The sequence below is a fragment of the Halichoerus grypus genome, chromosome 15 (assembly GCF_964656455.1).
Source record: "Halichoerus grypus chromosome 15, mHalGry1.hap1.1, whole genome shotgun sequence".
NCBI lineage: Eukaryota > Metazoa > Chordata > Mammalia > Carnivora > Phocidae > Halichoerus > Halichoerus grypus.
In genome coordinates, this window is record NC_135726.1 from 33,850,208 (window position 1) to 33,981,540 (window position 131,333).

Genomic DNA, 131,333 nt, shown 5'->3' on the forward strand with positions numbered 1-131,333 from the left:
AAAAGAACTAAAATCTAACCAAGTCGAAATCAAAAAGGCTATTAATGAGGTGCAATCAAATATAGGGGCGCTAACTGCTAGGATAAATGAGGCAGAAGAAAGAATCAGTGATATAGAAGACCAAATGATGGAAAATAAAGAAGCTGAGAAAAAGAGAGATGAACAACTACTGGATCACGAGGGCAGAATTCGAGAGATAAGTGATAACATAACACAAAACAACATTAGAATAATTGGGATCCCAGAAGAAGAAGAAAGAGAGAGAGGGGCAGAAAGTATATTGGAGCAAATTATAGCAGAGAATTTCCCTAATTTGGGGAAGGAAACAGGCATCAAAATCCAGGAAGCACAGACAACCCCTCTCAAAATCAATAAAAATAGGTCAACACCCCGACATCTAATAGTAAAACTTATGAGTCTCAGAGACAAAGAGAAAATCCTGAAAGCAGCTTGGGAGAAGAGATATGTAACCTACAATGGTAGAAACATTAGACTGGCAACAGACCCATCCACAGAGACCTGGCAGGCCAGGAGGGACTGGCATGATATATTCAGAGCACTAAATGAGAAAAATATGCAGCCAAGAATACTATATCCAGCTAGGCTGTCATTGAAAATAGAAGGAGAGATAAAAAGCTTCCAGGACAAACAAAAACTAAAGGAATTTGCAAACACGAAACCAGCCCTACAAGAAATCTTGAAAGGGGTCCTCTAAGCAAAGAGAGAGCCTAAAAGCAACATAGACCAGAAAGGAACACAGACAATATACAATAACAGTCACCTTACACGCAATACAATGGCACTAAATTCCTATCTTTCAATAGTTACCCTGAATGTAAATGGGCTAAATGCCCCAATCAAAAGACACAGGCTATCAGATTGGATTAAAAAATAAGACCCATTGATATGCTGTCTGGAAGAGACTCATTTTAGACCCAAAGACACCCCCAGGTTGAAAGTGAGGGGGTGGAAAACCATTAACCATGCTAATGGACATCAAAAAAAAGCTGGGGTGGCAATCCTTATATCAGACAAATTAGATTTTAAACCAAAGACTGTAATAAGAGATGAGGAAGGACACTATATCCTACTTAAAGGGTCTATCCAACAAGACGATCTAACAGTTGTAAATATCTATGCCCCTAACATGGGAGCAGCCAATTATATAAAGCAATTAATAACAAAAGCAAAGAAACACATTGACAACAACACAATAATAGTGGGGGACTTTAACACCCCCCTCGCTGAAATGGACAGATGATCTAAGCAAAAGATCAACAAGAAAATAAAGACTTTAAATGACACACTGGACCAAATGGACTTCACAGACATATTCAGAACATTCCATCCCAAAGCAACGGAATACACATTCTTCTCTAGTGCCCATGGAACGTTCTCCAGAATAGATCACATCCTAGGTCATAAATCAGGTCTCAACCAGTACCAAAAGATTGGGATCATTCCCTGCCTATTTTCAGACCACAATGCTTTGAAACTAGAACTCAATCACAAGAGGAAAGTCGGAAAGAACTCACATACATGGAGGCTAAAGAGCATCCTACTAAAGAATGAATGGGTCAACCAGGAAATTAAAGAAGAATTTTAAAAATTCATGGAAACCAATGAAAATGAAAACACAACTGTTCAAAATCTTTGGGATGCAACAAAGGCAGTCCTAAGAGGAAAGTTTATAGCAATACAAGCCTTTCTCAAGAAATAAGAAAGGTCTCAAGTACACAACCTAACCCTACACCTAAAGGAGCTGGAGAAAGAACAGCAAATAAAGCCTAAACCCAGCAGGAGAAGAGAAATAATAAAGATCAGAGCAGAAATCAATGAAATAGAAACAAAAAGAACAGTAGAACAGATCAATGAAACTAGCAGCTGGTTCTTTGAAAGAATTAACAAGATTGATAAACCCCTGGCCAGACTTATCAAAAAGAAAAGAGAAATGACCCAAATCAACAAAATCATGAATGAAAGAGGAGAGATCACAACCAACACCAAAGAAATACAAACAATTATAAGAACATATTATGAGCAACTCTATGCCAGCAAATTAGATAACCTGGAAGGACTGGATGCATTCCTAGAGATGTATCAACTACCAAAACTGAACCAGGAAGAAATAGAACACCTGAACAGACCTATAACCACTAAGGAAATTGAAGCAGTCATCAAAAATCTCCCAACAAACAAAAGCCCAGGGCCAGATGGCTTCCCAGGGGAATTCTACCAAACATTTCAAGAAGAATTAATGCCTATTCTTCTGAAACTGTTCCAAAAAATAGAAATGGAAGGAAAACTTCCAAACTCATTTTATGAGGCCAGCATTACCTTGATCCCAAAACCAGACAAAGACCCCATCAAAAAGGAGAATTACAGACCAATATCCCTGATGAACATGGATGCAAAAATTCTCACCAAAATACTAGCCAATAGGATCCAACAGTACATTAAAAGGATTATTCACCACGACCAAGTGGGATTTATCCCTGGGCTGCAAGGTTGGTTCAACATCCGCAAATTAATCAATGTGATACAATACATTAACAAAAGAAAGAACAAGAATCATATGATCCTCTCAATAGATGCAGAAAAAGCATTTGACAAAGTACAGCATCCTTTCTTGATCAAAACCCTTCAGAGTATAGGGATAAAGGGTACATACCTCAATATCATAAAAGCCATCTATGAAAAACCTACAGCGAATATCATTCTCAATGGGGAAAAACTGAGAGCTTTCCCCCTAAGGTCAGGAATGCGGCAGGGATGTCCACTATCACCACTGCTATTCAACATAGTATTAGAAGTCCTAGCCACAGCAATCAGACAACAAAAAGAAAACAAAGGCATACAAATTGGCAAAGAAGAAGTCAAACTCTCACTCTTTGCAGATGATATGATACTTTATGTGGAAAACCCAAAAGACTCCACCCCAAAACTGCTAGAACTCAGACAGGAATTCAGTCAAGTGGCAGGATATAAAATCAATGCACAGAAATCAGTGGCATTCCTATACACCAACAACAAGACAGAAGAAAGAGAAATTAAGGAGTCAATCCCATTTACAATTGCACCCAAAACCATAAGATACCTAGGAACAAATCTAACCAAAGAGGCAAAGGATCTGTACTCAGAAAACTATAAAATACTCATGAAAGAAATTGAGGAAGACACAAAGAAATGGAAAAACATTCCATGCTCATGGATTGGAAGAACAAATATTGTGAAGATGTCAATGCTACCTAGAGCAATCTACACATTCAATGCAATCCCCATGAAAATACCATCCACTTTTTTCAAAGAAATGGAACAAATAATCCTAAAATTTGTATGGAACCAGAAAAGACCCCGCATAGCCAGAGGAATGTTGAAAAAGAAAAGCAAAGCTGGCGGCATCACAATTCCGGACTTCCAGCTCTATTACAAAGCTGCCATCATCAAGACAGTATGGTACTGGCACAAAAACAGACACACAGATCAATGGAACAGAATAGAAAACCCAGAAATGGACCCTCAACTCTATGGTCAACTAATCTTCGACAAAGCAGGAAAGAATGTCCAATGGAAAAAAGACAGTCTCTTCAACAAATGGTGTTGGGAAAATTGGACGGCCACATGCAGAAGAATGAAACTGGACCATTTCCTTACACCACACACAAAAATAGACTCCAAATGGTTGAAAGACCTCAATGTGAGACAGGAGTCCATCAAAGTCCTAGAGGAGAACACAGGCAGCAACCTCTTCGACCTCAGCCGCAGCAACTTCTTCCTAGAAACATCGCCAAAGGCAAGGGAAGCAAGGGGAAAAATGAACTATTGGGACTTCATCAAGAGAAAAAGCTTTTGCAAAGCAAAGGAAACAGTCAACAAAACCAATAGACAACCGACAGAATGGGAGAAGATACTTGCAAATGACATATCAGATAAGGGCTAGTATCCAAAATCTATAAAGAACTCATCAAACTCAACACCCAAAGAACAAAGAATCCAATCAAGAAATGGGCAGAAGACATGAACAGACATTTCTGCAAAGAAGACATCCAAATGGCCAACAGACACATGAAAAAGTGCTCAACATGGCTCGGCATCAGGGAAATCCAAATCAAAACCTCAATGAGATACCACCTCACACCAGTCAGAATGGCTAAAATTAACAAGTCAGGAAACGACGATGTTGGCGGGGATGCGGAGAAAGGGGAACCCTCCTACACTGTTGGTGGGAATGCAAGCTGGTGCAGCAACTCCGGAAAACAGTATGGAGGTTCCTCAAAAAGTTGAAAATAGAGCTACCCTATGATCCAGCAATTGCACTACTGGGTATTTACCCCAAAGATACAAATGTAGGGATCCGAAGGGGTACGTGCACCCCGATGTTTATAGCAGCAATGTCCACAATAGCCAAACTGGAAAGAGCCAAGATGTCCAAAGACAGATGAATGGATAAGGAAGAGGTGGTATATATATACAATGGAATATTATGCAGCCATCAAAAGGAATGAGATCTTGCCATTTGCAACGATGTGGATGGAACTGGAGGGTATTATGCTGAGCGAAATAAGCCAAACAGAGAAAGACATGTATCATATGACCTCACTGATATGAGGAATTCTTAATCTCAGGAAACAAACTGAGGGTTGCTGGAGTGGGGAGTGGGGTGGATGCGATGGGGTGACTGGGTGATGGACACTGGGGAGGGTATGTACTATGGTGAGTGCTGTGAATTGTGCAAGACTGTTGAATCTCAGATCTGTACCTCTGAAACAAATAATGCAATATATGTTAAGAAAAAAAAAAAGAAGAAGAAGATAGCAGGAGGGGAAGAATGAAGGGGGTGGGAAATCGGAGGGGGAGACGAACCATGAGAGACGATAGACTCTGAAAAACAAACTGAGGGTTCTAGAGGGGAGGGGGGTGGGAGGATGGGTTAGCCTGGTGATTGGTATTAAGGAGGGCACGTTCTGCATGGAGCACTGGGTGTTATGCACAAACAATGAATCATGGAACACTACATCTAAAACTAATGATGTCATGTATGGTGATTAACATAACAATAAAAAATTAAAAAACTAAAAAAAAAAACCTCAACCAAGGAGGTAAAAGATTTGTACACTGCAAACTATACAACATTGCTGAAAAATTAATGAATATACAAATAAATAGAAATTCAGCCCATGTTCATGGGTTGGAAGACTTAATATTGTTTAAAGGTCCATACTACCCAGATAAGTCTATAAATTTATTCAATCCCATCAAAATCCCAATAAATTTTTTGCAAAAATAAAAATCCATCCTAAAACTCATGAGATCTCAAGGGAAGGGACCCCAAATAACAAAAACAATCTTGAAAAAGGAATAAAATTGGAGTCCTCACTCTTCCTGATTTCAAAACATTACAGTTACAGTCATCAAAACAGTGTGGTACTGCCATAATGTCAGACCACTGAAATAGAAGAAAGAACCCAAAAATAAACCTTCATATATGGTCAATGATTTTCAACAGGGCATCCAAGACTACACAATGGTACAAGGACAGTCTCCTCAACAAACGGTGCTATGAAATCTGGATATCTGCATGCAAAAGAACAACGATGGACCCTTACTTATACCATAGACAAAAATTAGTTAAGTCCAAATGTAAAGCTGAAACTGTAAAACTCTTAGAAGAAAACATAAGAAGAAAGCTTTATGACATTGAATTTGGCAGTGATTTCTTGGATACAACATCAAAAGCACTGGCAACAGAAGAAAAAAATAGATAAATTGGACTTCATTAAAATTAAAACATCAAAGGACTATATGAACAGAGTGAAATGGCAGCCTATGGAATAAGAGAAAATATTTGTAATCCATAGATCTGATAGGGGGTTAGCATCTAGAATTATAAAGAACTCCTACAGCTCAACAACAACAAAATATCCAATTAAAAAATGGGAAGGGGCGCCTGGGTGGCTCAGCCATTAAGCGGCTGCCTTCAGCTCAGGTCACGATCCCAGGGTCCTGGGATCGAGCCCCACATCGGGCGCCCTGCTCCAGGAAGCCTGCTTCTCGCTCTCCCACTCTCCCTGCTTGTGTTCCCACTCTCCCTGCTTGTGTTCCCTCTCTCACTGTGTCTATGTCAAATAAATAAATAAAATCTTTAAAAAAAATAAAATAAAATAGAAAAATAAAAATAAATAAAAATAAATAAAAAATGGGAAAAGGAGACTTCCAGTGTCCAGTTCAACAACTACAGAGCTGAACAGACTGAAAAATCAACAACTCTTCTTGGATCAGTAAGAGAGGTGAGGTCAAAAGGCAGATCACTGTCCCCAAAACTGGAGAGACAGGTGGGCAGATATAAGGAATCATGGCCAACTGCACCAGACACCCACATGTGGGAACCAATGTGAGAACTAGTGTTAGGGCAGGGGAAGAGTGGGGAGGAAACCCTGAACTGTAATTGACAAATTTCTGGAGACTCAGCGTGGACAACTCTAGAGTTTAAAACACCAAGGGAATCCCATCATAGAGGAGCTCCCTCACTTTTGTGAGTTTGACCTCCAGGCTCTCATAGTATATGTCAGAAGAAAATTCTTCCATGCTTCCAGCAAAGGGTGGAGGAATGGAACCATTCGAAATATGCCAGAATATTCTATTACTCTTAATAAGACCTGCACTCAGGAAAAATAGTAAACCAGAGCCTAACTTGCTGGAAGATTGGCAGAGCCAGGCCAGATAGTGTATCTCACTGAAAGACTCTGATGAGCACTGGGTGTTATAAGCAACTAATGAATCATTGAACACTACATCAAAAACTAATGATGTACTGTATGGTGACTAACATAACATAATAAAAAAAAAAGTAGCATGTAAGAAAAGAGGGGCATGTAAGCACAGAGATGTAAATCCTAACAAAGAATCAAAAAGAAAGGTTAGAGATTAAAAACACTGTAACAGAAATGAAGAATGCCTTTGATGGTTTCAGGGTAGACTAGACAGAGGTAGACATCTCTGAGTTTGAAGATACATCAGTAGAAACCCCCAAAATTAAAAAGCAAAGAGAACAAATACTGAAAAGAACAGAATATCTAAGGACTGTGGGACAACTAAAAAGGTGTGACATGCACATAATGGGAATACCAGAAGGAAAAGAAAAGGGAACAGGAGAAATATTTGAAACAATAGTTCCCCAAATTAATGTCAGACACCAAACCATAGGTCCAAATAGCTCAAAGAACACCAATCAGGATAAATGTGAAAAACAAAAACTAAACCTAGGCATATCATTTTCAAATTATAGAAAGTCAAAGATAGCAAAAAGAATTCTGAAAGAAGCCAAACAAGGAGAAAAAAAAAAAAAAACTTACCTATATAGGAACAAAGATAAGAATTGCATGCAATTTCTCCTCAGAAACCATCCAGTCACTAAGAGAATGGAGTGAAATATCTAAATTGTTGAGAGGAAGAAAAAAAAACCCACCAATCTAGAATTCTATACCCTGAGAAATTGCCCTTCAAAAACAAAGGAGAAATACACTTTTTCAGACAAACAAAAATTGAGGAAAGCTTTTGACAGTTTGCATGCTTTGCAAAAACATTAAAAGTTCTTCAGAGAGAAGGGAAATGATCCAAGTCAGAAACTCAAATCTACATAAAATAAGAAAGAATTTGTGAAGGTGAAATAAAAACTTTTGTTTTTCTTATCCTTGATTGATCTAAGATAAATTTTTCAAAATAATAGTAACAATAATACATTTGATTATATTTACTTATGTGTGCTTATACATAAGTCAAATGAATAAAGGCAATAATACAAGGATAGGAAGGAGAATTAGGATTAATTTGTTATTATCAGTATCTGCACTACCCGTGAAGTGATACAGTGTTATTTGAAAGTGGACTCGGATTGGTTGTAAATGTATATTGCAAACTCTATTATGGGTCTGTTCAGGTTTTCTATTTCTTCCTGTTTCAGTTTTGGTAGTTTATATGTTTCTAGGAATGTATCCATTTCTTCCTGATTGCCTAATTTGTTCGCATATAATTGCTCATATCATTCTCTTATAATTGTTTGTATAGAAATGCAACAGATTTCTTTACATTGATTTTGTGTCCTGTGACTTTGCTAAATTTGTGTTTCAGTTCTAGCAATATTTTGGTAACGTCTTTTGGGTTTTCTATATAGAGTATCATGTCATCTGCAAATAGTGAAAGTTTTACGTCTTCTTGGTCAATTTATTTCTTTTTGTTGTCTGACTGCTGTGTCTAGGACTTCTAGTACTATGTTAAATAACAGTGGTAAGAGTGGACATACCTGTCTGTTCCTGACCATAGAGAAAAGCTCTGTTTTTCCCCATTGAGTATATTAGCTGTAGGTTTTTTGTGTATGGCCTTTATTATGTTGAGGTATGTTCCCCCTCAACTACTTTGCTGAGGGTTTTTATCATGAATGGATGTTTTACTTTGTCAAATCCTTTTTCTGCATCTATTGAAATGATCATATGGTTCTTATCCTTTCTTTTATTAATGTGGTGTATCATGTTGATTGTTTGCAAATATTGAACCACCCTCTCAACCCAGGGTGCAAATAAATCCCACTTGATTGTGGTGAATGATTCTTTTAATGTATTGTTGGATTCAGTTTGCTAGTATTTTATTGAGAATTTTTGCATCTCTGTTCATCAGGTATATTGGCCTATAGTTCTCTTTTCTAGTGGGATCTTTGTCTGGTTTTGGTATCAGGGTAATACTGGCCTCATAGAATGAATTTGGAAGTTTTCCTTCCTTTTCTACTTTTTTGAATAGTTTGAGAATACGTATTAACTCTTCTTTAAATAGAATTCACTGTGAAGCCATCTGGCCCTGGGCTTTTCTTTGTTTGGAGAATTTTTTTATTAGTAATTCAGTTATTTTGCCAGTTATCAGTCTGTTCAAGTTTTATATTTCTTCCTGTTTTAGTTTTGGTAGTTTATATGTTTCTAGGAATTTCTCCATTTCTTCCAGGTTATCCAATTTGTTGGCATATCATTTTTCATAATATTCTCTTATAATTGTATTTCTATGGTGTTGGTTTTTATTTCTCTTCTCTCACTTGTGATTTTATTTATTTGGATCCTTTCTTTTTGATAAATCTGCTTAGGAGCTTATCAATTTTATTAATTTTTTTCAAAGAACTAGCTCCTGGTTTCATTAATGTGCTCTGCTGTTTTTTTAGTTTCTATGTCATTTATTTCTCCTCTAATCTTTATTATTTACTTCCTTCTGCTGGTTTTAGGTTTGGTTTGTTGTTCTTTTTCTAGCTTCTTTAGGTATAAGGTTAAATTATTTATTTGGAATTTTTCTTGCCTCTTGAGGTAGGTAACGCTATATACTTCCTTCTTAGGACCACTTTTGCTGCATCCCAAAGGTTTTGGACATTTGTGTTTTCATTTTCATTTGTTTTAATGTATTTTTTTATTTCTTCTTTGATTTCCTGACCCATTCACTGTTTAGTAGCATCTTGTTTAAGATGTATTTGTGGTCTTTCCAAATTTTTTCATGTGGTTGACTTCAAGTTTAATAGCATTGTGGTCAGAAAAGATGCATTGGTATGATTTCAATCTTTTTGTATTTGTTGAGGTCTGATTTGTGATCCAGTATGTGATCTATTCTGGAGAATGTCCCATGTGCACTTGAAAAGAATGTGTGTTCTGCTGATGAAACCCACTTTAAATAAAAAGACACATATAGATGAAAAATTAAATGGATGGACCAAAATATACTATGCCAACGCTAATCAAAAGAAAGCAGAAGTGGTTATATTAATTTCAGACAGAGCAGACTTCAGAGCAAGGGAAGTTATCAAGGATAAAGAGAGGCATTACATAATGATAAAAGGGTCAATTTTCCAAGAAGGCAAACAACCCTTAACGTGTATGCACCTAACAACAGAGCGTCAAACTACATGAGGCAAAAACTGATAGAACTGCAAGGAGAAACAGATTAATCCACTATCATAGTTGGAGACTTCAACACTCCTGAATCAGGAATGGACAGATCCAGCAGGCAGAGATTCAGTAAAGACAGAGTTGAATTCAACAACACCATCAATCACCTGATATAACTTACATCTATAAACTACTACATCCCACAACAGCAGAAAATACATTTTTCTTTTATGGTTTTGTTTTGTTTTGTTTTGTTTTTACTTAAATTCAATTTAGTTAACATAAAGTGTATTGATAGTTTCAGGGGTAGAATTCAGTGATTCATCAGTTGCATATAACACCCAGTGCTCATTACATCAAGTGCCCTCCTTAATGTGCATCAGCCAATTACCCCATCCCCTCCCTTCCAGCAACCCTCAATTTGTTTTCTATAGTTAAGGGTCTCTTATGGTTTGTCTCCCTCTCTGTTTTTATCTTATTTTATTTTTCCTTCCCTTCCTCTATGCTCATCTGTTTTGTTTCTTAAATCCTACATATGAGTAAAATCATATGGTATTTGTCTTTCTGTGACTGACCTATTTCACTTAGCACAATACCCTCTAGTTCCATCCACATCATTGCAAATGGCAAGATTTCATTCTTTTTGATGGCTGGGTAATATTCCATGGACATCTGGGCTCTTTCCATATTTTGACTATTGTAAACATTGCTGTTATAAACATTGGGGTTCAGGTGCCCCTTCAAATCACTATATTTGTATCCTTTGGATAAATACCTAGTAGTGCAATTTGCAGGTCATAGGTTAGTTCTATTTTTAACTTTTTGAGGAACCTCTATACTGTTTTCCAGAGTGGCTGCACCAGTTCACGTTCCCACCAACAGTGTAAGAGGGTTCCCGCTTTCTCCGCATCCTCACCAACATCTGTTGCTTCCTGAGTTGTTCATTTTAGCCATTCTGACTGGTGTGAGGTGGTATCTCATTGTGGTTTTGATTTGTACTTCCCTGATGCCTTGATTTCTCTTTCTGCTGCTTCATCATTAGTGTACAGAAGTGCAACTGACTTCTGTGCATTGATTTTATATCTTGTGATTTTGCTGAATTCCTGTATCAGTTCTAGCAATTTTTTGGTGGAGTCTTTCAGGTTTTCTACAGAGTATCATGTCGTCTATAAAAAGTGAAAGTTTGATTTCTTCTTTGCCTATTTGGATGCCTTTTATTTCTTTTTGTTGTCTGATTGCTGAGGCTAGGACTTTCAGTACTATGTTGAAAAACAGTGGTAAGAGTGGACATCCCTGTCATGTTCCTGACTTTAGGGGAAAAGCTCTGTTTTTCCCCATTGAGGATGATATTCTCTGTGGGTCTTTCCTATATGACCTTTGTGATGTTGAGTTATGTTCCCTCTACCCCTACATTGTGGAGGGTTTTTATCAAGAAAGCAACCCAGTAATAAATCCCACTTGGTCGTGCTGAATAATACTTTTAATGTACTGTTGGATCCTATTAGCTAGTATCTTGGTGAGAATTTTTCCATCCATGTTCATCAGGGATATTGGTCTGTAATTCAACTTTATAGTGGGATCTTTGGTTTTGAGATGTAGGTAATGCCAGCCTCATAGAATGAGTTTGGAAGTGTTCCTTCATTTCTCTTTTTTGGAACAGTTTCAGAAGAATGGGTATCAATTCTTCTTTAAATGTTTGGTAGAATTCCCCTGGGAAGCCATCTGGCCCTGGACTCTTGTTTTTTGGGAGATTTTTGACTACTGATTCAATTTCTTTGTCGGTTATGGGTCTGTTCAGGTTTTCTATTTCTTCCTGTTTCAGTTTTGGTAGTTTATATGTGTCTAGGAATGCATCCATTTCTTCCAGATTGCCTAATTTATTGGCATATAATTGCTCATAATAGTCTCTTATAATTGTTTATGTTTCTTCAGTGTTGGCTGTGATCTCTCCTCTTTCATTCATAATTTTATTTATTTGGGTCCTTTCTCTTTTCTTTTTGATAAGTCTGCCTAGGGGTTTATCAATCTTTTTAATTCTTTCAAAGAACCAGCTCCCGGTTTCATTGAGCTGTTCTACTGGGTTTTTTTATTTCTATATCATTGATTGCTGCTCTAATCTGTATTATTTCTCTTCTCCTGCTGGATTTGGGCTTTATTTGCTATTCTTTTTCTAGGTCCTTAAGGTGTAAGGTTAAATTGTTTATTTGGGATTTTTTTGCTTCTTGAGGAAGGCCTGTATTGCTATATCCTTCCCTCTTAGGACCACCTTTGCTGCATTCCAAAGGTTTTGAACTGCTGTGTTTTCATTTTCATTTGCTTCCATGTATTTTTTTTAATTCTTTAATTTCTTGGTTGACCCATTCATTCTTTAGTAGGATGTTTTTTAACCTCCATGTATTTGTGGTCCTTCTAAATTTCTTCTTGTGGTTGTCTTCACGTTTCATAGCACTGTGGTCTGAAAATATGCATGGTATTATCTCAATCTTTTTGTATTTGTTGAGTCCTGGTTTGTGACCCAATATGTGATCTATTCTGGAGAATGTTCAATGTGCACCCTAGAAGAATGTATTCTGCTGCTTTAGGATGAAAAGCTCTGAATATATCAGCGAAGTCCATCTGGTCCAGTGTATCATTCAAAGCCCTTGTTTCCTTTTTGGTCTTCTGCTTAGATGATCTGTTCATTGCTGTGAGTGGGGTGCTAAAGTCCCCTACTATTACTGTATTATTATCAATGAGTTTCTTTTTTTTTTTAATTTTTTTTTTAAGATTTTATTTATTTATTTGAGAGAGAGAGAGAATGAGAGACAGAGAGCATGAGAGGGAGGAGGGTCAGAGGGAGAAGCAGACTCCCCACCGAGCAGGGAGCCTGATGTGGGACTCGATCCTGGGATTCCAGGATCACGACCTGAGCCGAAGGCAGTTGCCCAACCAACTGAGCCACCCAGGCGCCCTATCAATGAGTTTCTTTAAGTTTGTTATTAATTGGTTTATATATTTGGCTGCTCCCAAGTTATAGGGCATATTTACAATTATTATATCTTCTTGTTGGATAGACCCCTTTATTATAATATAGTGTCCTTCTTCATCTCTTAGTACAGTCTTTGTTTAAAATCTAGTTTGTTTGATATAAGAATGGCTACTCCAGGTTTTTTTGATGTCCATGAGTATGATAAATAGTTCTCCACCCCCTCACTTTCAATCTAGAGGTGTTTTGGGGTCTAAAAATGAGTTTCTTATAAGCAGCATATAAATGGGTCTTTTTTTTTTTAATCCATTCTAATACCCTATGTCTTTTGATTGGATCATTAATCCATTTACATTCAGAGTAATTATTGAAAGATATGAAGTTAGTGCCACTGTGTTACCTATAAAGTTGCTGTTCTTGTAGGTTGTCTCTGTTCCTTTCTGGTCTTTGTTAATTTTGGTCTCTCTTTCTGCTCAAAGGGTCCCATTATTATTTCTTGCAGGGCTGGTTTAGTGTTCAGAAATTCCTTTAGTTTTTGTTTGTGTTGGAAACTCTCTCTCTCCTATTCTGAATGACGGCCTTGCTGGATAAAGTATTCTTGGCTGCATATTTTTCCACTTAGCACATTGAATACATCATGCCAGTCCTTTCTGGCCTGCCAGGTCTCTGTGGACAGGTCTGCTGCCCTTATGTGTCTACCCTTATAGTTTAAGGACCTCTTATCTTGAGCTGCTTTCAGGATTTTCTCTTTATCTTTGTAATTTGCAAGCTTCACTATAATATGTTGAGGTGTTGACCTATTTTTGTTCATTTTGAGGGGAGTTCTCTGTGCCTCTTGGACTTGAATGCCTATTTCCTTCCCCAGATTAAGGAAGCTCTCAGCTATAATTTGTTCAAATAAATTTTCTGCCCCCTTTTCCCACTCTTCTTCTTCTGGGACTCCTATAATATGGATCTAAAATCAATAATCTAATTTCTGCATTAGGAATCTAGAAAAAGAACCAACTACATTCAAAGTAAGCATAAGAAAAGAAAAATAAGAGCCCAAAGCAATCCACAGATTCAATGCAATCCCTATCAAAATTCCAATGACATTTTTCACAAAATGGAAAAAACAATTCTAAAATTTTTACAAAATCACAAAAGACGCTGAATAGCCAAAGCAATCTTGAGAAAGAAGAACAAAGTTGGAGGCATCACACTTCCTGATTTCAAACTATAATACAAAGCTATTCTAGTCAAAATAGTATGGTACTGGCATAAAAGCAGACACATAGACCAATCGAAAACAATGAGGAGTCCAGAAATAAGGCCATGCATATATGGTCATAATCTTTGACAAGGGTGTCAAGAATACACAATGGGGGAAGGATAGTCTCTTCAATAAATGGTTCTGGGAAAACTGCATATCCACATGCAAAAGACTGAAATTGGACCTTTATATTACACCATACACAAAATGAATTAAAGATTTAAATGTAAGACCCAAAACAACTCCTAGAAGAAAACATAAGAGAAAAATCCTTGATGTTGGTCTTGGCAATGATTTCTTAGATATAGCAACAAAAATATAGCCAACACAAGCAAACTCAAACAAGTGGAACTACATCAAACTAAAAACCCATCGTAAGCTAAGGAAATAATAAAATGAAAAGGCAACCTCATGCCATTCACAAAAATTAACCTGAAATGGATCGTAGATCTAAATGTAAAAGTTAGCTCTAAAAGAAAACAGAAGATTTTGGAGTGGGCCAAAAATGTTTTTGATAGGACACAAAAATCAAAAATCATAAAAGAAAAAATTTGATAAATTGGATCTCATCAAAATTAAAAACTCCTCACTATTATGTAAAAATTAGATGCATCTTCAAGTCCCACACCTTCAGCTCTGTTTGATTACTTGAGGTTAACTTGCCCAGAAAGCTTCTGTCTCAGTCCCGGTCATTTAAGGTGAAACTTGAGGCTGACACATGCACTGTAACACATGGCAATACATTCTAAGCAAGTGTATAATGCACTACAAGAACTGCTATTTAATGGATTGCTTTGAAAAGAACAAAGAATCTTTTTGGAATCTGTGGAGTTCTCCAGGCTTATATTTATTGTCCTAACAGTTGGACTTGTTTCCTGGAGAGTCTTTGAGGTCTTGTCCCACATCTTACAGCTGGAAAGAAGGAGGCGAAAGGAGACAAGAGTCAGGAAAGATGGACAAGAGGACAGGAGAGAAGGGCAAATAGGTACCACGCATCACCTGACAGACCAGAAGGGGATCCAAAGAGGGAAGAGGGTAAAGACAAAAACTAGTGTTCCTAAGACTGGGACCCCAGGCACATGGCTGAGAGATGGGGCTCTCCCTGCCCCATGCCAGAAGAGAATAACTAGCTTGCCCTGGTCCAGGGAGTGAACACCATGAGGGACTCTTTTCTGGCAAGAGTCAGGACTCCTTGTGGACTGTGGGAATGGGAACTGTCTGCCTTCTTCCCACAGTACTGGGCAAGTAAGACTCTGAAAGTCAAATTCAGCAAATACTAGGGCATTAAAATGGATATAGTCCTGCCCTCAAGACAGTCAAGTGGAAAGACATATATAAACCCACCAAGATAAAATTACAAACCAGCATAAGCGCTACAGAGAAAAAGAAGAAGATGTTTCTAATTTAGATTCACATTATCAGATGTTGCCAATACAGGGCCCCAGGAGGGACACAAGCCTACCCCAATCACCTACCTGCGATTCAGCTCTGTGTCCTCTCTCTGGCAGCCCCCTCAGCTGAGATTCAGGGCCAAGGCATGTCCTAGCTGCCATCACTAACTGGGAGCCGGTGGGGGAGACAAATGGATCCCTCCCACACAGCATGGCAAAATACTTACAGCAAGGAGTGCCTGGGTGGCTCAGATGGTTAAGTGTCTGCCTTCAGCTCAGGTCATGATCCCAGGGTCCTGGGATCGAGTCCCTCATCGGGCTCCCTGCTAGGCGGGGAGCCTGCTTCTCCCTCTGCTTCTCTCTCTCTCTCTCTCTCTCTGACTCTCATGAATAAATAAATAAAACATTTAAAAAAAAATACTTACAGCAAAAGGGGCTTGGCCAGAGGAAGACTGGGGTCCAGCACATGTTATATAAATAAATAAATGGCCTTCCCACTTCTCATCACCAAAAGAACATGTGAAAATAAAATCTTAAAAATTCACTTAGCAATAATAGTAATAATAATAATTAAACTCCTGTTCTTCTAAAAATATCATTAAGAAAATGAAAGGGCAAGCCACAGAGTGGGAGAAAATATTTACAATATATATATATTTGAAAAAGGACTTGTGTCTGGATAGATTTTTTTAAAGGGAAAAAACTCTTATAACTCTAAATAAGACAATACCCAATTAAAAAATGAGCAAAAAAAAAAAAAAACATGTGAACAGACACTTCACAGAAGATTTATATAAATGGCCAATAAGTACATGGAAAGATACCCAATATCACTGGTCATTAGAAAAGTGCAAATCAAAATCAAAATGAGGAGGTACCACTACATACCCAAGAGAATAGCTAGTATTAAGAAGACTGACAATATCAAGCATTGGGATGGATGTAGAGCACCTGGAACTCTCAAAAATTGCCAGTGGGAATATAAAATGCCAAAATCACTTTGAAAAATCGTTTGGCCTTTTCTTTTAAGGTTACTTATAGCAATATGACTCAGAAGTCACACCCATAGGTATCTACCTAAGAGAAATGAAAGTATAGGTCCACACAAAATCTCACACAAGGAATGTTCATGACAGCTTTATTCATCTTAGCCAAAAACTGGAAACAACCCAAATGTCCACCAACAGATAAATGAATGAACAAATTGGGGTATATACATACATATAAATGGAAACGAGTCAGAAAAAATAAATTAACACACATGACCTGGATAAATCTCAAAAACATTATGCTAAGAGAGAAAAGCCAGACATAAAAGAATACTTACTGCATGATTCTACTTGCAGGAAGCTCTAGAAATGGCGAATCTAATCTGTAGTGGCAGAAAGATCAGTGGGCACAAAGAAACATTTGGAGTAATGGAAGTGGTCTATATTTGAACGTGGTAACAATGTACACCTGGGTGTAAACATTTGTCCACACTCACAGAACTGCACATCAAAAAAATGGGTGCACTTCATTGTATGCATATTATACTTCAAAGAAGTTGTTTTAAAAAAAAAAAAAAAAATCCCAGGTCTGGTGACTTAAAGCATGACACTGCTAAAATAAGCAAGTCAGAAGAATTTTCTCAGTGAGAAAATAGAGCTGAAAATTGCCTATTGCCTCCTGCTAGCTCCACCCTCTGTGGGCACCTTCTCCCAATGAGACCCAGATTTATGTTCTTGAGCTGCCTACACAGAAAATGGCACTTCTGTACAATAGTCCTTAAAATATATAAAGGGAAATAGTATGTTGTAACAAGCCCTAGACTGAGGAATCAAAAGCCCCTCAGTGCTGCCCCTGACCAGCCAAGCAGCCTAGGTCAAGGAAGTAGCTTCAAATCGGTGACCCCTGGACTCCTTATCTGCAAACTTAGGGTAACCACCAAGAGCCCTGGTGGCTTTTGAGAGGGCAGCACACTGGGATGATGAGGCAGGAGCCACACCAAAGGGGATTTCGAAGGGAGTTTCTGAAGAATAAAATGCTTTTTGTTTCTGATGTTTCATCCAGCTTGACTGGAGTCCTTTTTTTTTTTAATTTTTTATTGTTATGTTAATCACAATACATTACATCATTAGTTTTTGATGTAGTGTTCCATGATTCATTGTTTGTGCATAACAACCAGTGCTCCATGCAGAACGTGCCCTCTTTAATACCCATCACCAGGCTAACCCATCCCCCCACCCCTCCCCTCTAGAACCCTCAGTTTGTTTCTCAGAGTCCATAGTCTCTCATGGTTCGTCTCCCCCTCCGATTTCCCCCCTTCATCCTTCCCCTCCTGCTATCTTCTTTTTTTTTAACATGTAATGTATTATTTGTTTCAGAGGTACAGGTCTATGATTCAACAGTGTTGCACAATTCACAGTGCTCACCATAGCACATACCCTCCCCAGTGTCCATCATCGAGCCACCCCATCCCTCCCACCCCACCCCCCACTCCAGCACCCCTCAGTTTGTTTCCTGAGATTAAGAATTCCTCATATCAGTGAGGTCATATGATACATTTGACTGGAGTCCTTAACAACAGGATATGGTTTGACTTAATCAAGAAAACAGGCATGTGAGCCCACTGACAGTTGTTAAGGGCTGAGCAGTTGTAAAAGATTGGCACTTTGTCCCCCTCCCGTATCTTCTCGCTTCTCCGATTTCCTCACCTGATCTTGACAAGATAGCTCTCTCCTGGACATCTGTGCTGCACTCAGAACAGGCAGGCCCCAAGGGCTGCCTTATTAAGTAGTGAGTCCATTCCTTTCCTCCAGCCCTGTTCCCTCTTTCCAGGATAATGTCAACAGCTGTGTGATGTAATCCATGTTGGAGCCAGCAGTCTGCAGCACCTACAATCACATTGTATCAAATTATTTTAAAATTCAATGTCATTCCCAGAAGCAGGACTGTAGCACTTTGTGGGGGAGGGTACTTGCCAGGGGCCCACCTCCAAGCACCCTCATTTCAGAGTCCCTAGCCCAGCACCTCCCCGTACACCTTCGTTATTTTGCCAGAATATTTTTTTAAAGGTTTTATTTATTTATTTGAGAGAGTGAGAGCACTAGAGAGAGAGAGCAAGCATTAGTGGGGGGCAGAGGGAGAGGGAGAAGCAGGCTTCCTGCAGAGCAGGGAGCCTGATGTGGGGCTCGATCCCAGGACCCTAAGATCATGACCTGAGCCGAAGGCAGATGTTTAACGGACTAAGCCACCCAGGCGCCCTTGCCAGAATATTTTGCTGTATTTACTTATCACCCAACTAATTTTCTTTAAATCAACTTTGATTCAGTTTATTATTCTTTAACTTAGCCCATTCTAAATAATAACTGTGAAATCATGGGTGTGATGTGTTAATAATACATTTTTCTAATTTTAAAAAATTACATATTTATAATTCATATATACATTTTTATATATTTATATATAATATAAATATTATATATATATAATTACATATATATAGTCCACCCCACCAGGGTTCCACATATCTCACTTTGGGTAACACCTCCTAAAGGCACCACCATGATCCAAGCCTACACCTCAACATTGCAATAACACTCATCAATCCAGACCCCATTTTTTGGTTTTGGGTTTGTTTGGTTTTTGTTTTTCTTTTTTTTTAGGGCGAGAGAGTAAGAACAAGGGAGGGGAGGGGTAGAGGGAGAGGGAAAGAGAGAACTTTAAGCAGGCTTAGACCCAGCGCAGAGATTGACATGGGTCTGGATCTCACAACCCTGAGATCATGACTTGAGCAGAAATCAAGAGCCAGACACTGAACCGACCGAGCCACCCAGGTGCCCCACAGACCCCATTTTTTAAATAAAGCTACAGCTGTATGCGCTCAGTTTGGATTGAGGTTACTGCTTGTAGGGGGTTATATTAGTTTCCTAGGGCTTCCATAACCAAGTACCACAGACTGGCAGGCTTAAACAATAGAAACTTATTTCTTCATAGTTCTGAGGCTGGAAGTCTGAGATCGAGGTGTCAGCAGGGTTAGCTTCTTCTGAGGCCTCTCTCCTTAACTTGTAGATTCTGTCTTGTTACTGTGTCCTTGTAAGGTCTTCCCTTTGTGTCTGTCTGTGTCCTAATCTCCTCTTGTTATAAGAATACCAGTCATACTGGATTAGGGCCCACCCATATGACCTTGATTAACTTTTATTATCTCTTTATTAGTTTTTTTTTTAAGTTTTTATTTTAATTCCAGTTAGTTAACACACTGTAATATTAGTTTCATCTTTACAATATAGTGATTCAATAATTCCATACATCACCCAGTGGCCATCATAACAAGTGCCCTCCTTCATCCCCATCACCTATTTCACCCATCCCCCCACCCCACCCCCTCTGGTAACCATCAGTTTGTTCTCTAGAGTTAAGAGTCTGTTTCTTGTTTTGCCTCTCTGTCTCTTATTTTTCCCCTTTGCTCATTTGTTTCTTAAATTCCAATATGAGTGAAATTGTATGGTATTTGTCTTTCTCTGACTTATTTCACTTAGCATTACACTCTCTAGCACCATCCATGTCATTGCAAATGACAAGATTTCATTCTTCTTTATGGCTGAATAATATTCCAATGTGTATATATACCACATCCTCTTTTTCCATTCATCAGTCGATGGACACATGGGCTACTTCCATAATTTGGCTATGGTAAATAATGGTGGTATACACATAGGGGGACATGTATCCCTTTGAATCAGTATTTTTGTATTCTTTGGGTAAATATCCAGTAGTTCAATTGCTCGATCATAGGGAGTTCTATTTTTTTTTCTGATTCCTTTTGTTTATTCTTTTTTTAAAATTTTTATTGTTATGTTAATCATCATACATTACATCATTAGTTTTTGATGTAGTGTTCCATGATTCATTGTTTGTGCATAACATCCAGTGCTCCATGCAGAATGTGCCCTCTTTAATACCCATCACCAGGCTAATCCATCCTCCCACCCCCCCTCCCCTCTAGAACCCTCAGTTTGTTTTTCAGAGTCCATCGTCTCTCATGGTTTGTCTCCCCCTCCGATTTCCCCCCCTTCATTCTTCCCCTCCTGGGAGTTCTATTTTTAACTTTTGAGGAAACTCCACATTGTTTTCCAGGGTGACTGCACCAGTTTGCATTCCTACCAACAGTGCATGAGTGTTCCTTTTTCTCCACATGCTTGCCAACACCTGTTGTTTCTTGTGTTGTTGATTTTAGCTCTTCTGACAGGTGTAAGGTGGTATCTCATTGTGGTTTTGATTTGCATTTCCCTGATGGTAAGTGATGTAACTTTTATTACCTCTTTAAAGGCCCAATCTCCAAATACAGTCACATTCTCAAGTACTGGGTGTTAGGACTTCAATGTATGAATTTGGAGGAACACAATTTATCCCATAACAGGGTTTATGCAGGATGGGCAAGAATGGTGACTTAGGGGAATGGCTGGGAGAATCAGATTGCAGGGGATTTCAAAGGGAAAGCTAAGCTTTGAAAATGAAATGAGGAACAAAAAAAGCAACAAGTGAAAAAGAGGGCCCAAACAACAACAAAACAAATAAACAAACAACAACAACAAAAAAAAAAAACAGGTCCAAACATCTGAAGACATTATTCATGGCCAAGAAGTGTTTATATACCAAAAGACTGATGAGTTCCTAGAACATTCCAAATCGAGTCAAAACAACCCAAAAGTTGTTTAGTTACAACTGAAATTAGGAAGGCATAAACAACAGATCAGATGGTCCTTGTCCAAAGACAATGTGTGTAGGGTGTCTCAGGAGGTAAGACAGAAACACATGTGTCTGTGTATCTCAGGCACTGTCCAGAAGCAAGGTGTAAGGTGTGAGGGTCAGGGCGGATGGTGGTGGAGTGGGTTGGTGACTTACCCAGGAACACCAGTATCTGGAGCGACCTTAGTGTAGAGCCAGATGCATCAGGACAGCCCAGCCTGATGTTGCTATTAGGATGACCCCGCTGACTGCCCCGCCTACAAAAGTCTGACACTGGTGGGGAAATGTGTCCATCAGTGAGCACAGGTCCAGTTAGCTTGATATGCAATGTTTTTCATGTTTTATCCATCAGTCTCCTATAAGCATGGTTAGCAGGGCAATTAGGACTACTCCCAAATATTCCAGTTCTCTCCTTCCAAGAACCTGCTAGAATTGCATTTCCCTACTCCTCTGAAATTAGGTGTATCAACTTGACTTGCTTTGGCCAATGAAAAGTGAATTAGTGAACCCTAATGTAAACTATAGACTCTGGGTAGTAATGATTTGTCAGTGTAGGTTCATCAATTGCAACAAATGTACCCCTCTGATGGGGGATGTTGATAATGGGAAAGGGTTGGCATGTGTAAAGGCACAGGTAGATGAGAAATCTATCTTCCACTCAATTTTGTGGCGAACCTAAAACTGCTCTAAAAAAATAAAATCTATTTTTTAAGATTTATTTATTTATTTGAGAGAGAGAGAGTGCGTGGGTGGGGAGGAGCAGAGGGAGAGAATCTTCAAGCAGGCTCCCTGCTGAGCGTGGAGCCTGACACAGGGCTCCATCCCAGGACCCATGAGATCATGATCTGAACCAAAACCAAGAGTCAGACACTCAACCAACTGAGCCACCCAGGTGCCCCTAAAGTCCATTTTTTTTTTCAGTGAGTGGAAATAACATGGTCACCTCTAGGTAAAGAGTTTCAGAGGAAGTAAGGGATTTGCCTTGGTCCTCTTCCTTCCTCTGTAATTTTTAAGATGGAGCCTGTATCAGCCTGTACTCCTCCAGGGACAATGATGAGCAGAAGCCCTCTGCCAAAGTACATTGAATGTGTAGCATAAGTGAGCATAAGCATAAGTCTCAGTGCTCACTGAGACTTGGGGATTATTGTTACTGTAGCAGAACCTAGCCCATGCTTATTGATATAGTTGTGTAAGGCAACACTGCTGAGTCTTCTCATCTCATCTCATGGAAAAGAAAAATAGAATTTCTGAACAACAAAGCTGAGAACCAAGCCTTGAGACAAAGTAACCAGTCTTGAGTGGCTAACTAGCCTTTCTTCTCTTCAACTTGCAACCATTACTACTTGAGATCTTTCATTTGGTTTAATGACAGCAGCTAACTATGGGAGAAAGTCTGTATCACCCCATACACACTGGCTGCCTGTGGGCCATAACCAACCTACAGACATATTCCTTCAGCTGTGCTTAAAATTCTTAATTAGTTAAAATAAGAAAATTTTACACAAAAATCCACCTTCCAGATTTCTGGGTGCTCAGAAGATATTTCAATCCTCTGTGCTTTTGCATCCTACTTCCTCTGTCTAGAATGCCTTCATCATCTCTACTGACCTCTGTGAAGGCCCAGCTCAAATACTACCTGCTAGGGCAGCAGATGTCAACCTTGACATCCATCATCCCTTCCTACAACTCTCTGCCTTCCTTTGAGTCAGAGATGATATGTACCCAAGTCCTGGCAAATGAGATGAAAGTGGAAATATGTTGTGGGCTTCCAGGAAGGCTGCCTGAAGGAAAATGTCTCCACCAGGAACTGGCGTTCGTTGACACCTTTGCTCTGCCCTCAGTCCAGCCTCTAGAACATGGAATGTGGCCTCTCTCACTTCCAAGTCCCTTCATGAATGCCACCTCTAAGTGAGAACTTCTCTAACCATTCTCTTTAAAATATTGATTCCCTCTCCCTTCCAACACTCCTGACCACACTTTCCCTACCCTTTCCTTGCATGACACTTTTGAATGTACTATCTAGTGTATAAAATTATATTATTTATTGCCTGCTCTTCCATTAGACTATAAGCCTCACAAGGGCAGGGAGTTGTCTGTGATCTTTTTTTTCTGCTGTGTATCCCAAGCACCTAGAACAGGCCTGTGATAAACATGAATACATACCTTGAATGAGTAAATAACCCTCATCCATTTCATGCAATTTGAAACTCAGGCATTTTTAAAGGTTTGGCATTACCCCCACTTTCAGTTTACACCAAGTCCTGTAGACTGCACCTGTGTATCACCTCTCAGATGTGTCCATCTGCCCTCTGCCCCCAAATACCACCTGCATGTGACTCTCCCTCACTTCCCTCTACGTATTACAACAGCACGCTAACCATCTTCCTGCTCCCAACTCTTCCCCTCCATCCTGCAGAGGACCTCCCACATCACTACCCTGCTTAAAACCTTTCTACGGCTCCATCGTCTCAAACTAAAGTGCAAACTCTACAACTGTCCACAGACCTACACAATCTGGCCCCAACTCCTACCATGCCTCCTTATCCTCTAATCCACCTTGAACATACCCCAGACCTAGAAAACTCCTCACTGTTGTCCAAAGAGCTCTCCTACACACCTTTATATCTTCCGCCCCTTCTGCTGAAAATGCTCTTCCCTGCCTCTTTCACCAGGCTTGCTCTGGCTTATCCTTGGGAACTTGTGTACCACCTCTTCCAAGAAGCCTTCCCTAAGTGCTCCTCAGGCTGAGCGAGCTACCCCTTCTTTATGTTCACATATCACTCCATATTTATCCCCGTCAGCTTTCTGACTTCATCATGAGACCACATGTGCCTTGAGATGGAATTTTGTCTTATTCTATAACCCCAGTGTGAAGAACAGCACCATCACGTAGTAGGCACTCAGTAAATGAGAAGGGAAGGAAGGCAGGAAGAAAGGAATGAGGAAAGAAGAAAAGAAGGAAAGAAGGAAATCACTGGGTCACAAATGTGCAGCTGTCTTCTGAGCCCTTGAGTTCATGCCTGGCCGTGTAACCTGCTATGGTCCATGAAATGTGAGTGTCACTCACGTGTCACTACTGGACAGAAACTGAAGGGGCAGTTTGTGGTCTCCAGGCTCTTTTCGCTGCCTGTTGAGATGGAGCCTCTGTCAGCCCGGGCCCTGAGGGACTAAGGGGAGTGGAGCCCTGGCTGACCTGAAGCATGCTTACAGCATTAATGAGAGTGACACTCTGTTCTTTTCAATTGCTGAGATGTTAGAGTTTATTACTAACCCAGCATAATTATGTCTGTTCTAACACAGCTGGTTTGAAGTATTGGGAGGAAAAAATCACACATTTTTAACCTTTTATTTCCCAAGAATATCGGACACCACCTTGCCTTTCCCACTGCCATGCAATTTTCAATCGAATTTTATGTTTCTCCACAGCTTCCTTCTGTCATTGCAAAGACACTATAAGATAAACTGCTCCGAGAGTATTATCCCCTCTCCTACAGATGCAGAAAAATTACAAAAATGACTTGCCTGAGACTCCCTGGGTGGGAGAGAGGAGAGCTCATTCTAGCACCAGCTCCCTCTGACACCTGACTGAGTGCTCACTGCCTACTCCAGGAAATAAAATAAAATAGCCCCGGTCTAAATATAGTCTAAAATGTGGGGGCCTACGCCAGAAAGGGCTTCTTCTCTTGCTACCGAGGAAATATATCAAAACTAACAGAATGGTGGGCTCTGGAGCCAAGCTGCCCTGAGTTCCTTCCAGCTCCAGGCTTCAGTACCCAGAGTCCTTAAGCAAGTTGCTACATTTCTCCCAACCTCTGCTCCCGCAGCCCTGCAATATGGGGACAACAATCGTACCTACTGCATTCTCTCCTTGTGAGTTTTCCATAAATGAATCCATGAGGGAGGCCTGGCATGGCATCTAGCACATAACAAAAGCTCAATACAACTTAGTTATGACTGTCCCTATTATCACAGATGGAAGTCACTCGGTCCTATCTTTACCAGCTGTACTCTGCATGGTAATGCCAGGCTCTTGCCACAGGGTGGCACTCTTGTCTCTGGTCACCCTTCCTTCCTGACTTACTAAAGCTCCGTTTCTCAAAATGCCAAGTTGGGCAAAGATGGAAGGGGGACCCAGAAAAAAACGACAAAGTCTGGGCACTCCAACCAAAAAGATGTCTTCTCTATCACATCAAAAGTGAAAATACAACTTCATTCATTCATCTCTGCTGCCCCTTAGAGCTGCGTCTCTCAGCCTGGCTGATCCCCAACCTTGAGAAGAGGCTAAAGGAGCTAGGAAAATTGTGTTGTCCGGCCCTGGCTCCACACGCCATCGTGGGGGGGGGTCAGAAGTTGCACCTGGGAATCTGATGGAAAAGGGTGATTGGAAGCCACTGCTGTAGAGCAGGTCTTTCTAGGATTTTGCAGCGCATGTAAATCACCTGGGCACCTTGCTAAAATACAGATTCTGATTCAGCTGGTCTGGGGTCGAGCCTGGGATTCTGCGTTTCTAACAAGTGCTCAGGTGATGCCCATGCTGCTGATCCATGCACCATGATCCAAGCACCAAGAACCTGGAGGACCTGGCCCATTGCCTGGTGCATGGAAGCAGCAGACACTTTCTGAGTGCTGACCAGGCGTAAGCCCCTTCAGTATACTAATTCATTTCCCCCTCACAATAGCCCCATGCAATCAGTCCTACTGTCACTGTTTTACTGATGAGAAACAAAAACATTAAGTAACTGTTCCAAAATCATAACAGCTTATTCGTAGCAGAGCCAGGACTCACAATATACTTTTGCTAAATCGAATGTTACTGTTTTAGGTTGAATTAAAGTAAGCACCATCCAGCTTTCTTCCCTAACTTTCCAGGACAAAGAGGAAAGATCCCTGAAGCAGCATAATGGAGTGGTAAAGAGGGCAGGTTCTGGAGCCAAATTACCCAGATTCACAATCTCAGCTCTGCCTCGTAGGAGTTGTGCGACTTTGATGGGTGGTTTGACCTCTCTGTGCCTCATTTTCTTCATCACAAAAGTGGAATAACAATAGCACCTACTTCAAGGAGTTGTTAGGAGGATTAAGTGAGGTAACTGAATACGGTGCTCAGTAGGCACCTGGTAGATGGTAAGTACTCAGCATTGCCTGCACCCAGGTCATACTTCCAAGGCTGTGAGAACTGCAGGGACAAATGAGTCCCCACTTTGGACTTTAAGGAACTCACAATGTTAGGGGCGCCTGGGTGGCTCAGTCAGTTAAGCACCTGCCTTTGGCTCAGGTCATGATCCCAGGTCCTGGGATGGAGCCCCATGTCAGGCTCCCCGCTCAGTGGGGAGTCTGCTTCTTCCTCTCCCTCTGCCTGCCACTCCCCCTGCTTGCTCTCTCTCTCTCTCTGTGAAATAAATAAATAAAATCTTAAACAAAAAAAAAAGTGGAACTCACAGTTTAATGAAGGAGAGGGAGAGAAAGTCCATGGGGGGCAATCATCACCATCCAGTACAGCAAGAGGCAGCCCTCCAGCACCCCCCACACTCACGACTTACATTTATTCACCTGTATGCACCTCCCCCCCACAAAAAAAGCTTAATGTCTTGACTGATGCCACCCACCACCCCACCCAACAAGCCCAGAGAGGGCATGAGATGGGGGCTGTGAACCTGCTGGGCCCTCTGTTCCAAAAGCCTCTCCTAGTGTGAGGTGACCACAACGTGGGTGACTGCAGTGTGTAGACACTTGATTTGTACCCCAAGGCCCAGAAACGCACCTCTACTACTTCATATGGCACCTCTACTACTTCATATCACCACTGTGATCCATTCCAGTGCTAGAGGAAAAACAGCATGGGGTTTACTGAGAGAAGGTGGCCAGTCTTGAATGTGGGCCTGTCTATTTTAAAGGGTGAGTCTAAATAACACATTTCACTTTGCAGTCACAGTTTAAACTCTGGGTAAGTTGAGCTGGCTCCTTTGGGTGGTAGTTAACAATGTGTCTTCATGAGACTGGAAACAATCTCAACACCCATCAGCTGGGGAGTGGTGAAAGAAATTATAGGCCCTGTACAATAGCAGCTTAAAAAAGGAATGAGGTAGGGGCGCCTGGGTGGCTCAGTTGGTTAAGCGACTGCCTTCGGCTCAGGTCATGATCCTGGAGTCCCGGGATCGAGTCCCACATCGGGCTCCCTGCTCAGCAGGGAGTCTGCTTCTCCCTCTGACCCTCCTCCCTCTCATGCTCTCTGTCTCTCATTCTCTCTCTCTCAAATAAATAGAAAAAAAAAAAATCTTAAAAAAAAAAAAGGAATGAAGTATAGCATTATTTACAATAACCAAGGTGTGGAAACAACCTAAGTGTCCATCAATGGATAAATGGATAAGGAAGACGTGGTATATATATACAATGGAATACTATTCAGACACACACATACACAAAAAATCTTTCTGTTTGCAACATGGATGGACTGTGAGGGCATTATGCTAAGTGAAAGAAGTCTGACACAGAGAGACAAATACCATAGGATCTCACTGATATGTGGAACCAAACCAAAACAAAACAAAACAAACAACAACAAAAACCAAGCTCATAGGTACAGAGAACAGATTGGTGGCTGGGGAGTTGGGGGGCAAAATGAGTGAAGGAAGTCAAAAGGTATAAACTTCTAGCAATAAAATAAGTAAGTCCTGGAAATGTGACATACAGCATGATGACTATACTTAATGATACTGTATTGCATATTTGAAAGTTGCTAAGAGAGGAGATCTTAAAAGTTCCCATCACAAGAAAAAACATTTCTATAACTATGTACAGTGGCAGATGTTAACTAGACTTATCACGGTGACCATTTCACAATATATACAAATATCAGATCATTATGTTGTACACCTGAAACTAATATAATGCTTTATGTCAATTATACCTCAATTAAAAATAAATAAGTATAAATGAATTTTTAAAGGGTGAGGGGTTCTCGATGTTCTGACGTAGAACGATCTCCAAGTTATTAGTGTCCCCAGACAATAATAAGATAATGATTGGTATGGATAGTTTGCTACTCTTTGTGCAAAAAGAGCAGGGGTTGGGGGAGGATTACCTGTATTGTGTGTATTTTTAAAAGCTGAAAGATCCATATAAAACTAATAGTGACGGTTTCCCATGGTGAGGCAGACAAGGGACACTGAATGCCTTTTTTTACTTGTAAAAAAAAAAAACAAAGAACATAAAATTCACCATCTTTACCATTTCCAAGTGTACAGTAGTGTTAAGTGTATTCACATTATTGCATGATGGTACTGAATATATTTTAATATTTTTTTAATTTTGGAACCACATAATTGTATTGCTTGTATTTTAAAAGTTAACTTTAAAATCATCATGCCCAGATAATAGGAATAAAGAGAATCATTGTTCTGGAAAAAGAAAAAAGAACATGTGCTTTGAAATCAAAATGAACTGAACTCAAATCTTTTGTCCCTTCCATTGCTGGTCTTGGGCAAGTCAAGTAAATTCTTTAAGCCTTAGTCTCTCCCTCCTTTAAAATGAACCAAAAAAAATGGTGAGCATCCCCCTATGGCGATGTGATGATGAGCATTAAGTGAGAATTCTCAGAAAGCACCAAGTGCAGTACATAGCCCAAAGTAAGCTTTCAGTTCACAGTGATTTTTTTTTATGACATCCAGAAGAAGCTGGACAAAGGAGTGCCTTTTAAGCCTGCACAAGTGCTTTGTTACCTTTGGAGGACCAGAATCACCCAGGGCGCCTGTTAGAAATATACATGCCCAGGGCCCCACCCCAAGCCCCCCATCCCCCCACCACCCCCCACTCCCCCCAGACACTCCTTTTTCAACATAACCGTCCCTTTAATTCAGATAGACCAAAGCTAGAGAACAGCTAAGGTGAAAAGCTTCTGTGCCCCTGGACCGCACCTCCTGGCCTCCAACTGAAAACTCCAGTGGACTTTGAGAATCTTTGCTCATAGTTGCACTAGGTGGAGGAGCCCGGTGCTGGGGAGGTGGCATCCCTGTTAGACTGGCACGCAAATGTTGCATTCTGAACACAGAGGAGTTCCAGCCCCATCACTTAGACTGCCAAGAAAGAGAGCTTTGGGGAGCAATTCCCACATGTGGGAGTTGAGGATGTCCTCTGTGCACTGACACCTTGCATCACCTTCCTCTCCACTTAAAGTAAAAACAGAATGAAAAGTCCCGAATAAATTAATTCATCATCCATTTATTGAACCTCTGATGCAGCTCCCTAGCTGCTCTCTCCACATCCAGGGCTGCGGTGGGAAGCAGACCCAGTCCCTTTTCGTTGCCTGGAGGTGCTTTTTGTAAGCCTTTATTCATGTCGGAGAAAAGCATGGCTAAATAGGCCTGTTGCTGCTTGCCCATTCCTTTTGGTTCCCTCTGAGGCCCTTCCATCCATGGGAGGCTTTTCTGCCAATCACACAGATCCATTTACCTTGCCTCCCCATTCGGCCTTGCCACCTGTTCCCAAAAGAGATGCCTCCCCAATTTCCCCAGGGGATTATCCCGCGCGCTCCCAGCAAAGGAAGGCTTGAAATCAAGCCCACTCCGCCACTGTCGGAAGCTGCACTGGCGCCGCTGGGACAGCAGGTGGCGCCCCGGACGGACTTCGGTGGCCGAGACCGGGAGCCGGTGAGAAACAAGTTTCCTTAGAGCAGAGGTGCCTGGGGCGCGGACGGGCGCAGTAAATATTTGATAAGGGAGCGAGTGTGCGTGTGAAACGTGAAATCGTTTCCCGTGACACTCTGTGCCCTGGTCTAAGCTCCAACGCTAGCAGGAGGGGGAAGGAATGAGAATGTGTCAGCTGGAAGGGCCGCAACCTCGTCATTGCAGAAATGGGGAACTCAGCCCACAGCCGGGGAGGCTCGCCCAGGCACCCACGGAAAAGGGGCAGAGCCAAGACAGCCCTTGGACCCTCAGACGTGGGTCTTCCAAAAGATCTGCCACTATTAGCACATGCCCTTGCATAAGGGACAGGGGACAGGGTCCCAAAGCACCAACTACCATAAGTATTTCCCACACTTGAGTCCTTTATGTTCCCTTTCGTGATTCTGGCCATTTCCACACACCACCCGAGTTATTATTCCGTTAATACATTTTCTTTAATCGACTCACGTTTTAAAGTTAAATATAATTATAAGGGAAATACTTACTTCATTGCTACAACTGGAAGTTCAGTATTTCTTGCCAAAAACAGGACTGTAAAAAATAAATATATAACAATTACAATTTCTTCGAAGTCTGGCTGTTTACCAATGAAACTCATCTGCCATTCCATCAGTGGTGTTTTCCACCCTTTAGTAAAAACTGGGCTTCTAGGACTACCTCTCACGGAAATTCCAAATGAGGTGAAGAGGTGGTCATGGGGAGCCAGAGAGAGAGGCAGCCGCATTGTTGACGCCGTTGTGAACAAAGGGAACCCTGACATATTCCATGTCCTTCCTGCAGTACACACAAACTTCCCAAAACTACAAGTTGTTTTTTAGTCTGGAAAGCTGGAGGGGAAGGGTGGGGACCTGGCTTCCTGTGAGCCTGCCCCACCCTGGAGCTCTTAGGGAATGCATAAAGTCGCATCTCAGGATGAGGAGGTCCTTAGAGGTCACCCAGCCAGGCTCCTGTAGCTGGGCTGATCTCCTCTCCCTCCCCTTGGGGGGCAGGGGTCTTCTGGCCCCTACACCAGCACAGCGCCTGCTGCCAGGGCAGCAGGAAAGATGCGTGTGACCTGCGGATGGGGATGGAGAAAGACAAGGCCCTCCTCTAGACAAGGTGAACCTGGGTCTTAAAGAGGTTTGTCCATTCTGGATTGGGTTGTAGGGAAAGACAGTCATGGGTGTGGATAATTCACTTCCCCTCTCTGAATCTTGGTTTTCTCATCTATACGATAAAGAGGGTGGACTGGACAGGGGCCTTAAGTTAGGGCCAGCCCCAAGCACCTCTCCAGCCTGCAACTTGGGGCTGTCAGGAGGAGATGCCCCCTGGCCAACTCTGTCTTCCAGAGCATTCAGGAGTTTTATAACAGGACTTCCAGACCTGTCTTCCACATCTCCAGAGCACAAACGAGAGACTGGTCAAGTAGGAGAAAGACCTTCCAGCTGTCCGTGTCTTGCAGTCCTGGAATAAGGAAAACTCATTTGTGCCCTCTTGTCCTAGAGATCTTCAGGTCAGCAAGACCCAGGTATTGGCCCTGGGCAGTCACTGAACTAGCCTGGTACGTGCCTGGGTGCAGCAGAGCTGGAGGGGAACCAAGGCGTGCCTGCCCCCTTCTGGTTCTTCCATACTGCAGACCTGTGGTGCCGGTTTGGGCTCTGCCCCTTCCTCTCCTTCCTAGGGGTACGGACCTCAGACAAGTTACTTGACCTCCCTAAGTCTCAGTTTCCTCGTCTTTAAAATGGGCATAACACCTACCTCATAGAGTTGTTTGTGGGGGTGGACAAATGAGATCATTCGTGTAGAGTCAGCCAATCAATAATTTGTGGAACATGTACTGTTCTGAGTGCTGGGTGCATAACCCAGTTCCTTGTGTTGCATCAAGCATGCAAGGGGCATTTGGAAAACCAATGTATAGATAGACACATATACATATGTTTAGATAGCATGTCTTCCATGCCATAGCAATTCCATCCAATTCCTTCCTCATTTGTGGTCTCTGCATCTTTTACCTGCCCCTCACCACTTGATTTCTGTCCCTCGTGGTGGTGACAGCATTCTATCTTTCATTATGAAGACATTACTTTCCTTCTCTTGCTCTTCTGGGAAGATAAGCAAAGACCACCTTCATCACTGTCACCCCTACCTCCCACCCCCACTGGTGACTTCAGAATATCCTGTACATTATGGGCACTCATATGAACTTTGTCTAAAATTCCACTGCCCAGGTAGCTCAGACCAAAGGTCTCACAAAGTGGATACCTTTGTTTGGCCACATTGTCCTAGAGGTATCTGTATCTACCCAGGTGTTAGACCAGATTGCAATACATGCAGCTGAGCACCTGGAGTCTCACGCCTAGAGTGGTGGCCTCACGCAAGTATAGGAACACTACGGCCCCTCTACTCTGACTCCAACACAGTTCCACAAACAGGAAACTTGATGACAAGACTGCTGAAGTCTTCGCAGCTCTGCGATTTGCAGAATCTATTGATCAAGGAGCGTCGATCATCTTCTAATGTCTTCCCATCACATGTAAAATAAAGTCCAACACTTTCCCAGGCCCACAAGGCCCCCATGCTCTGGCTGTTGCCCACGTTTCAACCTCAACCTCTTCTCCTTCTCTCCATGCTCACTCAGCTCCAGGCACATGGGCCTCCTTGCTGCTCTGCAAACACACTAACCACTCTCTGCCTAGAAGCTCTTCTCCAGATATCCCCAGGGCTCCCCGACTCCACTCAGATGTCAGCTCCTCAGAGAGGCTTTTCTTATCCAGCCCATCTAAAGGGTTGCAAATGCATCTTCTCCATTTCAGAATCCCCATCACTGTTGGGGCACCCTTTTTCTCTATTCTTCATGTTTCCTGTGAAGGAGACCAGCCAGACCATCTCTCTTGGCCTATCTCCCTCCCTGTCACTCCCTCCTCTCTATGGGAAGATTGAGTTGTCTGATTGATGAGTTTGGGAGAAGACACTGAGCATGGGCAGCTCAGCCCTCTTCTCTTGGGGAGCCAGCCTATCTGCAGAGAGCACACTCTTGTCTGCTCTCTGACTCACAGAAAGGGGCTCCCCATGTGCTCAGAGGATAGGAAAGAAGAGAAGCCTGGAGGGTGACCAGCTGTGCCTGTCCCTGGACTCTGTCTAGTTCATGAGTAGGGCAATAACTAGCCACAACCTCCATTCAACATCACAGTTATAAATTTCAATATCTGTCTGGCTTCTATGTTGCCTGTCAGTTGGTTATGAATTTAAATGTTTCTTTCTCTAGTGCTGCATAACAGATCACCCAAAACTCAATAGCTGAATTAACAATTTACTATTTCATGTAAGTCTGTGGGTTGACTAGATGGTTCTTTTGTTTCACAAGTTGTCTGTCAGCTGGAATGCTGAACCAGCTGGAAGTCCAAAATAGCCCTTCACGTGACTGGTACTTGGTTATTGGCCACTAGCTGGGAGCTCATCTGGGGGCTGTCAGCTGGGAAAATGAGGACCTTGGCCCTCCTCCACATAGTTGTTTGGGCTTCCTCTTGGCATGGTAACTAGGTTCCAATCAGGACTGTTCCACAAGCAAGCATTCCATAAGGAAGGAAGTAGAAGCTAACAGTCTTCTTAAGAATTGGTCTTGGATATCCTGGAATATCATTTCTACAGATGTTATTGGTCAATTCAGTCACAGAGCAGCCCAGATTCCTGATATAAAGAGCAGTATGACCACACAGGGAGGAAAAGCATTGTTGAGGGCCATCTCTGGAGACTAGCTACCACAGATGGGGGATAGAATATTGAGCCCTCTAAATTCCCACAGCCACTTCCCGGCATTATACCATTCATTCATTCATTCATTGCCTCTTCCCTTCTAGTGAGTTCATGAAAGCAGATACTTTGCTTTGTTCATTGCTATTTTCAGGACAGTGTCTAGCACATAGTAGGTATTCTCTAACTATTTGTTGAATGCATAAATGAATTATAGAACCAGTCATTCAATTGTCCTAGTCAGCCACAGGAAGCTGAACAGGCCAGCACATTTTCTCAGAAGTGAGACTTAAGCTGGGCCTTAAAGACAGGCGGGCCTAGCAAGAACATTCTCTGTAGGTAAGCTGATGAGAAGCAGTGATGGGTAATGGGCGGCCAGTTGCCAGATCACTTGCTTGGTGGCCACACACCTGACCAGGACCCTCTTAACCCATGTTGTTCCATACTCAGTCTATACAGGACAGCATATCAGAGGGAACTCAGAGAGCTTTCATTAGATTTGGGGTGTGTGTGTGTGTCCCATAGAGAAAATGCAGAAGAGAGAAGGAGGCAGAATTCCGACTGGCTCAGTCCCAGGGACAGGGCTTTCTCTGAACTGCTGTGTAGATCAGCAGTTCTTAATAGGGATGGGGACATTATACACTATCTGCAGATGTTTTTGTTGTTGTCACAACTGGGCTAGAAGGATGCTACTGGCATCTGCGGAGGGAGGCCAGGGTTGCTGCCCACCATCCTAAAATTCACAGGATGGGCTGCCACAACCAAGAATTATCTGGCCCAAAATGTCAATTGTGCCATTGTTGAGAAACCCTGCTGTAAAGGGTGATAGGAAAATACTGTAGATTCAGGGCATCTCGGAGCTGGTAGGTTGCAGGCAGTCATGGGGTAACACTTGGCCCAGAAACTGTATTCCCACCCGAGATGACTGAGATTTATAAATGACTCTCCATGCTGTAGCAGGTTAGCAGTTTGAATTAATGTCAGAGGAGTTCCAATAACATGGGTAATAACAACACAGAGGAATTGTAAAGGGAAAGAAACATAAGACTGAAGCAGCAGAAGCACCAGGGCTTTTCTGCAGCTAAGGAGAAACAAGCCCCCTGTACTTCACTGTTGAGGTTTTACTACCAAAATACCTCTCAGATTCCTCCTCTCAGTCTCCACTCCAACTTCCCTGATCCAAACCACCGCCATCCCTCTCCTGGACCAATACCCCCTAAATTCTACTCCCAGGTCCACTCTGGCCCTCCACGCTTCCTCTCCCAGGGAAGAGAGGGGGATCTCAGAGCACACACTGAATGGTGCCCTTGCTGCTTAAAACCCAGGAAGGCTTCCCAGTGTACTTAAAACACAGAATCTGTAACTGGCCCACCAGGTTGGTTCTGGAGGATCCAGCCTCATTCTACCTGTGGGTGTCCCCCTGCCTCAGCACTCTCTAGCCATAAAGGGCTACATACTGCCCTGCTTTCCATTCCTGAAATAATTCAAGCTCATTCCAGCCTCAGGTGACAGCCCCTATGGAGCTGATGGTCTGATGACATCTGGAGATGGACATGAATCAATCATATCACACAAGCATATGTAAGACTGATCCCAGTGATATGAGCAAGAGGGCCACAGTGTCCCCAAGAGCCTGTGACAAGGCAATTTGATTCATCAGAAAAGCCAGTGAATGAATTCTTTTTTTTTTAAAGATTGTATTTATTTATTTGACAGAGAGAAAGAGAGAGAGAGAGAGAGCGCGTGCACCACAAGCAGAGGGAGCAACAGAGGGAGAGAGAGAAGCAGGCTCTCCGCTGAGCAGAGACCCTGGGTTCATGACCTGAGCTGAAGGCAGACACTTGACCAACTGAGCCACCCAGGCACCCCCAGTGATTGAATTCTTAAACAAGTGGATCTTGAGCTGAAATCTGATGGAGAAGCAGGCATCAAAGAAGTAAAAAGAAAACAGGAAGAAAAAAACCAGCCTGTGCAAATGCCCTGAGGCAGTGTAAGTTAGGCTAGGTGGAGAGAGAAGTGCAGGAGGAATAAGTAGTTCTTGCAAAAGCTGAAACCTACAGTAAGGAGTTTGGATTTTATTCTGAGCATAAGGGAAAGCCCTTGAGGGGTCTTAAGAGAATGACTGATGAAATTTGCCATTTGAGAACATACTCTGGCTGCAGCATCGATATTTGTAAATAATTTCTCCCAACCAGATGGCAGTTGTAGCTCTTCAAATTTGGAGAGAGGGCAGGAAGAATGTGGGAGGTGGACCCCACAGTTGTCAAAGCAAGAAACGATAGTGGCTTGGATTAGTGACAAAGGAGATGAGAAAAACTGAACAGTTTGTAAATATATTAAAACGTATGTGGCTAAAACACAACTGTATTCCTATTTTCTACTCTAAAGCCGTAGATGTCATTATACAAAAAGAAAAAAAAAAAAAGAACCCAGGAGGACTCACCACCCTAGAGACTGGGGCTGGAGGGCATGTTGAGTCAGGGTTTATCAGATTGGTTGGCTGTGCCAAGCAATGTTACTTGTGCAAATCTGTCTATTTTTGACAGCATTCCAAGGCAAGTAGGGCCCAAGGGTTAGGAGGTCAGTCATGTGAACATATTATCTCCCCTTGTTTACTTTTGCCCAAGGCCAGAAAAGGGGGTTGGGTGCAGATGAAGGCTTATCGTCATTAAGGCATAGCATACATGAGTGCTCCAGCACAGAGGGCCTGGATTCAAATTCTTATTCCTATCACTTGACTTCCCAGCTCTGTGAAATATTTCCAAACCTCTCTATGCCTCTATTTCCCCACCTTGAAAATAGGAATGATAATAACAGCAACCACTGTTGGCATTTTAGAAGACCAATAAACACTTTCTGCCCCTCCTGCTTTCAGAACTGAGACCAAAAGCAAGTGTCAGACAGCTGGAGGTCAAAAGGTCATCTTTACTACTGACAAAGCTGGACTGGAGGATGTGGCTGAAGTGACCCAGTGAACAACTGCAGACAGCACACAATAACATACCTTCTCTGGGGGAGGATGGTCCAACTTAGTCTTCTCAGAAAGCCACTGGTCTGCTGGATCAGTTAAGTCTTCCTCCTGTCCTGGGGAAAAATGAGGGAGGGGTAGATGGAAGCTAGGATGTATTCCTCCATACTTGGCCCTGCTAGGGAATAAAGTAGGAATCCACCCCCCACCTCCATGAAAATATGAGAAGGGGAAATAAGTGATTCCCTCAACACTGTTTCATGGGGCTCTTATGGATATTAGAGAAAAAAATAGGTAAAGGGTTTGAAATATAGACTCCATAAAGGTCTCATCCTTGGCATCAACTGTCCTGGGCTGGTGACACTAGCCAAGATAGGCAAGGCTGGTCAACTGAGGAAAGTTGTGGTTCAGAAATTGCAGGAATCAAGGGAGTTTCTTAAAAAGGGGATTTCTCTTTCTCCCTCTCTCCTAGTTCCCTACACTCAGGAAACCTTGAGAGTTCCCTAGAGGGAAATGCTGACCAGATATGAACTGACAAGTCTTTTAAATAGGGGAAAAACCCCAACAGCTGTATGTCTGGTGATATACGAATCTAGTGACTTATGAACACAGTATAATGGCCCAGCTTTCTTTTATGGGTGTGTGTGTATGCACTACTTTTGTTGGTATAGGGCGGGTTTTTGTTGGGGGACAGGAAGGAGCTGTTGTGTGTTTTTCAAGGCAGCCTCTCCTCACCCCTTACAATCAAGCAATTAAGAATCACTGGCCAGGAAGTCAACTGGGAGTAAACAGGAAAGCCTTGGGGAAAGCCTTGGCCAATCACTGAACAATAGCAATTCCTTTTAAGGTGAGTGCAGCAAGAAGACAGGAAATAACATGTGTTGACTCTAGCTCTGAGTGCAATCTATCAACAAGGCCATGCTCACCACCTGCCTTGTCTCAGCCAATCTCAGGTCACCTACCTGATAGTTGTGTAGACACCAAGGGAAAAGCCCAGGGGAACAGGAAGTTGTTGGTCTGTGAGCCTAATGGTTCTCTTCCCTGTGTTGAGTCATCTCTCATTGGGGCACCAGGGAACCACACCTGCCTAAATTTCTGAGGCAAATGGAAAACCCCAGCAGCCAGGATCCCTGAGAGGTTTTACCTTGGGTAATCCCTCTTACCAAGACCATTCACCTTTGGTATTTCCAACTGTAACATCTTTAGATCCCCTTCTTTCTCCTTAAGGGGAAATCTACACAGATGGAGGGGGCTCCCAGGGCCACAAGTTCAACATGGTTGTATAATCCATACAAAGTTTTTCCATGAAAATAGAACCTTAAATGCATTGCTAATTTAGCAATAGTAGTAGCTAATACTTAGTGATCATTTACTGTGTCCAGGTACTGCAGTAATTTTCACAACAGCAGGTACTATTGTTGCCCACATTTCACAGATGAGGAATTAAGACATAGAGAAGCTAAGTAATATTCCCACGATCCTTATCTATCTATCTACTATATCCACGACATTTAGCCCAGAGAAAGGAAACCAACATTTATCTCCCACAATCTCTTGTTATGGACTCACAGAATGGAAGATCTGGAAAAGCCTTTAAAGATAACTGAGTAAACCCATGATTTTATAGATGAGAAAACAGAGCTGGAGAGGGGTTAGGGTGTATTTATTCAAGTCCCACAATAAAACGGATGCACCCCTAATCCCCCACTTTTTGTACCTCTATTATAACATATCCCGCTTCTTCCCTCCCAGAAGAAATCACTCTTCTGAATTTTTTAATCATTTCTTTGCTCTTCAATTCTCCATATTTATTATTCCCATTTTCTTCTCTTCTTGTTACCATTTTTACCAAAAGAGCAATAGGAAAGAAAAGAGGGAAGGGAATGGAAAGGAAGAAGATGGGTAGGTAGAGAGAGAGAAAGAAGAGAGGGTGAGAGGGAAGGAGGGAGGGAGGAATGAAGGAAATCTGCCTAGCAATTACTGAGAAGCTGGAAGGGAGGAAGAGAGGGTGGAAGGGAGGGAGGGAGGGAGGAAGGAAAGGAGGGAGGAAGGTGGGAAGGGAGAGAGGAAGGGAGGGAGGGAGACCATCTACCTATCAGTTACTCAGAAGCTAGAAAACTTCAATTGCTAGAGCCCTAGTTTGGGCTTCAAGATGTCTCAAGACAAGCCAAATCCCTTGTGACACTGGGTCAGTCCTGTCAACTGATTCAGAGCCTCAATTTCCCCATCTGTAAAACCAGGGATTCACCATCCATCAGGTCACCAAAAAGCGTTCTGCCCTCACCAAAGAAGGCCAACCGGGTCCCTCTCCGTAGCCGTCGCCTTGCCCTCAACAAACATGGCCACTGCACGTGACGTCGAGTTCCGTCGCCTCCGCCCTCCCTCCTTCCCTGGGGGGCGGCGAGCATCAATGACGGCGGCAGGCTGGGCGCATGCGCGGCGGCGGGGCCCTGCCCGCGGCGGCGGCGGCGAAGGGGCGGAGGGGTTCTCTTCCCGCAGTTGCCAAGCTGCGGCGGCCGTGCAGGGATGGTGTAGCTGGGCCTACGGGCAGGCGGCGGGGCGCGGGCGGGGGCGAGGCGGCCGCGACGGCCGACGCCGCCTGACGGGCTCGGGTATAGCGGCAGCACGCTGAGGGGGCGTCGCCGCCGCCGGCCCCCGGCGCCGCCGCCGGAGGCCGCGCCCGCCATGGCGGCCCGGGCGGTGCTGGACGAGTTCACGGCGCCCGCGGAGAAGGCGGCGCTGCTGGAGCGGAGCCGCGGCCGCATCGAGGGCCTGTTCGGTGTGAGCCTGGCGGTGCTCGGCGCGCTCGGGGCTGAAGAACCGCTGCCCGCGCGCATCTGGCTGCAGCTCCGCGGGGCGCAGGAGGCGGTGCACAGCGCCAAGGTGAGTCCCGCCGCCGCCCCCGCGCGCCCGCCTTCCGCGGCCCGGCCCCCGCGGCCTCGGCTCAGCCGGGCTGCCTGGCCGCCCCCACCCCTTTCCTCCCTGCCCTTCGTACGGGGACGCAGCGAAGCGCGGTGGGTAAGAGCGCAGTCTCCAGAGCCCACGAACCTGCGTTCTCAGCTTTTCGAGCCATGTGACCTTGGGCTAGCGGTTCAGTTCTGGGGCGCCTCAGTTTCCCCATTTGTAAAGTGGCGCTGACGAAAGGATCTTCCTCGGAGGGCTGTCGCGAGGATTGGAGTAGGTGCTGTTGTAAAGCGCAGAGCTCAGTGGCTGGCGTGGAGTGAGCACGCTGCGAATGTTGCCTGTTGTCTTCCCTCCCGGCCCTGGGATGGTGCGCAGGGCCTGGTATCAGGGCCCACAGCCTCCTTGTCCACCACATCAGCCACCTTTCTCTTCCCAGGCCTCCAGTACAGTGGTTCTGAACCTTTTTGGGATTTTAGTCCCTTTTGAGAATCTGACAAAACCATTCTAGTAGTAAAATACACAGAATATCAAGAAGAGTGGGGATGTTTAATAATAGTGTTAAAAAGAGCATTATTTCTTGTATTGATGTTATGTTCAACTAACATTTATTTAATGGTTACAGTGAGGTAGATTTTATTATCTTCCTTTCTCTAAATTAACAGCTGGGGAAACTGAAACTCTGCAAGTGGTGACTCACCTTCTCTCAAAATCAGCATTTCAGGCTTATACCTACGCAACACCTTCAACTATTCCCTTTCCTTCCCAAGCCAAGAAACTAACAAAGCACATCCCCCGCTTTCCCAGGTGGCCAAGTTTCTCCAGGTTTTCCCGTCTAGTACGTGGGGGAACCAGGGTTCAGATTTAGGGCCCTTGTTCTTGATACCTGTCTCCCAAATGATGAGCCCTCTGGCTGGGAAGAAAATGCTCCTTTTTTGGCATCCCACTTGAGAAATTTCACAGTGTACTTGGAGAATTAGATATGCTGTAATTCCTGACTCCCTTAGATAAAAAAGCCTGGGTGCTTTTTGTTTTAATATCTTCAGAAGAGATAGGACACTTAACTGTGATTCTTCTCCACAGCATAACTTAAAACATTGAAGATGTTGAATCAGGTTTGTTTTCCTGTGCTTAATCTTTCCCCTAACTTTTAATTTTCCCCCTAACTTTTAAATTTCTAAGTGTTTTTTTTATTTTATTTTTTAAGGTAGGCTCCATGCCCAAAGTGGGTCTTGAACTCAAGACCCTGAGATCAAGAGCCACACATTCTATGGACTGAGCCAGCCAGGCACCCCCTAACTTTTAATTTTTAGCTTCTTGGGCCCCTCATTCTTTTCTCCCTAGCTACCGAATTTCTTCCCACTCCCCAGAGCTAAAAGGTTTGACATGACTAAGTCCTGTTAATGCTTCTGAAAATCTCTTAGGTGCACTCATTCCTCTCCTTTCCATTGCCTCTGCTGCAATTAAGACCTTTATTCTTGGTATGTGCCCCTCCCTTAGTTCATTGCCCTCACTCCGTTCCTCCCTCTTTCCCTCCCTCCCTAGTACAACTTGCATTTAACTGATCCTCCCACAGAAAATCATTTTCCTGCCCTGGGACCTACGAGGACCTCCTGTTGCCTATCTCATTCACTCTAAACTCCTCCTCTGGAGATTTACAAAGCATTTACTAGTCCAGTCCCACCTTATTTTCCCAATTCTCTGTCATAGCAACTCTCAAGCTTAAACCTCTCCTGTTGTCTGACTAGTCTCACTGCTTTTACTTGTGCTTCACCTGCTCCTAGTTCAGCTTTACTCAAGACTCATCCCAAGTGTGGAAAGTGCTTCTTTTGCTCTACAGAAAAACCTGGCATATTCTGCCAGACTGTCCCAACTCCTGTTCTCTTGCCTGTCCTGCCACGCAGTTTAGCAAAAGCTATTTGGAAAAGGTGTGTCTTAACAATATCTTGGTAGTGTCACTTGCCCATATATCTTTGTGATGTGTGTTACTCATAATCCAATCCTCCCACTTGTAAGAAATCCTGTTTCTTTTTCCTTGAGACTCATGGGTAAGCATTGAATGCCATAGTTGTTCATTGGTTTTGGAGTTTGTTTTACATTGTTTTGAGGAAGAAAAAACCATTAACTTAAAAATTAAGAACAGGAAAGCAAACTTCAACATCTACAGTATTTTAAGTTAAGTTGTGGAGGAGGAGAAAGTTTGGGGGAAGGAAGATTTAGAGTAAATAAGAATTGTTTAAACTAGCTGGTAGGTAGAGTCCTGATTAAGATAAGATACAGGCAACTGTTTTGGGTCCCTTCGGATGGTTTACTTTGTTTTCCTGCTCTTTCACTGCATTTAGCTAATGCTAGAGTAGAGGAGAATGTGGAGATTTAGTTTGTTAGGGCTCCATTGGCTAGAGAGAATGGGGCCTACAGGTAAAAAGTGATAATGTCCTAGGTTTACAACAAAGACACGCTCTAGAAGAGTGGCCACTTTTGTCAAAGGGGAAATGTGTTGGGGGAGACAGCACTTGAGCCGGGCTTTGAAGAGCTAATAATATTCCCAGGTGGAGGTAGTTGTGGGCAAAGGCTTGAAGTCCAAAAACACACAGAATATCTTGGTAGGAAGTGTCAGAGCCTTGAGGGACCCAAATGCCAGGTTAAGCCATTGGGCCTTATTCAATAAGTAGTCAGTGAGGATTTTTGAGAGAAGAAGGACTTCTCTTTAGTTGGAAGGCAGGAAGACCCAACTGTGGAAAAGACATGTTCCAACCTGGACATGGGTAGGTGACAAAGTTTTCACTGGGATTTGGCAACTGAGTGGATGTAGGGATTGAGGGAGAGGTTTTAAACCTTGGTGTCAGGAAGGATGGTGGGTATGTTGTTTGACCTGTTGGTGGGGCCAGGTAGCCAACATTTAAAGAAAATTTATGTGTCAGGAAGTTCACTAATGGTTGCCTCTGGACCTCAGGTAATCCACAGCCTAGTAGGGGAGACAAACTTGGAAACAAATAGTACAGTATGATACATGTTAACAATTGATATATGTACAAGGTGTTTACAGTAATACAGGAGAAAAAGGGTTGTTCTGCCTAACTGGGTGTTAAAGGATGAACAAGAGTTTTCCAGAGGGAAGAGCATGTGTAAAGTCACAGGGATATGAAATAGTGCTAGTTTATCACTGATTTCTCAAATCTAGGAGTAGATTGGTGGAAAGGGGCCAAGTCGCAGGTACTTGGGGCCTGCAGAAGAACATGGATTTTACCAAGCAGGCAGGTAGTAGAGAGTCACGGAAGTGTTGTGAGAACAGGAGTGCTGCCATCAGATTTACATTTCTAAGAAATACCTCCATTGTCAGTGTTTATACGTCTAGGCTTGTTTTTCTCAGTGTGGTCCATTGCTGGTTTGTGTTGATGTAAGGGTAGAAATTGGGGGTGTTTAGTGACTTTTATGGCAATGTGACATTACCACGAGGGCTGGAGAGGCGATGTCTCAAAGAGCAGAAAACCAGTAGAGAACTTTGTACGTGGGGGCCCAGCAGGAGGGGGTTGAAGTCAGGGGTGGCCGAAGTTGTGGAATCAAGGAGGTTGAGGACTGAATTTCAGAGAGGAAGTGTAGGTACTGACTTGATGCTGCCTCATTCATAGAGAGATCAAAGATGCAATGCCTGGGTGGGATCCTTGGAGTCAGACAGTGGTGGGGAGGGGTGAGGCTGAAAAGATCTCAGCCCTGGGAGCAAGAAGTTATAACTCTTCCTTTAGCTCTAGGAGCCACAAATTCCATGCTCCATGGGTCCATGTAGAGAGACTGCATATGGAAGCAGCTGGTTGGTAGGGAGGACCTGGTGAATAAGGTGCTCATGCTTTGTGGGAAAAGGTAACTGCCAATGCTTAGTATTAGCCAGTTGCATAGTAGAGGCCCAGTGATGTCTCATCTCATTATCTGAGAAAAGCCAGGGGTTTGGATTTCATAATGTTAAATCTATTTTGTTTTTTAAGAGGCAACTAATTTATGTTTTAAAAACCATGCATGCTGTGAATGATATCTCAATAAAATTTGCATTAATGTATTCTTTTAAAAGTGTGTATGCTAAAAGCAAAAAGCAACCATGCATGCTAAACCAACCATGTCAGAGGACCAGGTTCAGCTTTTTAGGACCTCTTCTTTAGATATAGGAGACAGGATGAGTGATGATATGCTACCCCCTCTCCCATGTGGTGAAGAGGGCAGTTGAACACCTTCATGGCCTGTAGTACTGTCTCAATAAAGTAAGATACTAGTTCATGCCTAGAGAGGGAGGGTGGGAGCTTGAAGATGGTGGAGTGTTAGGGTGGATGCAGTGGAACTTGGAAGTGCATTGGAAGAGAACAAAAAGGGATTGGAACTGAAGTAAGGACCAGGGAAAGTTAAATGGCTGAATTTATACTATCACTTGATCCAGAAGTTCTTCAGTAGGTGATGATTTCCCCCACTCTGGGTATTGTGAAGCCAACACACCAAGGACTAAAGGAATCCAAGGTGTAATTGAACAAGGCAGAATGGGGCCCAGGCAATGCTTCTGAGTGGTCAGCATTATTTGGGTTAGAACAATCCAAAAATACATAAGACTTAACCTTCTACTTTTAGTGAACTGACAGCCAGAGAGGTTCAGACTGGAGAGGAGAAGGCAGAAAGGGGCATAATGAACTGTGAGAACAAAGGAAGGAATAAGACCTTAGACCCTGTCCCCTCCTAGACTCATGGAATCATATAGATAGGGCAAGTTCAGTGAGTATTGGAGAATTGTGGAAGTTGTAGTTAGGGAGGAATTTCAGAGATTAGAATCTTGGATATGGAGAAATTCTGAGAACCAAGGAGTGGTGCCTCAGTGGTCTGGGTATGAATGGAAGTATTCCCTTCAACTTAGAGAATTGAGAAGATAGAAGGGATGAAAGTGTGAGGCATCTGGAGATAATAACAGTGCTGAGGTCAACAAGGTCCATAGTAGTGAATTGGGTGCTAACGTTAGTTTAGTTGGTTGATCCCAGAGCCTGTCCTGGAGGGTAACAAAACAGGAGGGAGTAATGGGAAACAAATGGCATGGCTACTTGTACAGTTTTTCCATGAACCTTTAGGTTGCTAACCACAATTGCCTATCAGTTGGTGTTTTAGGCGTTACCTCGTAACAGTGAGTAGCCACCATGAGCCATAGCCGGAGCCAGTCTGGAGGACTTAGAAGAATAATTTGGAGGACTGGGAAGCCTTGGTGGCTCAGTTGGTTAAGCTTCTGCCTTCAGCTCAGGTCATGATTCCAGGGTCCTGGGATCAAGTCCTGCATTGGGCTCCCTGCTCAGTGGGGAGTCTGCTTTTCCCTCTCCCACTCCCCCTGCTTGTGCACTCTCTCGCTCTCTCTCTGACAAGTAAATAAATAAAATCTTTAAAAAAAAAAAAAGGATTTGGAGGACTGATAAATCTTAAACATTGAAATTATAGTACACCCAAGAAACTATGCTAAGGTAGACTAAACATCTGATCCATTTTAATTTGTAAGGAAGAGAAAAAGAGAGGGAGAAAGAAGGTTGAAGAGTTGGCAGTTGTCCTTAGGGTTTTTACTTACATGTTTGTAGTGTAAGAGAGGAGAAAGATAAGGATTAAAAAAAAAAAAAATGGAATTCGAGTAGAAGTGGCCCATTACTGCATTGACTTCAGAGGGTTAAAATGGACACTGTATTGTTTCATTTCCTTTTCTGTTAGGAGAGCTTGGTACCTGGTTTCATGAATGAATTCTTGAACAGTAGATTTGTTCATGGAGGAAATAATTTGTAGATGTAATACTGGGTAGTGACATGGAGTTTTTGTTTTGATTTTACCAGAAAGGTGGTGGGTGGCCTCTTTCATTTCCTAGAATGATTTTTTTTTTTTTTTAACTCACAATAGTTGTGAAAATCATCTTCTTAAGAAATGGTGGTTTGTTCAGTTTCTTTTTATGGTTAATATTTTGGGGTTATACCAGAATGTTGAAATAAGGGATACTCACACTGGTTATACTGGGGTCAAAGTGATTGCTCATGACCGTAGTTTCCTCTTCCCTGTTTACCAGCTAGTATTGTAGGGTTTTAATTAAATCAAGGACAACATCTTGTTCTGTGTTGGCTTTTTACTAAATTAATGTAACTGTATTAAGTTAGAAGTCTTGCATTTCAAAGCCAAAATTATGGGGGAGGGGAATACTTAGAGTAATTAATTAAAGAACTTTTTTTTTAATAAGTTATGTCAAATGGAAACAACATAGGAAACTTCTTTGTTTAAAGAAACAGAATTGTTATTTTAAGAGGTTCCCTTTGACTTGGAGAAGGTTTTTTGTTCAGTTTAGTGCTGAGAGAATTAGTAATTTACATTAGTTGATGAATAAAGAGCCACATAATAAATATTTTAGATTTTGTGGACTATACAGGGTGTCTGTCTCATACTCTGTTTTTGTTTTTGCTTTTTTACAACCTTTTTGAAGGTAAAAACAATTCTTATCCTGGGGGCTGTACAGAAATAGTCCAGAGATATCCAGTATGTAGCCACTACCACATGGCTATTTAAATTAGTCAGAGTTCAGTGAAATACTTACTTTCTCAGTTGCATGTCAGGTGCACCATGGCCACGTGTGACTAGTGTGTACCAGTGTGGGGCAGTGCAGTTAGAGAACGTTTGTGCTGTTTTGTCTAGAAGTTCTGTCAGACAGTGCACCCCTAGATAGGAAATAATCCTTGGTTGGGCCTCCTAGACAATTCTCTGGCATGACATTGAAAGGACATGCAGCCATTCTTTTACCTTACTTTCTGAGTTTCTGTAATTTTTGTTGTGTCTCCTGTAATCATAAGTAACTTCCAAGGACGACTCTTGATCATAGAACACATGCATATAGACTAGCTTCATTGTATTTGGAATATGGCAGGAGATATTAGCAATTAGTAAACCTGGAGAATTATCCTCTGTGGAAATTTCATAGGGAACCTTCTGTTGCATTTTTAATAGCCAGGTGGTTTTCATTTTTAATTGCCTTTTATGGCTCTTTTATTCTAAAGCTAGGAAACAGACCTCCAAAAAAATCAAGAAAGTCATCTTTCCATATTTCACCTATAGTATCTATACATTTGCATGACGACTTCTCTTCTCAAGGTTCCCAAAATATGCTAACATTTCTGGCCTGTCAGGAAGTGACTTTATACTCTATGTAAGGCTGGGACCCTGTGTGCCACAGAGCGGGTACCAGAGCAGTTCCCTGAGCATTGGTTCCATACGTGAACTACAGTCCTTGTTTTGTAATAGTGATGCTGCCATATCTGATCCAGCGGGATTTGTAAATAGGCATTCTAGTTATGGCCTGGGTTGCACATTGAATTTGTCTAATTTTATCCTAGTTAAAGTGAGGACAGATTGTCACTGATCCCTATGCAAATAACCACATTGCCATGAAAAAGTAAAAGAAACCAGACTTCCTTTTTGATTTGAGACAACTTAATAGTGTTACACTACTTAAGAAATATGGAGTACCCGGAAATAAGTCACCTAGTTTTAGCATCCTTCTTGTTAGAAGGTAAAAGACAAATCTTTGTGACTGATTGCTGGGGACCTTTGGGAAACCCCAAGGATAATTTAGGAGTTAATGCTTTCAGAGCGGTATACTGCACAGCACTAATGTGGATGAACCTCAAAGATAAGCCGAGTGAAAGAAGACTTATATAAGAGTATATATTGTATGATTCTATATATGTGAAATACTAGATAGGGCAAAAAATTGTGTAATTATGGTGAAAAAATCAGAATAATTAGAGCAGAACAACTGGAAAAGGACATTAAACATAGACTGAGTATTAGCAATACTAGGGAATCACTGTTCATTTTGTTGGGTGCCGTAATGACATTGTGGTTTTATTAGAAAGCCTGTATGTGTATGTGTTTAAATTGCACTTGGTGTCTGACTCATTTGGAAATTAATGATGTATCTAAAGAGGACCTTCGTTAACCATTTACTGTTAGTCCAATCAAGGTTTTAAAGTTAACAAGGATATTGAAAATTATGCTTATGCTGACAGCTGAATAGCATATAATTTCTTATATTATGAAAGTTGTCAGTGTTATAATTCAATTTAGTTGAACATACAAGCTTGTATTTTTCCTAATTATAAATGTGAGTAATCATGAGTAATATTAGCTTATCTGACCGGCAAGCCAGCAAAGTTTAGAAAGTTCAGATGTGTCTTCTTCATTTAAAAAAAAAATCTTATTTTTCAAAAAATATATGCGTGCATTGTATTCTACACTGATGAAATCAGGTTTTTAAATTAGCATTAAAATTATGAAATCCAACTGACCTAAGGATTATTTTCATTACATGAATTAGGATTCTTAAATAAAAATTCTTTTGAAGTGTCAGTTTCTGTGAATTTGTGAGATTTTTTTCTTTTGGTCCTTAAAAGGCTAACATAAGTATTAGATGTTTAGTTTATTTTCTAGGAATTCTAGGTACATAGATTTATGTAAAAGCTTGTTATTCTCTATAAACCAATTAGAACAGCGGTTCTTTAAGAAACTTTCTAATTTATTAATACCCCTGGAGGTAGGAATATATTTCATACACCATGAGAAATAAATTTTTTTTTTTTTAAGATTTTATTTATTTATTTGACAGAGAGAGACATAGAGAGAGAGCACAAGCAGGGGGATGGGAGAGGGAGAAGCAGGCTTCCCGCTGAGCAGGGAGCCCAATGCAGGGCTCGATCCCAGGACCCTGGGATCATGACCTGAGCCAAAGGCAGACGCTTAACGACTGAGCCACCCAGGCGCCCCACACCATGAGAAATAAAGGCTTTTCCTCATTTTATGGATAAAAACATGCAGAGAGCTTTGAGTTCTGGTTCCACAGTCTTAGCCATACGTCAGAAGTAATCCAAAAACACAAAACTGGTCCAGATTTCAAAAAAGCTGTTCTTTCAGTGGTTCTGAGACATGTTCTTACACAAACAGAAAAGACGAAAACCAGATTTTCTTGTAGTCTGTCATCCAGTAGAAAATAGATTCATCCTCCACTGACAGATCCCTTGGTCAGACTGTAAAATCAGATTACTGTAGTCTAGGTTCGTGTGTACCAAGGGTGTAGTTGAAGCTGACCTGGTAGTATGTAACCAATGGTGCAGCTGCAGAAAGGGACATGTGGCCAAGAACTCTAAAGCGAAAACAAAATCAAAAGAAAAAAAAAACAAGGAAATAGCATCAGTAAAATTCTCTTCCTGCTTGGGATTCACTCTGGGACCCAAAATGAGACATGGTTGGGCTTACCCAACCCATGCAGTCCTCTTTGTGGGCCACTCAGTTTAATAGCTCCAAGCAGGTGAGTCCACTTGGACATCTCCATGAGTCCTATAAACTGCCAAAGTGTAAGTTAAAAAAAAAAAACCAAAAAACTGTAAACGTGACTTTCAGACAGGTAACTCGTGAATGAGGGAACCAGCAGTAATGTAAACTGGTTCAGAGAGCATTTGAGGATCTGAGTATTTACACTAAAAGAATGGTGGAGTAAAATTGCTTGATGAGATACAGATTGCTTTATATCTCTCAGAGCAGTAAAAAATGGAGATACTGGCATCTCTGCTGGACAAAAAAATCTACATTTTAATATGTAGCATCCCGGTTTAGGCCCAAATGAGTAATGAATGGTGTGTCAGACAAAGGTAAATTTCCCAGGGAATTAAATACTCTGTGGGTGGGCCAAAGAGAGTGCTCCATTATGATCGAAAGGCTATCCTTTTGCCTTATTTTGGAGTATTTAAAGCTTTCTTAATGTTATACAAACAGTTAAAATGGGACCCCTCCCCCCACCTCATTTTGGTCATCTTGGCCATTTTCTCTTTTACAGTATTACCCACATCATTGATACTAGGCTGGATGTCGGCCTGTGTTCTCAAACTTACTGGTTCCTTTTATTTTTTTAATTAAGATTTTATTTATTTATTTGACAGAAACAGAGTTAGCGAGAGCAGGAACACAAGCAGTGGGAGTGGGAGAGGGAGAGCAGGCTTCCCGCCGAGCAGGGAGCCCGATGTGGGGCTTGATCCCAGGACCCTGGGATCATGACCTGAGCAGAAGGCAGAAGCTTAACAGCTGAGCCACCCAGGCGCCCCTCAAAGTTACTAATTTCTTTTTGAATGCATATTTGTTCAACATTCATTGATTAGTTCAGGGTTTCTCAACAATGGCACTATTGACATTTTGGTTAGAGAGTATTTTGTTGTGGAGGTTGTATTGTGCTTTCTAGGATGTTTAGCAGCATCCCTGACCTCTACCCCTGAGATGCCAGGAGCACCCCATCAGGGTGACAATCAGAAATGTCTCCTGACACTGCCAGTGCCCCCAGGAAGAGCAAAATCATCCCTGGTTGAGAACCACTGTGTTAAATAACCAAGGCCAGGCCCCGCACTGTCTAGTCAAGTTGTGTAAATGCTGTAGTTCAAATAATGAGATAACCGTTGTGTGTAGAAAACATTAACATCTCCCTCACCCTGTTCTTGAAAGGTGTTTTTGGATGAATATAAGGAAGGAAAGGTTAAAGTAGGCTGCAGAAATAAGAAAATGGACTAAAATCCAAACCACAGAGGACTTTGAATATGGTTCTGAGGATCTTGAACATTAATGCTGTGTAGTGAGGACCTTTAGAAAGTTTTTGAGTAAGGAAGTGAAACAGGTGTGCTTTCACATGTCACCAATACTGTTACTAGGGGGTGGAGTGTGACAAGACTCGCAACAGAAAGAAGGGTTTAGAGTTGCTGCAGTAATACTCACGTGAGACAAGATTTGTGAAAAATTGCATGTGATGAGAAGGAAAGAAAGCTTTGAATCCAGGCAACTATGTTTCATTTTCAAGGGAACTTGGACCAAAGACAAGTGGAAGGCTCACTGCATCAGCTGTGAGCTCTGATGCAGATCATTAAATTTGAGGCACTTGTGGGACAGTCCAGTAGAAGTGCCCAGGGGATGGATAGTTTGCAGCCTGTTGGTTTTAAGGGCTAGAGATGGAGATTTGGAGTTGGCATCATAGAAGTAAAAGTTACGGTTGGAACCTGAAGAGTCTGTGAGAATATAATTGAGGGAGAAGACCAGGAAGGAACCTTGGGGAAGGCATACGTTTAAGGTGCAGTAGGAAGTGGCAGCAGAGGATTTTGGGAAGTAGTCAGAAAGATAGGAAGTAGACAGCTAGTGGTATTTCCGAAGCATGGAGAGGAAATAACTTGTCAAGGAGAAGTTGGGCAACCATATCGTGCTACAGAGAGCCGGAGTAGGGGAGTACGGAGAAGGGGCCTTTGCATTTGACAGTAGTTGTCATGGTTGGCTTCAAGAAAGTGGTTTCAGTTTGAATGGGGGCAGAATCCAGATTTCAAGGGGTTGGCAGTGAAATGGAGTTTAGGCTACTTTTTCAAAAAGTGTGGAAATGAAGACAGAGATGGAGCAGTCCCGTGCTTAGGCAGTAGGGCTGAAGGAAGTGTTCTGTAGGATCAGGGAAACCCACACAGATTTGTAGGTGGGCAGGGGTGAGTAAAAAGGGAGTGATGAATCAAGACCTGGGAAAGGGGTATGGCTTTGAAACGGAAGGAGAGAACAAATTAATGAAAGGTAGAATTTTTTAGATGAAAAAGGAGAGGCAGTTGAAGAGGTTCACAAATGTTGGCCTTTGGACTGTGATAAAATAATTTATTTTACTAAGAGTGAGAAGAGTAACAAATGAAGTTTGGGACCTGAACATAATTTGGGAAGAGTGAAGAATAAACTGTTCAGGAGAGCTGAAAGCTGTAGAATTTCAGAGATTTACAGGAATGGGGATGAAGTCAAGGGTAAATACTGAGTGTGGCCCCTGGTCCTGTTTCAAGAAGGACACTCAGAGTGAGCATGAAGGAAGTTCTTCCCTGTGGAGCTGTTAAGGCACCCCTCCTGGCAAAGAACTTGGAGACATTTTAGAAATGAGATTGAAGAGAAAGATGGAACAGAAAGCAAATGTGGGAATTGCATTGGAAAAATGGCTAATATGGTTATTCATTTTATAGCAATATTATTAATATAGATAGCCAGCTAGATACCTAAAATGGATCTGTTACAAATTTGTAGATTAATGATGTTAAAACGCTTGTTTTTTTCTAAGGCTTATATGGTGCTTCGAACTTACACATATTCTTTGGGATTCATGTCAGTGTCTAAAAATCGCATTACTCCTCCTACTTTCTTTTTCTCTTAGAGATAACATACAATACCATTTATGCAAGAGTCTCCTAAATACAAGAAATCTTTAGAATCCTGAAGTGTGCAGCCAGAGATGAGAACTACTATTCCAAAACATTTTAGGAGTCTCTCTAATGTATTAAGAGCTTCCTTGCCTGCATAGTTTCTTTTTCCTCGATGATTTGTGGCCCACTTGAGTGTCTTCTGTTACGTTGTGCTAGGGCACAGTTACGCTCCTGGCGGCTGCCAAAATGTGTTAGATTTGCACTCATGCTACCTGATCTTGAGTTGCTGTGGCTTTAACCATCATGTCTTCCTTAAATTTGTTTTTGCACCTGTGCTGTCCGTTGTTATCTGCTGTTATGGGCTCTGTAGGTAGTACCCTCTGTTCCTTCTGTACTTTCAACCAGCTGCTTCAAACCATATGTGACCTGGGCCACAAGCTGACAAAGCCCCTCACGTGTGCGCCCATGATAAGAGATGGTAGATGGTGAACCGTGGTGCCGAGAAACTTTCCCCGGGTCAAACCTGTAGACTCTTGAGTAGCCACTTTGATCTTTTCTGATTTTAGATAGGTTCTGAAGGGCACAGGTTGCCAGGACCTTCTGTCTGGATTTGTGAAATGTTAGAATAGAGTTGAGAAGAGCTGAGTTTGTAGAAGGTAGAATAATAGAAAGTCACTTTGCTATTGAAAGGGAAGTTATTATTGTATATACCAGATGCCTCCTCCCTCCTTTTTTTTTCCTTAAAAGCCTGAGTAGAGTAAACAGAATATGAATATTGCAGGATGGGGGAAACAGTTTTTGCCTAACATTCAAATGTTCAGATAACCAAATACAGCCAAATGCAAATGATGGATATTTGGGTCCACAGATGTTTATCAGTGCAACTGATGGCCAGACATCTAGAATGTAGTAATACTGTATACTTGTATACTTTACTGTTCACTTCTGAATTTGAATATAAAAATCCATTGTTGCTACTTAGTAATTCACAAGAGTAAATTATTAATGAAAAAATGGTAGTCTGAATCTCAAGGGATAATTACTCCTTTCTTTTGGGAGTATACACACAGTTTTGTGCATGTGAAGCTATAACAAGCTCTTAGCACAACTCTCCCTCAAAACTATGCATTTAATCTTGCAGTAATAGTTTTAGTTTCTTGGGGAATAATGTCAGATGACTCTGCTTATATTGGGCATTTCTCTGCCAGTCCTCCTGGTGCTTACACACTGAGAGCCACCAGAGCTCTCCTGAGGCCCTCTGTCATCTTTTCAGAGGATCTCACTTTTACTTAATTTTTTTTTTTCTCTGAAAGATAGTAATCTAAATAGTATCTGGATACATCCCCAAGAATATCTCTTGCTGTGAAATGATTGCATAAGCAATGAAAAGTAAATTGATTTTTTCTAAATCACACAACAGATTTACAATTTTAGAGTATGTATTTTCTGTAGGTTCAAATGTATAAAATTAAGTTGGTAAAAACATACAGACTTATAATTATCATTAAATGATAATATGGGAAATCTTTGTACCTTCTCAATTTTGCTGTGAACCTTTAACTGAAAAAGTCTATTTAAAAAAATCAAAATCAGGATTATCACTAATCTTTGCAGTTACCTGTCTTATCTCAGTATCCAGTTTAATTTTTACTTTTTTTGTTGTTGTTGTTGCATAGGATTGAGAACATCCTAAATCAATCAGTACAATCACGAATAATTAGTTATAGCTCTTCTTGAAGATTATACCAATCCAGAAAAATAACAGAAATAATGGAAAATGTTTGTTTCAGAGATGAATCACTCACAACATTTCAAAACAGCTAACATTTTTTATGTTAAATGTCAGATAAGAATCAAGCAAAACAAAATTAACACCAAAGCTATCACTAATATAGCATCACAACATGCTATGTATCCATTTTTAAAATTTAATTAAAATTAGGAAATAAGGAGTATACCAAAATAATATATGCACGTGGTTAAAACAAAAAAGTAGTACTGGGGGTTTTTATAAGAAACAATAACAGTCCCTTCTACTTCCTAAAGGCAACTACTTTTTACAGTTCTTAGCTGTTTGTTTTGATGGTTACCTAAAGAATTATAAATATACTGCTATTTCTTATAAATTTTAGGCATTATCCACTTTCTTTAAGATAGATGAGGTGGGGCACCTGGGTGGCTCAGTCGGTTAAGCATCCAGCTCTTGGTTTTGGCTCAGGTCATGATCTCGTGGTCCTGGATCGAGCCCCTCATCAAGCTTTGCGCTCAGTGTGGAGTCTGCTTCAGATTCTCTCTCCCTCACCCTCACGCTCACTCTCTCTTTATCTCAGATGAATAAATAAAATCTTCAAAAAAAAAAAATCAGTGAGGCAAAAACTACCCCCCATTTTCCCATTTGCTATGGTCTGAATATTTGTGTTCTGTCACAATTCATATGGTGAAATCCCAATGCGTGATATGATGGTATTAGGAGGAGGTGGGGCTTTGGGGAGCTGATTAGGTCAGGAGGAGCTCGAATGAAGTTAATACCCTTATAAAAGAGGCCCGGGAGAACTCCTTTGCTTCTTCCACCACGTGGAAATACAACAAGAAGTCTGTACCCTGAAAGAGAGCCCTTACCGGAGCACACTGGCCCTCTGATCTTAGGCTTCCAGCCATCAGAACTGTGAGAAATAAATTTCTGTTGTTTCTAAGACACCCAGTCTGGTATTTTGTTATAGCAGCCTAAATGGACTGAGACACCAGTATAGTTATTTTATTTTTAGTTAAAGCAAGAAGCAAGGTTTATGTAGTAATATGACTTATGTAAATATTACTGCAAAGCCCAGTACTGTATTACATTATGTTTTCCTTCTGATACAGCTTTAATTTTTACTGTAATTTATCTGCCGTCTTTTCATCTACTTGTGAAATATGATTTAAACACACCCTTAATATTGTACAAATACTCCTTTATATCAGCTACTCATTGAGCTTCCTTTTCTGGGAGAACGTCCCTTGAGCCTCCTTCCCTCCTCCACTCAGCTAGTTGCTCAGCTTGTTTGCCGCACAGCTATAGTTTTTGGACTTCTGTTTGCCAGTCTTGGATTGAATTTACTAATTACTTCATCTCCCTTATTTTTGGTGGCCTTCATCATCAAATAGTTTTTCAAGAAAACAGTCTGTGGGAGTAATTTTGTTGGCTTTTAGCATGTCTAGAAATGTCTTTAATGTGGATGGTATAGAATTATGGATTGAAAATCACTTTCCCTTAGAATTTTGAATGCATTGCTGTCCTTTTTCTCCCCCATTCGTCCAGATCTGCTGTTGAGAATTTCTGATATTCCGATTGTCATTCTTTTATATGTGCCCTGTTCCCATCCTGTCCGCAGGATTTTTTTTCTTGTGGGCCTTTAAAAAGTGATCATGCTTGGATATTCTAGGGACCCTAAGATAGTACCTGTGTGCTTTAGTTCCCAAACAGGATTTGATGTGATTTTTTCACTGATCATACATGGGTCTTGTGTATTTTAGTTCCAGGAAATTATTTGTTTTACTTCTTTATTAATTGCCATTCTGTTTTTGTTTTGGTTTTCGGTTTTGGTTTTGGTTTTTTTTGGAATGTCAGTTATTTGGATTTTGGATATTGTGTATGGACCCTTAAAGTTTCTTTTCCCTCCTGTTTTTCACTTTGTTTTTTGTGGTACTTTTGGAGAGATTTCTTTCACTATGTCTTTGAAATTCTTCTGTTGACTTTTATTTTGATCATCATATCCTTAATTTACTAGTACTCTTATTTTGATTATTTGTCTTTCTTTAGCATCTTGATTTCTGTTATATGAATTCATTATCATCGTATATCTTTTTGAAAGCACTAATTAAACTTTTGTTGAAGTTTTCTTTCCTACCCTGCATTCAGTACCCAGTTTTGCTCTATTTTATGTTCTATTCTATTGGTTTCTGTCTTTCATATTTGAGATCTTATTCTGACATGGGTCCTTTTTTATATTTCATATGGAATCTGAAAAACTAGTTGGAAGCCTTGTGTCTGGGTAGGATCTGTTGCTCGGTGGGCTTTACAACTTGGATCAATTTGAGAGTTAGCCCTTGTTTGAGAGGATACTTGTTTTAGAAGCCTTTTATCTGGAGAAGAAACCTCTTCTCTCCAGGTTGGCTAATAATTGCTGGCATTCCACTTTTTCTCATCCAGTGGCTGCACAGTAGTCTCAACAGTATTTGACTCATGTGAATTCAACCATGCACTTACTTATGCTAAACAGGCAGCATTACTTAAATATTAACAGGTAGCCAGGAGATTCTAGTTCTGAGGAAGATAGAACAAGCATACTCTACCCTGTCACTTCTGTTGAATATAGTTAGAAAACCTGGATAGAATGCATGGAGCAACTAATATGAGGGCTCTGAAAAGTAAACAGTAGGCAGACTGGGTTAGAAAACCAGAATTCAGAGCACCACCAAACCAGTGGTGAGTTTGCCATTTTTTCTTCTCTTTTGTCCCCCAGGCTGAATTCAGCACAGCTCAACCTGGAAGTGAAATGAGCACCAAGGCATAGAAAGAGCAGTAGGAGAAGCCCTCTAGTTTGGGCTCCAGGGTCAGAAAAGGGAGCACCTAATAGAAGGCAAAGGCCATTTTCTTCATTCCAATGCATACCAGCTTCCAGACAATCTTGTGACCGTGGCAGGGGGAGGTTGCAGGAACCAAAGTTCTGAGGGAGGAGAACCTTCCTCTCCAGTTGGTGGAGTTGTGGTCTCAAGAGGATGGGGCCAGCCTCATTACTTTCTGTGTGTGTGTCCTCTGGGATGACCCAGGCACAGCTGCAGAATGCAAGGCAAAGTGGGGTAACCAAAGCCCCAGCTTTCTAACTGGAGGACTGAAAAAAAGACCCTCAGGGAACCAGAAAGCACTAAAAATGTGGCAGAGAGGGAGGAGCTCAGAAAAGTGACTCCATAAAGTTTGTTGATGATCTCCTGGGTTTATCCCTAAACTACACATGTGTGGATCTACTTTTCATCAGGATAACAAAGACTTTTGAAAACTGAACTAACAGAAAAACTACCATCCAGGGCCCAGATTGGCCTCTGGTAGCACACATGCGGAACAGATACAGATAACATCGCAGAGACTTTAAAAACTGAATTGACACTAGGATCACAGCTTACTGAAGACAGGTTGCAGCTTGCAGCCTGAATCTAACTAGGTCAATTACCTGCTAGAACAGAAGTATCAACATTCATCCTAGGATTTAAATAAGACTCAGAGTCTCATAATATTCAGAATGAATACAATACAGAATCACTTGGCATGTGAAGAACAAGGAAAATATCAGCTCTCCTGAGAAAAGACAGCAGACACCAATGCCAAGATGACACAGATGTTAGAATCATCTAACAAAGACTTTTTTATTTTATTTTTTTAAGATTTATTTATTTGAGAGCATGCCCACAAGCTGGGGAAGGGGGGGGGGCAGTACGAGAGAATCTCAAGCAGACTCCCTGCAAAGCACAGAGCCCAACTTGGGGCTGGATCTCACAACCCCGAGATCATGACCTGAGCCCAAATCAAGAGTCGGTTGCTCAGTTGACTGAGCCACCCAAGCGTCCCTTACCTACCTACCTACCTATCTATCTGTCTATCTCTCTATCTCCACACCCATTGTGGAGCCCAGTGCGGAGCTTAAACTCATGATCCTGAGATCAAGAGATGTGAGCTGAGATCAGGACTCAGACACTTAACCAACTGAGCCATCCATGTGCCCCATCTAACAAAGACTTTAAAAACATCTATTATAAAAATGCTCCAACAGACAATCACAAATACTCTTAAAAGTAATTAAAAAATAGAAGGTTTCAGCAGGGAAATAGAAGATACAAAGAACCAAATGGAGAGGTTAGCAGTGAAAAATACAATAACCTTAATTAAAAACTCACTGGATAGGCTTGATTTTAAAATGTAGGTGACAGAAGAGTCAGTGAGTTTGAAGATAGAAAGTAGAAGTTATCCAGTCTGAATGAGAGGAGACAAGAGTGTGGCGCTAAAAAAATTTGGAGAAATAATGGCTGAAGACTTCCAAAACCTGGCAGAAGATGTAAACATATAATTTAAGAAGCTCAGTGAACACAAACAATAAGCTCCAAGACTTCCACACCCAGATGTCATAACCACAGTGCTGAAAACTGAAGACAAATGAAAAATTATGAAGGCATCTAGAGAAAAACACATGTAGAGTAACAGCAATTAGAATGAGTACAGGTTTCTCATCAGAAACCACAGAGGCCAGAGAAGTGGCACAATATTTTTGAAGTCGTAAAAAACAAAACAAACAAAAAAATGTTAACCAAAAATTCCCTATCCTGTGAAGTTATCCTTCAAGAATGAAAGTGAAATAAAGCATGATAAAAATTCTCAGTTGCAGAAAAACTAAAATGAAATCATTGCCAGTAGCCTGCTCCAAAAGAATTGGTAAAGGAAGTGCTTCAGACAGAAGTGATAAATATCTGGATAAATATAATAGATTACTTTCTCCTCTTGAGTTCTTTAAAATGAGTTAATGGTTGAAAACAAAATTTAAAACGTAGTCTGATGGGATTTCAAATATATATACATGTAATTTATGTGATAGCTATAACATACAAGGGAGGGCAGAGAGAATGGAGACCAAGACCAATGGAGACCCACCCACTAAGGATGATAGTGGTGTTCTAAAATTTATACCCGGAGGATTTTAAGTTACGGAAGTGACTGAATGATGGCATGGAGAAGTCAGTGCCACTGAAGGAAGATTTTGATTATTTATATCTCCCAGGAGAAGGATGCATACTTCACTGTGCTGGGCTACAGGTGAAGCATCAGGTTTTGGTCAGGAGGCAGAAGCAGGAGCAAGGGGGAAGGCAAGGCAGGATAGGATAAACCACTTAGAATTGGCTAGTTTGGGTAATTCTAGTGGGCTTTGGGACATAAAGACTGCTCTTAGTTGTCTGGTTTCTGGCCCAGGCTTGATACAGGGTAGGGGAAATATTGGCTTAGTGTGTGAGTTAGATAAGGAGATGGGGGTGGAGGGGGCCCACAGCCCTAGATCGGTCAGTCTGCACACATGTCCACCCCTGATAGAAATCAGAGGTAAGTCTCTCCTCAGGTCTGAAAGGCCCCCTAAGATGTCAGAACATCTTAAGATACAGAAAATAAAAGAATGGCTAGTGCAGACAATAAGGTTTATACATTCTTTTTGAAATGATAAAATATTGACTTTGAAGTGGATCAGTTATGTTATAGATAGCATGACCGCTTTAAAAACTATACAAAGAGATATAGTAAAAAATGCAATAAATAAATTATAATACTAAAAAATATTTGTATAATGCAAAAGAAGGCCAGGTAAGTAAAAAAAGGATTTAGGAGTAGGGAACAAGCAGAAAATAAATAAATGGTGGACTTAAACCCAAACAATAATTTCATTAAAAGTAAATAGTATAAACACACCAATTAAAAGAGATTGTCAGAGTGGATTTAAAAAACATAACCAAACTATATGGTGTCTTCATGAAAGTTATTTCAAATATAATGATACAGGTAAGTTAAAATGAGGGTAAAACATACTGTGCAGCCATTAATCAGAACAAAGCTGGAATGGCAATATTACTGTCAGACAAAGCCTTCAGAGCAAACAGGAGTATTTACATAATGATAAGAGGGTCCATTCACCAAGAAGACCTAACAGTGCTTAAATGTGTATATTCCTAACAGTACAGCTGCAAAATATATGAAGCAAAACCTGGGAGAACTGACAGGGGAAATTCTCTCAACAAATGACAGAACCATCAGAAGATCAGCAAGAGGGGCGCCTGAGTGGCTCAGTCGTTAAGCATCTGCCTTCGGCTCAGGTCATGATCCCAGGGTCCTGGGATTGAACCCCCATCGGGCTCCCTGTTTGGTGGGAAGTCTGCTTCTCCCTCTCCCACTGCCCCTGCTTGTGTTCCCTCTCTCGCTCTCTCTCTGTGTCAAATAAATAAAATCTTTAAACAAAAAAAGATCAGCAAGAATAAGAACTCAACATCATTAGCCAGCCAGGTCCAAATAGATGTTTTTTGAACATTGCCCAACGGTCGCAGAATGCACGTTCTTTCCAAGTACCCACAGAATATCCATCAAGATAGACCATATCCTGGGCCATAAAACAGATCTCAACAAATTTAAAAAATAGAAGTCATTTAGTGTGTTCTCTGATTACCAAGGAATCAAACTAGAAATCAGTAACAAAGATAACCAGAAAATCTCCAAATATTTGGAAACTAAACAACACTCTTCTGAATATTGAATAATTTCTAGAGAAATTTAAAAAATACATTGAACTAAATAAAAATGAAAATACAGCATATCAAAATGTGTGGGATGTAGCTTAAAGTAGTGCTGATTTATAACATAACTACTTTAGAAAAAAAGAAGGTGTCAAATCCATAATCGAAGCTCCCACTTCTAGGAACTAGAAAAAGAAGAGCAAAATAGTGCAGAGCAAGCAACAGGAGGGAAATAGCAGAGGTCAACAAATTTGGAAAAAACAGAAACAATAGAGAAAAATCAATGAGATAACAAGCTTGTTCTTTGGGAAAAAAAATCAGTAAAATTAACCTCTTAGCAACCCTTAAGAAAGCAGACATGAATTACTAATATCAGGAATGAAACAGGGTATCAACTGTAGAGTAGACCCTGCAGACATCAAAAAGATACGGAAACACTACAAACAACTGCACGCATAAAGTTGACAGCTTAGTGAAATCGGCCAATTCCTCAAAAAGTACAAACTACCATAACTTATCCAACATGAAATAGATAATTTGAATAGACTTACAGCTGTTAAGGAAATTGAATTAATAATTTGAAAATTCTTATAAAAGAAATCTCCAATATGAGTCCATCAACATCCTAAAGGAGAACACAGGCAGCAACCTCTTCGACCTCAGCTGCAGCAACTTCTTCCTAGAAACATCGCCAAAGGCAAGGGAAGCAAGGGCAAAAATGAACTATTGGGACTTCAACAAGATAAAAAGCTTTTGCACAGCAAAAGAAACAGTCAACAAAACCAAAAGACAACCAACAGAATGGGAGAAGATATTTGCAAATGACAGATCAGATAAAGGGCTAGTATCCAAAATCTATCAAGAACTTATCAAACTCAACACCCAAAGAACAAAGAATCCAATCAAGAAATGGGCAGAAGACATGAACAGACATTTCTGCAAAGAAGACATCCAAATGGCCAACAGACACATGAAAAAGTGCTCAACATCGCTCGGCATCAGGGAAATCCAAATCAAAACCTCAATGAGATACCACCTCACACCAGTCAGAATGGCTAAAATTAACAAGTCAGGAAATGACAGATGTTGGCGGGGATGCGGAGAAAGGGGAACCCTCCTACACTGTTGGTGGGAATGCAAGCTGGTGCAGCCACTCTGGAAAACAGTATGGAGGTTCCTCAAAAAGTTGAAAATAGAGCTACCCTACGATCCAGCAATTGCACTACTGGGTATTTACCCCAAAGATACAAATGTAGGGATCCGAAGAGGTACGTGCACCCCGATGTTTATAGCAGCAATGTCCACAATAGCCAAACTGTGGAAAGAGCCAAGATGTCCATTGACAGATGAATGGATAAAGAAGATGTGGTATATATATACAATGGAATATTATGCAGCCATCAAAAGGAATGAGATCTTGCCATTTGCAATGACATGGATGGAACTGGAGGGTGTTATGCTAAGCAAAATAAGTCAATCAGAGAAAGATATGTATGATATGACCTCACTGATATGAGGAATTCTTAATCTCAGGAAACAAACTGAGGGTTGCTGGAGTGGGGGGTGGGGTGGGAGGGATGGGGTGGCTGGGTGATAGACATTGGGGAAGGTATGTGCTATGGTGAGCGCTGTGAATTATGCAAGACTATTGAATCACAGATCTGTACCTCTGAAACAAATAATGCAATATATGTTAAGAAAAAAAAAAGATAGGAGGGGAAGAATGGAGGGGGGGAAATCCGAGGGGTAGACGAACCATGAGAGACGATGGACTCTGAAAAACAAACTGAGGGTTCTAGAGGGGAGGGGGGTGGGAGGATGGGTTAGCCTGGTGATGGGTATAAAAGAGGGCACGTTCTGCATGGAGCACTGGGTGTTATGCACAAACAATGAATCATGAAACACTACATCAAAAACTAATGATACAATGTATGGTGATTAACATAACAATAGAAAATTTTAAAAATAGGACTATAAAAAAAAAGAGAAATCTCCAGGCCCAGATTGTTTCACTGGAGAAGTCTACAAAATGTTTTGGAAAGAATTAACATCAATTCTACACAATCTTTTCTAGAAAATACAAGAGGAGAGAATACTTTCCTTCTTCACTCACTCATTATTATCCTGATGCTAAAACCAGACAAAGATGGTACGAAAGTGGAAAACTACAGACTAAAGTTCCTCATGAATATAGTTGCAAAAGATGCAAAAATTCTTAACAAAATATTAGCAAGTAGAATTCATCAATATATTTACATATCAGGACCAAGTGGCAATCATTCCAGGGATACAAGGCTGGTTCAGTATTCAAAAAATCAGTCAGTGCAACCTACCATATTAACAGGCTGGAGAAGTAAAGTCACATGAGAACAGTTGATACAGTAAATAAAGCATTTAACAAGTTTCAGTACCTGTTCATATACCTGTTCCTAGATAAGTAGGAATACAGATTGACTTCCTCAACATGATTTTTTTTTAAGTATATGAAAATCTAACATCATAGGGGCACCTGGGTGACTCGGTTGAGTGTCTGCCTTCAGCTCGGGTTGTGATCTCAGGGTCCTCCCGCCACTTGTGTGCATGCTCTCTCAAATAAATAAGTAAAATCTTATTAAAAAAAAAAAAGAAAGAAAAAATTCCTAAGTCTATAAGAAAAAATCCTAGAACTAGAAATAGGTTTAGCAAGGTCACAGGATACATGATCAAAATCTATTTGTCTCTATTACCAGTGAACACATAGAAATCAAAATTAAAAGAGTGCCATGTTCAGTCACTCCAAAAAATGAAATATTTGGATATACAGGGTTTGTATGCTCAAAATTATAAAACACTGATGAAAGAAGGCAAAGATCTAGAGAAACAGACTTTGTTCTTACAGCAGAAGACTCAGCAAATGTCTGTTATCCTCAAGTCAGTGTGCTAGTTTAACACAACTGCTAAACAATAGCTAAACAAGATTATTCTAAAATTTATATGGAAAGGCAAAGGAACTGGAATAAGAACAATTTTAAAATTAATAAAATAGCAGTTACTATCCAATTTCAAGACATTATATAATTACAGTAATCAAGATTGTGTGGCATTGGTGAAGGGATAGATACCTAAGTCAGTGGAACAGAATAGGAACCCAGAAATAGCCTGACACAAGTATGACCAACTGATTTTTGACACCTGCAAAAGTATTAGAGGAAAGATAGTCTTTTCAAGAAACATTGCTAGAATTAGATATCCATAAGTAAAAACATGAACCTCAGCCTAAATCTCACATCTTATACGAAAACCAACTCAAAATGGGTTGTAGATTTAAATGTAAAACTTCTGGAAGATTAACATAGGAGTAATCTCTGGGACCTGGGGCTTGGTGAAGAAAAAAGCCAACAAACTAGACTTCCTTAAAATTAAAAACTTTTCCTGTCACAAAAGACCCTGTTAAGAGGATGAAAAAACAAACTATAGAACAAAATATTTGTAAGCTGCATATCTGAGAAAGGACTCCTGTCTTTCTAGAATATATCAAGAACTCCCAAAACCCAACATAAAACCCAAATATTCCAGTTAGAAAATGGACCAAAAAATTGAGCAGACAGTTCACCAAAGAGGGAATATAGATGGCAGATAACACATGGAAAGATGTTCAACATCACTTGCCATTAGGGAAATATAAACTAAGACCATGGTGAGATACACTACACTCTTAATAGAACAGCTAAAATAAAAAATAGTGATATCAAGTGCTGGTGAGGATGAGGAGAAACTGGATCTCTCGATCTCATACATTGCTAGTGGAAATGTAAAATGGTAGAACTATTCTGGAGCACAGTTTGGCTGTTCCTTGAAATATAAACATGCACTTAACCATATGGCCCAGCAGTTGGACTGCTGGGCATTTATCCCAGAGAAATGAGAAGTTAATGAAAGAGAAATGAAAACCTGTTCATGAAAATCATTCATAGTGGCTTCATTGTAATAGCTCCAAACAGGAACAACCAAAATGCCACTTGGTAGATAGTGGTTAAAAACCTATAGGTCATCTGTATCGTGGAATAGTACTCAGCGATAAAAAGGAATGAGCTTGATAAATGCAACAGCTTGGGTGGGTTTCAAGAGCATCATGTTGAGTGAAAAAGGCATCTTGGGGCGCCTGGGTAGCTCAGTGGTTAAGCGTCTGCCTTCGGCTCAGGTCATGATCCCAGGGTCCTGGGATTGAGCCCTGCATCGGGCTCCCTCTCAATGGGGAGCCTGCTTCACCTTCTCCCTCTGCTGCTCCCCCTGCTTGTGCTTTCTCTCGCTCTCTGTCAAATAAATAAGATCTTAAAAAAAAAAAGAAAAAGACCAATCTCAAAAGGCAGAAACTGTATAATTCTATTTATATAATATTCTTGAAGTCACAGTATGATAGAGACAAAAACAGATTGGCAGTTGTCGGGGGTAGGGACGGTGTGGGTGGAAGTAGGGGTAAATAGGACTAAAAAGGGGTGGCATGAAGCTAATCTTTGTGGTGATGGAGTAATTCTGTATCTTGATTGCAGTGGTACTTGCTTGAATGTGATAAAATAGCACAGAACTATGTACACACTGTATCAGTGTGAGTACCCTGATTGTGATACTGTGCTGTGATTAGGTAAGATACAAGTCCTGATTGGAGAGGACTGGGTGAAGAGTACACAGAACCTTTATGTCCTGTCTTTGCAGCTTCATGGAAACCTAGGATTATTTCAAAATAAAAATGTTTTTAAAGAGAAACAACTTCAAAACACAACCTAAATGCAGCATAGGTTCAAACAAGTGGTAGCAAAATGTCCATTTGGTGGTGTTCAGGGATGCTGACATCAATATTTAGCACTCTGCTTGCACATCCAGGAAAAAAGGATGTTTGGTTATTGTACTTTGTGTTTAACGCAGTTACCGTGTCACAAAAATAGCAGGCCGCTCTAATAAACAACCAGCACTCCTGTGTCCAGCACCAGTCATCTCCCGTCTTTACCGCCAAGCCCACCGACACTCCAGGTTTATCCAGGGGACATAAGGAAGCAAAGATCTCATAACTGAACATTATACAGCTTAGATCAGGCTTTTCCTCTGCGACATTTTCCTCCTGTTTCTGGAGTTTCATCTACTCACAGGAATGTTCTACATGTGTGAACAAGGGATTGGTGTATGAGTTCTCCCTGAAGTCGTGTGACCACTGTGACACCAAGCAGGCAGTGGGGGCAGGGCCCCAGAGCCTCGCCGGCACCCAGTGCCACACACGCTGAGCTCTTCAGTAGCACCATCTCGGGGAGCACCATTCTGGTTTTTGTGTCAAGTATGGGTCATGTGTTGCCAGGCTCATTTCTTATAAATGTCCACTAATAAGTTAGGAGTGTTATTATTCAGGAAGCACTTACTAGATGCAAGACGGTGTCATCAGAACTTTATTATCTCCTCGAATTTCCTCAAAACACCTGGGATTGCACCGTCTTCCTCTTGCTCTTACAGTTGGGGACATGGGGTTAGAGGGGCTGCGGAACTGCAGCAAGGCCTCCAGACCCCCATGGCTGGGGTTTGAGCCCAGGAACGGACTCCAGTGCCCACGTTACTAAGTGTATCCCACCATGCCTGTGTGTGTGCATGCGTGTTCAGTGTTCACGTCATTCACACTTAGGCCTCTGGGAACAACCTAATTGGTGGAGAACCCAGTTTCCTTTCTTACCTCACTGAGGCCTTGTTTAATACCAAATTTACTAGAAACTCTGGTTTTCTATCTGAGAGGAGCAGGGCTGTTCAGCACTCTCTGGTTCTTGATATTTAGGTCTACATTTAAACAGTCTGGCCTTTCTATTAAAAAAAAAAAAAGACATAAAATTATATAAAATATGCATTGTTCCAGCCAGCTGGGGAAAAAATTGTGGGTTTTTGTTTTGTTTTGTTTTTAAGGCCTTCAGAATCTCTCTTTGTTTTATCTGGAAACTAAGGGCGGTAGTAGCAAAGCAAAAGTCAAGGTTTATTCTGGAGTAATTGTTTGACTTGGTTATCTTATCTCTTAATTATGTCATTGTATCAATAAATGCCTGGTAGCAAGCAAAAATGTTTGTTCTTTAAAGATGTAAATAAGTCCAGTCTTGTCCTTATCCACTGCAGTTGGGCAGACCCCAAAGATCACATTGCAAGATATATTATTGAAAATGTTACGAACACCTGCTTTTTAGACTTAAAGGCAAAGTTTTCAAGTGCAACGGAAATGATTAAGCAACTTATATCTGTTATCTTGAATCTTTTATTTAGAACATGGCATTTTTTTCCCAAGTTATTAGCATGCTTTTGATTTTTGTGCAGCTTGACATTTGTAATTACATGTGTAACATAATGGGTGCTATAAAGAGCTTTTGTAAATTGATCTAATTTCTTATCTCCTCTTTACAGGAATATATTAAAGGAATCTGTGAACCTGAACTAGAAGAAAGAGAATGTTACCCCAAGGCCATGCACTGCATTTTTGTTGGGGCTCAGAGCCTGTTTCTGAAGAGCTTGATTCAGGACACCTGTGCTGATCTCTGCATTCTGGACATTGGTCTTCTTGGCATCAGAGGAAGTGCCGAAGCTGTGGTCATGGCTAGGAGTCACATTCAGCAGTTTGTAAAACTCTTTGAGAATAATGAGAACCTACCCAACAGTCAGAAAGAATCCGAGGTGAAAAGGGAATTTAAACAATTTGTTGAAGCTCGTGCAGATAACTATACAATGGACTTGTTGATTTTGCCCACTTCCTTGAAGAAAGAGCTTTTGACACTCACACAAGGTGAGGAGAATTTATTTGAAACGGGAGATGATGATGTTATTGAAATTAGAGATTCTAAACAAGCAGAGTTTCCACAGAATGCTGCCACAGGGCTGAATATTTCCAGAGATGAAATTGTTTTGCAAGAAGATGCAAGAAGTAAAGCTGGCACTCCTGTTTCTGAGCTTACAAAACAAATGGACACGGTCTTTTCTAGTTCGCAAGATGTCCTTTTTGTTCCAATAAATGGTCTAACCCCAGATGAAGAGGCACTTTCCAAAGACAGAATTTGTCACAAAAGGAGATTTTCTGATTCTGAAGAAAGGCATACCAAGAAACAGTTTTCTTTAGAAAACGTTCAAGAGGGGGAGCTTCTACGTGACGGTAAGACATTAGCTGGAAGTGTAATCATTGACTTATCTGATTCTTCTGCTGATCCTGAAAATTTAAGTCCAGATGTAAAGGACACTACTGAGGAAATGGAATACAACATCCTCGTAAACTTTTTTAAAACCATGGGCTATTCCCAAGAAATTGTTGAAAAGGTCATTAGGGAGTATGGGCCATCTACTGAACCATTATTGCTCTTAGAAGAAATTGAAAAAGAAAATAAAAGATTCCAAGAAGACAGAGAATTTTCACCTGGTACTTTGTATCCAGAGACCAACAGAACCAAAAACAAAGGTGTTTGTAGCAGCATAAATGAGCTTACAACAGATTCCACTCCAAAGAAAACACAAACTCACACACAGCAAAATATGGTAGAAAAATTTTCTCAGTTACCATTCAAAGAATCAAAACCATGTACCTCAAATTGCAAAATTAATACTTTCAGAACAGTGCCAGTAGAACAGAAACAAGAAATCTGGAGTTCAAACCAGAATTACGTTTGTAACATGGACCTTGAAACTGACGGCCTTTCACCTTCTGTTGTCCCTTCAAGTCCCAAAGAAGTTGTCAGTTTTGTTTCAAGAGGAGCTTCAAATCATCAGCCCAGAATTCCAGTTTTTCCTGAAAATGGTTTGCAGCAGCAAGCAGAGCCCTTACATCCAAGTAATATGAAGTCTGCCTGTGAAAACCGTTCAGGGTGTTGTAGCTCTCCCCAGTCTAAGCCAAATTGTCCACCCCTTTCTCCACCGATGCCACTGCCCCAGCTGTTACCTTCAGTTACTGACGCAAGGTTGGCGGGAACGTCTGATCATATTGATTCCTCAGTCACTGGCGTTCAAAGGTTCCGAGATACTCTGAAAGTACCTTACAAGCTGGAATTAAAAAATGAGCCAGGAAGAACGGATTTGAAGCACATTGTTATAGATGGGAGCAATGTCGCAATTACGTAAGTGCACTCTCTGCAAGTTATATTATAGTTGTAAATAGGGTCCTAAGCAGTGTCTCGGAATTATATGCAGTTGTAGGAACTTAGGCTATGCATCTGTCTAGTTGATCGATTTTCTTACCTGGAAAAAAAAAAACAAAACACGAAACAGCTGTTTGGAAAGTTGTGTTATTCCATCTTCTGGAGTTGTAAACTTTGCTTTTCATCCTGCTGAACCTCTGTTTCTGAGGGCGAGAGATGATAGAAAATTTGTCTTCACTTTGCATTGCCTAGTCAGCGATAAACAGTATAGAGATTTTTAAATCATTAGCTTTTTTTTTTTTTTTAATCATTAGGTTCTTAATACCATGAATACCATTAGGTTCTGAATACGAGGATGCAGCTTAAAGCCAAAAAAGATTTTTCTGTCTCTTTATACTACAGTATGTTAGGTCTCTAGGCAGGAGTGCAGTGATAATGGATGTGCTGTATTTCTCTTACACTTTGTTGATAGAGTGATAGCAATTTCCTTTTTAAGGAAATTCATCAGTTTGAGCTTCTTTATGGTCCTCTGCTGCTACTAAAAGCTTGTATATTTGCTTTTAGTAAAAAAGAGTTAAATGATCATTTCTATTTAACCTGTCTTAGAACCCTCTGAAGAGTCTGATTTTATACACATCTGGTACGGGATTGGGTTTCTTCTCTAAGGGGTGGTTTAATACAGTGACTATGAAGAGGAGAGGGGGTCAAGTTAGAGTATCTGCCCCATTGTTTGACCTCGTGTAGGTTTTTGCCTGAGTTTCATTTGCTGTATTTTGTTGCCTTTTGCCCTGTCCTAAAGGGCATCTTTATCATGCCATTTCAACAACTGGTAGGTAAAGTCTCTCTCCAGTTTTCAAAATCAGTCACTCCGTTGATTTTGAAGAATTCTGCACGGTCTGGCATTTTAAGTGGCTGTCATTTAAGAAAAGGGGCCCTGGACATGGGATGAAGATGGTGATACAGTCTTCTGAATTTTAGCGAATAGTGTGTGTGGCCTCTCTCCTAGGAATTCTGTAAGTGTTATATATTTATTTTTTGTTTTGTTAATTTTTTACTAGAATTTTCAAACAAATACATTAAAAGGTAATAGAATGCATCCCTTTTTGAATTTGGGATTTCCATGTGCCCATCCCCCACCTTCAGTAGTTCTCAGCTCCTGGCCAGTCTTGTTGAGCCTATACCCCCACCTACTGCCTTTCACCGGAGTTATTTTGAGGGAAAGCTCAGCTATGTCATTTTATCCATACGTACTTTAATGTCTATTTTTTAAAATAAGGATTCTTTTTATTTTTTGACTGAATTGTTGATGCTGTATTTTGCTGTCAAAAGAAAGAAAAATCCCAGCATTCCCCATGTTAAAGTTTAAAGATAGGCTGGAAAAATATGTAATATACTTGTCTTCATTTCTAAATAATACTGTTTGTTGTCATTTCACTTTGCTTTTTGGCAGTTCTTTTCGGGGAAACCCAGCAAATGGCCCACAGCTGCATAGCATTATCTAAGTAAAAATGTGAAGTGCAGTTTCAGTCACCCACAGTCCAAGCCCAGCACCAGTTCCTCATTGTTACAATTTCTTGAGCCAAGTGGTGATAGAAAATTTAGGTCATGATTGTGAGTAATATTAATCCTTTTTCAATTTCTGTAAGTGCAAAGATGTTCCAAATTGGTGTTCAAGGACTGAGAAATGCAAATTAACATAGAATGAGCAGTGATGATGACACTGTTTAAAAACCTTTTGGGAGTAGTAACTAATGTATTTCTCAGAGGGGTCACTATTGGAATTTAGAGTGGTACTGTCTGGGCGTGACAGGATGTTTTGCATATTTAGTCCCTCCTACTTTGCCCATAGTACCTCCCCCCGTCATTATGACACCCCAAAACACTCCCACGTATTTCCTAACACCCTTGGGTACAGTGCCATCTCTTTTGAAAACCACTGAATTAGTGCACTGAGGGAAACCACGAGCAGACTTTCATTACTTTTTCTTTTAAAAGCTGATTATCTGGGGAGGATTCCAGTTTTCTTTGAATTCACAGATGTCTCAGTTTAAAAGCAACATTTATTTATAAGGATGTATTATCCAAAAAAGACAGACTTATACTTAATCTAATAAAGATTGATCTGAAAATATCAGTAACTAAAATTAACTCTTATTCTGGGGGAAAACTGCTTAATAGGTACAGGGTCTTATTTGAGAGTGATGGAAATGTTTTGGAACAAGATCTAAGTGCTGATTGTACAATACTGTGAATGTACTAAATGCCACTGAATTGTTCACTTTAAAATGATTATGTTATGTGAATTTCAACTCAGGTTTTTTAAATTTGGGGAAAAATCAACCCTTATTTGAAATCGCTTTGATAGTAAATGTGAATTATAGATTGTACATTCCATGAAGGAAGTGATTTATATGTGTCCTGTTCCCTGAAATACCCCCAAGGTCCATGCTGCTTGCACATGATAGGCACTCAGTAACATTTTGTTGAATGAATGAATGAATGAACTAAAGACTTAAGAAATATTAGGATTTTTAAAATGACTTTTCACCACTCTTTTATAACTTCCTATTCCAGTGATCGATTTAGATTAAATTTTGACTGATTTTTCAGCAAGTATTTGGAATCTTAAAACTGAAACACCTGTTATGTGTCAGGTACTTTTCTCTTTTAAAATGTAATCTTCACACTGATTTGTGAGATAAAAATGATCTATACTTTTATATAACATGAAATGGCTTAAAAATCTTGTCCAAGATTACACAGATAGGAGATGTGGGCCCATAGGCTCCCAGAGCCATCATACATCCTGCCTCCTCCCATAGAAGGTGAGGTTGGAATTTTCAGGCCTTGGCAATATAGAGTACTTAAGTCTTGAGTTGCTTAAGCATTGCTGAGTAAACCTCACTTATTTGACCCACCTAGTTGGGGAAGTAGTTAAAAATGAAATTTGAACCCTTAAACAATAGGATTTGTTGGTTTGATCCTACTCAGCAGCTCAGACCTACCCATCCCTGGGTTTCTGCCAGTCCTTTATTATATTAGTCTATCCAGCGTGCTGTCTGCAATTCATACACACTGTGAGAAATTCCAAAATACCCACTTCATGCTGCTAATCATGCATATCTTTACTTGGTTTTTCCCCTTGTCACCATGAATGAGTCAAATGATGAGTAAATGGAAATTGTTTGCGGTACACGGCTAGACATCACAGTAGTGGCTAGATAACACTCAGACTCGGTCAGTTTGAAACTTCAGCATTAGGACACCTGACTTATCTGGGTAGATAATTTTCCGTGTAGATGAGGTTTGCCCCTTCTCTTGCCAGCACTATGTATTTTAAACATTTTTTTCATGCTAGTCTTCTATATCAGGGTCCCATGGCTAATTTTTATTAAGTGGAAACGATAGAAGGAAATGACTCTTTCCCAGGGTAACTCCAAAAGAGTTTTTTTAACCATTTCCCCCACACTGCCCGGTCTGGTTCTGTCACTGCTGTGAGTTTTTAATCAAGTATCTTGCCCATCTCCTCTCTGCTTGGGACAGTCTTCCTTCCAGTTTACTGCCTGCTATAATATGGAAAACAACTGGATGATGTAACTTGTTTCCAACTACATGAAACAGTAGTTTAAATCTCCCTTGAAAGCCCACACACCTGGCCTCTCGGGCCTATTATCTGTTCATTGGTGCATTTGGAGCTGGAAGCCCCAGAGCTTTGGTCTTCTCAGAAGTAGAGGAGGAGTTACGGTATGTAAATCCTTTGTCTTTGAGTCTAAATAGACAGTTGGTCTGGGTCTACCTGTCAACAAGTTCCTCTGGCTTGACTGCAGGGAGGTGAGGAGGCGCATTTCTGCCTAGCCAGGATGTGGGGGAGTTGAAGTGGGAAGCAGCAGGGACCTTCCATATTACTTAGAGGACACGAACTTGGCTCCACTTGATTTTCTTGTGTAGTTCTATTTTCTGTCTAACTCTGTGTTTTCCACTAGAATTTTGAACTGCTCTTTTTATTCCTAAAACAGCTCTCAAGATTTTTCAGGGTATCCATAGTGATTTGATCTTATCACTGAGGATAACACTGGAAATTAGTATAGAGCTAATGTTTCTGGAAACGCCATTTCTTCCGGTCTAAGTTTGAGTGTGGTACAGGGCAGCGGGATTGCATCTACTTGAATTTCCCTTCATTTTTCTCCGAGACCCAGTGGGACGGAGCTGGGTTCCACCCACTTTGAACTTTTGCAGTCAAAAGCTTTATAGGGAGAGAAGAAGTTCGCACACATTTGTAGCTGATGAATAAGCCAAACTTGACAAGCTTTTTTAGTGCATTTCTCTCAAGGATTGTTCTTTTCAGACTTAACTAACATACATATCCCTTGGTTTTTTTAAGAACCAGTAGGCTGTTGTATTTTGGATTTTCATGTTCAGGCTGTGGTTGACATTAACTCTGGGTGTGTTCTTGCTGTTAAGCAATTAGAATGATTTTTAAAGATATTTTAAAAAGATGACGCCTACAAAAACTACCTCTAGCCTTTCTCCAGTAACAGATGTCCTGTTGCTACATTCTTGCCATATTTTGAATGCTTTGAGATAAACAAACCACTGCTGAGTTACTTCATGGAGAATGGGTTTACTTGCATGTGTTTTCTGGAGCAAAGCTGATGCCCGTGCAGTCTCTTATTTGTGACTCACTGAGAAGAGCGTGGGCTTTAGCCTCTTAAAGGAGGAGTTTCTGAGCTGCTCTTCTGCGTGTTAGAAGTTTATTGAATGTCCAGCCCATTCCTGCTTCGTGAGAATATAGATTTAGGTGGGGACAGTCCCACTGTGGGATGGTAGGAAGGGCCCAGGAATAAGGAAGCCTGAATAATCCCAGCGCAACCACCCTGTGGCAGTGCAGCCTGGGAAAGTTGCTCAGCCTCTCAGGGCTTTCGTTCTTTTTATCTAACAGGAATCTAACTCCGTTCCATCTCCTAAATTCTGTCATTCCAGTGGACAGTACAGGATAGCAAGACAGGAAAGAGGAGAGATGATTGAGGGCCTGTTTCTAGAAATGGCTTCATAGAAAAGGGTCTGAATTGAGTCCCGAGGCACTGGAGGAAGGTTAAGAGAAGGTCTACAAAGATTGCAGCAAAAAGAAAGCTCACTGCCCAGGAAGAGGGAGATGGCAAGCAAACGTGGCCAGAAATGAGTGTGGTGACACATGGTGGTGGCTAGATCCCTCCTGACTAGTCGGGTGTGGAGGGGACCTTGAAGCCGTGCCCTGAGTTTGTCGAGAGGAATCCTGCCAGTAAAGACCCTGAGCAGGATCAAAGGCCTCATGGCTGCATTTCAGGGTCTAACGAGTTTGAGGAGGGATGGGAATTGGGAGAGCCTGGGGTTGACTTGGGACACACTGTGCCTGAGGTGGCAGGAATTTTAAGTGAAGGAATTCTCCACCAGGTGGTTTTGACATGGAGACACTAGACATGAAGAGAAGACAGGACTGAAGATGCAGGATTTCCTGTTACTGGAACCTCAGTGACTGTTGAAATAGTAAGATAGATTATGCTCATTGCATAAACTGTAGCTTCAAAGTTTGGGGGGGTTGTTTTTTTTTTTCTTTCTAATACTCATGGTTAGACAAATGGATTACCACCTACAAAATTTCAAACTTTGAAAACCCTTTTTTAAGAATCTCCACTTTTACTTAACTGTGGGAGAATACAATTTAAATATTTTTACTCGTTTCTTTTGAAATTTGTTACCACATTTTTGGGTGGGGTCAGCTTTTAATCCACTATACCACGGGTTGCGAACTGTGGGCCAAATCTGGCCACCACCTGTTTTTGTAAATAAGGAACACAGCCACCCTCATTCATTTCCACTTGTCCGACTTGAGTGGTGCGGCAGAGACCATATGGCCTGCAAGGCCTATCTGGCCCTTTACAGAAAATCATACCCTGACTTACGTTCTGTAATGTTCCTTGTTTGTTTGCATCTGCTCCCGGCACTTTCTGCTTCCTTCAGTAAAATCATTTGCCATGGCCCCCAGATAGTTCCATTGGAATCATGTCCTCAGCTTATCTCCGGGAAGCTGTAAACTGAGTAGGTTTCACAGTTCCCTAGAAAGGGTATGGAGCCCTGGAGCTGGAGGCATCTGCAGCCTTTGGAAGTTGTGAGGACCACGTCATGGGAGAGTCCTGTCTACTTCTGCTTCAGCAACAAGTTTCTTTTTTTCTTTCTTTCTTTTTTTCTTTTTTTAAAGATTGTATTTATTTGAGAGGGAGAGAGCACAAGCAGGGGGAGCAGCAGAGGGAGAGGGAGAAGCAGGCTCCTTGCTGAGCAGGGAGCCCGACGCGGGGCTTGATCCCAGGACCCGGGATCATGACCTGAGCTGAAGGCAGACGCCCTACCGACTGAGCCACCCAGGTACCCCCAGCAACAAGTTTCTTAATAAAATATATAAAATATTCTTAGAGGTCAGTGACCAGGCAGGACTCTTTGGAATGGGCTCTCTAAAAAAAAACAAAAACAGAAATAAAAAGTGCAATAAACAAGTATTACCATGAAGCTCAAACTGCCTTCTGTCCCAATAGCACATTCAATTAAATTAACTAAACAAAGTACAAGAAAAATCATAAAGCTATTAAGAATCACATGTCATGCAAAGGCTTCTGTCTTGGCTTTGCAAAGTCATAAACTATGCAACTTGATGCCAAAGAATGTAAAAGAGTATTAAAGGGAATTTTGTTGTAATTGTTTTTGTTGTATATGGAGTTCACCTTTTCACTTTTTCATGGTGAAACTTTAACATACTTTAAGCTGAAATAAATTTTGTTTTCTTCTAGCCACGGTCTGAAAAAGTTCTTTTCTTGTCGTGGAATTGCAATTGCAGTTGAATATTTTTGGAAGCTTGGCAACAGAAACATCACTGTATTTGTCCCACAGTGGAGAACAAGACGTGATCCTAATGTCACAGGTGAGGCAAACTGATCCTTTCAGATTTCTCCTTTTCTAGATGTTTAATGAGTTGGCTTTTAATTGCAGCACATACTACTTAGAGCAGGGCCATGTGCCTTAGGCAGCAGTTTTAAAAGCAAAATGGTAAATCTGTTGCACCCAGTAGAACATAAGTTGGAGTGTGTTACAGCATAAGAAGTACTTGGGGGAATGATGGAAAGGTAACATAGTTGTTTATGTAGAAAGTTAGGTTAGAGTTCATTATACATTACAAAAATTTTCCTGACTTTCTAAAAAGTAGGTTAAATCTGTCTTTCCATTAGTCTGGGCTTCTGCCCCATTAAATAATCTTTTCTAAAATGGTCACTTGATAAATTTGGGAACCCCCATATAGAGTGGGTTTTGAGCAGTCTATTAAATAGCTTAATATAAATTATGCCTGTTAATTGTGCAGTACTGCATGATTGACTGCAGGCCACATATGAGAGCTTTGAACTTAGCAAATTGTGCAGTAGTCCATAGAAACCTAAGGTTGTTTCTTAGGTCACAGTAGGAGGAGTGGTGAGACTATGCCAGGCAGCCTGACACAGCAGCGGGCCTAGACACAAAGGGTAGATTGGGAGGAGAAAGGGTGAGTTCAGAGCTCACACAGCACTTAAACAGGAAGTGAAACTTAGTCACTGTTGAGGTGGAAATGGTAAGACCACACATTTCTCAAGTATCCCAACTTCCCTCATTCTGGAGAGCGTATTTGTCTTTTTTTTTTTTTTTTTTTTAAGATTTTATTTATTTATTTGACAGAGAGAGAGACAGCGAGAGAGAGAACACAAGCAGGGGGAGTGGGAGAGGGAGAAGCAGGCTTCCTGCTGAGCAAGCAGCCCGATGCGGGGCTCGATCCCAGGACCCTGGGATCATGACCTGAGCCAAAGGCAGACACTTAATGGCTGAGCCACCCAGGCGCCCCTGGGGAGTGTATTTGTCTTAACTGAGGGTGCTTGAGGACTGAGGCAGAGCCACTAATTTTTGCAATAGGATCTGTGAGAGGGTCTTGTGACCCCTCCTGTGAGCCCTCCATGCTGTGCATCTCTAGGACAGTAAAACACTGGAGGGGGGGCGGGGGGGGCAGGTGGGTTTCAGTCCAAGCCAGTGCTGAGTACCGTTGCAGGGGATACTCTCTTACCCTGAGCTTTTAGCTGCTTTTTGCCCATTGACTGGTTTTCTAAAGTTTGGCTTTGACCCTCTTTTCTTCTCTGTCATGACCCACTCCCATGAAAATCAGTAAAGGTTCATGCAGATAACAGAGAGGTTGGATACAGTGCCAGCTAGAGGGATATTTTGACATACTCTTGGAATGGGGTCCACACAGGCCTTCCTTGGGATGGGGCAGAGCTGAGTGTCCCTGCCACTCCCTCTGCTTCCAGCCCTGTTTCCTGCCCCACCCTACCCTCTTTCTGGGACTTGTGTCATCAGTCTCTCTGTCCTACTGCTTGTGATGTGAGTGTGAAAAAGTTCTGGATGGTAGGGTTCATTAAATACAGGCTTATGGCTTACTCTTAATTTCAGGAGCAAATGAGTTGAACTTTTTTATATTTAAAAAAATAGCTAAGATCAGTTTTTATGTTGTATTTGCCTTAGTATATATGTTGCTTTTTTTTTTTCCCCTTCCCAATGAGTTAGTCTTCTTGAGTCAGTAAAGGTTTTCCTAACTCTCCAAGTGAAACATTTGGGGTACTTTTATTTATTTAAACATCTGGGAGGATAGCCTTTTTCTGAATGTGTATTCAACTTATTCCATGAACAGAACAGCACTTCTTAACCCAGCTCCAGGAGCTTGGAATATTATCTTTAACTCCTGCCCGGATGGTCTTTGGAGAAAGAATTGCTTCTCATGATGACAGGTACGAAAGGCTGTTTTCCTTCCCGAGGTGGGTGCGGGGTGCTGAGGAGCCCACCACCTGCTCCATTGGACAGTTCGTGGTGCTGCTGTGCCCCCTGCATGGAGGGCTTAATAGATCAAGGGGTTTGAGAATTTTAATACTTACGGTCACTAAGATTATATACTCAGTGGGTTATTTTTTTTTTTGCTATATGGGTTTAGGAACATTACCTAAAATCTGTTTGGTTAGAATGTTTGTTTGTTTATTTGTTTGTTTGTTTCTTAGTAAAACATGACTGAGAATCCATAAGTAGAGCAGATACTGAGTTCTCTTTTTTGATGCATACTAAAAGTAATGTTCCAGTAGAGTTTGTCTTGTCTTAGTGTGGCAGCCTCAAGAATGCTTTTCAAACATTATCTATCTCCTGCTGGTTGATTTTGGCCAGTGACTTAGTTTGTCATTGTCATACCTGAGCCCTCAGTATTTCTTCCATGTCATAAAAGATGGTCTCAGCTGACCCAAAGTGTGATAGGAGTAAGCTGCATTTCTTAGGTTGGTGTGTCACTCAGAAAGCAGGTGTTAGTGCATTGGAGACAGTAGGCTTTAATCTGCACCTTTTGCATTTTTTTCTAAAAGCTTTACTGAGCACCAACCAAGTGCAATGCACAGAGCTAGGCTCTGGGAACACACATGATTCAGACACATTTCCTGCAGTAAGGAGTTTGTGATCTAAAGAAGAAGGCACACAAATAAATAATAGGGGGGAGTTCTGTTGTGGTTGAATAAGAGAAGGTCCCAAATATGACCGGTGGCACGACAGCCAGTTTTTCAAACCCTTCTCTTTGGAGGGAAGTCAGTAGTAGCAACCCTACCAGTATCTGGGAACCTAAGTAGTGGCCTCTTCTTCTTTCCACTCCTGCATTCACCCCCTTTATGGTGTTCTGGCCTGAAGCTCTTAGAATGTGCTGGTGGTTTTGCCTCAGTATTCCGCCAAAATGGTCCCCCCACGTTGAAGACAGTGCTTGGCTTATAACCCAAACTAGTGAATGATAGTCAGATGGGTGAGAGATGAAAAGAGGGGCTCAGGAGGGGGGGCGCAGATTTGGGATGACGGGCATTCCTTCAGCAAAAGGTCCACAGGGCCTTCTCCTTGCCAGCCCCTTGCCCTTCTCCAGGCTGGAATGAAAGACCAGATCAGATGGGGAGAATCAGAGGTGATGTGAGAAAATAGCATGAGAGGAAGTGGAAGGAGAACAGCACGTCAGGGTGGGGCAGGGCTGAGAAAGTACTGGGAGACCAGTCCCACTCCTCTCTGTGATACTGGCCTCAGACCCTGCAGTACTCGGGTGGAGGGGCAGGAGGGCTGCTGGGCTCGTGGAGAACCTTCAGGTCTCTGACACTGTAGCTGCACACCGGAATTTCAAGGCATGTGCGAGTATGCAGACCAAGTAAGCTCGTGCTTAATTTATGACCCTGGGTTTTTAGCAGACCTGGATCTACGTCTTGATTCATAGTACATGCACTCAGAATGCCTTACTATTTTTGTTAGTGCCTCTGAGCAAACTTCACCACTTACAAGTCATGCCAGCTAGGAGTAGTTTATAAAATATTCATTAATAAATCAAAGTGTTAATTCATACTTTCCAAGGCATCCTAAGACCTCTGAAATTAATGAGGCTTGTTTTTTAATTCCTTTGAAGTATTCACTATCACTAATAAAAGCAGTTGTTTGCACCTTCGATTGTAGTGATTCTCTTAATGTATTGTTTTGTCGTCTTTGTCTACATTGCCTTAGACAAATGCGGTCCCCCTGACTAAGGGAGAAAACTCAATATTATTATCCTCACAAATCTCTCATTAAGAGGGTTTGAGCGTGAATAATCTCCAGCGATGAACTAGAATTCTCAGTATTGAATTCTTACCCTTCCGTATCACCAGTGCAGCTTCTCATAAATGGCATTCGAGTGGATCTATAACTGGGGCTAAACAGAATGATAGTTCTAGACATCTCAAGTCCGAGCCGAAGATGTGAACCTGTGGGTTTTTGTTTTTGTTTTTTGATGCAAGGCTGACTGTACCAAGCAGCTAATCTTAGAACCAGAGTACTATAGCTTAGCAACCAAAACTTGAAGAGTGATTTCACAGGCTTGTCACCTCGAATTTATTCTTGACTTTAGTCCTTGTGCATCATCTGATGACCACTATGTATGATAATACAACTTCTCTAGAAAAATGTGTAAATCATGTTTGAGATCATTTTTAAAAAGAGAATAATACTGTATGAAAACCAAACCTTCATTTATAATTACACTAATAATTTCAGAGGTATTCAATATTTCAGATTGATCTTCAGCTGACAAGGGCTTAACTTTTCTACCTCCTAGCCATAGTTAAATTCTTTGGTGATTTTCCTGTGAAGAGGAAATCCTTCTGTTTTCTTATAACATAGCTTCTGTAAGCCAGGAATGCCTGCTTGCCCATTTTAACCTCTTATATTACTATAGGTTTCTACTACACTTAGCGGACAAAACTGGTGGCATAATTGTAACAAATGATAACTTCAGAGAATTTGTGACTGAGTCACTCTCTTGGAGAGAAATTATTACAAAAAGGTAATATTTTCTTCTTTGTCTTTGGTTAAGTGTTTTTTGTTGTTTATTGTTTAGTTTTGTTTGGTGTCCACCTTGGCCCTGCAGAAAGCAGTATAGGGAACCAAAGTATCGTAAGACTATCCTCCCCGTCCCCGTCCAAGACTATGGCTGGCCCCTCTAGGTAAGTGGGGGTCCCAGTACAAAGCCGCAAAACCAGCAGGTGATGTGTGGGCATGCTGTGGTGGCTGCAGGGGGTCTTCGAGAGATCCGGTGTTCCCTGACAGGAGGCAAGAGGCACATGTTTATGGCGTAGTTAACTCTTGTTAACAGTGTAGTGGAGCAGAAATGGCCTCCTAACTTGGCTTTGCCCTGATGCTGGGGGAGACTTTGGCAACTCACTGGGTGTCCGTGCTTGATTCAGCCATGAAATACGAAGGGTGGGTTTAATGACAGCGCTGTGATTCCAGTAAGCGGATGGAACCAAAATCAACCTGCTGATTGAGTTTTCACTTCTTGGGAGTGGGAAGAGTATTTGTGCTTTTTAATCTGTGATGCTTTTCTTGATCATTTACCATCATAGTTTACTCATCTATATTGAAAACGTGTTTGAATATCATCCAGAATAAAGTCAAGAGTTGAGCATTCACAGATGTGTTTTATTTGTGATGATACTCTGAATATGTCCACCTGCCTGAAGATCAGTGAACACTGGCTTCCAGGACTTCTTGTTAACAAGCATCATCTGATCGAGTTACGTAACAGCAACAGTCTGTGCTGGCGCCAGGGAGGAGGCCCGTATCCTCCCAACAAATCTAAAAACATAAATCAGCATACCTTGAGCTGTGTATAAGTAGTATGTAACAGGTATAACTGGATATTTACCTCTGTTGGGGTTTCACAGTTGCCCCTTGTCTGATACTTGTATTTTGCTAAATCATTAGAGGATTTTAGAAAATAATTCTTTGCTGTAAGTGCCCAGGTGTGAGTTAATTACTCTATGCATTTTGACTCACATGCTGTTAATAAGCTGTTCGTGAGAGCTGAACTGAGAATTGGTCTTTGACCTTCTGGGCACAGTTAACAAGCCATTAATCTTCTAGGACATGTTTCTGTTGGATCTTTGCCCTGGACTCATTGTCAGTATTTATTGGACACTCATCTGTGTATGAAAGGTCTAAATGCAGTCAGGACTCATGTTTCTGTACCAACCCATTTCTTTTAGAACTCACAAAACAAGGCAGAAACCAAGGTCTAGACAACAAAAACAAGCACTTGACTTTTTTTTTTTTTTACATCTTGCCCAGATTTACTAAATCATGCTGAACTGATCTCAGATTTTCTGTCCTCATAGATCATATTGTTTTGTTGTTTTAAGAGGTTTCCTTCAGTGGGTTTGCCTGTAGACACAACTATTCAAAACAAAAGTAAAACCTTTGTTGAGCCCCTGTTGTGTCCTAAGCTGACAGTCTTTAAATCTTGTTTTCAAAGTTGTATTAGGAGAAGCTGCTTCCTAAGCCCAGATAAAAAAATCTGTAAGTCTCAATAAGAAATGTGAGGGCCAACTACTTTATTGAATTTGTATCCAAGAGAGAAATACAGATGGTTTAACTTGGATGTTGTTTTTTTCCGTTAGGCGATTAAGCAGCCTTATGATTTTATAGGTGACTGTTGCCTTGGAATTAGGTGGCCACTGCTACTTTCTTCTCAGTTCCTGCAGCAATAAAAGCTTCATGTTTTCTCCAGCATTGTAATCATACTCTGTGTTGTAGATTGCTTCAGTATACCTTCGTTGGGGACATATTTATGGTTCCTGATGACCCTCTGGGAAGAAGCGGACCTCGATTAGAAGACTTTCTTCGGAAGGAAGTCTTCCTTAGGTATTTGCTTTTTCACATTGTTTTGTATTTACAGACTTGTTTCAGTTCTTTGTGCTTTAGTGTAAGTGATGTCTCTGAAGGACTAAAGATGGCACTTTTAAAATTTTTATTAGCCTTAGACTTAGTGCTGGTGTAATATATTTGAAAACTAATCAAGCACACACCTTGAAGACCAGATTTTCATTTGTGGTCCTTTTGTTTTTAATCCTAGGAGAGGATGGGAGCCAAACTTTCTGTAGGTCTAAAAAAATAAGCAGATTTTGCTGGCGCTCACTTATTAGCAAATGCCACTTAGGTTCGTTTTGTACGTGTGAATATCCTTCTGTATTCATTTTCCAAAATCATTTGCTTTTTTAATTTGTTATGCTCCTATTAATTTACTTACTATTCAGGAATCACTACCTGGGGAACTGACTCTTTATCTCCACTGGATGGAGAAGCCAGTATTTCATATTCATCTGAAATTGATTTGATAGTTTAGGTTTTCTTTATTGTAGTTTGGGTTTTTGTTTTGTTTTTTTAAAGATATGTTGCTAGTGGTTGTTTCTGTTTTCAGAATTCTCGGGTAATGGACATTGTTTAAACTAGAGTATTTGTGTGCCCAGCTGGCATACAGTATGACCCGGTGACAGCTGATCTGTTTTATTTATAACCGGATCCCTTTGGGGTTCTAGGGTTGGATTTGGGGGTAGTTCACACAGAGGTACTTTTACAGAGGAGACCAGCGAGATTTCAGCTCCCTGGTCTTAGAAATCATTTCTCTTTTGAGCCTTTGGGTTTTATTATATAGATGAGGGCTTACTTCCCAAGGTTCTGCTTCTCTACCTACACCAAGGGAATGGCGGCCATTTTAACATCTGCTGAGTGTCATTGCATCTCCGCTGGGCATTTAAGACCCGGTGCCTGTGTGCAAGCGTCAAGGCCCATGGGTCAGACTTAATGGAAAGAGCGTTCTCTGGCTCCTTCCACACCTCAGCAGCCTGGCAGCAGGGTCCGTCCTGCCTGCACACCTAATCGCTCTTTACAGTGTGTTAACTAATTGAGTAAGAAGTTAATAACAACCCCTCACAGAGGGTCTAACTTTGGAATTCCAGTTAGTTAAGCTTTTGAAGTTGGGAAAAGTGTTCAGCCAGCCTATTTCTCGCCTGCAAGTCCGAGTCACCTGGGAAGCTTCTTAATGAGACATATGCCCTTTATGCATGCGCGCACACGCACACACTCACACCCATGAACATAGAGGTTGTGGGTGCCAGCACCTCGCCCAGACCGGGGGCCTACCGGAACCGGAAGTGGCTCCTCTCCCCAGAGGAGTCCCTTTTTCTAAGCCCTTCCAGCCGGGGCCCCACACAGAATTCGAGTCTCCAGAAGAGTGAGACCCTGTTATCTGTGTCTCTTGAAAGCTCCCAGGTGATTCTGGCAAACCCAGGCTTAGGGCCAGCAGTTGGCTGGGGTCAGTTCTCGGAGCTACAGACCTGGGAGGGTGGGGCAGCTGGTGAAGAGCTGTCACTCCCCATCATGACCGGTCGGGAGGTGGTGTAGGCGCCAGCCCCGTGGACCCCTCTGTGGGCAGCTTGCCTTCAGAAGCCGTGGAGCAGCACAGCCTCAAGGTCACCAGCAGATCTTTTTTGACAGGTTTCTCATTTCTCTTATAACCCAACTCACCAGACTCACTCTATTCACAGAGATATGCAGCCCCTACTCAATGCCTTGCCAAATGTGGGCATGTTTGACCCCAGCTTCAGAGTCCCTGGCACCCAGGCAGCCAGCACCAGTCACCAGCCTCCGGCCCGGCTTCAGGGCGCTCCACCCGGCCACTGGCTTCCTCAGCAGCCCCGCTTTCCAGTTCTGCCAAGCCTTCCCAGTATGCAGCAGAGCGTGCCCATGCCGGCACAGAGGTCTCCTGCAGAAACCAGCGAGCTGAGGGAAGCCCTTCTGAAGATCTTCCCTGACTCTGAGCAAAGACTGAAAATCGACCAGATCCTTGCAGCCCATCCGTACATGAAAGACCTGAATGCACTGTCTGCCATGGTGTTGGACTAAAGGTCACACTTAGCTGTGTCTGCACGTGGCAGCAGGAAGCGACATAATGTGAAGAGACCGATTTCCCAGTGGAAATTCTGTTGTAGTGTATAGAAAAGAAAACAGATGTTTTGTGTATAAAAAAATCTGGGTTTTCAAAACCAGCTTTTTCTATATATAAATTATGCTGCTATTACAGATTTAACATTTTCTGTAAAAGGAAAGTACATTTTCTGCCTGTTCAGAACTGTTTAATAGCAGTTACTCTTGAGTGTATTTACATTTTTATGTTTTTTAAACTATTTTCCTTAAAGCTGAAAATATTGACAAATGGATATGATTAGCCTTTCTAAATAAAAAAAAAAAAGAGTTGCTTTTTTAGGGAAAGCAAGATCTCTTAAAGTATATTTTCTTGAGATGACTATGTAACGTCCACTAACATGAAGTGTGCTCACCACTCCCCAGCCTCCTCTGCCCTCAGCCTGGAATTAGAGTCCTAGGAGTAGGTTTTGCTCCTATCGGTCTTTCGTTGGAGCCACTTGTGAGGGGGCAGGTGGTGCCACTAGATGGCTCCTGTGCCCAGCCATTGTGAATGACCAGGGCTCAGTTAGACTCCCAGAATGTCAGGGCAAGGAGAGATTCTAGAACTCCTGCAGACCCACCCTGCTTCCCCTCCCACCCTGCAGAAGAGGGAGCTGAGGCTCAGCATGCTCGCCTCCACACACGCCCAGGTCCACAGCTGTGGAGCAGCCGGGCAGGAACCGGACTCCTCGTCCAGTGCTCTGACACGTTCACCAGGCTGAGGCCTCACTATACCTGGCCTGACTCTAGAAGTCATGTCTTAGCCTCTGAAGATAATAGCGGGATGTGAGGAAGATCCACGAAGAGCCCCGTTGTTACCATAATTTTGTGTCCACAACCTCCATGCGAAGTCTGTGCAGCTTTGCCAAAAAGTGGTTTTCTATTCTCAAGAATGACCCAAGCCAACAAATAGCATTAGTAGCTGCCGTGGGGGCTCAGCCCCTTATTTATTTATCCTGTGTTTGTCTTTTTAGTGTTCTCCTCAGCCGTCCTTCCAGTGAGTCTATCTCAGCATTGGTATCTTGGTATTGTGTTTTCAGTGTTGCTCAAATTCTGTCAGTGAAGTTCTTTTCCTGGGTAATTATACTTAACATCTTTACTGTTCTCTGGACTTTCAAAGGGCTTTGTATTTTCTACCTGTTCTCTTCCCAGGCTGCTCACCGGCAGTTTCGTGTCTGCCCTGGGGGTCGTGCGCCTCCCAGCCCCCAGAACAGCTGCTGAGGACTCGGGGCGGTCTGTTCTTCACGGTGAAGGGACTTTGTTGGCCGTGAGCAGAGCTGGTGGCTCCCCAGGAGGCTCCCTCCCCGTGTGTACGACCCCTCCTTCCCTCAGGGGATGAATCCAGAGTCCTCCAGGTGGCTGGACTTGCATTTCAATCATGTTTTTCTCTCCCGATGCCTTTAAGATGCCTCCCAACGAGGAACTGGTTGTCAGCTGCCACTTTGGGGCAGGTGGCCAGAGTCACCCACCCAGCGGTGGATGTGGAGGTGGGAGACTTGAGGTGGGCAGGAAGTGACTCAGTCGCAGCCCCTGTGCCTCGGCTTCAGAACTGGTGGTTTGTTAAAGTGTGGCAGACGTGTGAGGGCTAGGGCTGTCTCGCAGTGACTCTGATCTTCTGGGTTGAGGTTTGGTCTGACAGCCCTGCCAATCCAGTATTTCTCCTATTTGCAGAGGAGGACCCAACAGTAAACCTTGCTGGCCCAGGCTTAGCCACACAGGTCTTCCTGGAAGGGGACTGGGCCTCCAGTGACGCCAGGTGGGGCTGGCTAGGCCGGGGGTTCCATAGTTTTCCTGGGCTCTAGAAGTGACTTGACCCTTGACCTTTGGGTTATCTAAGCCTCTGTATTCTTAGTATTGTTTCTGAGGGCTCTACCTGCCCCTTTCCTCTTTCTAGGGTATGGGAAGGAAGGATGCAGGAAATTAAGTGGGTTAATTACTTCCCTTGATAAATTACAACATAACACGAAAGTCACAGCTCTTTCTGAAACTTGAAAATTAAAAACTCCATTTTCAAACCATTAAAGAGTCATTACTTGTTCTCAGCCTTCTCTTAATACTAGGCTCAGTGTTGACGCTACTCAGATGTTTCTTCGTGGTCTGCCCCCAGCAGTCGATTCCTGAACCACCTTGGTGGTGTTGGCAGCAACGCGCCGCCTCCTGCAACTCCTTGGGCGTTCGTGTGTCGTGGCTCTGCTTCCTGCACTCCCTGGCATTCCTAGAAGGAGGGGGCCAGGCAGGGGGTGCCACCTCGTTCAGTAGACGGCGGGTGTCTGCTCCTCAGAGAGAGGTTGTCCAGGGTTAGAGAATTAAGTAGATGGTGATTCAGGATGGTTCCCGGGCCTGCCTTCTGCCCCAGGCCCTGGCTGCCTTCTCTGGGGGAAAAAAACCTTGTTTGACCTTTCTGTCCAGTAGCCTGTGTTTGAGAGCCTGTAGGCTGCGGGCGAGAAGACGGGGAAGGCATCTCAGCCATCCTGGATGTTTTTGGCTCAGCTTTGTCTGGCAGGCTCAGCTGTGGCTTGGCGGAGTCGCCAGGGACTCAGGCCTGTTGCAGCTTTTGGTTTCTGAGAGGAGGCCTGGGGTCTTGCTTCCTTAGGCTTGTTGTGGTCCTTGTGGAATCCGATTCACGGAGAAAGCCATGCTCCCAAGCACCCTCCTCCATCACAGGAAATGCCCTGGGCCCTGGGCCCCCCTGAGTTTGGGCCTGGGCAGGCACCGTTCTCTCTCAGCTCCCAGCCTGGCACCTCCGAGATGTGGCCTTCCTACTTGGAGCTCTCCACCAGCACTGCCATGTCCCCTCCTGCCCTCCTTCCTGTGTCCCTGTCCTCTCCTAACCATGGTCTGTTCCGTCGGCCACGCAGCCTCATGCCATTTGTTTCTTCATGATCAACCTCCCTGTTATTCCCCGTTACTACAGTTCAGACCCTATAAGAACGTCACCTGATTTCTCCTAAGAACCCTCTCCATGCATTGCTGCTCTCCCTCACCTTCCCACTCTTCCTGTTTGGCAAACTTGGCCTTCATCCCACCGCTTGGAAACAGTCTAGAAGTCACCGGGGACCACGAAATTGCTGAATTCAGAGGCCTTTTCTCAGTCTTCAGTCTTCATGTCCACACTCAGTGACCAGACTGTTTTGATATTGTTGCCCTTATTTTCCCCATTTTCTGAGATTTCCCTCCCAAATGTTCTTCATTCCTTTCTCTTTTACTGGAAGGCCAGTCTGATTTTCTTTCTTGACAGGTGGTTCTCAAAACTTTGGACCAGCCATGGAACTCATGGTGGGGAGGGCAGCTCTTACTAAAAATTGCAGTTACTGGACACAGCCCTCAGAGCTGTTTATTCGGTGGCCCTGGAGTAAAGCGTGGAAATCAGAGACTTCAGCAAGCTCCCTGGGTGTTTTCCACGCAGGCTGTCCGGGGACCACATGGTGAGAAAGTGCACTCACCCTTAGGGCTCACTAACTTCAGCTTTTGTCCTCCCTAACTTTCCTAGCTCCACGTGTACCCCCTGGGCAGCGACTTGTAGTCCCACCGCTAGGCCTGCCCTGCAGGAACACGTTTCTAGCTCAGCTGGGAGCCCTGTGCCATCCTCAGACTCAGTCCCCAGGCCCTCCACCTGCATCTGTCCCTCACTCTCCATCTCCACCCCACCTGCCACAAAGTCCCCTCCATCCACCCTTGTCTGTGGGTGGCGGCCCCTGACCAGTCAGCCCACCTCTCCCTCCCAGACTCCACAGTGCTCCCAGATTTATCTTCCAAAACCACATTGCTGGTCACACTCTCATCTCTGTTCAGTGATCTTCAGTGCCTCGCAACCAGAGCACCAAGCTCAGCCGTCCCCGAGTGTAGTCTCTGTGCCGTCCGCCTCATGGCCACGTGTGACTGCCCACTTGGAATAGCCCTTCGCCGGACGCTCACTGCAGCCCACACACACTTCCTCAGTTACCTGTGGGCCCCTGCCTCTGCGTGCACCTCTTTCCTCGGCTAGAGATGCCCTTTCTCCCAAATGGCTTCCCCCTGAAAGGCCCAGCCTGCGTCCTGTTTGTACCCTTGCCCGTGCTTCTGCCCAGAAGCAACCCCATGGCGCTCTGTGACCCACAGCACTTGTGTCTGGCTTTTGGCACTGGCCGCGCCGGCTGGTGTCACCACAGCTGATTGTGCACTGTGTCTCACCTCCCTTTCTAGACTGTGAGCTCCTCGCGGGCAGGGACCGTCTGTGTTCACTCTTTGTATTTCCCATGGCACCTAGCACAGTGCCTTGCACTTAATAGGTGCTCAATAAACGTCTGCTCAATTGAACTGGACGACAGTGCCTTCTTGACTGCGGTATCTGGCAGCCGATAAGGCCTTCAGAAGTCACACTGTCGGCATTTGCACCAGGGCCTCCACCGCTCCGCGGCGGTAGACCGCGGGTGGGGTGTCTGCCTGGCTTTCCCCTTCCCTCCGAGGCTCCCAACACACCATGTGGTCCAGGGTGGGCCCCGGACAGGCTGAGCCAAGCCGTGTGCTCTCACTTCTGCCCGCGAGTGGGCCAGGGGCAGATACCCGGCCCAAGCTAGGCCAGTCAGAGCCACTCCTTGGGCCCTAACCCCCCTGCTGGTGGGTCTGAGGAGTGTCATGTCCGGATCTGTTGGAGGCCATTTCCCGCCGTAGGGGGAAGCTGACTATGGTAGAGAGGTAGGAGCAGGACAGCGAGATTCCTGGGCGGGGGTGCCAGGCTGCTGGTGTCGCGGGAGCGTGATGGCACCCGTGCCCTTCCGCAGCTATCGAGAAACGCACTTCCCTTTGCTAAAGCTAGTTCAGGTTGGGTTTACAACACTTGAAATCAAGCGTCTTGAGTAAAATGGATATCACGGCCCCTAGACTTAGCAGATTAAACGGGAGAGGCTCATATCTTTAGAAAGATCCCAAAGACTGGTGCAAACAGAACTTAGGAGTGTTCACCCCAGTCAGAAAATGGTGGTAAGAGGCTGACAGTTTCTGATGTGTTTGAAACTTTCCCTTCCACCTCCAGGAGAGCGCCGCCCCCACCTTCAAGCAGGCTGTTTCCTGCGGCCGCTTTCCTTCTCAACATCCCCACTTCCTCTTGGGGCTGTCTGGAAAATTCCCTGATGTGAATTTCTTTGTTCAGTTCCCCGGCTGGGCAGACACCAGGCCTGTCTGTCCGGAGTCAGACCTTCCCATACCGTTCCATGTCCCCACCTGTCAGACGGGCGTAACGGAACCACACGTCCGACTCCAGGGGCACTGTGCAGAAGAGGTGTGTCACACCCGTGACGCGTCCGTGACAGCAGTGACATTCAGAGCCATCACCGTGGCCCTGATCAGTAGCCCCTCTGGGACGCCCACTACTGTTCACACCCTTGCAGTTCGCCCCTCATCTCCTAACCAAAGGTCCAAGAGCTTGTCCTCCAGATTCCGGATGCTCTTCTGTCCCTGCCGACTCACCGGGAGTGTGGACCACACCTCCCTCAGAGCCTCAACAGGACCATGGAAGTCCAGCGAGAGAGGGCACTGCTCCTAAAATCTAGGCACCCAGGAGGGCCCCCCAATCTCACCACCAGGGAGGGGAGAGAGGGAAGCGTGGCCACGGGATGCGTGAGTGGGCAGACCCCGACAGCTGGTGCTGAGCACTCGCCACGCCTGGTTCTGTCTTGTTATCCTCACCACACTCCTCTGAGGTCTCTGGGAAGAGCTGGAGCACGGGGCTACTAAGAGATCTGCGTGGCCAGGATTCGTCACCTTCCCCAGAGGTGACGTGGCAGCCAGAATGGTGCCTGAGACGGACCCCCTGCCCCCACCCAGGGAACAGAATCGAGGGCCCGTGACCTGGGTCCAGGCTGTCAGGCTGCAGAGCAGAGAAGCTGTGGAAGGAAGCTGCCTCCCGTCCCCCCCGCCCCGCCCCTTTCCGTGCAGCGGCAGGGGGGCCCACGCCCAGCACTGTTCCTGTGGGAGGGCACCAGGAGCAGTTTCCAAAAGGAAAAGTTGGCCAGCACTGTCCGGAGTGAGCCCATGTGGGCATCATACCCACCTTCCATTTCACTTAGGGTGACGCAGATCAGTAAAAGGACCCTGGGTGGGTTTTGAAACCTGAAAGAAGCCTTTTTCACAGCTCCAGTCCTCTGACATTGTGATTCCAGGGTGGGCGGCAGTGACTGGCAAGCAGGGATTTGCCAGAAACAGGGCAGAAGTGCCTACAGCCAGTGCTGGAGCTGGAAGCCCAGGGGCCCTGGGACTCCTTGACTCAGCCCCGCCCACTGGACTCCAGCTTTGGGGCTTTCCTTCCCACCCCCACCAAGGCCCCAGGGAGCTCTGCCGGGCCCCACAGCCTGAAACGCAGTCTGGGGTCAGCCTGGGCAGGCCCTGCCCTTCCCCGTCCTGTGCCCAGAGAGGAGGAGGCCGCCCTGAAGAGAATGCGCTTGTCTGCGCGCCTGTCTGGCTCCAGCTTCCGTCTAGAGTTTCACCCACCAAAACAGGCTGCAGGAAGGAGAGGGCCTCCCACCGCCGGCCAAGGAGCTGCAGCCGCTGCTGGGCCCCCATGCCTTCCCCAGACCAGAGTGGGCCTCTCCCCTTGCCGGCCCAGCACAGGCCACTGGTCCCCTCCAGGATGGGCAGGGCGCCGTGCTTCCTCCCGGTGTGGGGCTCAGGAGCCCGAGGCCCCGCTAGTAAGGGGCCGAGATGGGGCAGGAGTCTCCGACACCCACATCCTTCTCTGCCTGCTTCTGCTTCCCACCCCTTCTGTGATTCCATCTCCTCTGTTCACCAGCGGTCCCTGAGCGGCTGCTGTGTGCAGGGGACGGTGCTGGGGGCAGGGGGACAGCCAGATGGCCCCCTTTCAAATCCCAGCCTGGCCTCGTGGGCTTGGGCCCAGTGCTGGCCCTTCTTGCCATGTGACCTTGAGACGGTAACTCAGCCTCAAGGTCTGTTTCCTCATCCGAGTGGAGGTGACGCTGCTACCCTTGGAGCTGGTGGTTTGCAGCCCTGGCTGCACATTCGGATCACCTGTAGGGAGAGCTTCCAAAACGCTCGCGGCCAGGCCACACCCCAGACTATGGAGATCTGAATCTCTGTAACTCCCCAGGTGGCCCCAGGGTGCCCTCAGATTGCGAACCAACACCCTCCCGGAGAGTTGCTGCAGTCAGAATGAAACCCTAAGAAGCAGGCCCGGCCCCTGGGCGAGTGCTGCTCTTTCCTGACCCCCACCGCTAGGAATGCACCTCGAAGGCCTGGCAGTGCCCCTCACGATGCATGGCGCTCCGGTAAGGCTTCCTCCTCAAGGCCTCATCTTACCTTTGGTGTTTCTCAAACCCAAGATGCTGCCGAGGCAGGACGCCACGGGGAGCACTGAGCCAGGGGAGCCCAGAGGAGCCCCTCCCAGGACTCTCCTGTTTGCAGGACTGACCTTGATTTTCCCCCACCCTCGGCGCAGCTGTGTATCATTCACTTCCTGGCAGAAGCTGGCTCCGATCACATCCCGGGACAGTTTCTGAAGGAGAACAAAAGGGAGGGGCGCCTGGCATCCATGAAACATGTAAGCTACTCTCCGCCAAACCCGCGCCATCCCGCTGTCCATCACGCACAGCCCCAGGGACCCCAGTCGCCGTCCAGCAGAGCGCAGAGGGGGCCTGGGAGTCCAGAGGGGGCAGTACACACCGTGGGGAAGGACAGGAGTCGTCCAGCCCGGGAGAACGCCTATTTCAGGCCGGCTGAAAGAGGCTGGCTGGCTTGGGTTCCCACGACCATCAGCCATTAGGTGAGGCAAGACTCAACTCCAGATCTTAATCCAACGCCGGTTCTCTTCACTGCCTCCCTGGAACAGTGTTTTCCAGTGACACCTGCAGGTGCACCCCGGCCCCGGAGCATTGACATGGAGGACCGGCCTGAGCACCAAGTGCACAGGGTGGTTCCCCTGAAGTGGGGATGTTGGATAGTGACTGCCCGAGTCCCCTGGTTCCTCGGTCCCATATCCCCGGCCCTGGGAGGGCACCCGGGAGAGCTGCCGGGAAGAGGCCTTCCTCCACCACAGAGATGGCCTTGGCAGAGGTGACGGTCTCCCTCCGATGTTCCAGCGCCCAGGCCTGGGTCCATCTGCTGCCCTGAGGCTTGTTTCAACCGAAACAAGCAAGGCTAAGGCTTTGCATCCCCATGTCACTGTTACCATAATCCCCAGGAAACTCTGCATGATGGGGCCAGGGCCTGTGCCTGAGAACCAGCCCCAGCAGCAAGTGACTCTACGACACAAGCCCCTTTCCAGACTGGAGATCAGGCCCCTTCTGTTTGTTCTTTTCAGGTGTCCCTCACAGCTACCCCCAGTCCCAGCCAGGGCTGTTCACCAGCCTCTTACTAGGACCGAGCTCCACCACAGCTGGTGGGTAGAGTAGTTATCCCATCTTGCACGTGTGGAAACTGAGGCAGAGCCATTCTGTGACCTGCAGAGCCAAGACTCGAAGCCAAGCCTCCACACTCGGTCCCTCCTGCGATGGCTCGTGTCCACCAGCTCATCCACCGACGTCAGGCTCTAGTCAGACCTGCCAGATTCTGAATTTCTGGTGGGAGGAGGGCTGAGGGCTGGAGGGCCAGAGAGCAGAAGTGTGAGTGGGGTGACTGGGAGGCGGCCAGTGGGAACAGGGGAGCTGTGGATGGGGAGGAGTGTCCCTGTCAGAGGAAACAGCACATGGAAAGGGAGGCCAGGCGGAGGGACTCAGGAGAAGGTCAGGGAGGACGGTCTGGCCCTCCATTTCTAGCCTCCTTGAGGGGCCAGCACTAAGGGGCCGGCCAGTCCTGTCACTTGAGACCAAAATTCCATGCCCTTCCCTGGTATCAAGAAAACGCCTGCCCCCATCCCTTTCCCCCCGTGGGTCTGCTTCTCCGCAGCAGACCCGGCTTCCCTGCTTCTCTGTGCTTGCAGCAAAAATGGCCACGCCAAACCTCCCTGGCCTCACTGTTCCAAACTGCACCAGGACCAACTACGATCACCATGTACCACTTCCACGTTACAGGAGGTAGACTCTGAGGAGTCAGCTTGTATCAAGCGGTCCACTCCTAGCCACCCTGCTATGGCCCAGGTGTGCAGGGGCAGGCCACAAAATGAGAACAACCACAGCTCACATGTATGATCTCCTAGCACGTGCCCAGTAGTACTGTGGGAAACGAGGTACACACTAGCGGACTCTCGCTGAACCGACGTAACAACCCTCTGATGTTACAAGGGTCACCCCTGCTCCGAGTCCAGAACTGCCAAGTCCCACACCTGGGCGGGGCCGCCCAGGACCGGGGCTGCTCCAGCTTTAAGCAAGACAGGTGCACCACAAGCTGTGATGAAGCCCCAGGGAGGTGAGACACTGAGATGATGAGGGGTGACAGCTGGGTGCTCCAGGAGCAAGGAGCTGATGGCCCAAGAGCCAGGTGAGGCACCAAGGAGGTGCCTAAGAGCAGAGCTTCGCAGGGATATTTGGGGACGTGGGTTACCAAAGAAGGCTCTCAGGAGGGAGAAGGAGGGAAGCAGGAGGGGCCAGGGACAAAGCTAAACAAGGACGCAGTCTCAGCACAGGTGGCTTTCCCTGACCCCCCAGGAGGCCGCGGGGCATGAGAGGCACTGGAGTTAGTCCCCCCTTGCCACGGCTGTGCAGCGTGATGGTCAGTCGCGGAGTGTAGCCGTCCACACAGGCAGCCCCGCTGCAGGCATCAGCCAACACTTGTGGCCACAGGTGGACACGCCGGCCCAGCCACGGGGTGTGGCTGTGGCACCACCACATCCCTTTGAACGTAGCCCCAGCAGCTCTCAGCTCCCATGCGGTCATGATGTCTGGGAGGGCGTTCCAAGGGACGTCAGTGGGACGAGCTCCTGCAGCCGGTCCCGAGGCCGTACCTGGCTCTCATCATCTCCCTTTCGCATGACCCATGCTGAATTCTCATCCCCCTGCTGGCCTAGGTGGCTTGTCTGCTGGGGGACCCAGACCCTCAGCCCCGCAGGGACTCATGCCCTCTGTTGGCTGTGCTTGCACACTCCCAGTTAGAACTGGGCATGGCAGGTCAAAGTGGGGCTCCGGTGGATCTGAGCGCCAAACGTGTGCCTCCCTCCCCCTGGGATGTGGCAGAAGTCCCCTCTGCTCTTGATGGGCAGGGTCCCCCTGCCACTGTGCCTGCAAGCCTCTGCGCACACAGGGCCCAAAGTGACCATATTGCGGTTATAGCCTGAAGTCGGTAGGGCTCGTACTGTGTCCCCGATGGAAGCACCACCCCCCGTGGGAGCCAGGACCTCCAGATTCAAGAGCAGAAAGTTGCGAGGACAGGAAGCCCTGAGTCCTCAAGTGCTCACTGGAAGGAACGGGGCCATAATGACTTCCATCCCTTGGCTCCCAGACCCGTCTCCTCTGCCTGCGGAGTAGCTGTTGCTTCAAAGAGTACACCGCATCCGATACAGGACAGCTCCCCGTCCTGGCGGGTGACATCGCCAAGCTCGCACCTCCCCCGTGCTCTTAAGAGACCATTCCACTGCGCTGTCAGGATGAAGCTTCTGGTCGGGCAGATGGGCAGGACAGTGGCTGCCACGGGCACGTGCTCACTTCTGCTCCTTCTTTGCTGCCAAATGAGTCCCTTGGCCTGCAGGAGGTCTTTGCTGAGAGATCTCTGACCCTAGGACAGTGGTGCCGGCCGAGACCCCGCAGGCAGGGAAGGCAGACCCTCACCTCCCCCAGCGCAGTCTGCATGGGAGCAAGCACCCGAGACAATCTAACTCTCCCCGAGCCTAATCTCGCTTAGACCTGAAAAGGGTCTCTTTGATGTCTTACATGGGGGAAAGAAGGAACAAAACCAGGTTTAATCTCTCACAAGGCACTCTGCTACGCATGCTATTTGGGAACACGATTCAAACCAATCAGGCCAGGGCCAGGGTGTATCCCCAGTAAATGGGGCAACTTTCCTCTTGGAAAGACATGGTGCCTCTGTCTTCCAAGCACTGGGCCAGAGTCTAGACACCAGTCAGTCCTGGTTCTGGCTCTGACCAGGCTTCACAGAGGTTTCTTGGAGGAACCCTGCCCCTCCCTGGGCCTGCGTCCCCATCTCAGGATGAGGGGTGGAGGGCTGACCTCTGAAAGCTCTTCCATCTCCAACCTTTCCTGTTTGTTGGAATCTTTTTTTCTTATCCAGAGCAGAGGAGGCCAAGAGCAGGAAGAATAAGGTGAGGCTTCCTTAGAAAACAAACCAGAAGGTTCTTACAAAGTGAGATGCATATCTACCCTATGACTCAGGAATTCCACTCCTAGGTAATTACCAAAGTGGATGAACACATATGTCCACAAAAAGACTTGTACAAGAACATTTACAGCAGCCTTATTTCTAATAGCAACCTAGAAGTAACCCAAGTACCCAAGAGGTAAATGGATAAACTAATTGTGGAATGTTCATATGATGGAATTACTCAGCAGGTACTCAGACCACACTCTTCTGACTCTACAGACAGACACAACAGCATGGACAGATGGGTGAAAAAAGCCAGACATGAGTACACACTGTATGATTCCATTTATATGAAATTCTAGAACAGGCAAAACTGCTCTATGGGAATGGCAATCAGAAAGCAGTGGGTAAGGGGAGAAGACAGAGGAACCTTTCTGGGCTGATGGAAATGTCCTATATCTTCTTTGAGTTCCGGTCATACAGGTGATATAGGTATACACAACTGTCAGAACATAGACTGAAAAATTAGGATCTGTGCATTTTAATGCATGTACATAATGCCTTAATTTTAAGAAGTTAATTAAACTAAAAAAGGAAGAGAAAGAAAACTAGCCACACAGGGAAGCTGGTCCTGGGTTTCCAGCCGAGACCTGCCCCAACCTCTAAGGAGCTCGTTTGTCTTGTTAATGTTTAGCAGTTTCCAGGCCGGGGACCAAGGGTCCTACCTAGCCACTTTCACAGGCATGTCATTCAGGGAGGAGACCCTAGGGGTAGAGATGAGGAGGGGGGAGGGAGGACATGAGGAACAGCTTATAAGTTCCTCAGCTACAGCCCAGGAAAAGGGCTCATTTATTCTGTGAGCATTCACTGAGCATCTACTATGTGCCGGACACTGTGGTAGGCACTGGAGATACAGCGATGACCAAGAGACATGGTCCCTACCCTCATGGAGCTCTCTGGCAGACAGAGACATTGAACAATTAATCACTCCAACAAGCACCTCACCCCCGGGCCATGATCTGAGAAGGAGAAGCACAGGGAGCTCCAAGATCACATGCCTGGGTTTCCCCCCTCGCCTGTGTCCAGGAAAGGCCTCTCAGGGGCCATGAGTACAGAACTGGGTTCTGAATGATCAGAAGATGTTAACCAGGTGAAAAATACAAGTGAGAGCATCCCACCCCAAAAGCCAGAGCAGAGAGAACCTGACACAGGAATTACAAAATTAGCTGTCTAGGAGAGGGCAGGTGATCAACAGCAATGGTGGAAAGGTACAGCATCAGGCACCAAAGTCACTGTAGGTGTGGGGACCTCAGGGGCACTGCACATAGAGGGCCCTTCTGCATAGAGGGGATTGTTGCCCTGAAGGACTGCAGGCCTAGAGTTGCCCTATCATCCTGCATTTTTTTTAAAGATTTATTTATTTATTTGAGAGAGAGAGCATGAGTGGGGGGGGAGGGGAAGAGGGAAAGGGAGAGAATCTCAAGCAGACTTCACGCTGAGCATGGAGCCCAATGTGGGGCTCAATCTCATAACCCTGAGACCATGACCTGAGCCGAAATCAAGAGTCGGATGCTTAACTGCCTGAGCCACCCAGGCACAAGCCCCCATCATCCTGCTTTTCAAGAAAATCTAGAAATCTGGAGTTTTTAAAATGTAAACGCAAATCAATTTTTAAATCTTGACTCCATGGGGCGCCTGGGTGGCTCAGTCGGTTAAGTGTCTGCCTTCGGCTCAGGTCATGATCCCAGGGTCCTGGGATCGAGCCCCATGTGCGGGCTCCCTGCTCAGTGGGGAGCCTGCTTCTCCCTCTCCCACTCCCCCTGCTTGTGTTCCCCCCTCACTGTGTCTCTCTCTGTCAAATAAATAAATAAAATATTTTAAAAAAATAAAATAAAATAAAAAATAAAAAATAAATCTTGACTCCATTTTTTATATCATTTTGATAAATTCAAAGCAATCCCAATCAAAATTCCAGCAGGATTTTTTGTAAATTTTGCAAGCTGGTTATAATATTTATACAGAAAAGCAAAGGACCTAGAATATCCAAAAGCAATTTTGAAAAAGAAGAACAAAGAAGACTCACAGTACCTGATTTCCAGATTTAGTATAAAGATCAGAATTAGGACATTATATTTTGGCAAAAGGACAAATTCACAGATCAATGAAATGGAAGACAGCGTGCAGAAATAGGCTCACATATATATAATCCATTATTATTATTATTATTATTATTTTTGCAAAAGTGCAAAAACAACTCAATGAAGAAAGGATATTCTTTTCAGAAATGATATGTCCATGTGACAGACCCCCATGACCCTCACTTCCTGGTCCTGTAAGTCTCTCTCCTTGAGTGTGGGTGGGACATATGACTTGCTTCTAACCAATGGAATATGGCAAAGTGATGGAATGTTGCTCCCATGACTGTTACATTTTATGAATGTCCATCCTGCGAGCACTTGCCCCAGAGACTCTCCTTGCTGGCTTAATGGAATGAGCAGTTATGTTTGGAAAGTCCATGTGACTAGGATCTGCCTCTAGTTTGGCCAGCAAGAAGCCAGGAAGGAATTGAATCCTGACAACAACTTGGAATGAACTTGGAAGCAGAGTCTTTCCAGTCAAGCCTCCAGATGAGAATGCAGCCCAACCAACACCCAGATTGCAGCCCAGTAAAACCCTAAAGAGATACCCCAGCTAAGCTGTGCCTAGACTCCTGAAAGAAAATATGAGATAATAAAACGTGTGTTGTTTTAAGCCACTAAGTTTGTGGCAATTTTTGATGCAACATAGAAAAGTAATAAAATTCATAAGCCAAAAACGAATCACCACCAAATGTTATACCATACATAAAATTTAACTGAAAATAGATCATAGGTCTAAATGCAGAACCATAAACCTAATAGAGGGGGGAAAAAAACTGAACACGGGTATATTTGGACAGGCAGTGGCCAAGATGGGAGCCATGGGGTGAGTGGGAGCAGTGATGGAGAGAGAGCCCAGTGGTGGTCCACTAGGACCTGAGGTCAAGGCAGCCTGAAGTAGCATGGAGGCAGCCACAGCCTCGGCTCCAGGATCTCTGGTGGCATCTCTGTTCCCTCTGGTCTCTTGCTCCCAACAGCCCAGTGGCTCTGTATTCTCTAGTCTGGTCCAAACCTGACTGGCTTAGCTAATGCCACCCCCATGGGTCAGAATCCTTTGCCCCAAGCCCTTCTAAGCAGTTTAGGGTGCCCAGTCCTGGGTCAGTGCTCACTCCAGGTCTAATTCGTTTCCACCCCTGTGCACACTCAGCCATCGCCACTTCCTGGCGGGGCCACGGGAGGGACACTATGCAGGTGCAGTGATGGACACATCTGAAAGTTGGCCGGCTTTCTCGGCCTCGACCTCCTCTGCTGCCCACAAGGGCCCAGTACCTTCCATGCCCACACTCCACAGTTCCCTGTGGCCCTCCAGTGCCTCCTATGTCATCACAGCTTCAACCACCAGCTCCTGCTGGGCTGCTGGGACTGCAAGCCCAGTCCAGCCACAACTGCCCGCAAGCCCCAGCTGAGGAGGCTGGAAAGCAACTCTGCAAGGACAGGTGTGGGGTGGGTGCAGAAGGCTCCCTGGGAAGTGCAGGGCCCATCTTCTAAGAAGAGCCTCCAGGGAAATAGGCAGCACAGCCCTGAGTCACCACAGACGACTGGCGCCAAGGGATCTCTGGGTGGCTTTAAGTTCACAAGCATCTATGTGTGCCAGAGCCGTGCAGGGACCAAGAGATGGGAAAACTTTCAAGTAAACGAACAGGATGGCTCGTGATCCAAGCGAGTGTCAGCAGGGCCCCCTAGCAACATCCGTGCAGGGAGGTGCAAAGGGGTGCTCTTCGAAACCAGAGCTCAGTGGAGGGTGCTGGGCACCCAGATTAAAGGAGGATTGAGTTCTACGCTGCCTTGGCTGACCCCCAGATCAGTCCCTGGCACAGCCCCCAGCAAGCCCCTCCTGTGTTCTTTCATCTGTGGACAGAGCCACCAGGGACTGTGGGTGGGGACAGGGTGGGGTGGGGACTGTGACTTCTGGAATGTCCAAAGGACACCAAAGCTGTTTCAAGAATGGCAAAATGTAAATCTCAGTTTCTTTTTGTCCTGCAGTGCCGTAAATGTGCCAATGTCTTCAGCAAGCTAGAAAAATAGAGTAAAGAAAACTGGGACGGCGCAGAAGGGCTACGCCGGGCAGCCAACCAATTTATGCCCAGAAGGGGAGGTGAAAACCTCTGAGGAAAGATGGAGGTCCCATGCCCCCCCCCACACACACAGCACCTCTGTGGCTTGTCACCAGATGTAGGTTGCTACGGCGTTGGGGAGGGAAGGTCCAACTGAGCAGACCATGAAAATGTCTCCAGGGGAAGAAGTTGGGGAGGGTCTATTTGCTTGTTCTGTTGTGCACGCAACAAGTTTTTTCAACTTATATTCATTTGAGGTGGTTTGAGGATGTCACACTGCTGCACCCTAGGGCTGACCAGGGGCCACCAAGTGCCTAAGTCCTAATGTGACAGGTGACAAAGGTGACCCAATATATAGGGGGCTCCATCCTGGGAGGCTTCCTAGGGAAGAAACATGTGGGAGTGGGTCTGAAAGGTTGCAGTGACTCTGGGGGGTGGGGCATGCAGCAGGACAGAGCACTCCCAGTGGCGGTGGGACCAAAGCCTCTGCAGGAATTAGCAAGCTGTGTCCAACAGAATGGGAAGAAACCGAAGGGTCCCCCAGCCAGCAGGAAGGGCTGCCAAGTGGACCAGCATCAGACAGAGAACCAGAGTCTGAAGTTCATCCTGCTCCAGTGGCTATTGGTACCTGCCCTTGGCTGCCACCCACTGCGTCCCCTGCCATCCGGAAGCTCATTGACATCCCTGGAGTCTAGCTGGGACTGTCATCCAGGACAGTCTCATGTGGCCTCACTATTTGGCCTGGACTTCCTCGCAATGTGGTAGCTGAGTTCTAAGGACAAGCATCCCAAAAGAGAAAGAGCAAGGAGGAAGCTATATTGCTTTGTTTAGGCTTCAGAAGTCACACAGAGTCACTTTTGCCATTTCCTATTGGTCAGGGCAGTTATAAAGATCTAGTGGGGCCACATATAGGAAACCTAGACTCTACCTCTTGAAGAAGAGCATCAATGCCATCTTGTAAGAGCATGGGGGAATGGCGTGTCAATATTGGTGCTGCTATCTTTGGAAAATAGTGACTACCTCCCAGAAGCAAGCAAAATTTATTTCAGCCTTGAAGGATGAGCTGGAGTTAGCCAGGTTATGGGAAGGAGCATTCCAGGCAGAGAGAACAGCATAGGGAACAACTCTGAGGTGTTCTGCATATCTGAGCACCGAAGAGAAGACCTGTGTTCTTACAACAAGGGTGCACAGATACAGAAAGTGAGGCTGGAAAGGTAGGCAGGGCCAGAGTGTACAGGGCTCCGGAAGCCAGAGCGGGTTTAAGTAAGCCTAAGGGCACTGTGAGGCCACCAAGTGACATGATCAAGTGGATATTCTAAAACGCTTAAAGCGCTGCCGTCTGGAAAATGGGTTGGAAGGGGTAAGAGTGGATGAATGAAGAGATGGTTCTGAGAACCCAGGTGCCTGGGAACAGAGGGGAGAGGATGATCCCCTGGCGGAGCTGTGAAGAAGGCAAGGTGGGAGAAGGTGGGAGAAGGCGGGGTAGACTGGCAGGTGGCGCAGGCACAGAGCTGTCTCCGAGGGGAACATGAGCCAATGTGAGCAAAGAGCCGGCCGTTAGAAGCCCCCTGACGTGCTGATGGAACCTTATAAATTACCAAGAACAGGTACAAATCCTCCTGAGGCCCTCAAGGTAAACATCATGTTTCTCGGCACTTCTAAATGACATGTCTTGGTCCTTCTAAATAAAATACAATCCGTTTGGAAACTCTTTTGGCCAAGGTTGCCAAGATCCAATACCAGCCATGGTTTCGTGGTTTCTTCCCCAGCCTGGGGTCATCCGAGGACTCCAGGACTCAGCTACCTAGGATCTAGCAGGCAAGGCCCTGCTTCTCAGCTGGGGTGTCCCATGCTGGAAATCCGGGTTCAGAACGGAGAGCCCCATTGGAAGATAGATGTCTCTAGGCCCAGACCCGCCACAGGAGTGGGGCTGGTGCTGCCAAAGACAGGATATCCCAACATCCCTGCCACCCAAAGACCAGCCACTTCTTGGTGCTGAGTTTCTACCACGTGGAAAACTGTTATTTTCCCCAAACTCCAGCTTCTCGTGTTGGGCCCTTCCCTGTTCCTCCTTCAAGGCCCACAGCCCATCCTCTCCCCACCTGAGCTAGCCAGAGCAGTCCTGCCAAAGGACCCCCGTGTTCATAAGCAAAGCCTCTCTGAGATCTGCCTGGAAACCAGCCAAGCCACTCGTTTCTTCCCCTGGGCTTAAGGTGAGTCACAGGCCTGACCTCCGCATTCCGGAGTGGGGGTGGCGGGAACGCTCTGACAGTCTGCAGTGTTGACAGCAGTGGAGGGCAGACCCCAGGGACACGTCTAAGTAAATCATTCAGTCTCCCCCGCAGTGGAGGGAAGGGATGGCCTGACTTGTCTCTGAGGGCCCCTCCAGCCCTGCTGCTCTGACATTCCAGGTGAACAGAGCTGCATGCGGCAGCCACCCCTCAGCACCGAGGGGGCCCCCGTCCCCAGGCCTGCCGGGCGGAGCCTGACAGACAGGCCCGCCAGCTCCTCCCAAAACTGCAGACAGCCACCGCCTGGGGAGACAACAAAGGCCGCCTTTTCTTGCCTCCCCACATGTGCTTCTAAAACAAAACCCAACATGCTCTTCACAGCCACCTGGTTGCCCCTCCAGGTCGCCTGATGGATGCCAATGAAACCTTAAGGATCCCGGACCTTCAGGACCTGAATCTGGCCAGAAGCCAAGGGCCGATCCGGAATGTGGATGAAGGGGGGTGGGTTTTAAGACCCTAGGCGCTCTAAGTCACCAGGCTCTGACCTGGTGGGAGCCAGGACAGCAAGGGGCTTCACCAAAGCTGGGGGAAGTTTCCTAGTTAGAGTTCTGCTCTGGCCTTCCAGCCCAGCCTCGTTGCTAGGATTGACTCATGGGGCCCTGCGTGGGCTCTGAGGTTCCGAGCGGCCTCTACATTTACAGCCCAAGGTGTCTCTCTTCTCTTGACCTCCCATCTGTCACTGTCACGCCCCTCTAGGGGACTGCTTTCTCCTGTATGTGCTCCCACGCCACCCTCAACCAAAAGCCATGCTCTCCCCTTCCTGCCGCCGCCTGGGGCCGGGGTCTGGGGCGGGGGCCGGGGTCAGGGCAACGCCAGCAGGCTCAGACTCTGTCTTGGGACCAAATGACAACTCTTCACTTATCGAGCACCTACATGTGTCTGATGATCAATAAGAGGATGGCCACATAGGTCTCACGGAATCCCCATTTCACCAAGGAAGACACCCAGGCTCAGTGGGGGGAGTGTTTTACCCAAGGCCACACAGTCAGGATTCAACTCAGGCCTGTCTGAACCCAAAGACCACGCCCTCTCTCCACGGCACACCCTTCCTTCACTTCCATCCCCACCACTGAACTCTGAACCTCACAGGGCTTCTCATTTGTCCCCTCCTTAGATGGGACAGGATGGGTGGAAGGAGCTGGAGTCTGTGTGTCTCCTCCCCCAGGTTGGTTAGGTTCTGATAAAATCCTGAAAGTTCAAGCTCCGGTAAAGCAGTTTCTCCTGGCCTGTTGAGAATAGAGTGCTCTGGCGGATTTCAACATGGTTCCTTTTCCCATCCCTCTGCCAGACGCACGAGGGGAATTCTCTTCTCTGACAGTCATTGTGAGAACCCAGTAGAGTTTCTGGAGGTAAAATTCACAAAAGCCTTGGGAACCCCCATGATGGGCGCCCCCTAGGGTTTTTAATTCTCAGACTTGTCCTCATGGAGCCTCCAGCAGCTCCTCAAGTCCAGTCCGGGTTTCCTGCTCTGTCATTGGTTCCTGCTCTGGGTTTCTGCTCTGCTGAGTGACTCCCTGTATCCAGCCTGCCTGTGTCCCCAATTTTGGGGGCGGCAATTTGCCTTGTGACCTTACTTCTCTGACAGGTGTAAGAAGAGTTGTTGATTTTTAGTTTGTTCAATGGTTTGCTTATTGTTGATGGAGTGGTGACTTGTAAGCTCCTTACATGCTGGACTGGAGACCAGGAAGCCCCTTCCCCTTCCTCTCAATGCCCGCCTGCCAGCAATGTCCCCCACTCGCAAGCAAGCCCATGCAGGTGACTCTCCGGGGCCCCAAAGGCAGGAAGTGAAGCACAAACACTGGGGAGATTACATCTGACTGGGGAAGTGGACTAGTAGGTGGCATAGGGAGCCAGAACCGCCCCACTTCTCTCTACTGTCTGTCCTCTGGCCTCACTGCCTTCCAGCTAGAGGCACCACTGAGTTCTAGCACATGCACATGCTCAGTCTAACGCACTCTCCCAGGCCACCAGCTCACCCGGGTGCCCTCCCAACTGTCCTAGTTAACTCTGACCCATCCTCCAGAATAACTCTGGCAACCTGGCCCCCAATCTAGTTTGGGGCTTTCTGACACGCTGTCATGGAACAGAGCCTGGCACACAGAAAGTCTTCAATAAATGTTTGCGGCAGAAATGAGTTCATGGCACCATGTTCTCTTCCTTCAGTGTGTGTGTTTCCCCTGTAATCAAGTACGCATTGGGATGCAGTGTATGGCGTCCATCTTATCACTGGCCCTCTAGGCCAGGAGGACTTATCTTTTCATACTGTATTCCCTACACTTAGCACGATGTGGCCTGCAGTAGGTGCTCAATAAATGTTTGAATGGCCAAAAGGATGATGAAGGGTGAGTGAGTCCCTCAGCCAGCAGAGGATTTAGACGTGTGCAGGAGGCCACGTCATGCATGCGGCAGCAGGGATGAGAAAGCACTGACCTAGGAGAATGAACTCACTGGGTTTCTGGGGAGACTGTCAGAAAGACAATCCTGCACCCGGAGGCCAAATTCCTTGTGGATTATGCAAAGGCATGTTTTTTAGTGGGTGCCCTGGGGCGGCAGGGAAAGGAGACATTTCGCTGCAGTCTGTAGCTCATGTCAAAGGTAGGCAGGAAGACAGCAGGCTGGCTCAGTGGGAGGACCAGACACCCAGCTTGTCCTGACCAGCTTGTCGGGACCAGACACCCAGAAACCAGTCAGCATTCCCAGTAGCTCCTGACTCACACACAGCTTCTGGGCAGGGGGGCAGAAACAGCCCCTCCAGCCCAGGGTCTGGGGCTCCATGTTGGCAGGGAAGGTGGGGATCCTGGACAGCAGGCTGTAGGAAGCTAAGCAGGATGATGGAGGCTCGTGGGGCTCTAAGTGAGGTGAGGATGAGGATCCTGGCAGGGGAGGCTGATGTCAGGAACAGGTCCTCCCTGGGTGTTGGGAGGCCTCAGTGGAAGGGATGGAGGACAAGCCCCTTACAGAGCTAGCCTTAGACTTCCACCATCCCCTGGACGGAGCCCCATGCTGGGAACTGGAAGGTTCTGGCTCTTCCCAGTTGTGGGACCTCAGATTTGTCATGGGGACCCCAGAAGGTTAGAGCTGAAAGGACCCATAGGTTCACTGTACAGATGGGAAGATAGGGCCAGAGTGGGTAAGACAATGTCCAGGGTGCCACAGGAGACCAGCAGGTACCTGAACCTGGGGCCAGATTTCCCAGGCCTCCGGGGTCACCCATTTACTATCTTTCAGAGGTGGCTTTAACCTCTCTGAGCCTCAGTGTACTCATCTATAAAATGGGGATAATAACACCTACCTCTGAGGGGTGTGATGAGGATTAAATAGAGATCATCCCTCCATTCAATAAATATTTATTGAGGGCCATGGCAGACTGCTGGTTATCCTCCGCCTGCTGGAAACAGAACCCCAACTTTTAGCTGGGAACACCTAGAACAGAGTACATCCCTCCCATTTCCTTTGCATATATGGTAATGGGACTTGGGAATATAAGTGAAAGTGGTAAATGCTACTCCTGGGAAGCATCCTTACAATGAGGAAGGAGGGTCAGCATCCCTCCCCTTGCTGGCTGGAATTTGGCAGGGACGGCTAGGACAGCCATCATGGACCATGACATCGAAGCCAAGGGTAGATTGTGCAGAAAAACAAAGTAAAAGACACCTGGGTTCTTGATCATCATGGGGGTCCCCCATTCCATAGTCACAGGATGAGCCATTGTTCTCCTTACCTCTGGACCTTGTTTACGTGAGGCAAAAATAAATGTGCACTTCTGTAAGTCATCGCTGCTACGCCAAATCCTAGTTGATACAAGAGCCATGTATGTGCAGGGCCCTGGCCTCTGCACTGGGGATAAAATGGAGAGCCAAACCAGAGGCAGCCTCCGCCCTCCTGAAGCTTCTGGTCGGGTGGAGGCAAGAGACAATTAGAAAAGCATGTGCAGGGGCGCCTGGGTGGCTCAGTCGGTTGAGCGGCTGCCTTCGACTCAGGTCATGATCCTGGGGTCCTGGGATCGAGCCCCACGTCCGGCTCCCTGCTCAGCGGAGAGCCTGCTTCTCCCTCTCCCTCTGCCTTACTTGTGCTCTCTATCTCTCTGTCAAATAAATAAATAAAATCTTTAAAAAAAAAAAAGAAAGAAAAGCATGTGCAGAAGTGAAAAATTACAAATATGCCAGGAGGGTGGACAGTCCAGGGACTTGACCTCATCAGGGTGCAGAAGAATCCCGAGGAAGCCCCGTGTGACCAGCGGTCTGACGGATGAGAGGATTTTCCAGGAGGTGGAGGGGTGAAGCCTGGTCCAGGGTAAGGAAATAGCCTGTGGCAGGAGCGACGGTGGCAGAAAGGAAAAGTAGAAGAGGACCAGGAAGCACGAGACAGAGCTGGGACAGCATGGTGGGAGGCGAGGTGGGGGCCAGAGCAATGGGCCACGGCAAGTTCAGTCTTGCTCCTATTGTCCATCCATAGACAATAATGCACAGAAGGTGCCCAGCACAGAGCCGCTCATGGTTAGTGCTTTCTCTGTGGTTCTTGCCATTGTGTGGTTAACAAAAAATCGTATTTGCTGTTTAAAACCACAGATATCGGGCGCCTGGGTGGCTCAGTTGTTAAGCGTCTGCCTTCGGCTCAGGTCATGGTCCCAGGGTCCTGGGATCGAGTCCCACATCGGGCTCCCTGCTCTGCGGGAAGCCTGCTTCTCCCTTTCCCGCTCCCCCTGCTTGTGTTCCTGCTCTCGCTATGTCTCTCTCTGTCAAATAAATAAATAAAATCTTTAAAAAAATAAAAAATAAAACCACAGATATCAGCATGTCCATAACAGCAAAAACATGGACACAACCTAAATGCCCACTGATGGATGAATGGATAAAGAGAATGCAGTAGATAGACACAGCGGGATGTGACTCAGCCATGAGAAAGAAGGAAATCCTGCCCTTTGCAACAACATGGATGGATCTTGAAGACATTACGCTAAGTGAAATAAGTCACACAGAGAAGGACAAATACTGTATGATCTCACTTATATGTGCAATCTGAAAAAAAGAAAGGCCAAACTCATAGGCACAAAGAACAGATTCGTGGTTGCCAAAGGCAGGGGTGGGGGCAGGAGTAACATGGGGGAAGGTCAAAAGGCATTAAAAAGAAAAAAAATGTTTTCAAACACACCAGGGCTATATCCAACAGAGGGGCTACAACAAAAACGAAGCTATCACTGTTGGTGAGGTTGTGGGGCAACTGAACTCTCCGACATAAGCAGGCGTGTAAATTGTTACAACCACTAGGGAAGACTGGATACAGATCCCCTATTCCAGATCCCCTGACCCAGCCGTTCCACTCCCGATAGAAATCCATGTGTGTGGTCACCAAAAGCATGGACCAAAAGGCATATGCACGATATGTAAATAACAGCCCCAAACTGGAAACCACCCAAATGCCCATTAGGAGTAAAACAGATAAAGTGGGATACAGTCACGTAATGAAACGCCACACAGCAACGAGACCAAAGGTATGCAGCGGCACACGACACGATGAGCCTCACAAAGAGCAGTGAGGTGAAGAGGCCGGACACAGAGGACCGCATGCAGTGTGGCCCCACTGATGGGTGGAACAGAGCCAGGCAAAGGCCTTCTATGCCCTTAGAAGTCAGGACAGTGGTTCTCCTTGGGGAAGGAGGTCAGGAGCAGGGTTTCTGAGTACTGGCTGTGCTCTACTTTTTGGCCAGAGAGCTAGTAACAAATGCATCATATTATACACCCATTATAAATTATGGATTCATCAAATGATGCACATATGATATGTGCCCTGTTCACTCTGTATGTCTCGTTTAATACGTATGGTTGAGTAAAATGCAGCAGAGCCTCTGGCAGGGAATGGCTCCCACTGAACCGCAGCTGGGCTGTTTGCTGTGCATTTCGAGAGGTCTGGATGGCGAATGGGAGAGGGCGTCGGGAGAGCCCCCCGGCCAGAAGAGTAAGGGAGAACACAGGGAGCTCTCAAACAGCAGGGTGCAGGGCAGGGAAAAGAGGGAAGTGGAGATAGTGCAGGGGAGGAGCAGGGAGACGCCCTGGGAAGGCCCTTGGTTATTTTGCAGGGTTGGCGAAAAATCTGGTGTGCAGTCCACAGTGTGACCTTTTCTCCTGACGCAGCGGATGAGCCCTCACTCGTGAACGTGGGTGAGATTGGCATTTTTTTTAAGAAACTGGACACTGACCAAGGTGCGGAGCTTCTTCAGGGATCCCCAAGGTGCAAATGCAGAAGAAAGAGCCAAGGCCAAAACCAACCGTGAGAAAGTGAGGCCTCTGGGAATCGGCTCAAACCCTGGGAAGAGCTTTGGACTCCTCAGAGCAGAGTGGGGTTCAAGCCTTGTGTGGACCTCAGAGATCAGACGCCCCTCCCCGACAGTAGGTGACACAGCTTTGAGCTGCCTCTCTTGGGTGACAGGGGTTGGAGGTGAGTCACTGGCTGGGAGAGGGCTCGGTTTGGAAAACTTGAAAAGCCCCGGGCAGTGGGATATTTTGGTCCTCTCAGTGCTTCTGAGTCACCCACCTGCCACTGGCCAGACCCCCGCCCTTGCCACCAGGGGTGCAGCTCTCCCAGGTGAAGCAGAGGCCCAAGATGGAGCTGCGGTTGGGAGCTCAGGCCCTTGGGCAAACCTGCACTAGGGGTTGAGAAGAACCCAGATCGCAGCAGCAGGCTGCAGCACCCCTGCATTTCTGAGGACCCCTTTAGCAAGAAGGGACCCAGACCGCCCCCTGCATCCCACCCCTAGACAACTGACGGCGGCCTGGTTGGTGTTCGCTTGCCCGATGTGCTTTAGACTTTCTTTCCTTCTGTCTTTTCTCTACTTTTCTTTCTTTCCCTTCTCTTTCTTTTCTTTCTTCTCTCCTTCCTTCTTCTCACTTTGCCTCTCTCCCCGCTCTGCTTCCTTGTTCCCTCTCACCCTTTCTTTCTTTCTTCAAACTTAAAAATTTTATCAAAATAAATACCAAAAATTACCCAAAAGAATAAGGAAGAAAATAAAAACATCTAAACTCCCACACTTCCTGAGATAATTACCGTTTTACGGGAAATCTTTTTGTTTTGAAAACAGACTTGTTTTAAAGTAAACTCTTTATTTATTTATTTACTTACTTTTTTTTTTGACAGAATACCAAACTATATTTACTGTTTACAGTAGCAAAGGACAACAAATAATGTACAAATTGGTGAATAAACAGAGCCAGCAGACATCCCACCCACGCCCGAACAGCAGAACACAAAGGAAATGCGAACACCTTCAGCAAGATTCCAGGCAAGCAAGAGATGACGGTCATGGTCACGTTCTGTGACTAGAACAAGGCAGCAGTGGGTCCATACACGAAGACAGGAGGAAAACTATCAGTTTAATTGGTACGGATCCTAAAACATCTCACAGAACCGAAATCACGTACTAAAGCGTAAGTCCCATACCTATTTGGAAAGCAGCACAGCCCAAATCCGTGAGGGTGACACGGAGTCACCTTTCCATGAACTCCATGGGTAACACACTTTGAAGCAGGCCTTTCACACAAAAACAAGTGCAAATTCAGCAATACTGAATCTTGCTTTTTTATAGAGACCATAATTACTCAGAGGAGGAGAAATGTGAGGCCACAGCACTATGACCAAGTGAGACATGCAGGGACTGCTTTCATTTCTGTTAAGGGGAAAGGCCTGTTTCTGTGGTCCCAGGTGCCAGGCAGTGGGTGCTGATGCCTAGGGCCACGTTACTGAAGGACCTGCTTATTTTCCTTTTCACCTTTTAAAAAGCATTCCAGTATTTTCCCTTCAACTTTACCATATCCTGAAATGCAATATTTAGCATTTAAAAAACCTATGCTTATACAAAATCGTGAAAGTTTGTCTCCCATCCCCAAACCGCCCCCAAAACTTGTCCAACAGAAGCACCCCCACTGTGGTCCCGTGAGCTCTCGACTGGAATAAGCAGTGGGCGGGCGGGGATCAACCCCTGGGGTCAGATCCCCATCTAGACTAAAAGTGGACATTCAGACCACAAGTTTGGGGGCAAAGTTAGAGGGGAGAAAAAAACAAAAATGAAAGCAAAAACAAACCCCCAAACCCTCACAACTCATTTCACCCCAACAAAGACAAGTGTGACTGGCCCGCTTCCAGCTGCAGGCTCCCCCCTGGCAGGCAGAGTTCTGAGTTGCCCTCGCAAAATGTCACAGAGAAGGAAGTAATTTTGGTGACTGTCCTCGGGTTTTTGCAGGCTCCTTTGGGATGGGTACAGTCACGTGTTCACCCTTTAGCAGATGTAAGAACGCCAACACAGAGGGGACGACAGTCCCTGTTGAGGTGGTGCCCTTAGAGACAGCCGCTCTCCCTCGAGCCCCCCGCCCGCCCCTGGAACACGTCGATGGTGTCTTCGTCCTCCATCTCCGGCTGTGCAGGGGTGTCGGTTTCGTTAACTGGCTGCCCATCAAACCTGAGTCTAATCTGTCTCAAGGACCGGCCCTGCCTCTCCCAGTACGCCTTCCTCAGCTTGCTAGCGGGGTGTGTCTCTTGATTTTGAACTGGACCACGGAGCCGGCCTGCCCGGCCACCCTCAGGTTGATGTGGTCGTTCTCTGTCTTCACACCCTCCTCGGGCTTCTCCTCGGGAGGCGGCGGGGAAGCGGGAACCCCCGGAGCCGGCGAGTCACGCCCGGGGCCCGCCGCTCTCCCGCCGCAGCTCTTACTTATTTAATGCAGGTGCCACACCCAGAGTGGAGCCCAACGTGGGGCTTGAACTCACGACCCTGAGACCAAGACCTGCGCCAAGATCAAGAGTCGGACGCTTAACTGACTGAGCCATCCAGGCGCCCCAAAACTTTTTATTTTAGAATAGATTTGCATTGGCAGAAAATGTGCAGAGAGTACAGACAGCCCCCCCCAAAAACTCCCCTGTCTTAGTTTGGGTTGCTATAAACAAAAATACCACAGATGGGGTGGCTTAAACAACAAAACTTCACTTCTCACGGTGCTGGGGGCTGGGGAGCCCCAGGTCAAGGGGCCAGCAGATCCAATGACCAGTGACAACCTGCTTCCTGGTTTGCAAATGGCCACCTTCTCCTTGTATCCTCACTCAGCAGAGAGAAGACAGCAGGACACAGCTGTCTTATCAGGGCATTCATCCCATTTATCAGGGCATTCTTATCAGGGCATTCATCCCATTTCCAAGGGCCCTCCCCTCATGACCGACTTACCTTCCAAAGGCCCCACCTCCTAACACCATCACCTTGGGGGCTAGGATATCAACAAATGAATTTGGGGGCTAGATAGGAACATTCAGTCCCTGACACCTCCACAAGCCATTTCTCCTATTATTATTAACATCTCAGGTATGTGTGATACATTTGTTACAACTAATGAACCAATACTGACACATTATTATTAACCGAAGCCTATACTTTACTCAGATTTCCTTCGTTTTACCTAATGTCCTCAGATTTCCTTCGTTTTACCTAATGTCCTGTTACCGGTCAAGGAGCCCACCTAGGGCGTCACTTGACATTTGGTCTTCACGTCCAAAGGCTCCCCAAGGCCCCTCTATGGCTGTGTCAGTTTCTCAAACTTCCCTTGTTTTTGACGACCTTGAAAGTTTTGAAAACTGGTCATATATTTTACACAATGTCTCTCAATTGGGATTTGCTTTATGTTTTCCTCACGATTAGACTGAGGGTATGAGGCAGGGTTGGGCCCCTCTGGAAGAGGTGGCCTCTCGTATGTGGGGGAAATGCCAGGCCTGGCCTTCCCCTTAAGCAGAGGGGCTGGTCTGGCCCCTACAGGCCCTCCTGGCATGAGATTGACTTCCCAGGCCAGCAAAGATGAGGAAAGAGGATGCAGCCAGGCTGGGGGTCCTCCAAGGTAATGTCCACCCCCAGGCTTCCTTCCTAAATGACTCCAGCTCATGGTCTGAAGTTGATTATTAAAAGCTATGACCAGCGTGTCTGCAGCCCTTCAGAGTTTAGTAATAGTCTTTAGACTATTATTCATAACAAAATGGATCACTAGAAGAGCTGCTCCAGGGCCAACCTATTGTTAGTAGCCCTGGAGTAGCCTGGTATCATGCCCATTTCACAGATGGGAAACAGCTTCACTGAGGTTAAATGACCTGCCCAGTCACAAGGCTGAGAAGTGAGAAAACAGAGAGGTAAAACCAGATCTGTCCTAACTGCGTTCCAGTGTTCCTCTCTTACCCTGCCATCCGCCTGCACTGATTTACAACCCTGCTCTCACTTACACAGGTGAAGAAACCAAGGCGCATGGAGGAGAGGCGCCTCGGCGCTCAGAGGCCCAGCCTGTCATCACCCGGCAGAACTTGGACCAAAGCCCAGGTGTCCTGATCTGCCCAGGGCCAGCGGGGAGCAGGGCTGGTATTGGGGCCCTGGGGTGCGGCCTGAGGAGCACTTCACAAGCAGCCCAGCCAGGTGGCATTTCAGAGGGAGGGTGTGTGTGGGCAGAGTCTTGCCCAGGTTCTGGGGCCCCGTGGGGTTGGCGTCCCGTGCAGGGTTGCCCCCAGACCTCTGCAGGAGTACAGGGGTCAGAAAGGACTTCCAGGATGGCCACTCGCTGGATGCTAGACAGCCTGGAGGCTCCAGTCCTCGGGGGTTCCTCGACGCAGCCCCAAGCCTGGCCTAAGGCAGTTGCTCAAAGGACAGAGAAGGAAGGAATACGTCAGTCCAGAGCAACACCCCATCCCCGGGGCTGAAATGCCATCTGTACTGGCCCTGGGGTGCCACCAATCTGGCCTTTCTCCCAGAGATGGGACACTCACTTCCCACTCCCGGAGCACCTCCCTTCAGCTTTTGGACTCTCCTATCTCTTAACATACAAGTTTCCCTTCAACGGAACAAAAACCTCCTCCCTTTGGCAGCAGTTCAACTTTCTGGGCCACACAGAACAGAAGGACTTTCTTCACTTCTCTTAATATTCAACGGGGTGACCCCACTGCACCCCAAACGGCCTCCACTTCATCTCCAGCCCCACTTCCCCCGGGGCCCTGCCCTTCCCCTGCCCTCCCACCCCCTTCCCCGTCCTGTTCCACCTGTGATGGGTTGAATTGTGTCTCCCCAAATCCATATGTTGACGTCCTAACCCCCAGTACCTCAGAATGTGACCTTGTTTGGAAACAGGGCCAACACAGATGTAACAAGGCAGTAGGGTGGGTCCTAATCCAGTATGGCTGGTGTCCTTAGCAAAAGGGGAAATTTGGACACAGACGTAGATGTGCACAGAGGGAAGACGATGTGAAGACACAGGAGAAGATGACCATCTGTGAACCAAGGAGAGAGGCTTGATCCTTCCTCCCAGACTTCAGAAGGAACCAACCCTGCCAACAGCTTGACCTTGGACTTCCAGCCTCCAGAACCCTGAGACAATATATTTCTGTCATGTAAGCTGCCCAGTCTCTGGGCCTTTGTTACTGCAGCCCTAGCAAATGAATATGCCCCCCGGCCCCTTTTCATTCATTCAAAAATACTGAGCCCTTGACCTGTGCTAGGGATAAAGCAGTGAAGATTCACAGAAGTCTTCATGGGGCGTACACCCTGGTGGAGGGAAAAGACCAGCGGATAATGAATACCTGAAGATAGGAGAATTCTACACTGTGGTAAGAGCTGAGACAGAAACAGACATGGGCTCCTTTGACTCTTCAGCTATTCTCTGCTCCCATCAGCCTTTTCCCTTCTTCCTAGAGAAGGACTCAGGCCTCTGTCCTAAGAAGGTCTTTGCTCAACCTTGCTGTACTCCCCCACCTGTCCACCTGTCCTCCATTCTGTTGCTGGAGAAAACTTTGAAAGGGTACCCTCCACCCCTGCCCCCCTCAGCTCTCCTGCACCCCTAACCTCAGAGACTAGCAGCGACCTCCAAGAGCCCCCCAAACCACTCTTCAGCCACCCCTATGTCCCTGCCAACCTCCATCTTCCCACAGTCTCTGCTGCCTTCCTGGACTCATGTCCCCTCTCGACTGCCAGGACCCTGCCCTCTCCCCTCCTCTTCTCCATTGCCACCTTCTTCCTCTGCTCCCACTCCTTTAACGTTTCATTGGGAAGAATTTCAATCCTACAGAATAGTTGCAAGAACAGGACAATAAATACCCCTGTATCTTTCATCCAAATTCACCAGTTGTTAACATTTTGCCACTTTGCTTTATCTCTATGTGTATATACCTGGTAGGATTAGCTGCTGAACCGTTGGACAGGAAGTTGGAGCCATCATGACCCATTGTCCTGAAATATTTCAGCTGACTCTCCTAAGAGCAGAGCACTCTCTTACGTGACTACGGTTTAAATAGTAAGGAAATTTTACATTGATACACTACCATTACTATGATGTAAAATACAGTCCATACTCAAATCCCATCAATTACCCTAATTAATGTCCTTTGAAGCATTTTTTTTTTTTCCCAATCCAAGAGCCAACCTGGAATCTCGCACTGCACTGAGTCGTCATACCCTCCACCTCAGAAAGCCACCGTTTCCAAGCCTGCCTGCCCTTGGGTCATCACCTCTCTGTGGCTGGCTCAGGGTTGGCATCTACACCACCATTTCCAGCCTCTTTTGGTTGTTTCCTCCTCCCTGCACTGCCAGCTTCTCTGGAGCAGGGATTCTAGTCCATCTCTTTATCCTCTGTGCCAGGCCCAGTGCACAGTGAGTGCACCATGGAAGCGTGGGGAAAACCCTCCACCGCAGTCAGCTAGACCTGACTTAAACTGTGGCTCCACCAGCCTCTGCTGCTGGGACCTCCTCAGGTTCTTTCACAGTTGCTGTGAGCAGATAATACAACCTACCTTGCAGGGCTACTGTGAGAATCTCCTTAGGTACTGTCTGGCACACAGCCTGCCTGGAAGGAGGAAGGGAGCAGGGCAGAGGAAGGACTGATTGTCTGTGATGTCCAGTAGAGCTCAAAATGGAGGAGGGCAATGGGGCACCGACCCTGGGCTCCTGGACTCTCCCCGCTCCCTGGCTCTAAGCAGTCTGACCCTCCCTGGCTTGGTGAAGAGGGAGACTCATGTGAAGGAAAGCACCTTTAATACACGAAAAATCAAGCTGGTCTGGAGCTGGCTCCCAAGATGGAGAGGCAGGATTCAAGCACCTTGGCAAGAGATCCAGCCCATCATCTTGACCAGACACTTCATGAATATGATAACCTGGCAGTAAATTAGCCCAGCTAGAGAACATCCCCTACCTCCCCACAGAAGAAATGATCGGGGATCCCATCAGCCTAGGGCCTCTCCAAAACCTCCATCAGGGCTGCGATGGGGGTCTGACGCTTCCCGCAGTAGGAAGCACTGGCTGCCCCAGGAACACATTTGTTAATATCAGATTCCAGAGCAATGGATCCAATTTAGCTGCGGAGCATTGACAGCAAGGCCTGGCCACCAGCCAGCACCCCTCGGGAGGCTCCGAGCCTGCCATTCCGTTGTCCACGGAGATAGAGTTGCTAAGGACTCACTGTGCGCATCCAGCCCCCTTGTGCCTTCCAAGCAGCTGGGGAGGGAGAGGAAGTGACCAGCGTTCACTGGTAACACAACCTTTGTTCCCTGCAGACTGGTCTCTCTGCCCACTTCTCCAAAACAGATTGCCACGGGCGCCTGGTGGCAGGAAGTTGAAGGCTCTCTGTCTGCAGAAGGAGTAACATTTCTGCCTAATGCTAAGGGACACACATACACTCATGCTCCCCACAAACACACACACACACGGACTAACATTTCCGCCTAATGCTAAGGGACACACATACACTCATGCTCCCCCCAAACACACACACACACGGACTAACATTTCCGCCTAATGCTAAGGGACACACATACACTCATGCTCCCCCCAAACACACACACACACACACACACACAAACACACGTGTGCATGCACACCATGCCACTCTCTGGCATTGGACTTCCATCATGCTCTCCGCTTGGAAATCACAGGCTCTCAGAGCAGGCAGAGTATCTAGTCCAACCCTCATTGTCCAGAGAGGGGCAGGGACTTGGCAAAGAGGTCAACCAGCAAAGCAGCTTTCTGACCCCAGTGCATTCCACTGCAAATCAGTAATATGTATTAATGATAATAGTAACCTTATGTTTACTGGGTGCCTAATTTAAACCAGATTCTTTTGATGGGTATTTGAAATACAGTTGTCCTTTTAAATTAATGGTCAAAATAACTCGAGGCTTGGCAAGGTTAAGTACTTTGCCCAAAGCCACATATTTAATACATGACAAAGCTGGGAATCAAACTCAGGTCAACCTGGTATCAAATGAGAGGATTTCCTCCACCGCAGGTGGCTGCCTGAAATTCCACAACTCAGTCCTCCCAGGCCCTGTCATTAAAATGTAGATGGCCCTGTCAGGTCCTGCCTTAATGCTGCAGCCGACAAGTGAGGGGAGCAAGAGAGGAGGACGCCAGAAGGGGCTGTGGGGCCTCCCACAAGAAGATGAAAGGGTGTGAGGGATGCATTCTCCAGCCGTCTCAATTTGTCAGCCTCCAAGATGGAGCTGGAGGTTGAGGCCCCCTGAAAAATCCCTTCCTGGGAAGAGCCCCCTTTTCTGTGGGAGGACAGTTTTCTGGGTAGGGGGCAGGGAAGCAGGGCTCGGGCACCGTATGTGCAGCACATAGATGAAATCCTCCTGGATTTGTCATTTATATTGAGAGCTTTCCAAATGTGCTTACTTTCTGACGCAGCCTTACTGTGCAAATGTCTGTCCTGAGCTACCGTCTTTGCCTGATACTCATTTCCCTCATTTTGAGAACTATGACCCCAGTCCGACCCCGCAACAATCAGTCCACCTCTTCCAGGTGGGGTGGACATGCCGCTGAGTCGTGGCCAGTCCGATTCCTCCCATCCAGCCACAGTGATTGGTGTGGGGATGAGCACATGAATCAAACCAGGCCAATGGGATTCAACTCAGACTTTTGTTGGAACTATTGACAAAGAGAACTCTTTTTCTGGATACTATGAAGCTATAAGAAGGTGAGCCTATTGGCAGCCATCCTGCCCCCCCAGCTCCTGCCCCCTCTTCCTCATGATGGGGGATGGTGTGTGAAGTGGGAGCCGAAGTTCTCCTGCCCCTCAACCACATCATCTGAAATTCCACCACGATTGTTCCTTTGGCTCATGTAGGCCTTCCAGACTCACAACGGCAATGCCTTTGGGATGCGTTGTATGGGTTAACGACAAAATCAATCCACATCCTCACCTTTCAGCCCATTTACTGTGGGGCTTTGTGAAAATAACATTGAGGCAGGAGCTAAGAATCCAGTGAGGTTGTCAAGATCAGGCACCGATGGACAGCATCCAAGTGCTTCTGTCCATCCCTGTAAGTCTTTGAGCATTTGAAAAAATTCCTGTGGGTGGGTGGGGTAGTGAAGGCACCTGTGGGTTAGGACGCTTGCAGAAAGTAAAGAGAACATGTGAGTTGGTGGTTTAGAAAAAGCAGGTTGAATGAGAGAAGACCTTGCTGGGCCTAAAGAATTAAAAATGCACAGATTGACTCAAGGGAGTCTTTGACTGTTGGAAGCCAGAGGTTTTTGTTCCTTACTCTAAGCAAGAAGTAGTTTGTGCAACACAACAGGACACAACAAAGAACATTTTGGGGGTTAGTCAACCCCCAAAAGTAGCCAGGAGAAGTTAACTGCCCTTTTGATCCCATTCGTTTTAGATTCTGCTAATGAATCTGGTGGCAGTCACAGGGAGACTGAAGCTGACGTGCGGGCTGAGGGATACAGGTTCCCACCCACCTGCATGTTCACCCTCAGCCATCAGCTGTGCAACCAGGTGCCAAAGTCAAAGGGCAACTAATGAAAACAGGTCTTCTAAGCCAGAGTGGCATCTTACAAGAAGTCGGGGCTGTAGGTTCATTAGGGATCTGTTGGTTAAAAGTCTGGGATTACAGGCCTTGTGTAGTCTTTTGCAGGGCAAAGTGAGCCTTCCCCAGAAAAATAAATTGCCCACCTGGGGGCATAACCTTCTGCTTTGGTATCTCCAGAGTTCTGATTTTAATGACCACATACATGGTCACCGGCTTGGAGCTGAGATCTGGACTGATGGGACAGGTTATTGTTATCAAACAGATTTCCTTCTTATTCTTGTTGAAAAGCTCTCAAAGGGACTGGGAGTTTATTTTGAGTTAGGATACTCCTCACTTTTTCTCTCTCACGAAAAACATTGCGCTAGTCACGGGCCTGAAGAATTGTAAACGTGTGATTTTAGTTAAGAATGTGCTTTTTATTTTTCTTAGAGGCTTTCTGACTTCGAAGCTAGGTCTCAGTATCTGACACCACATTGGCAGAGACCAGCAGGAAAGGAAGGGGATTTAAATTGGCAACATGCCTGGAAATGAGAGAGAGAAAAAGTTCTACCTCCCTAGAGCTGGTAGCTTAGCCAAGGCCACAAAGAAAGAAATATTCTTGTGTCACTTTTTTTTCCCTTTAAGTTTTCTTTAAAAATTCACTGAAGTAATACAAAAGTTTTTAAGAAAATCAAGGGTTACAGAAGGACAAATAATGAAAAGCAATTATTTCTTGTTCCTACTGCTGCTCCTAAGAAGGAATCACTTTCAGCTCTGACTTTTGGTGGATCCTTCTCTATCTCTAATTCTCGGTGTACAAAGCTGTTTCTGTTTTGTTTTTTATTGAGGCATAATTCAATGGAACAAAATTCGTCCTTTTAAAGACTGCAACTCAGTGGTTTTTTGTATATTCATAAAGTTGTGTGACCATCACCACTATCTAGTTCGAGAACATCGTCATCACCCCAAAAGGAAACCCCGAACTCACTGGCCGTTGTTCTCCATTACTCCCCTTCCAGACTCTTTTTTTTTTTTTTTTTTAAAGATTTTATTTATTTATTTGAGACACAGAGAATGAGAGAGAGAGAGAGAGCACATGAGAGGGGGGAGGGTCAGAGGGAGAAGCAGACTCCCTGCTGAGCAGGGAGCCCGATGCGGGACTCGATCCAGGGACTCCAGGATCATGACCTGAGCCGAAGGCAGTCGCTTAACCAACTGAGCCACCCAGGCGCCCTCCCCTTCCAGACTCTTGGCAACTCATCTACTTTATGCTTCTGTGGATTTGCCCATTCTGGACATTTCATATAAATGGACCCACACAATATGTGACTTTTTGTTATCTGGCTTCTTTCACTTAGTAAAGTGTTTTTAAGATACATCCATGTTGTGGGGCACCTGGGTGGCTCAGTCGTTAAGCGTCTGCCTTCAGCTCAGGTCACAATCCCAGGGTCCTGGGATCGAGCCCCACATCGGGCTCCCTGCTCCGCGGGAAGCCTGCTTCTCCTTCTCCCACTCCCCCTGCTTGTGTCCCTCTCTCGCTGTGTCTCTCTCTGTCAAATAAATAAAATCTTTAAAAAAAAAAAAAGATACATCCATGTTGTAATACGAACAGGCACTTTATTCCCATTTATGGCTGCATAATATTCCACGGTGTGGATATACCACATTTTGTTTATTCATTCATCAGTTGATGAACATTCGGTTTGTTTCCTCTTTTGAGCTATTATGAATAATGCTGCAGTGAACATTCATGTGCAAGTGTTTGTTTGAACATCTGTTTTCAATTCTTTGGGGCATGTATAACTGGTTTTGATTTATCCCTTTAGCATTCCTGTTATGAGAAATGAGGATTTTAACTTGTTCATACTGCCCTCTCTCTTCCCTGCCCCATCCCACTGATATATTTTTACTTCCTCTCTTCATTGCATTTATAATCACAGCAGCTGTGATTGCTTTCCACTCGAGTAACAGAAACCTTACTACAGTGGCTTAAACACATGCAGATATTTTTCTCACTTCTCAAGTCTAGCTTATTGTTAGTTCAGCCACCAGAAACTGCCAGCAACAGTCCAGGCTCTCTTTATCTTTCCTCTCTGCTATCCTTAACAAACCAGTTTTATATTTATGTTTGTCTCCTTTACAAAATAGCTGCTGCAGCTCCAGACATCACATCTGCATGTGATCTCTTGCATACAAGAGAGGAAGAAGCAAATGGGCAAGAAACTGAAGGTATGTTGGTTATCTTTTATCAAAAAAGCATAGCTTTCTTAGAATTCCTCCCACCAACAAACTTCTACTTCAATCGCGTTAGCCAGAACTAAGTCACAAGGCCACACCTAGCTGTCAGGGAGCTGGAGAAACCTACAAGACTAGGACTGACATCATTGGCTTAGGTTGGTGGTTCTCAACCTTGGGTATATGTTAGAATCTTCTAGGGATATTTGAAAATGTACTGTTGTGTATATGGTCTTACCCTAGTCCAAATGGTTCTCAACCAGGGGTGGTTTTGTCCCCCATGGGACATTTGGCAATATCTGGGGACATGTTTTATTGTTGAGAAAGGGGATGGGATGTTCCTGGCATCCAATGGTTAGAGGCCAGGATATTGCCAAACATCCTACAATGCACTAAACAGCCCCCACAACAAAGAATTATCCAGTCCAAAATGTAAATAGTGTCAAGACTGAGAAACTGTGCCCTAGACCCATGAAATTATAATCTCCTCCAGGTAGTTCCAATATGCAACCAGTGTTGAGAATCACTGGTTTCATGAATGATCCATTGTCTGTGGTTGGGCACATTGATACCCTGAACAACACTGGGGTTCTCTCAATAGGACATAGAGTGAAGTGGATATTGGTTAGGTAGTATGTCTGCTCCAGTAACTGTCATATATTGACACTTTACTTCTAATTCAGTATCTTTTGGCTCTCTTTTTATGAGATGAAATTAGTCCCCTCACTTTGAATTCTTTTTCTCCCTTCTGCCTTTGAACTTCTATAATTTGAACTTTTACATTGACAAAGTTAATAACATTTATTTTCTGTCTCATAACCAAAGTTATATCTGTATGTTGTATAACTATATATCCTAAAAGTTGAAATTTAATAAACAGGATTTATATTTTGATGATATAAATATTTACTGCAAAGCCAAGAAATGGTTTTTAATTACATTTTTTTCTTTGTCAGCTTTTTGTTTTTCCTGGAGTTTATAATTTCATTTTTTCCCTTGTACTATTTGACTTAGGTCATTTTATTTATTTATTTTTAAGATTTTATTTATTTATTTGACAGAGAGAGACATAGCAAGAGAGGGAACACAAGCAGGAGGAGTGGGAGAGGGAGAAGCAGGCTTCCCACGGAGCAGGGAGCCCGATGCGGGACTCAATCCCAAGACCCTGAGATCATGACCTTAACGAGCTGAAGGCAGACACTTAACGACTAAGCCACCCAGGCATCCCAACTTAGGTCATTTTATTTTTTTTTTTTATTTTTTATTTTTTTAAAGATTTTATTTATTTTTTTGACAGAGAGAGACATAGCGAGAGCAGGAACACAAGCAGGGGGAGTAGGAGAGGGAGAAGCAGGCTTCCCGCAGAGCAGGGAGCCCGATGTGGGACTCAATCCCAGGACCCTGGGATCATGACCTGAGCCGAAGGCAGACGCTTAACGACTGAGCCACCCAGGCGCCCCCAACTTAGGTCATTTTAAAGAGTTGTTCATATGACCCCATTTCTATGTGGTATAAAAGAATGAACAAGGAAGAGATAAGCACTAAAACTGACCAAGTTCCTTTAGAACTGGAAGCTTTCACAATCACCTACTTCCAGTTAGATAAAAAAGTAACTGAGGAATCTAATTAAGGTAAAGTTGGGAATACAGAATTGAGTGCTAATATTACTATCCTATGTACCTAATGTTCAATAAATATTTGGTGAATATTGTTAAATATCTGCACCTGTTTGAGAAGTCTTATTGGATGCTTCTAATTTAAATAAGAAAAATATTTCTTCTAATTTAAATAAGAAAAATATTTCATTGATGTGTTTGTCAAGTACATATGATTTTATATATCATGCAATGGTGATGTAAGGATTCAGCAATAGATTAACTAGCCATGTAACAATTGTAGACATTTTTACCTGCAATGGATATTTCTCATTACTGATTGCTCTACAGACAAAGAACTTTAATGTGAACCTACATTCAGACTTCCTGTGACCAAGAAGCAAGTTCCCTACTGTTGTGTACGTCTGTAACAGCAACATGCTGTGACCTTCAGCTGCTGAACACTTATCCTGATTGCAATTCCACATGTGAATCCCTTCTAGACCTCAGTAGTAATTTAAATAACTTTTATGATATGCTTCCTAGATCTCTACACAGCAGTGTAGATGAATACTTGGATTCCCAGAAGCTGTGTAATTCAACCTATCCTATAGGTAGCACAATATCATATTCCCACAGACTATTTTTGCATTTAGTGTTGTTGTATTTTCTGTTACTCTTGCTTGGCTAATTTTTATTAGGGTAAAATTTATATACAGTGAAACACACAGATGTTAAGAACAATTCAAGGAGTTTTGACAAATGCATACACCTGTGTTAACAAGCACCTTAATTGGTTAATTTTCTCCGGGGAATTTAGGGTAACTATTAATTTGAGATAATGCCTGAAGATATCTGAAAAATATTTTTTTTGCTTTCTAAAAAAGTTTTTTTATTGTAGTAGAATACACATATAATAAAGTTTACTGTCAGTGACATTTAGTACATTTGCAGTGTTGTGTGGCCATCACGTCCATCTAGGTCTAGAACATTTTCATCACCCCAAAGGAAACTCTGTACCATTAAATGGCCACTTCCTATTCTCCCTTCTCCCTAGCCCCCTGGCAACCACTAATCTGCTTTCTGTCTCTGTAGATTTGCCTATTCTGGACATTTCATGTCAATTAAATCACACAGTATGTGGCTTTTTGTGTCTGGCCTTTTTTTTTTTTTCCTTAGCATAATGTTTTCAAGGTTCACCCATTTTGTAACATGCACTTCATTTCTGTTTATACCTGAATAATATTCCATTGTATGGACATACCACAAGGTGTTTCTCCATCCATCTGTTAATGGACATTTGGGCTATTTCCACCTTTTGGCTATTGTGAATAGTGCTGTATGAACATTCATGCACAAGTTTTGTTTGAACATTTGTTTTTGGTTCCAAAAAAAAAGGCATTATTTTATTTGTCACCTAAGTAATCCAAATCTGATAAGTTATCTTCAAGATAAGAGCTGCGTTGGGACCTGCTATTTTGTTCCCTTGCTCCCTGTTACTTCTAAAACAAGAGAAAATAAAGTAAGAAGAGCAAGTCAGTGGTGAAACTGCCAAAGAAGAAAAAGTCAACAGTAATCATGCTGCTTGGCATCATTTTTGACGACACCCTTGGCCAGTGCACAGGAACATGAAAACCACAGAAATGGAGAATAGAAATGAGACACTGGTGTGTTTTGAGTTATCAAAATCACAAGCTTTTCTAGCATATTGTGTGAAAGGCTTTGATTCCTGTCTACGTCCAAAGAAGATTGTCATTTGAACCACAATGGCTTCTTAGTGGCTCGTTGCAAACCAGGTTGAAGTGTGTCAAAATGGTAAAAGTGATAATTATCCAACAAGCAGTTCAGGCATTGGCTAAGCCCGCATGGCCGCGTGCAGACCTTAGCAAGGAGGGACAGAATGAGTTACAATGAAAATTTGACGGACCCTGTCCACAGGGATCCCCCCACCCCTGGAATCCAAGCAATTCTAAAACTCTGAGAAAGTGTAATGTCCCTGTTTGGCCAGTACAAACAGGACCTGGGACCTGGGGATTAGTTGAAGAGCAAGCAAGAGCATCTCAGCCCAGTGTTCCTGAGGTTGAAAGGCCTGGGAATATGGTTGCCGAGGCAGCGAGGAATTTTTTTCTGTTCCTGAGCACTCAGCTCACCAGAGACAGTCGTCTTCACCTGTGTGTGACTGCTTAGGGGTGGATGGATCCCTTTACACTCTGCTACTAGCTGTGTGATCTTGGACAACTTATTTAATACCCCTCAGCTTTAGTTTCCTCAACTGTAAAATGGTGTTAATAAAAGGGCCGACCAGGGCACCTGGGTGGCTCAGTCGGTTAAGCGACTGCCTTCAGCTCAGGTCATGATCCCAGGGTCCTGGGATCGAGTCCCACATCAGGCTCCCCCTGCTCTGCGGGGAGCCTACTTCTCCCTCTGCCTCTGCCTGCCACTCCCCCTGCTTGTGCTCTCTCTCTCTCTCTGTCAAATAAATAAATAAAATCTTTAAAAAAAATAAAAATAAAAAATAAATAAATAAAAAATAAATAAATGAAAGGGCCGACCACTTCAGGTTAATGAGAGAATTGGGTTACTCTGCAGAAAGCACTCAGCAGAGTATCAGGCATACCATCAGTGACAGGTTCGCTGACAGAGTGAGGAGAGGACAGCCGGACTACAGATGAGGTATTTGCTCCCTGGGCTCCCTGAGCCACCCCCCAAGGGCCCACAAATGGGGAGAGGTGGTGAGAAGGAACGGTGTAGCCAGATCCCCAGATATCAGGGAGCACTACCAAGAGAAGCCAGTCTCTGCACTCAGCTGCTAGCCGTACACCTACGGCCTGTCCTGGAAAGACTCTCTAGTTCAGCCCGGGTAAGCGTTCCGGCTAATTAAATGCCTGGGGATTGTTGGGGAGCCTGGCTGGCTCAGTCCGTAGAGCAGGTGACTCTTGATTTCAGGGTCGTGAGTTTGAGCCCTGTGTTGGGGGTAGAGATAAATTTTTTTAAAGATTTTATTTATTTATTGTACAGAGAGAGAGAGAGCATGCACACCTGCAAGTGGGGAGAGGGGCAGAGGGAGAGGGAAAGAAAATCTTCAAGCAGATTCCAAGCTGAGCGCGGAGCCTGACGCGAGGCTCAATCCTGGGACCCCGATATCCTGACCTGAGCTGAAATCAGGAGTTTGACACTTAACCAACTGAGCCACCCAGGCACCCTGAGATAATTTTTTTTAAAGATTTTATTTATTTATTTGAGAGAGAGAGAATGAGAGAGAGCACATGAGAGGGGGGGAGGGGCAGACGGAGAAGCAGACCCCCTGCCGAGCAAGGAGCCCGATGCGGGACTCGATACAGGGACTCCAGGATCATGACCTGAGCCGAAGGCAGTCGCTCAACCAACTGAGCCACCCAGGCACCCTAAGATCATTTTTTTTTAAGATTTATTTATTTCAGGGGACGCCTGGGTGGCTCAGTCGGTTAAGCATCTGCCTTCGGCTCAGGTCATGATCTCAGGGTCCTGGGATCGAGTCTCACATCAGGCTACCTGCTCAGCGAGGAGCCTGCTTCTCCCTCTGCCTGCCACTCCCCCGCTTGTGCTTCCTCTCTCTCTCCCTACTAAATAAATAAAATCTTTAAAAAAAAAAAAAAAAAAGATTTATTTATTTCAGAGAGAGAGAGAGAGAGCTTGCATGTGCCAGGGGGAGAGCCAGAGGGAGAGAGAATCTTAAGCAGACTCTGTGCTGAGCACAGAGCCCAACACCGGGCTCCATCTCACAAACATGAAATCATGACCTGAGCTGAAACCAAGAGCCAGATGCTTAACCAACCGAACCGCCCAGGAACCCCTAGAGATAATTTTTTTAATGCTTTTTGATTGTATAATTCTGCAGGTAAGTGTAAATATACAAAAATTTGTCTTACACACTCGTTCACTCAACAACTATTTATTGATTACCTACTCTGTGCCAGACGTTGTTCTAGAACCGGGAACACAGCAACAACAAGACACACCAGCATTTATGCTCTCGTGAGCATACATTCCGGAGGCGCTGTGCCACGCCATGCCTGTGTTCTTAACTTCCTGTCACTGAACCTCTCTAGCTCTCAGTTTTCTAATCTGTAAAAGGAGTATGAGAATAAAAAGAGCTATGTCATAAAGTCGTCATGAGTTTTTGGTTTTTGTTTGTCTTTAAAGAGGTGTACATGACACTGTATTAGTTTCAGGGGCACAACATAATGATTTGATATTTGTATAGATTATAAAATGATCACCATAATACATCTAGTTAACATCATCACCATAGGTAGTTACAAATCTTTTTTCTTGTGGTAAGGACTTTTAAGATCTACTCTCTTAGCAATTTTCAAATATGCAATACAACATTACTAGCTATGGTCACCATGCCCTACATTACATCCCCATGGCTTATTTATTTTATAACTGGAACTTTGTATCTTTTGACCCCTTCTCCCATTGTGCCCACCACCCCCACCTCTGCCTCTGGCAACCACCACTCTGTCCCCTGTGTCTATGAGTGTGGAGTTTTTGTTGTTGTTGTTGTTATTGTTATGTTTTAGATTCCACATCTAAGTGAGATCATAAAGTATTTCTCTTCCTCTGTCTGACTTATTACATTTAGCATCATGCTCTCAAGGTCCATTCATGTTGTTGCAAATGGCAAGATTTCCTTCTTCCTCATGGCTAAGTTATATATATATATATATATATATATATATATATATATATATATATAACTTATATATATATATATATATATACACACATATATATACATATGCCGCAATTTCTTTATCCATTTATCCATCGATGGACACTTAAGTTATTTCCATATCTTGGCTATTATAAATAATGCTGCAATAAACATAGGGGTGCATTTATCTTTTTGAATTGTTTTCATTTTCTTTAGATAAATACCCTGAAGTGGAATTGCAGGATCATATGGCAATTCTGTTTTTTAATTTTTTTTTTTTAGGAGGGGGTGGCAGAGGGAGAGGGAGAGAGAGAGAATCTTAAGCAGGCTCCATGCCCAGCATGGAGCCCCATATGGGGTTTGATCTCACAACCCTGAGATTGTGTCCTGAGCCAAAATCAAGAGTTGAATGCGTAAGTGCCTGAGCCACCCAGGCGCCCCTATTTTTAAAGGAACCTTCATATGTTTTCCATAATGCACTGATTTACATTTCCGCCACCAGTGCACAAGGGTTTCCTTTTTTCCATATCCTTGCCAACACTTTATTTATTGTCTTTTTGATAATCATCATTCCAATGGTAATGAGGTGATATGTCATTGTGGTTTTAATTTGCATTTTCTTGATGATGAGTGATGTCGAGCATCTTTCATGTATCCATTGGCCACCTGTATGTCTTCCTTGGAAAAATGTCTTTCTTAGCTCCTCCATCCATTTTTTATTTAATTGGACTGTTTATTTTTCTTAATGCATTAATATAAACACTTAGAACAGGGCAAAACACAGAATATGCACTGTGTATGTGATAGCTATTATTATTTGGGAGAAGTTTGAATGAGAAGCACGTTTGGGGAGAAGATAAGGAGTTTCTTTTGGATGCACGTTAACTCTGAGATGTCTGTTAAACACTCAAAGGAAGATCATTGATCAGGAGCTCAGATACATAAGTCTGGAGGTCAAAGGACAGGTCTGAGTTGGAAATGTAAATGTGGGGGTAACTGCTTATGGTTAGTATTTAGAGTCATGAAACTAATTGTATCACCAAGGGAGTAGAGGTGGAGAAGAGAAACATCCCGAGGACTGAGCCCTGGGGCACCCCAACATTTAGGAGTTGTGATCTGAGCAGGAATAAGCAGGAGACTGGGCAGGGGGGCACCAGAGTGGTAGGAGGACAGCTTGGAAAGTATAAAGTCTAGGAAACCCAGTGAAGAAAGCTTTGCAAAACAAAGGGAAGGTTAATGGTCTAATGCTCCTAATGGGTCAAGTGAAATGTGGACTGAGAGGTGGTCCTTGAATGTAGCCACAGGAAGGTCATTTGCAGCAGTCCTGGAGGTGGCAGAGGCAAATATCACTTTGGAGTATGTTTCAAGGAGAATGGGAAGACATGAATTCCATGAAGTACAGGCATCACGTTTAGAGATATGTCTGTAAAGGAGAAGAAGAAATGAGAGAGACTATGATGTAAAGGACATTTTCTTGTTTGTCTTTATATTTGTAAGATGGGCTTTATTTCATTCAGCATATTCACAGTGAGGTACACATATATTCGAAGTATTCCTTTATGGGACATTTGGATAAAGTAGTCTAATCAATGAACCGTGTAGAACTCTAGGGGAAATTGTAAGTGTTCTAGGTCATACTGCTCCACGAGGTTGGAAACCACTTCCTGTATACTGAGTCAAGTTAACTCAAGGGCCTAATAATACAGGTTATGGGTATCTAATAGCTGATGTTATGGAAGCGTTGGTAAGCCTTGTAACTGAACACATATGTGTAGTCTGGAGTGATACAGAATGGAATAGGTTGTATCTGAAAGAAAAGAAGAATGCTGGTAACTCAGAAGGAAGAGGTATAAATTGAACAATTCTTGTATAGAGTATGCTGGGAAAGGGCTTCAGTGAAGCTCCTGGACTGTCAATAAAACAAACCTGAGTGGTCTCTCTGGGGTCCCCCAATGAGAGCTGTAAACATAACATGACGGGCATCCCCACACCCCAGAGTTCAGGCCTTTGATGCCATCTTTCACCAAAAGGACCCAGAGCTTCTCTGAAATGGTCAAGGGGCCGAAAGACTTGGAGTTAAGAGAGCAACAAAAGCCTGAGACATCTAGTGGAGAAGAAGCCAGGATGCTTTCCAAGACTAGAGGGCACTGTGGAGCGAGGGTAGGAGGCCAGTCTGTGGGGAGGACTCCCATTTGGAAGGGCAGCCAAGGAATGAGTTGAGAAGGAAAATCCATCTCAGCCTTTCTGAAGAAGCTGAATCTGTGAAAACTCTTAAGTCCTGAAAAGGGAATGTTAACATGATCGTTATGATGCTCATGTGAATTTTCAGTGTTGTTTTCTAGAGAAAATGCTACATATTGATTAAACCAAAGTATGAAAGTTTCCTATTAAGATTTTGTTCAACAAGCAAAATGACAAGCTAATTTATTTTGCCCTATCTCTTAGGCAGTTTGCACTGTTATAACAAGAATACCATAGAGTGGTGGCTTATAGACATTTATTTCTCACAGTTCTGGAAGCTGAGAGTCTGAGATCAAGGTGCCAGCAGATTCAACGTCTGGTGAGGTCCACTTCCCAGTTCAAGGTCATTCTTCTCGCTCTGTGCTCACATGGCAGGAGGGGGGTGAGCGGGATCTCTGGGGTCCTTTTTTCAAGGGCACTAATCCCGTTCATGAGGGTTCTACCCTCCTGACCTAATGACCTCCCAAAGGCCTCACTTCCTGATACTATCACACTGGGATCAGGTTTCATTGTATGAATTTTGGGGAGATACAAAACACCCTACAAGCCTTTGGATCTGTTCAAGTGGTTTGATTAGATACTTGGAATTTCCAAATCTTCTGTCTCTTCCCGGTAGTTTTGATTGGCATGTAGCATTGGTCAATGTGTTAAACAAAAGGTGTTGATGATAGCCTGCAAGAACTGTTTTAAACTCTTAAGGTATACACAAGCTTGCCACTGGCCAGTATAACTAGCCAGGATGACATGTCTGCCTGCCTCTATCATGAGGAAGATAGGTCTTGTTCTTAGGCTAAAGAAATATTGGGGAAATGTTTTCAACAGAGATCAAGGACAGAGATGCGTCGTTCCCCTGAAGCACTTGTGTTTTTTATTTGAAACTTTCATTTTTATCACCTACTCCCTGTGGCCGCTTCTGGTCTCAAGCAAGTTAAAGAAGCTAAGAAGGAAGCTATTCTTCTTACTGTCTGAATCCCACCAAAATCGATTGCTATCCACTTCATGCTCACTGTAATTAGAGGGATAATTCCTATCACATTTGGACTAACCAGTAAGTATCCAGGGGGCATTTCTGGGGAAAGTAGAAAACTGACACAAATAAGGAAGCATAAAATCAAGGACCTAAACTGCCCAGGGTTCGTCACCTTCAGAGACCTAGTCTCTGCCACCCTTTCTGGTTGAGTGGGAGGACCCAACTGTGATATCATAAAAAATAAATATTTGATCTTTGTCCCTGTTTCCTGGCTCTCAGCTTCTAAAACCCTTGGAATTCCCAGAGATAAGAGTCTTTTGTATGATAATGCCATGACTAGTGGCTGAGGGCATGGGGCTGGTCACCAGGAAGACCGAGGCATGATAAGAGGGTTGGAACTTTCATCTCCAAACCCAGACCTCTGGGAAGGGAGACAGGTTGGAGATCACCAGAGGACAAGGATTTAATCAATCGTGCCTACATAATGGAACTTCCATCATAAAGGAAATGATGGGGTTTTGAGGGCTGCCAGGTTTGTGAACACACTGAGGTGCTGGGAGGGTGGTACTATTAACTGAACTCAAGGGGTTTGCTGCTTGGAGTGCATCAAAGGAACACAATCCAAGGAAGTGTTAAAAGTAAAGAACTTTTGGTTACTTGTTACAAGTAAGGAAACAAGGAGAAAGCTCTCAAAGCACTGTGGGGTTAGTACAAGAAACTTATTTAGTGTATCAGGGGCCAGGTGCAGGAAGCTTGCATAGGCCCTGTGGTTCAATTGTACATACCTAGTGTGTCAACATGCTAGTGCATACACTGTATGTTCAAAAAATAGCAGAAAACTCCACCCATAAAAGGAAATCTGAGTATTATAATGAGCTAACGATGACTTCAGGTCAGGTCAGGGGGGCTTCTGCACAGGTCCTCATCTCCAATGCAGCTCACACTGGCTCATGTAAGGGGACATCAGGTGAAACACCTAGTTGAGTGTCTCCTTGGCTGGAACCGTTGGTTCTGGAAAACAAAGCACATTCCTTCCCTATGTTTGTCCCTTCCCCTCTTCCCTTCTGCTGACAGCTTTCTGCTCTCTTATTTGAGGAGCTTCCCCTTGCATCCTAGCTAACCATGCACCCCATACCTTGCCCTGTGCATCTCTTCCAACTGGCTGTTTCTGAGTGGAATCCTTTATGACAAACTGGTAACCATAAGTAAAGTGCTTTCCTGAGTTCCATGAGTTGTTCTAGTGAATTATCAAACCTGAGGAGGGGGTTGTGGGAACCCCCTGAATTTATAGCCAGTCAGAAGTACCTGAGTCCTTGCAACTGACATCTGCAGTGGGGGCAGTCTCGTGGGGCTGAGCCCTTAATTTGTTGGATCTGACACTGACCCCAGGTAGACAGTGTCAGAGTGGAACTGAATCGTAGGACACACAGCTGGAGAAGCAGTGCTGGACAAGACACCACGAATTTGGTGTCAGAAGCATTGGGAGTAAAGACAGCTCACCAACTACAGAAGCCTGCGGCAAGGCAAGGAGGGGAGGGGAGGAGCAGGGGAAAGTCAGGCAGGATCCATGCTGTGGGCCAGCAGAGTATTCAGGTTCAACAAACAATCTTTTGGCTGAAAAACCTCACATTTAAGGGACAGATGTTGATGATTACTACTTTGACTTTCTGTAAAGTCGCAAGAGGAAAAACAAATCCGTGCCTTCAGGAGGGGTCAGTGGTGGGGTAAATATTAAGTCTCGATCCAGTCACCGAACAGCCAGGCTGAGGACTGGTACAAAATAAAGGTGACCTTGCAGATTTGGAGGAGGAAGAAATGAGGTTGTGGATATAAAACTCAGCACAATGCCTAGAACACAACAGATTTGTCTACAGTCATCACAAGCAGAGGAAAGAAACCCAAGCTTTTTGACTTCCAGTCAACATTCAGTTTTCCTTTTATTTTGCAGCCTGAAAATTTGTTTGTTTCAATAAAACCCTTGGCCTAGAATCCAGCAAACAGGAAAAAAAGATGCTTCATGATAATGAGATGCTGCTGAGAAAATAGAAAATTATAAAATTTCAACCCACTACTTGGAAATGCAAACACATTTCATTTATTCATGGTCACTGATGTCTTTATCAGAGCTGGAACGTCTAACACATCCAAACAACACATGATTAGTCTCCATAATAAGAACGAAACAAGCTCCCAGTGAACTAATCAGCTAATCACGTTGCAGAGGGTGTTCAGTGCTTTTCCACAACAAATGTGGTATTCAGTTGGTTCCCTGATGCCTTGTGCTAATGCCACGTGGGGCATCATCTGTCCCAGCACCTGCTGATTTCAGATGCGTCAGCATCCTCAGTCACCATAGCCTGACACCCTCCAGGTACTGGGCTCAGCTCCAGGCCCTTGGTGGGGTCAGACCTGATTCCAGACTCTGAGAGATCATGAGGCCCGAAGAGTGCTGGCTGGCTTGTTTATTTGATTTAGAAAAGAGAAGACTCCACTGTTACAGAACAAAGAGTGAAAAGCAAGCCCCTGGGCCTGGACCTGTTCCTGACTCCATTATTTTACTTACATATTTTATAATGCTTAGTCGATATGGGACATTGCTCTATTGCTTAGCAACCA

The 131,333-nt window shown here is 44.5% G+C and overlaps 1 protein-coding gene, 1 long non-coding RNA gene and 1 pseudogene across 3 annotated transcripts; 1 reads left to right on the forward strand and 2 right to left on the reverse strand.

Annotated features, from left to right (window-relative positions):
• Nucleotides 1-18,014: 18,014 nt before the first annotated feature.
• On the reverse strand, nt 18,015-39,053 carry LOC118555886 (uncharacterized). The gene is made up of 4 exons (XR_013444085.1): nt 38,909-39,053; nt 36,661-36,735; nt 30,413-30,458; nt 18,015-18,395 (listed from the first exon to the last, which is right to left on the reverse strand). It is a non-coding gene; the product is annotated as an uncharacterized LOC118555886 (long non-coding RNA).
• Nucleotides 39,054-39,164: 111 nt separating this feature from the next.
• On the forward strand, nt 39,165-87,826 carry N4BP1 (NEDD4 binding protein 1). Of its 2 annotated transcripts, XM_036124321.2 has the most exons (7): nt 39,165-39,507; nt 66,444-68,134; nt 74,974-75,104; nt 76,887-76,983; nt 79,467-79,574; nt 81,323-81,430; nt 83,113-87,826. In XM_036124321.2, the coding sequence occupies exons 1-7, from the start codon at nt 39,310-39,312 to the stop codon at nt 83,468-83,470; spliced, it is 2,691 nt and encodes an 896-aa protein (XP_035980214.1). In that variant the 5' UTR covers nt 39,165-39,309; the 3' UTR covers nt 83,471-87,826. The 2 variants fall into 2 exon arrangements, with proteins under 2 accessions (XP_035980214.1, XP_035980215.1); XM_036124322.2 differs by lacking the exon at nt 79,467-79,574.
• Nucleotides 87,827-109,516: 21,690 nt separating this feature from the next.
• On the reverse strand, nt 109,517-113,416 carry LOC118555883 (small ubiquitin-related modifier 3 pseudogene; annotated as a pseudogene).
• Between the last annotated feature and the right edge of the window lie 17,917 nt (nt 113,417-131,333).

Excerpts from the sequence above, each read along its gene's own strand:
- N4BP1 (XM_036124321.2), top strand. The coding sequence starts at position 39,310 with ATGGCGGCCCGGGCGGTGCTGGACGAGTTCACGGCGCCCGCGGAGAAG. Across the intron at positions 39,508-66,443 it reads AGGCGGTGCACAGCGCCAAG|GAATATATTAAAGGAATCTG; the intron begins GTGAGTCCCGCC and ends TCCTCTTTACAG. Across the intron at positions 68,135-74,973 it reads GGGAGCAATGTCGCAATTAC|CCACGGTCTGAAAAAGTTCT; the intron begins GTAAGTGCACTC and ends GTTTTCTTCTAG.